Consider the following 144,179-nt stretch of genomic DNA (forward strand, 5'->3'; position numbering starts at 1 on the left):
CACATACAGGGCAGGAAAGAGGGCTGAGAAGATGAAGTGGAAGGTTGTAGGCCACAGTCAAAGGATGATCTGTTTCTGCTACGAGGAGATGAGTTGCTATTTTCTGACAGTCTCAAGTCTTAGACCCTTCTCAGTTCTCAGCCTGGAGCATCCTTTCAGACCTTATGGCTTCGATGCCTGAGATGAATGGTGAACTGGGAAGGGCATCTGTAAAAACTGTTTGACTGGGCTCCTCAAGCATTACCCTTTACCCTTCCTTCTGAAGCAGTGACTCACCTGGTCTCACAAGGATCAGGATACTCAAAAGACTTCTTCTGTCTGTCAAAGACAAAAAAAGAAAAAAAAATAGTGTGTGCACTTATTTTTTCCCGGCTCTTAATTTTATAAAAGCCAATGTCTATAGAAACAGGGGATGGCATTCTGACCAGCCAATTTTCTCACTGAAGCCCGTACAACGTGAGCATTTCTTTGCTTCCTATTTTGATGCTGTCTTCTAGTGTTGCTGGCACGGGTAACAATCATACTTGGCGCTTCTGCCGTGCTTGTCATCCAAAGACTTCAAAGTGCTCTGCAGCGGGGTTTCCTCCTTGCACAGGAGGGGAGAAAGGTCAGCTCTGTTGGGCCCCGTGAGCTGCTAGGATGCAGAGAGGCCAGGTGACATAGATGCACACTCCGCAGAGTGTCAGGGGCAGAAGCAGGCTAGAACACCAGCTTCCTAATTTCTCTTCATCCCAGCTGATGTGACCACCTCTTCGCGGGGCCGAACCCGAGACTCAGCATGACAGATATGAACAGTTAGCTAAGTGTCTGACCCTATGAAGAAACTGACAATCCAAATAAAAGGGGTTTGATTTGTTTTTGAGATTTTGCTTTTCAGGTGTCAGGAAGTTGGACCAAAAAAAAAAAAAAAGCCTCAAAACATTGGTGTGAATCCATTGGGTGAAAATGGCTAGCAGATTTCAATACTGTAAAATACCAAAGTATTGGCAAGGAAGGCAACAACATGCTCTTAGAGTCTGCAGTTGGGGATGTAATTAGTACAACCACTGGGGGAAAAAAAAACTGCTTAGCCTTGGCTTGTGAAACAGATCATACGCATTCAGTTTACTCTGGTAATGTTACTCCTAAGTATAGTCTCGAGAGAAACCCTCACCCAGAGGCTCCAAGAATGTGCACGCTGATATTTACAAAATGAAACTTTTTCCACTGGTGAAAATGACTGGGCCACATCTTCCCATAAAATGTGGATAAAGTCTAAGCCCATAGATGGGGGGAGGTAAGTCAGAATATGAGATAGAAGATGAATTTCATGTAGATATTTTTTCCTGATGTTCAGAAGTCACATGCATGACTAGAGGAACAAACATGGGTTAGAGACAAAGGGAGCAATAACGACAAGGGGCGTGGTAGTCGCATCTTGGAAAAAAAAAATCAAGGTTTTAAGGGGGACGGGTGCGACACAGGGCCGCTGATATGGTCAAGCTCTGGGAGATAGGTTCTGCTTCCTCACCACACATATGTGACACTATTTTTTGGGCCTTGTAAAGTCATTTCAGTCAGAGCCAATGGGCTAACAGTGGGGAAGAAGACTTCGATGGAGGTACGTGCACAGCGTTTAGCTCATTGTTTAAAGACTATAAGCGGCTAACATTTTTGAGGGACAGCACTTCTTAAAACGTCTGCCAAGCTTAAGTCAAGACAGCGTTCCACACAAGGATGCCATGAAAAGGTTTATTATAGTAAGTGTGTAACTAGCTTACGCAAATGAGAAGCAAGATCCGAAACCGCAATAAAAGTTCTGGGAAAGTGTATGAGCAAACAATTTCAGGAAAACTCGAATGAGGAAGAGATGAAAGATGTTTGAGCTGTGTTAGTAACCAAAGAAATAAAGAATGTGCAGGGAAATTTTATTTTCTTGACTCTGAGGCTGCTGAACCTGGAAAACCTAGACACCAACAGTAGTCTAGGGGGCGATGCACTGTGAAGTACAGCCTTCCAAGAGTGGCTCCAGAGATAAGATACAGTGGCTTTTAATTATACCTCCAAGACTTTGTTCTGGAAGATTCTCTCAAAGAAATCACTAGAGTCCTAAAAATATTCACAGCAACATTGCCTTTCATAGCAAAAATTAGCCTAAATATTGAACTATTGGAAAGTGGTTAAAATATTGAGCATCCTCAATCGAGACCATGCAACCACTAGCAATGGGAGCTTAAAGGATATGTATGGATGGGAGAGTGGCCCACAAAATTATTTGCACTGCCCAATTTCATATTCAGAGCACACACACATGAACACATACACGCGTGCACACACATGCAGAGGGACACGTGGAGGCTGTGAAAGGTTTAAATAGTGGCTGCTATAGTATGAGCTCTGATAGCTTCCAGTTTCTACTTTGTTCCCGGTTACAGTTCCAATAGGCAGTTTCCTAGATGAACAATGCCAGACAAATACCATTTAAAAGAATATAAAGTATCTTCAGTACAGAGGAAGACAGTCCATAGTTAAAAGCCATAAAAGCCGAGCCATAAAAGGTTCACTGTAGTGCCACCAGCCGGCCCAGCTTGTCAAGGGTCCTGTTTCAGCAACATTCTCGAAAAAAATGAGGACAGTTGGCCACCATCCTATCTTTGGGTTGAGAGTCTCATTCTAATATAAACATTTCCCCTCTAAATTTCATCCTTTCTCTTAATAATTGCTTCAGTCTCCATACAGTTATGGCTACAGTGGCCTTGCAGATTTCTGCCTAAGCTACATCTTAAAGCTCTGTTGATAATGAGCAGAGCGCATCAAGACTGCCCATGTGTCTTAGGCCACTCAGACAGACTCAGTGTGCACTCAAATATGTCATTCTTGTGTTGGGGGAAGAGGAACCTGTCTGTCTCTCGTTCCGGCACTCTGTATGTGCTGTCTTTGTGTAGAAGGTGAGGGGGAGTTGTTTCCAGTTCCTGGGTGAAAGCTGAGCCCTGGGAAATGTAGTTGGACTGGGAAAGCAAGTTCCACCTCTCCCAAAGGCTCTGTGGAAGAGGAAGGGCTCAGGCAAGCACCGCCTTTCCCACAGACCATCTTACACAAAGGCCACGCTCCCTCTCCCACCGTAGATCTGCAGGAAGTTCTTCTATCGCACCCTGTGGTAGACGCAACTGCTGTCTCCCTGACACTGAGAGGCACAGTGAATGAGCTGAGAGGACTGCAGTCCGTCAGAATGACTGCTTCCCAGGAAAGCCTCCTCCATTCCCCAGGGCTGGGATGCCTTGGAACTGCTACTTACCTACTCTCTTGAGCCTGTTTCCTCAGGAACGCTGGATAGAGGGTGCTATTGACACCTACATGACAGGGTTGTAAAGACTTATATAGGCAGCAAGAGTTCAGAGCAGTGCCTGTAGATGGGTACGCAGAAGGGTGCCCCGAAATTCAGGAATGCCAAAAACCAGAAAGACTAGAAGGCAGGCTGAGAAGAGTGGGCAATTGAGCTGGTATGCAACCTTCACAGAGCCTTAGTGAGAACCTTCTAGAGCTGTCTTAAGCTGGGGTGAAAGTGGGGACTCCGTGTCTCTGAAAGCAATCAGAAGAGTCACCCAAAGAGTGAAATGGGGGCTTAGACTCATAGCTGAGTCACCACCTGGTGTCTGAGCTAAATCCATCTGCGTGGGGACCGCTCATCCCGCCACTGCCTTCTGCCATTGTCAGGCAGGCCCTTTCCTGTAAGGTGGGGACAGATCTGCTAGCTGACTTTGTTGAAGAAATCCCTTAGGGTTTCCCCAGGTCCTTTGACTCCTCAGTGGTCTAGATCCTTCCTTCCTGCCTTTCTTTCTTCTTTTACTTAGATCAGCCCTCTCTAGATGCCTTCATACTGGTGGCGAAGAGTTAAATACAATACTACTCTCCCTTCAGGAGCCATGCTTCATGTTGGTTTTAGTAAAGCCTCTTTCGTTTTACTGTTTGAATATACATGATCTAAAAACAAAACTGAAAAAAAAAGTAAGCAAATAAAATTAAGTACATTGTGAGCACTCAGGTGCCCATCTGAGAAGGCTGAAAGCAGGGTGGAGGAATTGTTCTGTAAAAGGGGACTGAGGAAGTACAAAGATCCATCGGGTCATGGAAAAAACCTCACAGGCAGGGCAAAAGGCAAACTGTAGGAGCCAGCCGTGATAAGTTTAGCAGGAACAGAGCATCCAAAGGGAGTTCTTAGCATGCCAACCATTATCACCTGCCAGTGTGGGACCCAGCACGATAAGCTTTGTGGAGTCCAGAGTCTCAGAGTTCACCCTGAGGCGACACCTGGTTGCAGGAAGAACCACAAACTGAGACTGTCCCGGCACCACCCAGGAATAGACCATCCAAAGGAAATTCCTAACATTCCAACCCTTGTAGATGGGATCACCTGCCAGCACACACTCACCAGGACACCCCTAGACAAATGTCAGCCAATCGGGGGTCCTGAACCTTAGAAATCCCTCACCCCCACCTTTACTACGATAAAAACCCAACTCTAACTGAGCTTTGGGCTCTCCAGTCACTCCAATACGTTGGACACATGGAGAGTCTGAGTTTGCAAACTTATATAGAATAAAGGCTCTTTGCTTTTACATACGGGACTCAGTCTCCTTGTTGGTTTTGGGGGATTTTGCGGATCTGGGCATAGCACAAACAAGGATTAATTTGGGCTAAGAACGGTGTCTTGTTTCTGAGTTTTCTCTGGTGATCCTTAAATTTTCTTTGAATATATATTTTGGGGGAAACTAAAAAATACCTACTGGTTAAAGTACTGGTTAGATCCTTATTATTCTGAAGAAACATTGAAAAATAAGGACAACCAGACAAATGGGGATATGGCTTCATTGACAGAGTCCTTACCTCGCAGCATGAAGATCTTCGCTTGGTCACCAGAACCCATGTGTGAGTCAGACGTGATGGTGCACATATATAGTGATGGTAGTGACGGGCACATTCTGGGGCTTGCTGGATTATTTGACAAGTTCATGCCTGTTACAAGCCCTGTCTTAAGGGAAGGGAGAGGTGCCTGAGGAGCAATGACCGAGACTACCCTCTACCCTAGTAGTTCTCAACGTGTGGTTGCGGCCCCTTGAGAGGTGGCATATCAGATATTACGTTATGATTCATAACAGTAGTAAAACTATAGTTACGAAGAAGCAAGGAAATAATTGTGTCACAGTGATATTTTATTTGTTTTTTTTTTTTAATAAATAAAGCTTGCCTGAAGATCACAGCACAAAGCTAGCCAGCCACATTCGTCAGCCATACAGGCCAGACAGTGGCGGCACACACTTTAATCCCAGCAGTCACACGAGTTAGCCATAGAGGCGGGGCAGTGGTGGTTCATGTCTTTAATCTCAGCACTAGAGAGGGATATAAGACAGGATGAGACAAGGACTCACTCTCTTTTCAGCCTGAAGATTCCATAGCCGTAAGAGCTCTCTAGTAGTAGGTTGCTTTGCTTCTCTGATCTTTCGTTTTGAACCCCAACATATGCCTCTGGGTTTTTATTATTCATGCTACATTTTATGCTTCAGATCACCACAATATGGGGAAGTGTACTAAGGGGTAACAGCATTAGGAAGATTGAGAACTACTGCTTTAGCCTTGAGAAGCACACACACACACATACTGAAAAGAGGAAGAAAGACAATGCCACCTAAACCTACACCCTAATATTTTTTTACAAGGGAAGTAGGAAGTAGTAGAAGAAGATTCTGCGGGTTAATACAAGACATTGCTTAGTTCTCAGCGTCCTCAGAGTCCATACAGATGCGGTAAGTAAAGGAGCGCAGTAACCACTAAGTGACAGCCTATGTTCATGAAGCATGGATCATGGGAAACATCCCTTTCGATTTTTCTTCCAGTGAGACACAGAGATATCAATTAGTTTAACTACACGGAGTGTTTGAAAAGGCTGATCATATCGGTTTTGTGAGTGAGTTGAAAAATATAGCTAAATTATTAGCTGAGTACCGTTTCACCTCTCATCCCTGCCTTTGTTCACACCTTCCTACAGTCAGTTTTCATTCTACACTGCGGCAGGAAGCCACAGCACCCTCTGAGAACTAGGGAGCACACTGTCGGCTTCAAACTAAAGAAACTTTCTGAGGATGTTTCTGAGATGTGGCCTAAGACCAAAAGCATCAGAAGAGCATATGGTGCTGATTACAAATGCACATTCCTGGAGTCACGTCTCAGACTCGCTGAATCCAAATTCCAGGAGCTGAGACTCAGGGATCAAGCATATCGAACACATGTCCTGAGTGCTTCGTTAACTCTCTCAAGCTCGAGAACCACTGTGAACTCAGCCTCCACCCTCCTACAGTTGTCAATGTTTTCATTTTCATTTTTCTCCCAGTGAGGGGCATCAAAGGTAAAAATTGGTTAAATTACGCAGAGTAATTGAAAAGGCTGATCCTATCGGCTTTGTGAGTATGTTGGAAAACAGAGAAATTATTAACAGAGTACCAACCCGCATTTCATTCCTGCCTTTGTTCACACTTTCCGTCAATCAGTCTTAATCCTCTATTCTCCACCCTCCCAGAAAGACAGTTAGTCCTTTGAATTTTAATATATACCTGGGCTGGCCATGTGTGGCAACACACACCTTTAATCCCAGCACCCAGGAAGCAGAGACCAGGCTGATCCCCGTGAGATCAAGGGTAGCCTGGTCCACATCGTGAGTTTCAAACCACTCAGAGCTATATAGTGAGATCCTGTCTCATCAAAAAAAAAAAAAAAAAACAAAACAAAACAAAACAAAACAAAAGAACTTGGCCTATCAAATTTGCACATGACTGAAAGTTGGAGGTAAAGCTGATAAACCAGATTAAAGAATCAAAGTTAAGTCAGAAGACCTTGAAAAGGAGAAGAATGGAATGAAATTAACAATATACACTTAATAGGGTTAAAAGTTAAGTTTTGCATCCAAGTTCAAAGAATCAACTATTTAAATACAAGGTAGGCAAGCTTCAGATTGACAGCAGTTCACTTGATAAAGATTTAAAGTTCAATGAGAGTCAAAAAGGGGAATATTATTTTTAACAGAAACTACTACAAATTGTAGAAGGCATTAGTAGAAATTGAACTTAAGCAGGGAGGGGCAAAGCTGTGTCCTTACTTCATGCACTGGTAAGGCAAACGGCTTTTGAATATTTGAAAATGTGAAGAGTTTAATAACCTTGGTATAGTTTGGATGTTAGATGTCTTTCATGGACCATGTAATAGTGAAGGCTTGCTTCCCAGGGTGGTACTGATCAGAAGTGGAGAACCATTAGGAGATGGAGATTCTGGGAGAGTGTTAGGCCATGGGATTGTAGGCCCATGGGCTCTGTTTCCTCCTGTTTACTGGAGCATGGAGTGAAAGTTGTCCTTAGCCTTCCTGACATGAGGTCTTACTGAAGAACACCTACCCTGGGGGGACCTCAAGTTTGTGCTTGGAATTTCCATAACCATAAGCCAAAATAACTCTTTTTTTTTTTTTACAAAAATTAGCTGCCCCAAGTGTTGTTATGGGCAGCTAGTTGACTAGTATAACCTATTTATCATTTTATTATTCATTTTTTATACATTTTACATTCTTCCTTCAGCCCCTTCCAGGGTAGCCTCCCTCCAAACCCTTCTATCCCCATCAACTTTCAAATTAGACTTTTTTCTTTACTCTTGTAAAATACTATAATATATGTATATGTGTGTACTATATATGTATGTATACACACACAAACACACACACAGTCTCAGGGCTGACTGTCTAAAAAGAGGACTCATCCCTGGGAGAAGTTAACTCTTTCTCTCCCCTAGCAGTCCATTAGTTGTCTATAGCTCTTCTAGAGTGTGATCCTGGTGAGAGCCTGTGAACTTCCCCCCTTCCACGTTAGAATTTCTATTGATATTACCATTGCTCTGGTCCTGTTTATGCAGCCATTTCTAGGAGAGAGTATTTCATAACTGATTTCCTGATAGAATCTTTTTGTCCCCTCTTCCATGATGTTCCCTGAGCCAGATGCAGGAGCTATGACATAGATGTAGTCATTGGGGTTGGGCTCTCCACAATCTGTTGATTTAGCATTGTGTTCAGTTGTGGTTTTCTGTGATGGTCTCCGTTTGCTGTAATGAGAGGTTTCTATGATGAGGAGTGGTGGCTACGCTTACCTGTGGGTATAAGGATAACGTTTAGAACGTAGTTAGGAATATTGCTGGTCTAGCAATGTGGTGGTAGCCGATTCTTTTCTCAAGTACATGACCTCACTAGCCCCAGGATGTCGACTAACTTTCCAATACCAGACTGCTGAGTGCTCTGAAGTCCAACTTGACAGCTGTAGGTTATCACCAATAATGTGAGTGCCACTGATGTACCTTGAGGGATATCTTGCCATGTTTGTCATTGTTATGGTTCACAGAGCTCATTGCTGAGTAGAACTGTTCATTGGAAGCCATCAAAGGATTTTCTGGTATTATGAAAGCTAAATTTCAGCAAGGGAGTTTTCAGGTTAGATCCAGCTTAAATAATGTAAACCCTGTGACCTCATCAATAGGAACATAACTTCACCTTTCAGAGAGGCAGCCAAAGTCTATAGTAATAGTCCACATTGTTTTGGGAGTCACTTGGGCTACCTTGACCAACCATTGAAAGGAGGTTTCTCCTGACTAGTACTAGGTTGTTTTTTTTTTTTTTTTTGGTGGGGATCATTATCAGTCCAACTGTCATTACTTCCCTCAAGATACATACAAATATAGTATAATTTAAATAAATTTGAAATATTATGATTTCTTTAAGGTTTATTTAGCAACCCTGGTGTTATTTGTTGTAGTGATATTTCATTTATATTGTAATAAATAAAGCTTACCTGAAGTTCAGAGAACAAAGCAGCCGCAATGATCAGCCTTACAGACCAGGCAGTGGTGACACACAGCTTTAATCCCAGTAGACTCATGAGTTTGCCATAGTAACTGGGAGGTAGTGGCACATGTCTTTAATCCCAGCATTGAGAGGAATACAAAACGGGAGGAGACAGCTCTCACACATAGTCTCATTCTAAGATATCTGGAGGCAGGATCACCATTGTGTACTGAGGTAGAGGTTAAGAGCCCGTAGCTGGATGTTTTGCTTTTCTAGCCTTCAGTTTGAACCCCAGTTTCTGTCTCTGGGTTTTTATTAATCATGCTAAATTTGCTCCCCATCTCTCCTCCTCTTTCTGCATTGATCGACCCACAGTTTAACAACCTAAAGTTTAAATTTTTATGTTAAACAGAGTGTGTGTAAGAGAAAGTAATTGGACAATGAGGTATATTAATCCCATATTATATGAAGAACTAGTGAGAAAACAGACTATGTTTCATGGGAAAGCAAAAACTCTAACGTCATGTCAGCTGGGCTGGAGTTGAGAGTCTATTTTGAAGAGGAAGAAATAGACTTTTTCCATATGGTTTTCCAAGAAAGACCCGAGACAACTAAAATCAAGTTTCAGGAAAGACATTTTGGCTTAATAATAGAAGCAATGATCCAAAACCGAGAGCGTTCTTTGTGTGGAGTAAGAGGATGCCCTTGCAGGACAGTGAGTTCTAGGTGACAATTAAAACACCTGTGCCACATATTTTGGCTAGCATTTCTGTCAATCATCAATCAATCAAAGAAGGTGCTGTATTTGGGATGCTTTGTCCTTGCACAAAATTAATTTACCCCTGTGTCAAGAAAAAGAAAACTGCCTGTATTTCGTCCGTCCTCACACCACAGTGGATACAGAATTTCCATGACCTCAAAGCATGCGTTTTCCCCAACCGGCAAGCAGTTCTCTCAGAGGGGACACCAGCTGCTCCACTCTAATCCAGATCCTGTCCTCTCATCCAATCTAATTCTGACGCCATCTTCCTGGAAATAGCATCAGGCCTCACAGATTGGGGCTCAGTTCCCAAAATCTCCTGCGGATTCCAGTCACACACACATCAAGACTATTCTACCTGAGCTTTTGAGTCACAAGGAGACGGTTCCCATACCTCTTCCTTGAATTTGATTACTTTGCTCGAGTTACTCACGGGACTTGGAGAGCACCGACTGATATTTGCAGGTGTGTAGCATAAAGGACACAAATGAGTAAATGCACAGGCAGGGTGGGTTGAGGGAGACAGGGCCCCAAGCTTCTAAGCCTTCACTAGCTACTCTCCGCTAATGTCCATGTATTCAGTTAACTGGAAGCTCTCTCAACTTTGAAGGTTTTATGAAGGTTTACTCCGTAGGCATGCTGGTTCATAGGCAGGGAGGGAAACCCAGCAAGGTACACTTGACCACCTCTGTACAAAATTCTCTAGAGAATTAAGGCAAAACTCTTCCAGAATAAGGAGAATATGATTATCAGATTAAGTTAATTTGGAAGTTTTCTTTATGGCTGACAGAGGCAGGAGAGGTTTAGAGCTTTAATGACTTACCAATCCTAGGAATTTATAATCTGGGAAACTTGAAGCCGTTTCCCTCCGGTTTAAACTCTCCATTCTAGAGAGAAGACAGAGGTTCCTAAGACTCATGAAATGAAAAATTGTATAAGACCCAGAAACTTTCCAAAGCTTACACGGTTTGAAAAACCCCTAGTGTTCTAGTTGTTCCCCTGTTGGTGTGGTAAAAAACCTGGGGAGAAAATTGCTTACTTCAGGTCACTGTCCATAATTTCAGAAAAGTTAGAGCAAGAGACCAAGACAAGAACCTAGAAGCTGGAACCGACACAGAAACCACATAGGAACACAGTTCTGGTTTTCTCTCTCTAGCTCATGCACAGACAGCTTTCTTATGCAATCCAGGACCTCCTTCACAGGTGTGTTATCACCCACAGTGAGCCAGGCCCTGCCACATCAGTTAGAGAAGGCCCCACAGAGATGCTCACAGGCCAGTCTGATGAAGGCAGCTCTTCAAGTGAGGTTCTCTCTTCCTAAGTATGCCAAATTGACAACCAAGATTAGCTAACACAAGTCTATCACTTGTTGACTTGACACACAAACACATCACTGTTTTTCAACTCTAACCTTTACTTTTCACCAAGATCACATTGTAACATAACAATAAAAACCACAGCTCACCTTCAAATGTCTCATGGTCTTTAAACACTTTAAAACTCCAATGTTTCTTTTAAAAAAAATCCAAATTCTCTTACTTTCTGGTTCCTACGAAATCAAAATTAAGTTGCATACTGTCTAATTCCAAAGTGGAAGAACTAGGGACAATTCTAATCACATTTAAGTAAAAGCAAGTTCCAATATTATAGTTAGCTCAACCTCGGACATCTGGCACTTTGTCGTCATCTGGTTCCAAAGTGCTTGGGCAGGTGTTTCTCTGGCCCTGCTACCTGAAGCACAAAGCGAGGCTCAGGATGGCGCCATTCTGTATCTGTCACTGCTCTTGTCGGTTAACTCCTAGCCCTGGCATCTACCAGATCTGGAGGACTGAACCTTCACAAGAGTCATCTTCTGGCTTCTCTTCAGGGACTCTAAAGCTGCCACATGGTTCCGAGCCTCAGCTCCTTTCCATGACCCCTTTAGTCACGTGGCTTCCATGCCACTGGAACCAGTAGCGCATGAATGACACTCACATGTTCCCAGAGTTGGCTGCAGCATGTCTTCTGTGTGCTGACTCTGCAAAAGCACTCGCCAGAAGACTTTTCTACATATTCATTTTCATTCAGTTCTAGAAAGCTTTTGGTTTTGTTCTCAATTTCTGTCTTGACCCATTTTTCATTCATTCAGTAGTGAGTTGTTTAGTGGCCGTTAGTTTGTAAACTTTTTGCTGTTTCTGTTGCTATTGAAATACAGCTTCAGTGACACCGCTCTCTTAATCGTCATAACTGATCCCCATGTGATCTCATCCATTATCCCACGGGTTCTCTTCCGCAGCATATCACATCAACGGCCTTGATACAGCCTTTGCTTCCAGTCACAAATGTCACAATTCTACCTTCACTGTCTCCATTTTACTCACTGTTATCTTTTAAAGTCCTCTTCCTTTCCCCTGTATCTCCCCGTTTATTGAAAAAGGAGATTTTTTTCTCATATAATATATTCTGATTATGATTTCCCTCCTTCTACCCACAGATCCTCCCCACCTTCTGTACAAAAATGATACGGCTCTGTGCTTTTTTTAAGTTGGAAGACTTTTAACCACCGTTTCCATTACACTAGGGTTTAAATTGCTTATCCGATCTCTGTTGAACTTTGGTAAGTGGTACCTATTGAAAAAATTATCCCTTTCTTTTAGATTTTTCCAATTTGGTGGAGTACAGGTTTTAAAGTATGTCCGTCCGATTCTCTGGATTTCTGTGGTGTCTGTTATGTTCTCTTTTCGTTTCTGATTTTGTTAATTCGGGTATTCTCTCTCTACATTTAGTCAATTTGAATAAGGATGTGTTTTGGTTATCTTATTGATTTTTACAGAGAAACAATTCTTCATTTCATTGATTCTTGTATTTGTTTAGATTTTATTGATCTCAGTACTGAGTTTGATTATTTCCTGTTGTCTACTTCTTTGGGGTGTGACATTTTTTTTTCTTTTCAAGCTTTCAGGCATACTGTTAATTAATATGAGGTCTCTCAATTTCCTTTTTTTTTAAAGGTAGGCACTTAGTAATGTGAACTTGCCTCTTAGAATCATCTTCATTTTGTTTTACAAGTTTGAGTACGCTACATATTCATTTTCATTCAATTCTAGAAAGCCTTTTGTTTCCTTCTCAATTTCTGTCTTGACCCATTTTTCATTCATTCAGTAGTGAGTTGTTCAGTTCCCATGAGTTTGTAAACTTGTTGCTGTTTCTGTTGTTATTGAAATACAGCTTTAATCTGTGGTGGTCAGATAGGATGCAGGGTGTTATTTCAACTTTCTTGTCTGTTGAAACTTGCTTTGCATCTGAGTATGTGGTCAGTTTTGGAGGAAGTTCCATGTGGTTCCTTTGTGGTTGGCCCAAATGTTCTGTAGATATCTGTTAGGTCATTTAATTTATATTGTCAGTTATCTCCTACATTTCTCTCCTTAGTTTTTGTCTGGAGGACCTGTTTATTGGTGAGAGAAGAATATTAATGTCTCCCGCTATCACTGTGTGAGGGTCAATATGTGATTTAAGCCACATTGTTTCTTTTACAAACTTGGGTGTCCTTGTTTTTGATGCAAAGATGTTAAGATTTGCAGTGTTCTCTTGGTGAGTTTTTCCTTTGATGGGTAGGTAGTGTTTTTCCCTATCTCTTTTGATTACTCTTGGTTCAATGTCTATTTTGTCAGATATTAAAATGTCTACACCAGTTTGCTTCTTGGGTCAAATTACTTGGAATATCTTTTTCAATCCTTTTATCCTGAGGTAATGTCTATCCTTGATGGCGATGTTCATAGATGCAGCGGAAGGATGGATCCTGTTTTTCCATCCATTCTATTAGTCTTGCCCAACCTCCCACAGAGAGTAGCACTAAGTTATGGGATGGGCCCTCAATGGCTTTTCCAGTTCCATTCCAAACACTTCCTCAAACCTCTGAAAATGCAACATGGTTCAGTCCTTCCCAGTAAGAACTCCACATTGTTCTGGTACCAATTTCCATTCTAGCTTGTTTCTATTACTGTGATAAAAAGGATGACCAAAAGACACTTGACAAGGGAAGGGCTTATTTTAGAGACAAGTCCTAGTCCACCACTGAGGGATGCCCCAGCAGGATCTCAAGGCAGGAGACTGCAACAGTACTCACCGAGACATGTTGCTTACTGCCTTGCTCCCAGCCTTTAGTCAACTGCTTTTCCTGCATAGCCCAGGCCCATTTACCCAGGAAAAGTACATAGTAGACTGGCTGGGTCTTGTCACATCAATCGGCCATCAAGAAATCCTCCCCCTCCCAGACATGCTCACAGAGAAGTCTAACATGAGGAAATTCTGATACTAAGACTCCCTCTTCCTCAGTGTGTCAGGTTGACAATCAAGATTATAAAAGCAGTAATTTGTTTTTTTTTGGGGGGGGGGGCATGTGCTGTGTGACTTTTCACTGAGGACATTTCACAAATGTTTCTTTATCCCGGGTACAGACCCAAGAAATAATTCACGCAAACATGGCTTAGTAGAGCAGCAAGTTTACTGGAGTGAGATACAGGAATGTGGGTGAGGGGTTACTTGCAAAAACACAGGTGACTCAAAGGCAGGGATATCACTCAAGCATCCACCTCAGCTTGAGTGACAGTTTCAGAGCACTGAATCCATGGAGCTTACTGCCTCACCTGCAGGCAGGCCTGTATGTCAGAAAGTTTCTTCTATATCATGATCTCCGATGCAATATGGTAAGAAATGTGGCCTTTGGGAGGGAACTTGAATGCTCTAGCCTCGTGACTAGGATGAGCTTCCTTAGGACAGGGCTCATACTTGAAGGACTCTTCCTTTGGCCTTCATCATCATGAAGTCACCATGTCCTCCCTTCCAGAGAATGCAGCAACAGGGCAAGAAAACAGAAGCCTACAGTTGACTTCTAGCAGACACTAAACCTGTTGGGTCTTCGATCTTGCTTTCCCAGGATGCACAACGGTGAGAAGCCCATTTTCCCTTTTAAAATAAGCATTTTAGTAGCGGGTATTTTGGTCATAGCAGCACTAATGCTGTAAAGCAGAAGATTCTATTAGCGAATAGTGATGGTGGCCTTGGTACTAAGCGTTACACCTAATTTACCTCCGAAACAAAAATTTAAAAAGAAAAGATGTTTAAAAAAAGATACCCTCAACACATTCTTCATTCAAGTGGAGATCCTGTTCTTCACATTTCTATGAAATCTTGGTTTCCGTGTTAAGCCTTTGGCTCTTCATCTTACTCTGTCACTGAGTCATCATTCTGGGTGACTCAGACTCTGACATCGTTCAGAGTGAGTTAGGATTCCCATAGCATATATTCAGTGTTGTGCAGAGGAAGCATGACCATGGTGGGTCCAAAAGCTGCATGGTCTTAATCCTTAAGTCGTGGCATCCCAACTACACAGCAGTCCTTTCCAAATGTAGACAGTGAACTCAGGGGCAAACAGACCGTAGGCTGGCAGGTGCACTCTGTGCCAACGTGGCACCAAACCTATATGACAATAGGAATAATTGTGGTTAAATGAAGGGACTGTTCCCCACTTGTGTGGAATTGGGCATTTGACATACAAATTTATTTAGACATTTGGGATGTGAAATAGGTACGAAAGATCCAGAGGCAAATTGGTCCCCAAAGTTATGGGAAGCCGTTAATAGAAATATGACTATAGAGGAGGAAGAGGGGAACCAGCTGGAGGGGGAAGGAGGATAAGGAAGTGTGGACGGTGCTGTGGGATAATGCTCTTGTACCCTGTGACGGTGCTGTGGGATAATGCTCTTGTACCCTGTAAAGATTTGTTACTTGTATTGGTTTGATACAACACTGATTGGCAGGAGCCAGGCAGGAAGTATAGATGGGGCAACCAGACTAGGAGAATTCTGGGAAGAGGAAAGGCTGAATCTGCAGTCACCAGCGAGATGCAGAAGAAGCAAGATGAGAATGCCTCACTGAGTAAGGTACCAAGCCACGAGGCAACATAGAAATAAAAATTATAGGTTAATTTAATTGTGAGAGCTAATTAATAATAAGCCTGAGCTAATAGGCCAAACAGTTTATAATTAATAAAAGCCTCTGTGCGTTTCTTTGGGACTGATGGCTGTGGGACCAGGCAGGAGAGAAACTACCATTTACAGAATGGGATGGTGAATATGATTAAAGTACATCATGCTTATGTGTGAAAATGTCATAGTGAAATCTATCTTACATGATAAATAGATGCTAACAAGAAGACCATATATATATATATATATATATATATATATGTATATATACATATATATATATATATATATATATATATATATATACTAAAATTAGAGAACAAACAGGTAAGAAAGCAGAAACTGAAAGGAATTTAGAGTGTGATAGGATCATCACTTGGTGGGCATAAGAACTGTAAAAGCTCATATAGAGATGCTTATTGAGTTCCAGAGGTCAAAGGCATGGGGCTCTCTGCTGTTGACTCCGTGTCCTGACACCACTGTTCCCAGAATCCCTCAATGTTTGAGCTAACTTAGCTCTGTGAGCTGCACATTTTAGTCTTCTGTGGGTCGATAGCTTCTGTGTTTGTTTCTATGCAAATCCTGTACAAAAATGCCTGACTTTCCACCTAAACAAAGAAACAAACAGAACCTGCGTGACTGGCAGTCTGGGACAGAGCCCAAGCCGTTTGCTACAAGCTCCACATTTCTTTGCAGTCTCACGTTGCTATGATCTTTAAATTTTCATGGGAAATTTGCATTCTCCTCTTTCGAGTATCTGTACTAGTTTTTTTATATATACAAAAAATAATGTTTAATTCATTAGCTAAAATAAACAGTTTAGGAGATCAGCCACACTGTTTACTCCAGTTGCTTCCCATAATTCTCTGCTTGAGATAAGGGCTACCTCAGTTTGAGAAACATGGTCTCATAATAAATTTGTTCTCCTTGAGTTCTTCCTCTTGAGCCAGAAAATGCAGTAGCTTTCCAGAAAAGTGTTTGGGAGAGAGAGCTGTGGGTGTGAGCGCTGCGTGCACGTGAATGTGTTTACTGTGTGTCTTACAGTACATCACCTGATTACAAAGACAGAAGGCAGGTGTGCTATGTATTTTAACCATTAATATTTGGTTTGGGGGAATAAAATTAAGTACTTACTGCAGAAAAAGGAATGTAATATCCAAACCCAGATATACTAATTTATAGGCATTTCAAATTTTCTGTTACATTAAAAGCAACTATGTTTTCCTTGAGCCAGTAGCATTTACTTTATTTAACTGCAGGCCTGAAGGAAGTCCATTTTCTTCCACATACCCCTCACTAAAGAACTAGTAAGGAGAGCCAGAAAACAGAAGATACAAGCAGGGAAAAGACAAACAAGGACGAGAATTAGAATGAAAACTTAACTAAGGGTTTTGTGGAAAGAACTTATTTCCATTAGATTTTATTTAAAATTCAATTATGTGAAGAATTAAATGTTTTTATGTTCTGATGTGTTCTTGATAGTTATTTAATGCTATTATTTATTAAAATCCTAAATAGAAATTAGTTTTTTAAATTAAGTATTGACTCCCAATAAATCAAATCTAAATAATTAAGGATAATATTAATGGTTAGAGCCTTCAAGGGGAGGAGGGAACCCAAGGCTAAAGCCCTTTCTGGTAAAAAGTTGTACCTGGAAAAGCTAGGACTTCCTGAGCTCGCAATGATGGAAGGCTAAGACATGCCCCTGCCCTTCAGAGAAGTGGGGGACCACAAACATAGCACTGCAGGCACAGTGATACAGGCAAGGGAGAGTGGTGGGCAGGGCATGAAGTCAGGAGGTTAAAAACAGTCTTCACAAACAGAAGACCCCTGAAAGCATTTTGAAGGAATGCTAGATAAGACTGGGGGGTGGACTTTTGAGCAGGAGAATTCCAAACTGAAACAATATATCTGCCGAGGTATAAAGAAGAAGCAGCAAGCAGTGTGTGTGTGTGTGTGTGTGTGTGTGTGTGTGTGTGTGTGAGAGAGAGAGAGAGAGAGAGAGAGAGAGAGAGAGAGAGAGAGAGAGAGAGAGAGAGATGTGTGTCTGTGTGCTGTTTGAATATAAAACGAGAAAAAAGATTGAGCCTACAAAGCAGGCTCATTCCATCTGTTAGCTAATCTTTGACACCCAGGTGATCATAGTGTACAACGCATCTTCTCTAAAAGCTCCTACTTTTTTTCTTCTCATCCTTAGTGCTGGGCTGGCCAGGCATGGGTTTGGGATTATACATATTCCTCCTCCACACAAGCTTGGTAAATCAGAATATCTGAATAAAAGTGCTGTGAGATGATGTTCTTGTACCTGTAAAGATTTGTCACTTGTATTGGTTTAATAAAATGCTGATTGGCCAGTAGCCAGGCAGCTAATATAGGTGGGGCAATCGAGCTAAGAGAATTCTGGGAAGAGGGAAGGTAGAGACGCAGTCACGAGCCAGATGTAGAGGAAGCAAGATGAGAATTCCTCACTGCAAAGAGGAAACAAGCCATATGGCTAAACATAGACAAGAATTATGGGTTAATTTAAGTTGTAAGAGCTAGTTAATAATACTCCTGAGCTAATTAGGTCAAACAGTTTATAATTAATATAAGCCTCTGTGTGTTTCTTTGGGACTGAACAACTGTGGGACAGGGCAGGACAGAATCTTCCGTCTACATAAAAGTTTCCTATTAGTCCCATGGTTTAGCTACCTGGATAGAGCCGGCACCTTAACTTTACATGTCTACAAGTTGATGTCACTGAACTTTGTCCTTGAGCTTGATGTCCTACATCACTTTACCACCAGGGCACAAGCCAGAAACTTACAAGTCTTATTTATCCTTCCTCAGACTCACACCCAGGCAATCAGTCTTAAATGTAACTCCAAAGGAGCTTCCTCTTCCTTCTACTTCTACTGTGAGTTCCTTCGCTGGGGAATCTCATTTCTTGACAGCACAGCTGTAAAAGCATCTTCCCTGGACGGAATGCATCCGGCACAGCCATTTCCCAAGGCAGAGAGGTCTACCATGGCAAGGCTCTGCTTGAAGCCTTCCAGATGCATCACAGGTATGAAATGAAGGCCACAAAAGTTTGGCAAATTCCTGTGTGTTCTGACTCCATTTCTTCAAATCCGAACACTTAGTTGTCTCGTTAGACTAAGGTGCAGAGAAGACCTCTTTAGAGTCTCTACACCTTAGCACCTGATTTTTCTCTGCAGGTTGTGGTCTGTCTACACCCCAACACCATAGCATGACCAGGGTCCTTGATGAAAAAGTGGATACTTGGACTTCAAGCAAGAGCCACTGAATCAGTAATTGTATTTTAGCTAGATGATTCTGGTATATGTGAAACGTTTAGGACTGCCTAGAGCATTCTTTACTCTTACTGTGCCTGTCTTACTGACTCCTGATAAATCAGTTCACTCTCTTCATGTCAAAATTAATATAACTTGTCTTTACTATCTTGAAATGTTATAGATAACATAGGTCATACTTTAAACTTTCCTATAGTAAGGACAGACAGTGGTGGTACACGCCTTTAATCCCAGCACTTGGGAGGCAGAGAGAGGTGGATCTCTACGAGTTCAAGGCCAGCCTGGTCTACAAGAACTAGTTCCAGAACATCTAGGTTTGTTACACAGAGAAACCCTATCTTGAAAAACCAAAAGAAACAAACAAACAAAACACTTTCCTGTAGTGATTTAATTTCTTTGAGTAAATGGGCAAAACCATAGACTAAGAAGATGGCTCCGTAGATCATGTGATTACTGCACAAATTTGAAGACCTGAATTTGATCCCTGGCACTTAATAGCCAGGTATGGTGGTGATGTGTTCATGGAATCCCAGTGCTGAGAAGGCAGCCACAGGAGGATACACTGGGTTTGTTGGCCAGTCAGTCTGGCTGAATCGCTGAAAGACTCAGCTTCAAAGAATAAGGTGAAATGATTGAAGAACAAAACCTATGCCCCTATGTCTACCTTTGGCCTCTGCATACATGAGGACATGGGGACACATACACACACACACACACACACACACGGGCATGGGGAGAAAAAGGGCAAGCAGCATATTAAACAAAATTTCCTTGGGCACCATTATACTAAGACATAGCACAACCCAGGCATTCTGGCCCAGGCCTGGAATCTAGGCATTCTAAAAGTGGAAGCAGGGATATTGAGTGTTCTAGGCTAGTCAAGATCGCAGAGTGAGTTCTGAACCAGCTAGTGCTGGATAGGGCATTTGTTTCAGAAAAAACAAAACAGGGAGAAAAAAAACAACAGAATATAAGAAAACGAAGTAAAGAAATGTTTCCTAGGAGCACCAAGGATTGCCGGCTACAAATAGAGACCCATTCAGATGTACTATGTGGGGGACATAGATCCTAAAAAGTGACAATTATGGGAATTTTCAGGATGACAAACAACTCCTGGCAAGGTTCCAAAGACGTCAGGACAGAATATTCTTTTTATTCACACACACACATACACACACACACACACACACACACACAAAATCATTTTCCTAGAAAAATGCGTGTTTTCTAAAGGTGTGTTTGCAGGCTCTGTGTTAATACATGACATGGTGGGTATTAGGCAATGAAAATTATAACCAGATACTCACCTACGTCACTGTCTGGCTTACATTTGCATACATTTGGGACATGGATTAAACCAAAGAACATTTATCATTTTTAGCCTTCATCCACTGGATGATGGACTCAATTCTCCTGTAAGTGGCCATAGTGAGGTCCCCTAGAATGTCCAAACTGTCCAAAGGGTGCCGTTCTGTCCTGACTGATACTCCGCAGCTCCCTGAAAACCTCAGGTTACGCAGCCATCTGTGTCCTGGCTCTGCCCTGACTCTTCCTCTCCTGCTTGCTATCAGTGGCCCACCTCACCCAGGGCTCTGTCCAGTCCTTTGGAAAGCACAGGGCCCTGAAGAGCAGGAAAGTCTCCTCATTGTCTTATCAACCCCAAGCAATCACCCAATCTGAGTGAATAAATGATGAATAAGATTGTCAAACAAATGCTAAAATGGAAACACAAAGTAAACACCAGAAATCAGAACAACCCTGAGAGTAGATTGAAGATATTGTCACCCCTCCCCACCATGGGAGCCCCTCTAATAGATCTATTATATGTAAAGACACTATGATTAAAAAGGACATTGGATGATCTTTCCCCCTATTCGTATAGCCTTATATATTTCTCTACAGTCTTTAGCCTTTTATTCAATGAATTCAGTACCAATTGTGTGCCAGGCACTAAGCTATACTTTCTCTGACAGATTCACAATGCATCATGAGCACCAGCTAAGTACGAAATGTGGTATATTTAAATGTGACATTATGCCTTCCTGGTGGTGCCATTGGGAAGGAGTGATTAATTCTGACTAGGGCACTGGGTGACAGCAGGAGGGGGGTGGGGACTGCCTAGGATGGGATCCGTACGGTCCATCTATAATGATGCGAAGGTTCCTTGAGGATCTCATGAAAGGGCACTGGGAGGAAATACATGATTTACTCACTTCGCCTCTCAGTGCCTCTCAAAACATAATGGAAGGCCAGCATCACACAGAGGTTTACTGTTCTGGCCTAATCTACTGGCCCTTTCCTGAGTGACTCTGAGCCCTTCTGCAAACCTGAGATCAACTGTTAAAATTGACTTTGCCTGACAGGACGGCACAATCGTTGCTCTTTTCTCAAACAGACGTTTAAAAATATTATCTCTCTCTCTCTCTCTCTTTCTTTCTACCATTAATGTATTGAATTTGGTGTTTGAGCCTGGAGGAAGTTGACCATTGAAACACACTTCTTAGCTCAAATCGTCAATAGAGTAGGCTTTGAATATATTTGTGCTTTTAGGGTAAACTGTGAGGAGGACAGTAAAAAGAAACCGAACCTGAAATCCACTGAACATCTCCAATATTTAATAGCCTCTGTGAGGAGACAGGCCGAATTTCTGTTCTCAGAGTGCTCTGCTTGCGGGTAAGGCACACAGCAAATGACTATCAGAAGAATGAACGGACATGAACATAAGTAACGTGATTTCGATTTCTATTTACGGTGAGCTTCTGAATTTTCCTTAGATTGATTGGAGTTTAAGGAAGTGTAATGTATTAAGGACACCAGTCAGGAAGTTTTGTTCTAGTTTTGCTCTCCCCCCTCCCGCAGTGAATACCGTCTTTCAGGCACGGAGGATTCAAGGTCAGGGAATGCTGTGACCTTCCGAACCTAGCACAAAGGTGGCTTTTTTCCACCGTCCTTTCTCTTCACTGGTTTTATGAGCCGGTGCCAGCTGAGTCTAGATGATGCGAGCTTTACACTTGAATGAAACACTCCCTGCCCTCGGTTCTGGGAGCCCCACTCTGCTGCCTCCATCTGCTGCCTCCGATAGATGCTCATATTTTAAATATATTACAATCAGCATACGCCCAGTGTGGCTTTGAGGGCTCCGTGCTGCAAACAGCCCACAGAGAAGGGTGGGGGCCCTATACCACAGACAATCTTGCTGGCTTAGCTGCTGCTTGCTTACAAAGAATCGCAGAGGGAAGAAGATGGCTCTCAGGGAGGAGAGATGAGAGACCGGGAAGTGGGAGAAAATTTAAATTGTCGGGAGGAGCTTCTGGCAAACTAGCAGGATCCCTTCAGGGCTCGGAAGATCTCCGAGATCCGAAGAAGGTGAATGCATCTGGAGTGTGCTCATCTTGACCACATGATGGAAGGAAGTGAAATTGCTTCCCTTTTCTCTAGCAGCATAACCACCAACTGCTTTTGGGAAAGACAGTTAAGACTGTGGGTAAGGTCTTTCTAAAGAGCAGGGCGTTACCTTCTCACGGTCTTGAGATCACCCACTATTAGAGCTAGAAGAGGGATAGGGGAACATCCAGCCTAATTCCTTTATCTTAGAGGCATCTTAAATTCTCATGACTCAAACTGATTTCTAGGAGCCCTTCCCCCATTGTCTTGCTTCCTTGTTTTGCTCCGCCCAGCAGAGCCGACTCTACCTTTGCTTGGGGCCAAACACCCCAAAAAGTACATTTGCCTCGCAAGTTCCTCTTCTGCCCCACATTTGGTCCGATGGCAAATGTGGTTCTCCCTTCAGCAGGCACGACTTGGCCCTGCCTATTTTCCATCTTCTCTGCTACAGCTGCACTCATATATTTTATCTTATTTTTTAAAAAAGCGTTTCATACCCAAGTGCATATAAACACCCACAGGAGATACAGCCTATTGAGCCCAGTGAGTGTCTCCTACACACACACACACACACACACACACACACACACACACACACACACACAGGTTTAGGCCTGATCTTAGACTCATCCCTAAAGAAAACGGACTCCCCCTCCCTCAGCAGTCATTGACTGCCTGTATTTCTTCCTGTAGTGTGCAGGACACAGAAGCCTTCGTGTTTGCACACGTGCACGTTGGAAACCTGGCATGTCGGGCACACAGGGTTCCTTCCAGGGAAAGAATGCAGACCTGTTTTCTGCCTGGGGGTCTAGAGCTGACGTGGCGTCTGGACTGGTGACCTTTGTGTAAACCATGTGGCTGGAGACCCTCCTCCAGACCCTAATTATAAAAATTAGTTTTTCTCTTTCAATCTGTAGAGCCCATCTTTATGGAAGGGGTCCCAGGTAGTTTGCAAAGATTCTCGATGTAGTCATGTCATATCCGGGATTAGATTACTTTGTTCCTCAAGGAGATTTATGTATGTTTTGTTGCGCACGCGGGATTGAGTTAATCATCACAAGATTAATTTTCACCAGATTGGGGTGTGTTTCAAAGTGCCTAAAACCACTCAGAGTTGAACTCTGGGAGTTTGAGCCAATACTGGCTACTGAGTTGTGATGTGCCGAATGCCTTCTTGCCTCCTGCAGCTCATCGCTCTGCTGCCCATGAAGGTTTCAGAGATAACATGCCACATACACCATGCAGGCGTGCAGACTTGTGAACTTTCCCCCAGCTGTGCTGGTATATTAACTGATATAGTCTTAAGCAGGTGTTCTGTGGCAATTACGTTGTTGAGAGGTCGTGGGCGCAACATTCCGGTCATGTCCAGAAGACACTCACAGCAGTGTCCTAGCCCTCTGACTTCTGTGATCTTTGCATCATCTTCTCCTATGATTTTCTGAGTCTTAGGTGTAGGGGTTGTATTGCAGATGAACCAGTTGGTGTTGGGCATCCCAGGGTCATTCTGACCAGTTGTAGCTCTCTGTAGTAGCCCCCATCAGCTGCCAAAAGACGTTTTTTAAATGAAGGGTAAGAGCTGCACTTACGTATAGATAGAAGGATAAGTATTTAGAAGGCAATTATATTAGCTTAGAAAACAGCAACTGAGGTTCTCCTTTAGGGTCTATGACCTCTCCAGTCATGGGTTGGTTCTTCGGTAGGCTTACAGTGCCAAGCCTGAGTTCCCGCTTACTGAATTAGCTTTAAGTCCAACGAGAGGTCAGTTGGTTCCACAGTGTAAGCGCCACTATGGAGCTGTTGGTGGTGTGTTGCTGGACTTGTCACTACAGTGGGCTTAGGATTAATAGCCGCATAGGACTCTGCACTCTTTTCTCCTCCGGCAGTTGTCATGACAGCTTCCAACGCTAGGAGAGTTAGTCCTCCAAAAGGAGACTTCTGGCTCAGGGCTAGTTTAAACTCTCCAACTCTGACTGTCATCTTAGCACCAGGCTTTGGGAGGCAGCCAAGGGCAATGGCAATAGGCGACACCTTTGTGGGCCTCTTGGCACCCCCCCCACCAACAATTTGAAGAACAATATCTCTTGCCTGGTATTGGAATTTTTGTTAAATAATCTACTGCTCCTGAGGGCATATCATCTCTTTGCATAGGTAACTCCATTTATCTATCTATATACATAAATAATACATGTGTCTATATATACTATATATGTATTTTAAGTAATCTTATAAAATAATAAGTCTTTCCATGTGTCTATATATACTATATATGTATTTTAAGTAATCTTATAAAATAATAAGTCTTTCCTTTGGACCATCGCAATGGCACAGAAGTCAGTAATTTCAAATATAATAGCTGCCTATTTGGAGACTGATGTTTCACTGGTCCATGGGCACACTCATTAGCTGATTTTATCAGTGCAGCAACAGATGATTCAGTACACTGAAGAGACCTCTTAACTCAAAGTATTCACCACCTCTGTCTCTTTACTGAGTTTTCCAACGTGTGCAATAGTCATCTATTGTTTTTGAACAGTGTCTCATGTAGCCCAGGATAGCCTCAAACTTACTATATAGCTGAGGCTGTCCCCTGATCTTTCTGTATCGACCACTTAAGCATGGGAATTACAAGCATGAGCCACCATTCCAGGCTTCTAGCTGTATTGTAAGTGGGGAGATGACCACTATTGACCTCAAAACCCCTCAACAAGGTAAAAGGTAAAGTCCAAGGTCTAGGAAGGCCCTGTGTGACCTGGAGCGTCCATTACCCCCGATCTACTCTCCTCACTTTCCTTCACTCTTATCTAGCTGACCTGCCATGCTGACCCCCATTGACCCAAGCCTAGACTTCCTCAAATAAACCAGGTGTGTCCCTGAGGCAGGGCCTTGCTTTTTCTGCCCTGTCTGCCTTAATGAACGTCTGGAAGCATCACGAAGGCATATTTCTGTCTAGTTTGTTTCTCTAACACACCCACAGGACCTGAGCGTGACAGATGAGCAAGGTCTCGGAGGCCATGATGCACCATGCCAGGTGGCACTGATCCACATCCCAGCAAAGGTTCTGTAAATGGTCTTGCTCTGAATGCTGGCAACATCAGGCATACGCAGCCTATAGTTCTGTGACGGCGTCCGATGTCCACGTTCACACTTGCCTCCTTCACCTTCCTTCATTCCTTGTAACCAGTCTCCCGTGCCATGCTTTGAGTCCCCAGCTCTATTTTTCTTCAGTGCATTGAAACTTACTCTATATGTTTCTACTCGTCGTTATTAAAACCTGTCTCCTTAGTTTCTATTACCTAAAGACCCTAGCACGTTCTCTTCTAAGCTGATAAACTCATTAGAGGCCAAATATTAATGAATAATAATGTCTCTAACGCCTGGAAAATAATTTGCATTTAAACAGCTTTTAGTGCCTGCGTGCAAAGGGGTAAGCGATGGGAGAATTTTCAGTAGGCCCTAGGTCTGGCCCAGCTAGGGCAGCCACAGAAAGGTCCCTGGAGAAACATCAAACCACAGCCCATCCTGAGCTATCCACCCTGTCTCGGCAAGGTGAGCCTAGCCATGTATATTCCTCAGAGCGTGAATGCCACGGCTAGGCAGGGAGTCAATTAGATGTGCTGGGAACATCTTAACTTGCATAGAAATAAGCCTGTCATTTGTGATGTATGCACGCACTTACATATAGTACTATCGATTCCTCCCATTAGAACTTTGATAGCTTTTCATTTAGCTTTCAATCCTGCTGGCACCAAACACTTGTTGGGAGAGGCAAAGGAAACTGTATAGGCATAGGTTTAGTCCAAAAAAAAAAAAAAAAAAGACTAATTGGGAGCGGGTCAGATATTGGAAAACAAATGGTAAGCAGATCTCCCCTGCACTGTCAGACAAGAGAGACTCCTGAACAAAAGAGGAAGAGCGATGTATGTTCACACAAGCACAGTGTATTATTTCATCTCTAGGGGACCAATACTGACATGTGACCTGTCTAGAACTCTCTCAAACTTTCCAAGACAGAGCAGGTTAGGCCATTTGGCCTGGTTTCTCAGAAGGAGCTCCAGGTGCTCTGGCCCCCACGATTGTTGGAAATGAGCACATTTTCTTTCCAGTTAGAGTAGAGCACAGTTTTCTTCTGTTCTCAGGCACACAACACACACAGGCTTCTGAGTTTGCTACCGGGTAGACTGGGTATTGATCTTCAGGAGATCCTGGGTTTTCTTTATTCCATTCTCTGGACAAGGGTGCTGCCCATAGAAGCTTTCCATGTTTTATCAAAATGTCATCTTCTAAGTGGAAACTCAGGAGACATGAGTGCAGATTTCAGATACTTAGTTTCTTGACGAACATAAAAAGATACTTTGTAACTACGGAAAACCCTGTCTCCCAGTCCCTGAATCGAGTCTGACTAAAGAGAGAGATCAGGGATTCTTCATGCTATATGGAAGCGCATGTTGGTTTCTGCAGGCCCAGACATGTGATCAGCTCCTTCAACATGAGATGCTGGAGACCCTGCTGTCCACAAGAGAGGCCTCATTGGTGGCCTACCGAGTTCGGGAAAAAAAAAAAACAAAAACAGCTGACATCTATAGCCTGCAGTGAAGAAGGATGCTTAAAAGAAATTCCACACTAGCTCAGAATTGAATATAATAGATGTTTATTTATTTAGGCAGTAGATGCACAGATCACAATGCTCTGCTAGAACAGAGAACAGCAACCAAAGACGCAGCCGGAAGAGAGAGAGAGCGGACAAATGCTCTACATCAGCATATATAGTATATGCGGCCCCGCCCAACTTGAAAGCTACTGGCTACAGGAAGCACACAACATCACAGAAAGTACAAAATACTCAGAAGACAAGTAGAGCTCAGGGTCTGTACTTCCCCTTCCCACCACAACAGAACTTTCCCACTGAAACAAAGGGCAGAGAGAAGCCAGAACATTTGAAGACTTCATATCCCTCTGAAGGCAAGTCATCTGTCTTTGTGGGTTCTACATTCAGGCAGAGGACGGCAAAGGTTTGTATGTAGAATCCCTTGGAAGACTCCCAGACGTCTCACTTAGGCGGTTGGGCGCAGCAGAGGAATGGCATTTCTTGCAAACTCTCAGGACTGCTGTTGATGTAGGTGCCACCCTGGGGCACCACACTCTCAGGTCACCTGGTGCATCCAATTGGCTTCCTGTACCGCCGTGGTGCAGGAAGCTGTGATGGCTGGAGAGAGGGAAACATTTCAACTCCTGCAGAAGCAGCTGGCATGTGGGGCCGTCAAGCCCGTGTTTCATTCAATACAGATAAAAAAAGGTTAAAGAGACATGGAGCCTCCAACCTTTCTCCGAATCCCAGATATGTAGGAGTCTCCTCAGGAAGTATGGACCTAGTTCATCCGCTTTGCTTTCACAGTGCCTTTTTGACAAACCTGTGTGTCCTGGCCCACAGCCACTGGCCCAGACTTAGAAAGGGGCTCAGTCGATTGGCAGAGTTACCCAAGAGAACTCACAGAGGTGCTGTTTTTTGATAGTTTTTGCACAGGAAAACACAGAAGGGTAGGAGGGACACATCCAGAAAGCCTTGATATAAACAGGAAAGGGAGTCCTCTCCTGACTTTCCTGGCTGCTGATGGTGAAACTCCAGCAGAAACTGGAGATAGGACTATCAGTCCAAAATGTCAGCTACAAAGAACACTTGTGGTGGGTTGCGTGCCTGCAATCTTCATGCGCTCATAAGTTTGAATACTTGGTCCTAAGATAGTGGAACTATTTGGGAAATAGGAGATGTGGACTTTATTGGAGGAGGCGTGCCACTGGGGGCGGGCTTTGAGGTTTCAGTAGCCCATGCCATTCCCAGTTAATCACCTCCCACCTGCCTCCTCCAGTTCTCAGATCAGACTTAAGCACCCAGTTACTGCTCCAGAACAATGCCTACCTGCCTGCTATCATGGCCCTCACCATGATGGCCATATATTAACTCCCTGAAACTGTAAGCTCCGGACACACTCCTTCTATTTTAAGTTGCCTTGGTCACTGTCTTAGGGTTTCTCTTGCTGTGAAGAGACACCATGACCATGGTAGCTCTTATAAAGGGAAACTTTTGATTGTGGTGACTAGCTTACAGTTCAGAGGTTTAGTCCATTGTTTTCATGGTGGAAGCAAGGCAGCAGGCAGGCAGACATGGTGCTGGAGAAGGAGCTGAGAGTTCTTACATCTTGACTCACAGGCACGAGGAACTGGCCTGTCTTACTGGCCATTCCTGGAGCATATATGAGACCTCAAAGCCCACCTCCACAGTGACACACTTCCTTCAACAAGACTACACACCTCCTCCAACAAGGTCACAGGCCCTAACAGTGCCCCTGTCTTTGGGGGCCATTTTCGTACAAACCACCACATGGTATCTCTTCTCAGGAATAGGAAAGTAACTAAGACAACATCCATGCTGCTTGCCCTGGAGAACTTGACCCTCAGCTGTCTTTAAAGTCAGTGTCTTTTATATCTTCGCCTTAGAAGAGGAGGGTTAGGAAACTACACAGTTGCCATGGTTTGGCTTATTTGAGAATGTTTGTATGTAAAAAGAAGAAAGCAGGGAATTTTATTCATCTGGGGATATCTCTGAAGAGCAGGACTGTGGTTGAACACTGCACGAGACATCTGCCAGGAAAGATGACATGTTTATTTATATTCTTGTGCTTCCTCAGCAGGTCAGCTGGGGTTCCATCTTCTGTTTCATCCTCTCCCCGGGACACAGCCTGAGGGAGCAGCAATCCTCAGGGCCTTGCTGATCACCGTGGCGGAGGCACATTGCATGCTAGGGACCAAAAGCTTCTGTTCGGAAATAACACATTTTGCTAGCTATGACTAGCTACTGTGCAAATCCCTGTCCACCTAGAATCTTAGACTATGGCTTTAATTTGGAAATGGGTCTTTTGCAGTTGTATATGGTTAAGGGTTTTGAGGTGATAGCGAACTTAGAGTGACCCTAAAACCAGTGATTTGTCACCTGATGTGAGGAAGAGAGAGGATATGGAGACAAAGGCCATGCGCAGGCAGGGGCAGAGACTGGAGTGATGCAGTTTGAGTCAGGGAAAGCTATGGCTGCCAGGACCCTCTGTCAGGGGCTAGGAAGACTCAAGGGAGGGTTTCTTTCCAGGACTCAGGAGGACGAGGGCCCAGTCAACACCTGACTCTGAACATCTGGCCTCCAGAAGTGGACACAATGATCTCTGGCTGTAAACCTCTCATCTATGGTAATTTATTTTGCCAGCCATAGGAACCAGCACCCCTGCCAAAGTGAGTCTGTGTCACCGCCAGTTCCTAAAGAGCGGCTGCGGGCTTGGTCCTGCCGGACTGATTGATGGCTAACTTCAAGCCCTTTCTCTCTACCCCTCTAGCCTGTGCCCTGGGCCAACAAAGATAACCTTGATGAAATTCACCTGCACTAACAGCCCCTTTACTTCTGGGTTCTGTTTGAGACTTGCCAGTAATGGGAGCTGGGGACAAAGAAAGAGGTCAGAGTCTTTCTTACAACCCTTTCTGTGCAAAGCCAGGCTGGCTTTGTTTGCTGTGAAGGTGATTGGTCCAGCCCCTCATGCCCCACCCGCAGTTTCTACATTTTCTCAGGTGTCTGATGACTGCGTCCCTGCATGGCAGGGCGCAGCAACTGGTACCTACCGAGGTGGCTTGCCTGTCTTCTTGGTAGTCTGTGACTCCACCCACAGCCTTGTCAACAGTCCCGTTATTCATATCTTAGTAATTTCATTGAAGCATGCCATCTGTTTTCTTCTGGGACACAGAAAACACAGGAATGACGTCCGTCAGAGGTGACTGCGCATCTCCAGTGGACAGTGACAACCTTGCTGAGAAGCAGCACCACTGAAGCAGAAGAGGTGAACACAGAGTAGCAGGTGGATGGATCCCCTGGATTTCACTCCGCGACTGGGCAGGATCTCAGCTCTGGGACAGGATTCAAAGGCTGGCTGTGCCACTTACTAGTTGTGATAGGAAACTCTCAGAACCGCGCTTTCTGTTCCTGGACAGTAGGTATGACTACGCTCTTCTGAGAAGAATGTTGTGAGAATTAATACGGGACATTTATGAAAAAGAACCTATGAGCAGAATAATGTTCCCCCAAAGACTTCCAAACCCAGATCCCCGGGAGAATATGAATGTGTTATCTGGTAAAGGAAGAGAGACTGTGTGGATGAGATGGTGCTTACAGATCTTACAAAAGGAGGATTATCCTAGATTACCAACTAGGCTCCATCCAATCATTTGAGGACTTAAAAGGAAAAGGAAGAAAGTAGGCTTAGAAATTAAAGACACGGGAAGAAGAGGGGAGACAGAGACAATATGAGACCCCAAGGAATCAGTGTGCAGTGTGAGTTCTGAGATGTTTAGAGATGGAAGAACTCCAGACTTCAGTAGACAAGGCAACAGGGACCCTCCTCCTACACAGGCTGCAGCCTGTCTGCCACCTCGGTGAAGCTGGAAACAGATTATTCTTTGGAGCCTCCAAAAGGGACAGCAGCCCAGTCAGGGCCTTGATTTCAGCCTTGTGAGACTTAAGCAGTGAGACCAGCTGAGTCCCCTGGATTTCTGTTCCATGGAACTTCCAGATAGTGTGCGATTTTAACCCTTCACATTCACACATTCATTACTCTTTGCTACAGCAGTAAGGGACAAATAAATATTCTTGCATATATCAGCTACATGTATGTTATCCAACCTCAAAGTGTGGAGTTAGATACCAAAGGGCTTCTAGACCCCAAACACTACCAGTTTTCAAAGACTCGTGTGCTCTTTGATTTTAAAGTCTACTTGGAAGGGGACTCTCTTGGGTGCTTTTATACTTCTACAAGTATGGGTTCCCTGCATGAATAGCAGCAGCAGGAAGAGCAGAGGCAGGAACAAGAATCACAATACTGCATGGCCGAGGGAAAACCAAGCATCTGCTAGTGTCTGTCATAGAGAGGGAAGTGCACAGAAGATCAGATCACCACCTCTGTGGCAGGAGAGACCTCTCTCAGTTCTTTGGCCCTGCGTCGAAGCAGTTTCTGCTCCTCCTAGTTCTGCTTTTGAAAAGAGACTGGCATGCAAGTAGAGAGAGTGGGCATCAGCTGGAGACCAAAAACCAACAAAAAGGAAGAGAAAGGGCTCTGGAACCAGGACACTTCACTTCCCCTGCACGCGGATATCAGAACTCCATAGGCACTGTCCTTCAGACATTAGCAAGGACACCAGAAATCCACCAAGTTTTCAGATCTCCAGCTTTGTACTGCAAGTTACATCATTGACTTCCCTTTGGGATGAATCATGCTACGAGCTTCATGATTCTTAGCTTGCAGAAGGTCTATTATGAGGGTTCCCAGCATCTACAATCACACAGTCAAATCCCTCCAATAAATTCCCCCATCTATCTGACCACCTATCCATCCATCATCCCAGACAGCAATTTTTCTATCTACTTATCTATGCACCTACCTACACACACACACACACACACACACACACACACACACACACATACACACATATTAGACTCTATGTATTCACAGTTCTGCATTCACACATTCAAGCAACGTTGTGTGGAAAATATTCATAAAAAATATTGTGATTTTGCAAATAGGTACAGATTTTTTCTCATTACTTTTCTAACAAATACAGGATAACATCAATTTATATGTTATATACATAGTTTTGCATGTTATATGTTACATGTATTTACGTGTTACATATATTGTATTAGAGCATCTGGAGATGATAGAATATGTTAAATGCAAATACATCATTTGTGTTGAGAAACCTGTTGCTGAGCAATCAAGGAGGCTGGATGTCTCAGCAGTCCCCATCTGGCACTGAAAGCCTGGAGGATTCCTGGAGAGCTTCTGGTCTTTAATCCATGTCAGAAGGTCAAAGGCATGGGATTCTGATGCAGTGAAGGAGGGCAGTAGTAGTAACAGTAGATGCATTCACCAGCAAGGAGCAAAAGCAGGTAGGCAAAGCACCCTTGTTTTTCCTGTGACCTGGCTATGACTGGGCTGTAGTCCAAAGATGCTACCCACTCTACAGGAGGGTCCTCCCTCCGTAGTTAGTCCTTCTGAAAAATACCCTCACAGATCTGCCCAGAGCAGTTCATCCAGTTCAGATGAATCATCATAAATGGTATATTTTCATAAAATTCATACACATTCTCTATTTTGGCTACCCTGTCCCTGTGATGTGAGCAATTCTAATAACATTATTTTTGGAATATATTTATTTTGTTGGTTCTGTTCCTTTAGAGAACCTTGACTGGTACATCATTTTATATAAAGGGCCCAAAAATTCATAGTTTCTGAAATCCTGTAACCAATCTTCCACAAACTCCAAGTAAGAAGCATACGACAGTCTATCAGGTCTGCCTTTCTGCATCGCCTTAGCTCATACAGAGATACAAAGTTACCCAGGATAAACTCCTCTGAGGCAATGTGGTGGAAGAAGAGACACACTTAGAGAAATAAATATCTATTGACAAGTTGAACCAGAAGTCGGGGGACAAGTAATTGAATCTGTAAAGAAATCGTGAGTTAGGCTAAAGACAGTATCGGGTTAAGAAAGACTTCTTGAAGGTGATGTTTATTCTCAGCCTTGAAGGTTGGTTTGGTATCCATTGGGTGAGGAGAGAGGAGAACATCAGAAGAACACATGAGTAGAGGGAGCAGCCTGAATGGTGCACAGGAAGGAAAAAGTACAAGAGTGATCCATTGTTGCTAGTGTAAATAAATGCCTGATCAGAGAGAAGAAGTGAGCTAGGATGACATTGGCCAGGGTGTTAAAAAATATAGTCCCCCTCTGCAAAGACCAGACGGGCTGTGAAGAAAGCCCAGTCACTAAAGTGCTTGTGAACACGAGGACCCAAGTTCAATCCCCAGAATCATCATGTGATATCTAATGTTGCTTGTCAACTTGACTACATCTGGAATCACCTGAAACTCAAGCAGCTGGGAATACTCTTGGGGATTTTCTTGTCTGCTACTGGTGTTAGAACCCACTCTTTCAGGATCCCAATACAGACGGAAGACCAGCATCCCTCTAGGACCCGCCTGGGACTCCAGCACCATGCCGACACTGATGCCACATCCAATCTCCTGGTCTAAACAACTATTAGCAGTTTGGCTTTTCTATTGGGAGATTGTCATTGTTTGGATGCATGGATCATAGCTTATAAGCCCCCTTAATAAGTCATAATACATACACACACAACACAGTCAACATACACAGACATGGGAGGACTTTGCAAGCGTCATAGCTGGCAAAGGAACCATGTGTGTGAGGCAAGAAGAACGTCTGGCTCAGTAGGACTCAGTAGCCAGTGTTGGTTCAAACTTTGAGAGTCTGACACTGGGCAGTTTGTTTTAGACATATTTAAGTACAGTACAATCCTGAAAAAAAGTTTCCTGGTACACAGTTCCATGTGCATAATTGGGGCATAATCACATCAAAACTCTTTTCAAAGAACATGCCACTTATTCCATAAAGATGGGTTCTATAGATAGGCTACATGTGTTATCTAGAGGATCTGGGGGAGGATCTAGTGTGGTTTCAGCCATATAGATAACGCAGAAGACACTTAGGCTATTAGCCACCTCCGGTCCCTACAGATAGCACACGGGCATAGTGATGTTTTATTTATATCTTAATAAATAAGGCTTGTCTGAAGATCAGAAGGTAAAAATAAGTCACTAGAGGCCAGGAAGTGGTGTCACACACTTTTAATCCCAGGATTTGGGAGACAGAGGCAGATGGATCTCTGTGAGTTCAAGGTCACTCTGGGCTACACAAGACCAATGCAGAAACAGATCCAGGTGATGGTGGCTTAAACCTTTAATTCCAATACTACAGAGTCACACCTTTAATACCAGCACTAAAGGGGAATATAAAGCGGAAGGAGACAGAGGCTCTGGCCTCTGTTTGCTGTTGCCCAACCTTGGTAGAGGTAAGACTTTTCTAGTAGCTTGGCTGATTTGCTTTTCTGTTCTTCAGCTTGAGCCCCAATATCTGTCTTTGGGTTTTTATTATTTGTGCTGCACAGGGGTCACCTAGGCTACTGGCCAACTCCGTTTTCAATATTTTGGGTGGAAAAAAAGATTATAGATTCCTTTGGAATGACAACCCTGCTTGTTTAACATTCCAGATTTTTCTAGCGATTATCTGTGAGCTCAAGGATCTCTCTATGGTATCTTCTAATCCTCGCACTGAGGAGAAAGAGACGATTTCTGGAGTTCACTGATCAGTCAGTCTGGCCAACATAGAAAATTCCAGGCCAGACATGTTAAAAATATAACAGTCTTCATTTGAAAAAAATAATCAGAATGTCTGGGAAGATTTTTGATCTATAAACTGTTTTTTTTTTCTAAATAGTTTCTGAGAAATGACACCCCAGGCTGTTTTATGATCTCTACACAAAGGCACAGACGTGTGCACTTGCATGCATGAACATGCATCACCCACACATACATAAATAATCAGAAGCATCAAGAACACAGTCAAGAACTGCAAAAATCTGATGAAAAGTCACTAATGAGCCAGATGCAGGAACTCAGTGATGCTAAGAAGGTCTGATGTCAGATAGGTTTCAAGCTTAGTGGAAGAATTGGTTCACAGATGTTTATGAACACCCACCCCTTTATATTTTCAATGACCATTCCAGGAGCAGTAATTGTGTCCGGCAATGAGACTGGCAGTGTGAATGACCCAAAGGCTCTCTCATTTTGTCTAGGAACGAGTTTGCACTAATCAAAAAGACAGCCACATAAACAGATCATTTCAATGGTAACAACATGGAGACTAAGCGATGGCCATTTGACTTAGATGGCGTTCTCTCGGGCTATGGTCTTCTGTGAGATCATAGTAGGTCCATTTGGGAAGAAAACTGCATCTTGCCCTACCAAAAGCACAGACCATGTCTTGCTAGGCACTCAAGAGTGGTCAACTGGATTTCAGGGGAACCTGAGATATAGCTGTGTCTCTCTTGCCACTGTGTGCCTCACCTAAATGTAGCAAGAAATTTGTTACATGAAAGGCAACAAAAAGTATATGAATGTATCAATTTAAGATTTTAGACAGGGTGGGGCAGATGTAATGCTGGGAGAAAAAGGAAGGGAGATGTGAGGTTAAGAAGGTGAGAGAAGAGGAACTAGTCATGAATTGGGAAAGAAGGCTGTGACTTTCCCACTGGCCTTGGGGTAGCTGGATTTCTGATCATAGCCCTTTATCTGACCTTGTAACCAACTCCACATTCCTTGTCTACAAGGTCAGAAGTGATCTGTTGTGCACACAAAGGGAAAAGCACATGTCTGGAATTTAAAAGAAAGTACAGGGAAAGGGCCCAGGTTGGCTCTACAGAGAGCATTGGCAAGTCTAACTACAGGACACCTGCCCGTTGTGCCTCTTTTCCTGTTTCCTCATCTAAACTGGACATGACAACACCCTTTCCATGGCTTATGTGATGACTCCTTTAGTTAGTATAGTCAATGTGGGCTACACATGTTCAAAATTTCTAATGTATACCATTCTTCTGTCCCATGCAGAGCTCAGAGTCTTGACAAATGCTTGGATTCATTAAAAGAGAACTCTCAAGGACTTTAGGTTCTGGAGTTGGCGTTTAAAGCTATTTCAGAAAGAAGCTATCGAATCTGAGCAAGCTTCTGTGGATTTTTTTTCTGGGATAGCCCCCACTCCAACCGCAACATGTCCCATCTCAAATGCCTGAGAGGACAGTTATCACCCAGATGGCTCTGATCCACCTGATTTGAGTTCATTCCAATTTCTGCACACAAAAAAGACTCAAGCACACGGCCCCAGTAGCTCCTAGCACAGCACCAGAACATCACCGGATCTCCACCTCTGCAAGTTGGGCAGAGTCCTTCCCAGTCACTCTTAAGCTCTACCGGGTTCGTTGCTTCCAGGGACAGCTGACAGCCTTTTTTAGCCAAGCAGCTGCTCTCTGATACATAGTGTCCCTCATGCTCATAGTCTGGTGGGTGAGGATTGTTTTGTAGCTTGTTTTGTATCCCTATCAGCAGTGGGTAGACTAGAATCAACTGGTTCATTTGATAGCCTCAGGCTGTCCAGGCTGCCATTCAAATCATTAGCATCATAACTCTAACCCTCAAGTCACATCAACACATTTATTATACACTTACTATATAATTCCTTTGCCTAGATCAGTGGAAAGATGGGAAGACTTTCTAGTTTTATGGAATTGCTAATGTGGAGAAAATCCTCTCTCTCTCTCTCTCTCTCTCTCTCTCTCTCTCTCTCTCTCTCTCTCTCTCACACACACACACACACACACACACACACACACACACACACGCACGCACACACACGGAAAAGTTGTATATTAAAGGATGTTGAGTGCTATTCTTTGAGCATAACAGCCATCGTCTTCTTCAGAACAGCTATGACTACTTGCGACTCTCGAGGTAGGGTCTACTGACAGCGGAAGTTCCCTCGCGGAAGGAGGATGTGAGGAGGGCCATCGAACTTTCCTTTGAGATTCCAGCTACTACTCCTACACCTCTCAGCCAGCTCTAAGTAGGTGCTAGAGTGCACAGCCTATCCGAAGGTAACAGAAGAACGAGGACGGCATTCATGCTGCCCTGAAAATTTCAGGTGCGGTTGCTTTGAGATCTTCCGTGCTGCTGGACCGGAAGTAATCCCTTACTGAAAGCTCAACCAACCTTTTGGTTCAAGATCGAGTTTGGTAGAATTTTCCTTTGGTTTCCTGTTGGTACTCTATCCTAGGGTGTCTCCCTAGGGGAATATTATGAAATAAGAACACACACACTGTCACAGCATCAAAGACAGTAGCATTTTTTTTTTAAAAAAATCCCGAATTGTATTACTGTCACACTGGATAGTTAGAAGATGGCTCGGACAGAAGATTTGAAGAAATGCAATAGTGTGATAGCCAATATTACCAGGGAGTGGGCAGACTGTGCACCTCTTATTACTTAGATAAAGGTAGACGTCAAAGAACTTTTGCTTCAGGATGAAGGGTGTGGCTTAAAGCTTTTATTCCATCGTTCAAGAATTGAACCCAAACAGGAAAGAGGTCTAGACAAATTTGCGACATACTCCAGGTTCTCAATACCGTTGGTAGCGTCATGGATCCATCTACTCACACTAGAGCCGGTCGGCCACAATCCCTGTGTCCGTGCCTTCACCTCCACCCCATCGGCTGTGTTTTGCTCGTCACATTTTAAACTACTCATCACGCATGGAACTTGTTTGGCTAAGCCTGAATGGGGGCTGGAAACATTAGCCAACAAAGTACAAAGAACGGACAAGGACTGCTTCCAGAACAAGTCAGGCCAGAGAGAGCCTAGGGCCAGGAAAAGGCAGAAGGAAGGAGCTCCACGGGAGCCTGGCCCTGGTCACAGCCCCCGCCCCGGGGCTCCAGGGCTGCAGAAGAGGAGGCGGTGCCTTGGGAGGGAACGTAGTAAAAGCAGAAGCAGCGCCCACACCTGGAGAGGAGGAGGACTGGGACTGGGCAGGCTCTGAGGTCCTGGTGAGCTGGCCACCGAGAGGGGACAGCCCGGCTGCACAGGGGCGCGTGCCGTGAGTCCGGGAGAGCGCGTGTGCCCCACGCTCCGTCTTCCAGGACGGCCCAGAACACAAAGCAGGAAGGGAGCTGCCGAGTGGGGAGACTGTGAGCAGGGAGGGAATCCAACTCGCCCAGCCCGGGAGCAGCCTAGGTCTCCGCCGGAGCCTGCCCAGAGCCTGGGTGTGAGCTTGGCGTCACGTCAACGAGCAGAGGCGGCCAGGCGGGGCGGAGTGCGCGTGCGCGGCTCGCTCGCTCGCGGGGCGTGGGAGCGGGCTCCGGGCGGCGGACACGCGCGCGCGCGCACCCGGGCAGCCTGGGCGGCCGTTCCAGCCTGTCACTGCTGCGGCGCTGCTCGCTGGTCGTTCCCCTGAAGACAGCGGAGGCGGTGGCGGCTCCAGACACCTGCGGCGGCGACCCCCCGGCGACGGCGCGGAGATGTGGCCCTTGGTGGCGGCGCTGTTGCTGGGCTCCTGCTGCTGCGGTGAGTGGCTCGGGGATCCCGGCGGCTCTCGGACTGGTGCGCAGCACCCGGGCGCCCCCGCAAGAGTGTGGATTGCACCCCCGTCGGTCAGGCGGCGCCCGGGAGAAGAGCGGAGAGGAGAGGAGAGGAGAGGGTGGCGGGATGCGCGGGCCCTGCGCACCCCGAGCGCCCCCGTGGGAGGGCCCCGTGGGGCATCGGCGCCCCTGCCTTCCCCCCTTCTTCCGCTCTCCTTCCGTGGTCCCCCTTTTCCCCCCCCGGGGAAAGCGGGCTGAAGCTTCTCACTCTCCAGTGCGCACACGTAGGAAAGACTAGGAACAACCGCAACTGTGCAAGCCTGAACTGCAAAGAAAGCGAGGGGGGCAGCTGCCAGGAACCCCTTCCTCTTGTACCCCTCTCCCTTCTCGGTGCTTCCACGCAGCATTTGGGGCTGAAGGTCTGGAGTGGGAGGGCCGGGGCCTCTTGTGATGAAGTGCGCATTTTGGTGAAGTCGATCAGAAAGGCTTTTGCCCTCCCGCGTTAGCACTGGAGCAGAGGAGATGCGTTGAACCTAAGTTTGATTTCCCAACCAGCATTTTTCAAAGATTTTTTTTTCTGGCTGCGTATTTTGGTGGCTGTTGTTTTGAATCCTAAAAACAAGCTTCCTGGAAACACTTTTCTCCTGACACCCCCGCCGCCACCACCCTTACCCTCCCCGCCAGCACTTTAATGTATTCCTTATTATAGATTAAAGTTGTTTTTCCTCCCTCCTTTGGAGAAACGTTTTTTTCTTTTTTCTTTTCTTTTGAATTTACTCAGATGTTGCCAGTGTTCTAAAGACAGTAATAACAAATCAAAACACACATGCAGCAGACTGGTCCTTAGATGCCAAAGATGCATCCTCCTCCCCATCTTCTGTAAAGTATTTTTGCTGTTTTTTAAACGCGTATCTCCCTTGTAAAAGCTGAGTGAAGAATAGGCTTTTTTTTTTTGACCATATACTGCCCGCCGAGCTTCGTATCCGTAGATTTCTCTGCGAACTTTTTTTTTTTTGTAAGAATCAGAACAGGCTTGAAGCAAGAAAAACAGCAAATGTTAAATTTGACTTACGGTGATGATAAACTAATTCAGCGTTAAACTGATGGCTAATCTCCGTGTGCCATTCATAAAGGCCCCGTGTCTGGGAACTGGTTCCAAGATACCCTTATTCCCTGCTCATCACTTTCCCCTCCCCAAGTGTCTGGCATGTTGTAGCTGATAATAATAAAGATCCATGTTATCTAAATTGCTAGTAGTAGGTGTTTTCCAATCTCAGTCATCTTTACTATGCTTGTTGCCGTTGCTATCATCATAACACTGTTTCCAAATACCTGTTGTATAATCAGAGAGCTTTCAGAGTGAGCCAGGTATAAATTTGCAACAAAATGTTACTGATTCAGATGATGAAAGGTGAAGCCTGTTTGTCTGAAAAGTAAAAATATAAGCCATATACTGTGTTTTTTAAGCCCTATTTTCAAGTAGATTGAAAAACAAAACAAAACTGTTAGAACGGTAGTTTTGGTGATAGGAATTGTGTTAGGCCTATGTTAGCAACAGTTATGATCACATTAATAAACGCTCATTTTGTCCAATGTTAACACATCGGAATCTACAAGAAGTGGCAAAATTCAGAACTTGCACTGTTTTATTGTGTTTGCTATTAACTAGCAAACAAACAAAAACCAAAACAAAACAGAAATGCAAATCCAGAATACAGGCATTAGGCTTTTGAGTTGTTAGACATAAGTAAATCAAGAAATGAATGTTTGTCAATGATAAATTGGACTTTTGTGTGTATATCGTATGTAGGTTGAAAAGAACACATATGAAAACATGCTAACAGTCTGAGAACACAGGCAGTTATCAAGGACCCAAGAGAGTAGATTTAGAATCTAGAGCGAGTATGAAAGTCATGGATTTCTAACGCTCATTTGTGCTGGGGTGGATCTCATTTTCATTTTCATTTATAATGAAACGGGCAGCCAGGGGGCATGCCATTGTAATCCTGGCAGTTTCAGTGACCTCTGTGGTTAAAAGGGGAGTGTGCGGGGCTTTCTAACACCCCCTTCAGCCAATTAAAACCAAGTGCAGCCCTCTGTGATGGCTTACAAGATTTGAAATGAATGTCCCTACTCCTCCCCTGCATGTCCAATCACATTTCCTTTAAGAGCATAACAGTTTCCGGGTAATCCCTAACTAGTAAATACAACCTTAAATAAATAATGTCAGCCGTATGTATGAACCAATAATTTCTGTGATGGTTGAATGATCTTTCTTTGTTCCAAGTGACTTTTAAAAGTCAGGCTTGCACATGATTGAGTTAAAAATGTTTTATTATCTAAATATAGCAGTCATGTAGCTGCTCAGGTAAAAATGTTTTCTTTTCTCTTGAAGAATATATTATTTTGAAGAGCAAGTTGACATTTTAAAGGAATAAGTGTCTCTGTGCGCTTCCTGGTCTGTGGGGCTGCAGCAGCAGGCTAGAGTAGCAGGCTGTGCCTGGCATGCAACGTCTACACTGGGACACTTCTCCTGTCACCTGAGTTTTGGCAGATAGCTTAACTTCATTGATAAAGCTCTAGTAAAAGTTTGGAAGACCTTTTTCTAAAGGCAAAAAGAAGAGATACCTACCCCTCCATTGATACATGTTCCAAATACAAAAGTCACCACAATTCGTGTTTTTATTTGAGCAATGTTCTTTTTGTGCTACCATGTATGGAGGACCATTTTACCTGCCTTTGAGGTTTTTCCTGTCATAGCGTTTTAGATAAAATACAAAATTCTACATTTTTGCAGCTTGTGTCTCAGTCTAATCTAATGCCTACTCGATGATAAAGTTGCTTTCACTTTGCATATGAGTGCTGTCACTCGTTGGGAAAACAGCAAGGATGATATTGTAGATTCAGATTTGCTAAAATCACTGTAGTGCAAATGTGGTTCTTATTTCCCTAGACCAGTGGTTCTCAACCTTCACACTGCAGCTCTTCATACTGGGGTGATGACCCTCCCCCCCAAACATAAGATTATTTTTGTTGCCACTTCACAACTGTAATTTTGCTGCTGTTGAGTTGTGATGCAAACATCTGATATGCAGGATATCTGATCAGTGCCGCCCTACAGAGGTCGTGACCCACCGGTTGAGAACAGCTGTCTTAGACAGACTCCAGGTGTGGAGTTTCCCTCTTTGTGGTTACATGGAATTGAAATTTCAATGAGAGGCTCCACCCTTCTTTGGATATTTCATTCCACACCCGTGGAGCATTGCATAAGATTTAGAGTCTGTTCAGCCAGATTGGGGGAAGGGGTAGGTTAAGAGAATTCATAAGCAAAAAAGAAATTTTTTTTTTTTTTAGTTTTCTCACTTTTAGCAAGTGTGAGCTCATGCTGCACTCCAATACATTCTCCACCAGAGTCTTAAAGGCGTAGAGACAGACTTCAAACTTGAGCGCACCTTACTCACTGTGTGGTTTATGAAAAGGAGAAAATGCTTATCTTTCAGTAGCACTGGGTCCATTTCAGGTCATAATAAGGTCAGACTTGATGTTACTGACTTCAAACTGCCCCAACCCCTGTAATTCTAGATCTACTGGTTCTATCCTTCTAAGGACACTTAAAGCCAGCGAACGGGGCAGGGTCGCTTCGAGTCAGACTGAATTAAGCTATGGACTCCGCACTGGACCCCTGCCCTTTATCTTAGCATCTACCAAGAAAAGCTTGGACTCTATCCTTCTCCTGCCCTGACTTAATTTTAGTCTCAGACCCAGGTTGTTCCTGGCAGAGGCTGATTCTAAGGGCAGAGCTGTAGGGTTCCATTCTGCCCGCCCATGTCTTTCATCATGGATGCTTCAGTGGCCTCAGCAGCCATTGGGGCTTTCCAGCCCATTCATGAGCATCACTCCAAGGTCACAATTCACTACTAACTCCTCTGTAAGAAGTGGCAGGATGGTGTTCACCTCCCAGCTGCCCTCCCAACACTGCTACGCCCAGCTTCATAGATTGCCTTCTTGCCCTCTCTTTCACCTAGCTCCAGAAGAAGCCCCGTTCACTTTCCCAAGGGGATGACAGCCTCTCTACCTCTCTTTCATATCCACCACCTCAGAGGCCTATTCCCAGGACTTATTCCTCTGTCTTATAATGTAGATCTTGCCCTTCCCATTGACTTCTTCCCCTTAGCTTGCAGCCGTTATCAAGGTTTACCTCGTAATTAAAAGGAAAACCGAAGCCTGAAAAGATCCAGAAACTCCTTGCCCTTGTCCTCACCTCGACACTTGTTGGTTATTTAAAGGCTCAAGACTGCAGCGTCTCATCACCTCCCAAGTGCAGCTCCCACGTGGTCCTGTCCGTTGACATCCTTACATGGAAAGCAGCTACTTTTGAGTCCTTGGCTTGCTTCTTCAGTGTTTGACATCCGGTTTAGCATCTCCTTTGTCCATGTGAACTCTAGCCCTGCCTATAGTCTGCCATATTGGCGTGGTGGCTTCTTGTTTTGCTTGCTTCTCCCGCTTCTCTCACTTCTTTCTCTCACTTGACTTATTCTCTTTGATAATCATCTCCACGAATATTGCTGTGCCCAAATTTTGTTCTCTGTTGTTTGCTCTACAAGCACCCTGTGTGGCCAGTCTTCTTTATGCCGGCGATTTCATCTGCCAGCGATATTCCTGCTGATTCCTGAGTCTTTATAGCTCCGACCTTTCCTCTGAAATCCAAAGTCATAAACTGTAGGATCTACTGAACATGACCACTTCACTGTACCACTGGTACTTTTAATGCTTAGTCCGAAACCCTGAAAGGATAACTCCCCTAAGTCTTCAGCCTCTTTTCCATGTGATTAATCTACAACCAGCTAGTTCCACAGACTATTTTAGTTTCCAATTTTCATTTTTCCTTTTTTATCTCCCTCACCTCCCACATCTGACTTCTGTTGATTTTGCCGCTTTGATTTTTAATGCCATTTTTTAAGGCCCCTTTTTCTACTTGTCATTTACCTGGACTGTTTCAGTTGGTTCTTAATAGGTCTCTCTTCTCCCCTTCCTGCCATTAATCCCCCTTTCATGCTGCTGTCAAATGTTATCTTTCTTAAAGTTAAAATAAACCTGAGTTGAACCGTCTCTTGTCAAGTCTAAACTCTTCAACATGACATTCAAGGAAGCCTTTGCAGATTTTCTCAGCCATCTTCCCAATCGCCTTTCCTAGAGTTCACCTGAATAATTTCCGGCTTTCAGTTATTTTTTTCTCTTCTCTACATACTGTCTAGGTGGTTTAAGGAACATGTCCTTTCTTTCTCAACACATCTCTGCTCAAGCCTCAGCCGCAGCTTTGATATCTCCTTGCTAAGGCCTTTCTTAAGCATATGCATACGACTTTTTTGAGGAATTTTTCTATCCATATATGCAGCTGACTTGAGATTTTTCTGTTGCAACAGGCAGCTTTGCAAATCCACAGACAGACTGATAGAAGCACTGGGAATTCTCCTGACATATGAAAAGTAGTAATTCCTTTCCCATGTAACTTGCAAACTTTGTTTTCTTCCTTTATTATTTTTTTTAATATTTGCTTCAAAGTTTGCATTCATAAGGAAAGTATTGAGTCATTTCTGGTGCTTGCAAAGCCCCTCAGGATACCAATGAAGTCATCTTCCTACCTTCTGAGAATAATAGAAAGATACATAAAACAGGGAGCCAAGGCCAGTAAGAAAGGACAACAGCAGTTGAGTGGTGGTTGATAGCAAGCAGGGGGACAGAAACTGTCATCTCCATGGCGCTGTGACAAGAAGAGTGAAGCCGACAGACTGTAGCCACAGCTTTATTACGTGGTTGCTAAGTATGTGAAAGCTAACAATGGGAGTTTCTTGTTGTCTTCTCATTAAAGCTCCGCACAGTCTCTGTAGAGTAGATACTGCTACTGTTCACCTGATGAAGACAAGGACCCTGAGGTCCAAAAGTTAAACAATTCCTTAAGGTGCCACAGCTATGATGAGGGATCTGGCCCCAAAGTGGACGCACTCTTAACCACAGCACACACTTTACGGCCAGAGAAGGGTGTGGCCCTCCCAGTGCTAGGAATCAGTATGTCCTAAGCGCTATTTATAAGAACGCATTTTGCCTATTCGTGGGTTTGCAGGAAGGTCATTATGATGGGAGATTTCTCTGGAAATGAGAGTACAAGATGTGAGGCCGGAAAGGATCTCAGAGAACCTTGTTTGTTTTCCATGCTAATGCACTTTAGAATTTGGCTTGAGAACGAGGGTGGTGGGGTGTCACTGGGCAAAGGAGTACACATTTGCATTTAGAACAGTTATTTTGAGGACTGTGGAAAATGCATCGGCATTGGCATGGAACAGTATGGGAGACAGAGGCAGGGAGCCAGTTTGGAGGTCTGGCAGTGCTTCAAGGGATAAGGGTGAGGGTATAATTCACTCAGTTAAAAGACTTTGGGTTTAGAAACTATTCAATAGGTTATCTTAACAAGATTTCTCTATGGCTAAAGAAACAGAGAGGACTCCAACTTGATTTATGGGTCAAACTCTGATTGACTAGTAAATAACTGTAAAATATTATAGGGAGGTGAAGATTTGGAAATATAGTTAGATAATTTGGGGACATTATTAATTTTTAATGGATTGTAGTAACTCTCACTGGCATGCCTAACAGACCATTGATTAAAATCTACAGTTTAGGAGAAAGGCGGGGTCTGGCTGAATAAGACAATGTGCTGATTGTTAATATTATTGGAGTAAGGGGGGTGGATATTTGGTAAGAGGTTGCTGACCATGAAACCCTTATGTCTTAGTTGCTATTCTATTGCTGTGATGAGACACCATGACTAAGGCGGGATATTTTTAAAAAGGGTTTAGTTGGAGCTTGCTTACAATTACAGGGGATGAATGCATGGCTGCCATGATGGGGAACTTGACGGCAGTATGCAGACATGACTCTGGAGCAGTAGCTGAGAGCTTGCACGTTGACATCAGGAGGTGGAGAGAGAGACTTAACTAGAATGGTTTGGGATTTTGAAATTTCAAAGCCCATCCCCAGGGACACATCTCCAATAAGGCCACACCTTCTAATCCTTCCCAAACAGTTCCACCAAGTAGGGACCAAGCTTTCAAGCATAGGGACCTATGGATCCATTCTCATTAAAACCATCACACATTAGGACCATGAATGTGCCAAAGGCTAGATTTTAAAAGGTAGAGCAGGGTGGAGGAAATTTCTAATCAAAAGGATTGTTAGGGGTGGAAGAACAAAGTTAGGAAAAATAATGAGAAGCTGCTCTCTGGCACAAGTATTATAGAGAAGTCAAGACAAAGTGAACTGTGTGAACTGGATTGTTCATATGATATCATTGGTGATTTGAGCAGGAGCTGTAGCAATGGTAGAGTAATAGGACCTAGAGTGGAGTCCTGTTGACACAGAGTCTGGGAGTGCACTGAGGTCAAGAAGTGCACAGAGATCATTATCTTAGGACGCTGGGAAATAGAGGCGAGTGCGTGGGACTTTTTAAATTTGATGCATATACAATTATTAAAAGATGACTTAAAAAACAAACGCTCCATAATGGAATTACGGGGTATGAAGGCTGGTGGCTTGAGTCCTCTAGATGATAGACTATGAGAGACTAGAGTCAGCCATTGAAACAAGCTCAGAGTGAAGGAATTTATTTCTAGAAGGGAGGAAAAAAAAAAACCTATGGATAGTTGAGGCTGCAGGTAAGTTTATGTGGGCAGTATTCTGAGCTTCTGGCTTCCCAGAAAGACTCAATTTGAATTGGGGGGGGGGACTGCTGGAGAGTACAGGCTGAGAAGAGGCGAACTGTTTAAGAGTCATTAAAAGGGAATAAATTTTACAAGGAATGTCTGAAAACATTAGGGGCCCTGATGAGCAGTGTCTGTAGGACAATCTCCTGTTCTCCTGTAGCAATGTAAATTTTCTCAGAAACCTGCTAGACGGTTGATCTTCTGGCCTCCACAGCACTTAGTTCATACCAAAAGAGCCCCACGTGTGACCTTGTGTTGTATCACCTGCTTACACGTCCCATAATGAGGATTCTCAGCGCCTCAAGATTCGTACCACTTTTCTTTTCGTTGTCATATCCCTCCACCTTGTCCGTGTTTCGTCCAGGTTATTCTTAACTACAGCACGTTGTTACAGCACATCTACTGTACCATATGGACCAGACCTCTGCCACTGCACAGCTGTGCTCAGGACCGAGTTGGGGGGTTTCTGTTGGCGCTGTATTCATCGAAGTTGTGACATCTACTATTTTTGGCGTTTGATAAAAGCTAACCCTCCCAGCTTATTTGATAATTTGCTTGTAACTCTGGCATCATCCTTGGTTAAGTTTCCCTATTCTGTAGAATAGACTGCTACAGCATATCTTATATATGTAAATTTTTTTATGTTCATTATTCATGGTCATTGGGTTAGCTAGTTTTTCCTCACTTTGCTATTCCATCAAGAGGCAATGGACAAAAGATAAAAGCCCATATCAGATGATGTTACTTAATGTTTTTAATAGCATGTTTGTACATAAAGAATCTGCATTTAACATCTGGAGGGATGTTTTGGGCTACTCTTATTTATTAGTTATTAGTGTGAAGGTTGCCTTGGTTACCCAGGTCAAGTTTACTTTTCCCTTCTATTGATAGCATTTATTCTGCATAAATTGCTTCAGCTATGAGATGTTTTTACTGCAAGAAGTAACACAATACACTTAGTACTCCATGTGTTCCTTGAAATATATATAACAACTTACAAACCTGTAGGCTGTTTCCCAGCCACCTCGTTCTTACCTGGGGTCTTCTGGGGGAAGAAAATCCCACAGGATGCTGAGCCATTCACTGTGTCTTCTAGAGAAGAATAATTTTGAAATGACTCATATGAATATAATTTTTAAACTTTGAAATGATTCATGCTGCTATAAAATGGACATACATCAGAGTTTTAATTTTAATCCTTAAAGAACAAATCAGAAAGTAGACAAAATTATATTTGAAGGCAAATTGGTAGAGCAGACACATAGGCAAGCAAGAACGCAGTAACAATTTATTGATGGATATAAAATTGTTCTGTATCTTCAGTTTTTTTTATTTTGTTTTTTTAAAGTGATGGTTGTTTGGAACTCTCTTCCATGAGGTATAAGTTGTTTATAAAACAAAATTTCTCTCAAGACAAATCTTGTTCATAACCGTCAATTCCAATAACTTACACAGTTGTAGATACCCAAGTTGAAGTCTGCAGAAGCAGAGCCCATCTAGAATGTGATGATTGCAGAAGTTCTGCTAGATAGTCCCCAGCACCCACTGACAGGACAGTCTGGGAACTCTCTGTCTGTTTCAAAATCTTCCCAGGTTTATTCTGACACTTGCCTTTTTATGTCATTGGGACCTCACCCTCCGCCTCAGTCTCTCTTCATTCAATATGGTTCCTTGCCCTCAATGGCTCTTTCTCCAGGGAAATAACTCAAAACTCCAAGGGTGTAGAAAACATAATTGGACAGTCGGGTTTTGCCTGGGGCTTCCTAATATTCGGTGGCTAAGAGTCTAGAGAACTGGGAAAGGTGAGCCGTGGATGCCCCAAGGCTGCTTCCAGTGGCACATTGCCAGGAACACTCAGAAGATCCAGCTCATTACAGGAGATGCCACAGTGTCCAGTTTTACGCTACTGCCCCATGTTTGTGGGGCGGACTGTTGCTTAGGGAGCATTTCTTAGAAGCCACCCATCATTTGCTCTGATCCTCCTTATTAAACCATGCTATAGAAAAATGAATTACTCAAGACTAGACTCCAGAGTGTGCCAGGCAGGCGGCTTGTGCCTGAGTTTTCTTGAACACAGTCCAGATTGTATTCCAGTATATGTCTTTATATTTAACTCGATGAGTATTTATTAATAATCACACTGTTACAATAACATCTTAAACCCCTGACTTTATTTCTAGTTTACACAGAAGGAGGAAGTATTAAAGATTAACAAAGTTAATGTTTTATATTCATTGATACTTTGGGTTTTGAAAAAAAAATCAACAAGCTCCTGGGATAAGAGCTTTGATAAATGGCCCAGTTATGAAATACAGCAGGAGTATCTCTGCATCTTGTTGTTTGAGTTAAATGGTGACCCTTCCATTTACTCTAGTCACTCAGGCACCATGGCAAGGCTGCTGCTGGTGCCTTATGCCATTGAGAAGACCCGATGAGTATACTCTACTTGTTAGCAGCATCTGTTCCTGGTTTCTTCTTTCTGGGATTTTTGAGTAGTTTATGCTTTATTGGAGGAAGAAATACCTGTAATCTACATTTCAAAATTGTTCTGTAGATTCAATGAAATGTCGGGGTAGGAAAATGCCATTCAATTGTGTGTAATCCGTTCTGAGACTTGCATACAAAATGTCTATTGCTCTCTTTTTTGCAGTGGGAAATAGCCACTGAGAACATTTTTTTTTCTCGTTAGTATTCTAAGACTTTCCATCCTCTTGGAAAGATAAGATTTGATTCATTCGAGTTGCTTTGTATATTAAAGTATAATAGAACTGGCTACTTTTTTTTTTGGTTATGCAGCCTGAGTGTAGAGATAAATTTCATATCACTTTAGCAAGTTCCATCTAGAAAAAGTATATAGAAGTTGAGCCCAAATATAATACTTGGCTTTTTGTTCAGAATGTTCCCATAGTAAGGACAGTATTTTCCTACATACATCAGTAAGCAGATATGATGGTTTCAGAGCTTTCAAAGTTAGATATTATACCTTGTATTTTCCAACACAATTGTTGAATTTATCCCCAAGATGCATAGTGATGTATACCTTGTATTATTAAGATTGAATAAAGAAAACTTACAGTCTGTTAGCTGGTATACAAATAAATGTTGCTATTTTCACCTTGTTCTTATACTGCTTGTTTACATGAACAATTGAAGTATTTTTCTTTACCTTAAGGGTTTGTAGTACACCCAAGATAATATACCATAGATTATATATGAATAATATAAAACCGATTATAATGAAATATTTTTGCGTCTGTTTTCCAGGTTCAGCTCAACTACTGTTTCGTAAAGTCAAATCTGTAGAATACACCAAGTGCAATGATACTGTCGTCATCCCTTGCAACGTCCTTAATGTGGAGGCACAAAGCACCGAAGAAATGTACGTGAAGTGGAAGTTAGACAAAACATATATTTTCATCTATGACGGAAGTAAAAACAACTCTACCGTAGAGACCAACTTCAGCAGTGCGAAAATCTCAGTCTCAGACTTACTGAAAGGCGATGCCTCTTTGAAAATGGGTAGGACTCAGGCCGTCGTGGGAAACTACACATGTGAAGTCACAGAATTATCCAGAGAAGGCAAAACAGTTATAGAGCTGAAACACCGCATGGGTAAGTACGGAAACTTACGTTGAAATGTCATGGCCACTGTGGGAGTGCCTTGAGGTGGAAGTCACTACGAGAGATTAGGGCATTTCTCAGGTGGGTGGGTTTGCCATCCCCCGAGAAAGCAAGCATGGAAGTCTTGGTTTTTTTCTCTTTGGCATATACACACTCACCATCCTGCCCTTCCGCTGCTTTGTGAGGTAGCACAAAGACCCTTACCAGAAGCTGGGCGGTGCCAATGCCGTGGGGTGGAGCTTCTCAGTCCCAGGATTAGGAAGCAAATTAAGCTGCTTATAGATCACCTATTCCCAGTACTGTTATAGCAGGAGAAAACAGACTGAGTAAAACAGTAGGACCGATCAAAAGGCCTCCTGTGTCCTGATGAAACTGACCCTATTAGAAAAAGATGGCTTGGCTCATATCTATTAGCCCTATCACGCAGGAGCAAGACCAGCCTCAGCTGTATAACAAATTTGAGGCCAGCCTGGGCAACAGGAGACCTCTCTTCAAAAGCAACAGAAAGTGGGGGAGGAAAGAAGAAAAGTGAAGTAGAAATTCCTTTGAACCAAAAGAGAGCTGACCATTAATAAATGCTGACATACTGACTGGTGGCTTCCAGGAGTTCTGTCTTGCTTACTTCTGTCTTGCCTACATTTGCTTTTCCTTCTCTTGAATGTTGTGTGGCTCCCCCTCTTGGTCATAGGACTTTTCTATTGAGGTAATATAATAGGCGGTTCTGTTTGTTGTCATCAAATGTACATCACCTGAGTGTGGTGGCCCAAGACTGATCTCAGCACTAGAGAGACTGAGGAGCATCGCTGCAAATTAGCCAAGCCTGGACTATATAGTGAGTTTCATACAGCCCAGAGCTCCAGGGCATGACCCCACATCATCAAACCAAAATAAACTTTTGCAAAAAAAAATGTACTTTTTAATTATTCAATTAATTTGTGTAGTTCCTCCTGGTTATTTCATCTTTTTGTGGTCTTATAGACTCCAACTCTAGCCACGGAGCAGACTGTTCTAACCACACTACCCCGGCAGGGAACGAGAAGGAGAAAGGAGGTTGCACATTAGGTAATCATGCTGATTCCCGAGGGCTTCTGTGGCCAACCTTGCTCCACTTGCCAGCACACTGGGGAAATGGGGATCCACCCTACCCGAATTGAATTCAGGCTTGGGGACAGAGCCATGAAAAGAGTCTCTTTTCATGAATGAGTTGGTGAGTTGTGGACAGCACCGCGGTTATCTGAAGTAAACACTTTGTTTTCTAGTTTCTGCTCTGCTGGCTGATCTTTTTTTTTTTTTTAAATACATACAGAGAATCTTAACAGTTTTTAAAGAGTGCATCTTGAGCTCTATTTAAAGCACCAGATGTATGGCTGATCTCAGGGTTGATGGCACTTGGAGAACCAGCTCTGGGTGGGATCAGGACAGCTGAATTAGGTCAGCTACTTTCCATCTGTTCCCGCTTTTAAAATGACAAAATGTCTGGTAGTCGATTGGGAGGGGGAAGGTGACTTGATTAAATATTCTGATGTAGGATTAGAGATTACTCTAATCAGGCAGTCTGAGTTAACCGTATTCAGGACTCACTGTTCACCTGTGTCTTCCTGGAAGGTACTTCACTGAGACCAAGCTGCATATCTCTAAAACGAGGATGGAAATCTTGTTTCCTTGGGATGTTTTTTCTGTGTGTTTTCATTAAATTTTCCTGGAAGTTTGCTGAGAAAGGAAGGAATGGCTTAGGAGGCAAGAAGAATTTAAAAGGTCTTTCTGTCAGAATCTCACATAGACTGTTCCTTTGTGATTGATGTTAATTTGGGTTAAAGAGCTCTCTCTTTAAATATCTGTCTTTCAGGACAGTCTAGTCAGTCTGCAGTGTGCACAGGAAGAGGTCATCCAATACCTAGTCGGAGGTTTTCTGAGAAAGTGGATAGGTTCATGGGAGTAAAAGGGCCAGACAGACATAGGAACAGTGACTTGCAAGGTAATGTGGGTCACTGAGAAGAAAATTGATAAAACCTCTGAGTCTGAGAGTGAAAAAGCCGGAAATGGAATGGAGGTGAGTAGGAAGGGCATCCCAGAGTCTGGGATGGAGACAGATTATTTTGCATGTAATTGTCTTATCCTGTCTTCAAATACTCCCACAGAACTAAGAGACAGGCTTTGTTTTGTGTCATAAGACGAGAAAATTTTGTTGTAGGGAATGGAAAAATTTTTACCAGAAGCTTGAAGTTTCTGACTTTTTCCCCATTTAAAAAATATTTGTGTATATATATTTAATAACTATATAGCATATAATATATAATATATATTTAATAGCTAGCATTGCATTACTCATGCAATGTATCCCCAATTCAGTCTTCCCCAGTGGTTGTATCCTATGTAGCTGTGCCGTGGTATCAGAACCAGGAAGTCCACAGTTGTCCTGTGTACAGGAGGTTCTCTGTCGTTTTATTACACTTAGCTAACCATTATTGTGATTGCCATTTGGAGCTGGTCTATCAGCACAGCATCCCAAGGCTAACCCTTCAGTCACTCACCAGACTTTCAGGTACTCCTGACTATCAGGTGCTAATGTGCTATCTGTATCTGTGACTTCATCAATTTAATAAGAAATCATCAGTGAAACAGTTAACAGATGATCTGCTAAGGTGTACCCACTCAGCATGGTGCCCTTGAGACAGTGGGTTTCTTGTATTTGATTGTGTTTGTTTGACAAAGTAACACATGTCCATGACACATATTAACCCAGTGGGTTTTTCACTAAAGGTGTGTTCTGTGGAATTCTCATAGTCTGCTTACTCATTCACTTCTGCAAGATTGTGACCCTTTTCAGTTTGGGATTACCCATCCAGTGTTTGAGGAAACCATGAACAGGTTTCCAGAGTTGGTGTTCATTACATTGTTGCTAGCAGTATGAGGGGCTGGATTTCTCTGCATCTTTGCTCTGATCTGCTGCCACTGTTTGGCAGCCTTTCCCCTTTTTAAGAATCGTGGGGTATCTTACATTTTAAATTATCATACAAGGTATTAAATAGCATCATGGCATTTTCAAAGTATGTTTTACTAGTCTCTCTTACCCCCTTGTATCCCTGCCCCTAGTACTCCTAATCCCATCCTTGTAACTCCTCCTCCTGTCTCTGCCTTTTTCATGTCCCCTGTGCCCTTTTACCTACTCCCTGTCTTTTCTGATCACCTGTTTTCATCATTTATGTCTTGGTCTTTTTTGTAGCATTTGAGGCTTTACCCATGTGTATACGGGTACACCCCACCACACACACAAACCAGGGTAGGGGCTGCCTTTGAAATAAAACATGCATCTTTTGTCTCTCCAGAACTATCGATTTTACTGCAAGCTTCATTGTTTAATACATTACAGCTGAATAAAATCCTATTGTGTGTATGTACCATGTTTCCATTATCTATTCATTTCTCCTTTAGGCAGGTTCCATTTCCTTGCTGTTGTGTGTAGTGCGGTACTAACATGAATGTACATGTGTCTCTGTGGTAGGATATGCAATCATTTGGATATATAGCTAAGAGTTATAGTTAGGTCGTACAGTACTTCTTTGTTCAGATATTTTGAGAAATTTCCATGTTTATTTCCATAATGGTCGTACTTGTTTGCCCTACCACCAGGAATGAATAAGGTTTCTTCTTTCTCTGCATCCGTGTGACTATCTTTTGTGAGGTTGCTTGGTGATAGTCATTCTGATTAGGATGAGATGGTGTCTCAGTAGCTTTAATTTGCAATTCCCCGATGACTAAGGACATTGAACACTTTTAAAAATACCTGTTGGCCGTTTGTGTTTCCTCTTTTGAGAACTGTTCATTTAATAACCTATTTATTGATTGACAGGGTTTTTTTTTTAATTCTTTAGTTTTCCTTCTGTAAATTCTGATATGAGCCCCCTATTTGAATGTAGCTGTTAAAGATCTTCTCCCATTCTGCAGGCTGTCTGTTGGTAGCCTTCCTTTGCTGTGCAGAAACTTCAATTTTAAGTAGTTCCCTCTGTTGATTCTGGAGATGGTCCTTGCACTATTAGAGGTCTGTTCAGTAGGTTCTTGCCTAACCATTTATCTTAAAACGTATTCCCTAAATTTTCCTCTAGCAGTTCCAGTGTTTTAACTTTTAAATTAAGGTCTTTGATCCACTTTTATCCGGAAGGTTCTACCGGGAGATATCCAGTGTTGCTGTCACCGCTCTTTTGAATAGGCTGTCTTTTTTATTCAGCTGAGTATTTTGACACCTTTGTTGGTTTCTTTGTTCTGTTCCGCTGGTCTCCCTGTCTGGTGTGTTTGCTGTATTTGTCTGTGTCTCTGTAGTGTGCTCTGAAGTCATAACCACACTACCTCCAGCCATGCTTCCCTCCTTAGGCTTGCTGTGGCTCTCTGTGCTCTTCGGTAGTTCCATGTGGACACTCACCTTGTTTTTTTTCTCTGTCTAGTTCTTTGAAGAATAACATCAGATTTTGATGTGAGTTGCATTGAATCTGTAAATCACTTTTGATAATAGAGACATTTTCATGATACTAATTTTATCGCACCAGGATCATGGGATGATCTTTCCATCATCTAGCACTTTCTTTGATGTCTTTTGTTGATATTTTGAGGTTTTCATTGTTGATATTTGTCACCCTGTTCACTCCTAACCATATTGAATGACAAACTAACATATTTTTCCTAATTTCTTTCTCTGTGAGTTCATTGTGGGTATTTGTTAAGGCTACTGATTTTCATATATTTATCTTGTATCTTACAACTTCACTAAAAGTGTTCATTAAATCCAAGGATTTCATGGTAGATTGTGTATGGTCTTTCAAATATAGCCTCGTGCTATATGTGAACAGGGCTAGCATGACCTCTTCCCTTCCTGGTTTTACTCCTTTCATGTCTTTCTCCTGTCTTGCTGCTAAAACTTCCATTACCGCATTGAATCAGAACCGTGAAGTGGGAATCACTGTCTCGTTCCTGATTTTAGAGAAAATGTTCTCTGCTATTGCCTGTTTATTATAGTATTGGTTCTAGGTTTGATTATTTGCCACACATATATATTCTTAATGTCTCCAGGACTTTTTACCATGAAGGCGTGCTGAAGTTAGGCAGATATCTGCATCTTTTGAGGTGATTATATAATCACTGTCCTAAAGTTTACTTATATGTTATGCACTTAATGATTTGTATATGTTGAACCACCCCCTGCATCCATTGGATGAAGCTCACTTGCTCATGATGTAAGATCTTCTTAATGTGTTCTTAAGTTTAAGAGATTTGAATTTCAGAAATTTGAAGTTTTGTATGTAAGTTCCTTTCTTTCTTCTTTCTTTTTTCGTGTCTTTGATACCAGCATAATAATGACTTTGTGGGATCGGTTTGGTGGTGTTCCTTCCCTTTCTATTCTGTGGAACAAATTAAGGACTGTTGGAATTAGATCTTCCTTGAAAAGTTGAGAGAAATTAGCAGTGACTCCAGGTTGTCCTAGACTTTTCTTTGTATGGGGACTTTGATTACAGCTTCAATCTCATTACTTGTAATGGGACTATTTAAATTACCTATATCTTCTGTCTTTTAATTTTGACAGATAATATGTATTTAGAAATTTCTTTCTTTCTTTTAGATTTTTCTAGCTTTTTAGAGTATATATTCTCAAAGCATTCTTTAATGGTGTTCTGGATTTCACTGGAGTCTGCTTTAATATCTTTCTCCTATAGTTTGATTAATATGGGTCTTCTCCCTCTTCATTTTTGCCAGTTTAGCTAGAAGTTTATTAATCTCACTAACTGTTTCAAAGAACCAAGACTTTGACTGACATTGGGTATTGCTCTTTTAATCCCTGAATCATTATTTCTTCAACAGTCTTTATTATTTTCTGCCATCTTTGTGTTTGGGGTTGTCCTCTTGCTTGTCTAGAGCCTCGAGGTGCATTGTTGTGTTGTTTATTTGAGATGTTTCTCGCTTGTTACCATAAGTGCTTGTCACTGTGTATAATGTGGTCTTAGGGCTGATTCCCTTGTCTGTATCTGAAGGTTCTGGTAGATTGTGTTCTCATTTTCATTTGACTGTAGCAATTTCTAAATTTTCTCTCTGGCTTAAAAATGCCTTGTCTTGTCTGACTATTTCTGTGGTTTCTCTTCCTGTTGATTACTACTTTTATTTCCTGGTGTTCTGATAAGAGACAAGGAATTATCACAGTTGTTGTTTAAGTTTGATTATGCAATCAGTTTTGGAAATAATTCATGTGTTGCTGAGAATGTGTATTTCTTTTCTGTTAAATGGGACAGTCTCTGTATATCTGTTAAATCTGAAATTTCTTTGCTTAGTTTTAGTTTGGAAGACCTGTCTAACTATGACAGTATCTATTAAAGTCTCCCACTGTTATTATGTCAGGAATTACATGGCCTTTTATGCCTTCTAGTGTTTGGTTTGTAAAATTGTGGGTTCTAGTTTTCAATACATAAATGTTTATAGTTGTTAGAAGTTCTTGATGGATTGTTCCCTTTATTAATATGTGTTTTCTCTTTATCACTTATGATTAGTCTTTGTTTGGAGTCTTCTTTATCATGTATGAGGATAACTTGTTAATGGATCCTGCCTGCCTGGTAGTTTGTTCGTTCTCCATACTCTAATAATCAGTTTCTGAAGTTTTTTTTTTTTTTTAAATAACTGTGTGTGTGCGTTTCCCGCTCTTCAGATACAACAGATAGTAGTTCTTGCTTTTTAATCCATTTTGTTAGTCTGCTTCTTTTTATTAGTGAGTTAAGGTCATTTATAGGTAAAGTTATTACTGAAAGGAGTTTTCTGTTTCCTAAGATTTTTGTTAGGTGGTTTTCTGTAGTGCTCTATTGTTGGTGTTCCTTTTCCTTCCTCCTATTAGTGTTGTGAGTTAGCTGTGTTGCATGTAGTTAATTCTTTCCTTCCTCATTCTTGTTCTTTTCCTTTCTTAGAGCATGTATTTTTAGTGTTCTTTTAAAGGGAGGCTGCCTTTCTATTTCTCCCTGTGTAGTCTTCCTTTAAGAATATTTAGCAGTACTGACTTCTTTGTCAGTAATCATCTTAGTGTTTGTCTTAAAATCTCTTTATCCATCAATTTAAAAGATAAGTTTGCTGGGTATATGATTCTTGGTTCATAGTTATTTCTACAACTTGAAATTTATCATAAAATTTGCAGTTTTGACTATTAGGGTTTCTGAGAAAAGGTCTGAGGTTATTCTAATATTCCCGTCATTGGATGCTAGGTGGTGTTTTTCTTGTACCACTTTTAGTGTTGTTTCATCACTCGTACTTTTGACTTCTTGACTATGATGTATCATGGAGAAGCTGTTCTCTGGTCACGTCTGCTTGGAATTCTGCATGCCTCTTGGGTTGGGATGTCTATTTCATTCTCTAGGTTTCACAAGGTTTCTTCTGTAAAACTTTTTATGTTAACCAAGTGGTGGTGGCACACACCTTTAATCCCACCACTCAGGAGACAGAGACAGGAGGATCTTTACCTTTAATTTTGTTCTTATTTGTTCCCTTATTGTTCTCCTCTGATCTCAACCTCCTCTTGCTGGTCCATTTCTTTTCCATAGTTGGTCTCCATTTCTGCTTTCATGTCACCTATATTTTATCGTAGCCTCATTTTCCTGCCTCTCCCTCCCTTTAGACCTGTTTCTCCCTTTTCATAGTCTTCTGTTTTCATGTTTTATATATACATATTTATTGTTTTCAAATATATATGATTTGTGTAAAACAAAAGAGTATGGCTTTTTTTCACTTAACATAATGATCCCCAGTTCTATCTAATTTCCTACAGATGTTATAATTTTATTCTTCCTTACAGCTGATTAAAACTCCATTTTGTGTGTACAGACACACACACACACACACACACACACACACATTTATATCCATTGATGAACATGCAGGCTACTTCCTCAGCTTGGTTATTGTGAGTACACAAATCCTTCAGGTTTCCTTAGGACTGGTATAGACTACTTTTAGTTTCTGGAGGGACATTTGGTTTCCATTGTGCCTGTGACAGCATTGCACTCCCCCACCGTGTATAAACGCTCCATTTCCCTTACATCCTTACCAGCTTTGTTGTTTGTTTTCCTAATGGTAGCCGTTCTGCTAGAATGAGAAGGAATCTCGAAGCCAAAGATATTTAACATTTCTTTGAATGTTCTTGGATTTTTTTGTTGTTCTCCCTCTGAAAACTGTTGGGGTCAGAAGCTCATTTGCTAAGTGGTTGGTTTGGATGATTTGTTGATTGGGTGACTTCTCTTTCTGAGAACTCTCTGTTCAGTTCACTAGCCCATTTCTTGACTAGATGAATTGGGAACTTTTTTTTTAATTTATTTATTATGTATATATTGTTCTGGGCACCAGATCTCATTATAGATGGGTGTGAGCCATCATGTGGTTGCTGGGAATTGAACTCAGGACCTCTGGAACAGCAGTCAGTTCTCTTAACCTCTAAGCCATCTCTCCAGCCCAATTGGGAACTTTTTAATGTTTAATTTTTAGAATTATTTATAGGTTCTAGGTGATAATTCCCTGTCCAGTATATATTTGCAAAAGATATTCTCCCATCTTGTAGGTTGTTTCTTTGTTCTTGGAGCTGTTTTTGAGTGCAGGAAGAAGTCAATAAAATAAACCTTGGCATACAAAATTATTTGGGAGATAATATATGTTTGTTATTACAATGATACTTATTTTGTGGACTTGGAGATTTCGGTATTAGAAATCATTTTTACTGTGTTGTGGGTTTTTTTTGGAAATGTAAGCATAAATGAGAAATAGAAATTGTCCAGAATGTAATTGAATTCCACTCAGTAGAACATAGGGAATGGTGACTATTTGTTGCTTTGGAGCAAGGGGCCTGACTATCTGTAAACACTATATGACCTCAGGACTTGAGTTTAGAGAGAGCTTTTTGTTTTGATTTTTTTCTTGTATGTCATCAGCCCCCCCCCCCCAAAAAAAAAGAGAATCAGCTTACCTGGTCCTCAATATCTATTTTTAATTTATTTATGTGTGTGTGTGTGTATCTTTAAAATATATATTTAATGGATATACTAAACACATACTATTTATATATATTGTAATAGTGGGTTTCATTCTGATGTCTTCAGTCATGTATATTCACCCCCATTATCCTCCCTGTCATCCCACTTCCACTGATCTCCATTCTCCGTCCCGAGTAGCCTCCCATCCATGTTCATGTCCTCTTTTAGTATGTGTATGTGATCCAATGGCTTTTATTAGGGTTGCTTATAGAAATATTAGTGATGGCTTATTTACAAGAGCAGGAACGACCTGCCAGTGACTACACTGTGTGGTGTAGTGCACACCTGAGTGATGAAGTCTTGAGTGAAGGTGTGCTGTTGACATGGTCATGGCCATATCAAGGTCCGTAGCCTCAGACCCATAGGACAATGGCAAAGCCTTCCTCCACCCCTCGGGGAGGGGGGTGTGAAGCTCAGAGTAACGGCAAAGCCTTCATCTGGCCATGTGCGGATGCTGAAAGTGTGTGCAGAAAATGTCCACCGTAGCATTCGGCTCTCCCCCTGGTATATTACAGCCTGAAGACTGCTCCCCTATGGAAACTGCTCTTACCCAGATTAGCTAAACCTACCCCTTGTTTATCTGTATGTAATAGTGCAGATTCCTTGTTTCGTCGTGTGTAATATGCTTGCCTCCTTGTTTAGTTGTAGATAATATCCTTGCCTTCTTATTCAACTGCATAAAGCAAACATTCTGAGCTTCCAGAGTCCTGAGGTTTCTCCACCAGAGAGCCCATTCCACCCAACCCCAGCGTCTTTGTCTGTCTGTCTGTCTCCGTGTGTTTGTGTTTTCTTCATTCTCCTGCCACCCCAGTCAAGTCAAGTCCCTGAGGTCATGCAAGGATGTGACAGGATACCACAGAAGAGTCTCTCCCCCAACTCCAGCAGCCGTTAACTTACCTGCACATTCTCTGACGCTCCAATCTTGTGCCAATCTTGTGCATGGAATCATAGCTGCTGTGAGTTCAATAGAACAATGGCCCTGCCGTGCATAGAAGACAGCTCGCCACAATACCAGGCCCTGTCCTCAGACTCATACATTACCTTTGTTCCCTCTTTGGTGCTAGTTTCTGAGCTTTGGAGATGGTGATACAGTGTCCCATTTTCGGCTGAGCATTCAGTGGTCACACACTCTCGGAATCTTTGGTTCTTACATTTTTATCAGAAAAAAAATGAAGGTGCCATCTCCATCACAGGAATGTCAGAGTTAGAAGTAAGATTTCTCCTTCACGAAGATTTGATGGGCACTGACTATGGGTCGGGTGCTGAGGCGAGCAGTGTGCAATTCCATGATGAGAAAGATGCTGTTCCAAAGTTATAGGAAGTGCTTGCAGGACAGACAGCTAGAGTGGAGTGACCTCCCGCTTATCTGAGTGCATCCCAGATGCATTATTAATGTCATGTGCTGAGCTTTTCTCAGAACTCTAGGACACAAATGTAGGTGTTATCTCTTCTCAGTACGGAAAACAAATGAGAGTCAAGTAATGTGTCCAAGGTCAATCACACATCCAGGATTTTAACCTAGATATCCCTGGTTTGAAAAATAGCATAATCCATGATTTCTATGAAAATATTATATAAATATGTAAATGGTAGTACTTAAAATTAGTTATTAATACTTCGGTTATCAGTGGTACAGAAAAGTAAGAATAATTAATTTATTCTAAGGACTTAAGCTATTTGGATTTTGTGTTTAAAGATCAGCTTAACATTGTTGTCAATTCTCTTGCCATCATCCTGCTATAAACTCAGTTCACAGTGATGCCATGAAGGTTCTGCAGGGTTCTTTTGTTAGTTTTTGTGGTGCTGGATAGCAAATTGCCATCGGCTCTGAAATTTCAAGCCATACGCATTTATTAGTTCTGATCATAATGTGACTATTGCCCTATGCTCAGTTATGACTAAAAGAAGATGTTGACCACAGTATGTTTTCGCTGGGATTTTGTGATCCTGTTGCAAGCTCACATAATTGATGCAGCATTCAGCTCCTTGATGTAGTGAGACTGAGGTCCTGATTTTGCTGGTGTCTGCCAGGAGGGTCTTCTCTCCACTCCTGCAGGTTCACCTAATCTTTGCAATGTGGCCCTGCTCATGTGCAAAGCCAGGGAAAGGGACTCTTTATCTTACTGAATCCTTCTAATATATAGTTCTAATATATAGAACTTATTTATAGAATATGACCAATTGAGGAACTCTCCTCTGGAGAAGACTATTTCTCCCACTCACCCTCAGCATTCTCTAGTTGCCAGTTCTTCGTCTGCAGCTGTGCTTCCATGTAACGAGGAGAAAGCGGGCTGCATCCTGCCACCCGGCTAGCTTAACCCCCGAAATAACCACATGGAAATTGTATTAATTCAAATACTGCCTGGCCCATTATCTCCAGCCTTTTATTGGCTAACTCTCACATACCAGTTTAACCCATCTCCATTAATGTGTATCTCCACTTGACTGTGGCTCACCAGCATGAGTCTAACCAGTGTCCGTCTTGGGCAGGAAAACCATGGTGTCTGCCACACTGCCTTCTTCCTCCCAGAATTCTGTTCTGTCTTCCCAGCCTACCTGAGATCTGCCCTATCAACTAGGCCAAGGCAGTTTCTTTAATAACCAATGAAGCAACACAAATACAGAAGGACCTCCTACACCAGTTCCGTGAGCTTTTCCATGAACTTTAACTTTGGGGTTAGCATGTCCAATGGTGTTGCCATTGTTTAGGCAGCCATGTTGACGAGACTTCATGGGTGTAGTCTCTTTATAGTTTCTATGAAACACACTCTCACAGAAAACTGCCTGTTTCTCTGGCTTTTAAAAATCTTTCCATACCCACTTTAGCAGTAATACTAGGCTTACGCATAGGAATTTTGTTTAGATGCATCTGTTGGGACTGAGCATCCATCACATGACCTCTTGTTTTCTGCATTTTGACCAGCTGTGATTTTCATGGTGATCTCTGTTACAAAGAAAAGTTTCTGTAATTAGAAGTGAGATCCCTTATATGCGTATATAAGGTTAGATATTAGAGTGTTTTCAGAGCTTACACTAGTTTAGTAAAGTGGATTATAGATTCAAGGAAGATCCAAAGCTACTCTAGCCCTGTGTAGTTGGGTAGGTTTCCAGTACAGGCAGCATTTCCCTCATTCTGAGCTACATTTAAAGAGCTTTCGCTTACCACCAAGGTATACATGCCCCTATTGTACCCCTAGGATTATTTGCCATGTTGTAGTGGTTCATGGGTATCAAGGATCAGTTGCTTTCCTCCTTTGGAAGCTCACAGGCACCTTCTAGTACCGTGAGAGTTAACCTCAGGGAGGAGGCTTCCAGGCCAGATCCAGCCCAGGTCCTCTAAGCCCTGTGTCTGAAGTTCATAATGTCTTCAGCAATAGGGTCTCACCTTCCACCTCTGGGAGGAAACCACATACAACAGCAGAAGCAGCCCATAATGTTTCGGGGAGTCTCTTAAACAACTTTTATCAACAACTCAAAAGGGGGATCCTTATGCCTGGTGTTGGTGCTTTTGATACATAGTGTATGGCCTTTGTGGAGAGCATTATCAGGTCAGAAGGGAAATTTCACTTGAAGTATATGTGTATGTATGCTGCAAACGTATTTGAGGAAGAGGAGTGGTCCCTTCACCCCTTTAGCCAGATCCTTTTTACAGAAGAGGCATCCTGGGTGTCAATAACAGATTGGAAGCAAGGGTTAAACACTTACCACACCTTCCTCAGTATCATTTCTGTCTTTTTAGTAATAAGTCCATCTTCCTGGGTGTCATCTTCCTGATGAGGAATGGGAGCTTGCAAGCATGAGGGGCGAGTTGTCAGTCAGGGCTTGGGCGGAATCAAAGTGAATGCCCTTGGAGTATCTTTCCCAGTACTGAGATACTGTTCTTAGATCATTTTATGCTTAATTAATTTCCTTAATGCTGTAGAAAGTCAGAGCTGAAATGGATCTTAGAGAAGTGCCTAGTCTTTCACTCCCCTTGGGGAGGAAGAGTTAATGGCACCTGACACTCCCGTAAATCAGTAGCTTAATGGACATCTAAGTGGGTTTATATAAAACATTGGAGGTTTTCCCCTAGCATTCTTTTGACAGGCTCTAGCTATATAGTTCAGGCTGGCCTTGAACTTATGATTCTCCTACCTCAACCTATTGAAGTGTACCACCACCATACCTGGCTCAATTGAGTCAGCTCCATTGATTTTTTTTTAAATGTCCAATTCAGTGACTCAGCATTTCCCGAGCATCAGAGATTAGAGAAAGATGACACCTTCATGCCAGCTACAGGAGCTAGACTCCAGCAGAAATCCAGCAACAGTCATTTTAAACAGAGGGTAGTAGGCTTCCTCCCCGCCAGCACCCCCCATCCTCACCACCAGAGAACATGCTAACATTTTGGTGTGGTAATGAGGGCAAAGTGTGTGAGGTTTGCATCAACCCCCGGGAGATTCTTACATATTTCGACTGAGACTCTTAGACCGTTCTATTTTTTGCTGTGTATTGCTTTCTTTCTGTCATTGAACTGTCCTCTTTCATTTCTCATTATTTCTTCATAGAATCTTCTAGTCCTTGAGTAGTCATTGACTGTCTCAGCAGCTCATTCCTGATTCCTCTTGTGTCAGGCTGCTTGCTTGTGACCATTCCAGCTTGCTACCTAACTGTTTGGTGCACAGAGACACCTTACTTCCCAGGGATCTGCTGAGGTCACAGTTCACATCTTCCTTCAGTCCAGCTGGGACTTGCTGTGCTGAGATTTCTCCCTTGCTGGGAGGGCTGTCACTGTTCTCCCAACTTCTCGTCTGATGATGCTAGATCCTTACTCTGGGCACCTTCCTTTGGTCAGTTCTCCGTTTCGACTTCAAATGTGACTAGTGAAACTGAACCCAGGGTAGTGCTTGTCGGTCGCTTGGTTCTCTCTCATGCATCATTGAGGCTGTGACCTTCTGACAAGTCAGCTTCCCTGTGATCCTGTACTCCGTCCTGCAGTACATTTTAATTTAGTGTGGGGTATGGAGATGGCTCAGCAGGGAAAGATACTGCCAGAGCCAACTACATGAACCCAATCCCTGGGACACATGGTAGAAGGAGAGAATCCAATTCTGAAATATGTTATTTCACACACACATGCATGTGCACAGGGAATTGATTAATTAATTAATTAATTACATTTTTAAGAAAATTGGGTTCTTTTCACCTGCTGATTTGGAATATGTGTTATCTTCAACAGCAAATATGTTGAATCTACTGTGAATAGGGTAGAACATTAGATTCTGAAACACTGATATCTCCAAGATAGAATTTACAAATTTGTTACATTATGGAGATTAATATAAGCATTTCACCAGTATTTAGTTTGTAAGCTTAATGCAAGAAGCACATAACTGTCATTTTGAATGAAAGCCCATGAACTCCCACATTGACACCAAGGGCAGAAGGCCTACATGGGGTTGACCTCAGAAGAGTGTCAGTGCTTGCTTAGGACAGAAGCCAGGAGCAAGGGGGCCCTTTAACTAGCACACATCCCTGTGCAGGCAACTTTGAAATTCTTCCAGTACATGTACTTGGCTTTGCTATGAGAAAAAGATGCATTTCTCATACATACAATTACAGTGTATGAGATTATCAATGACAGTCTGACATAACACTTTTTAAAACTTTTGAACAGGTCTTATTTGGAGTCTTAGTATGCACCTGAACAGCTTCCTTCATAACCTCAGGTCCCTCCTGTTTATACACAACTGTCCTTTTGAAGTCTCTGCCTTGTGAGTTAAGGCTTCTCTTTGAGAGTCAGTTTGAGAAAAGGCTAGGGACACCTGTGTTTTTCTTCATCAGCAGAAGGGCCTAGTAGTCCCCAGAGCTCCTTCACCTGGTCCCCCAGTCAGGCGTTACAAGAACATTTACTGCTCCTCAATGGTGATTTTGGCACTATGCACACACAGGTATTCAGCAAACAAACACACCATAACTGCCATTCACAGTTACTGAGCACGTGCCTTAAGCCTTTACATATTTAATTTTCATTAGTAGTAGAAATCATCCAACAAATGAAGCCTGTGCCATTCAAGCATGGAGGTGTTCAGCCACTGTCTGCCATCACATAGATTTGAGTCAGAGTTGACTTTCCCACGTGGTAGTGTGGCCAGATCCTCTTCTCCACTGCCACTTGCCCTTCCGCAGAGCCCAGGACAGGGGAGTGCAGTGATGTGTGTCCAAGTCCAGAGCTGGAGGCCTCCTAAATAACATGTTGTGGTCTGTGGAACCGGGTGACTAGATCAGTGGGTAAAGGCCTTGCGTTACACGTGATCCCCAGCACCCACACACAAGGCCAGAGCACAGCACTGGAGACATGGAGCCTGCTCTGCCCCCGTAGCTCAATGTCCATGACCCAGTCTAATCAGTGATCTCCAGGTTTGGGAGAGACCCTGACTCAGAGAAGATGGAAAACTCTTGAGGAAGGCAGCAGACGTTAGCCTTGACTGCACACAATTGCACATATGAACTGTGTTTTTCCTCTGTGCGTACGTGCGTGTGTGTGTGTGTGTGTGTGTGTGTGTGTGTGTGTGTGTAAACCATGGCCCACAGGTTTAATTGTTTCTGTCTTCTACTAGAGTAACAAGGATGTATTTGAGAGCAGTAGCAGTGAGTATGGTAAACACTAATTATGGTTTTTGTTTTCTTTCTCCACAGCGTCATGGTTTTCTCCAAATGAAAAGATCCTCATTGTTATTTTCCCAATTTTGGCTATACTCCTGTTCTGGGGAAAATTTGGTATTTTAAGTAAGTATTCAAATGGATTTTTTCATGTATGCTTTAGTGATACGATGGTTATTTCTATGGCATTGTCGGTGGAATAGTCTGTCTGACTAGCCTGCACTGGGAAATGTGTTAGTATGTATAAGAATAACCAGTTTATGTACAGTTTTGTTAAAGCATATATTGTCTCCCATATTTTGCTACAGCTCGGATTTAAGTTTAAGGTGTTTGGTTGTGAGTGGAGTTTTGAGACCTCTGTGGGAGGGACGAGTAGAAATGTTAGTTATAACACCTTACGTCCCGTGACACGGTTCTTTGCAAATGTTTTATTTGGTAAAGAGATGGTCAGAGGCTACTTAATTGTGAAGACAGATTGCTCTGCTCTGGGGCCCTGGGATGCTCTGCCCCATTTCTCGGGTGTAAGCTTGTCTTCTGTAGACAAAGGCCTGTTTGTGTGCCCTGTACAGCTCTGCAGCCTTTGATGGGGGTTGTCCTCTGTGATCTTGCTTTTTACAGCCATGTAACCAAACCTCTGAAGGCCAAACTTGATGCTGTGTCTGATGTGCCTCAGTCTAGGATTATTATCACAGGGTAAACTGCTAATCTACACACACTAGTATCCACATACTATAGCCACTCCACTAGGGATGTGCCAATCTCTCCTCAGTATTTCCATACCAATGCAGTAAGAGAGATCGACTATGTTTGTGAAGTTCTGAGGTGACAGACTAAACTTTCAGACTTGTTTAAGACATAAGACCTACTCACCCTCTGAGCCTCCTGCTTTAGCCACTGAAGACCAGGGAACACCTCTTCTAGTGAGGAGAAAACACTGCTCACTAAATTTGCATGCAGCCTTTAGAGAGGTGCAGGCTAGTGATGCACTCCAGAGGACGCCTGCTGGGTCATTCATGAAGTTCTTTCCCAGGAAGGGCGAGGTTGTGTGTGTCCTCAGTGAGGCGTAAAAACAGATGTGACCTGACAACGTTCCTGGGTTGTGTGTAAATGGAAAAGAGAACAAGGAGACACCCAAGCCCTTTCCTCCACGACAGTGAGGTGCTGTTGGAAGTTACCTGAGACTTCCAGAAAGCCTCTTATTGTAAGGAAAGAACTGATACGGCCTCAGGCCCTGCCCCATAATCACTGGCATTAAGGAGAGTTTTTAGCCATATTGGCAGAGCCAGGCAGGCAGGACCAAGTCACGTGACTCAGGCAGGAAACAGTGTTTAAGGATCAGACAGTGTTTTCACAGCAGTGCTGTTGAATTTGGGTTGACAGAAGTTTCCTGGTTGTGATGTCATCATTAGCAACACCATTTTCAGTGGAATGGATCAGAAATGATTCTCTTTATGATCACCCATATTTGTACAGAAGAAAACAAATGAGTTTTTTCCTGACTATGGAATGCATTAATAAAGAAGCTATCGAGAAAATAAGTCATCTGTGGCTCTATATCTAGAAGGCTAGAAGGAAGGATTGTTTCGTTTTTTGTTTGTGTTTGATTCTAGTAACCTTCCAGCTTCCCTTTCTGTCTTTCTCTGGTTTTTCTGTTTTCCTTCTATGAAAGGAGGCTGTAAATGTGCTCATCCAGGTTGTGTATTTGTGCATCCCCATGTCCTGTTGTCTTCAGAGGGTTGCCATGGCTGTTTGTGTTCCCCTGTTACGGCTGGGTCATGTCCTATTCATCTTCGTCTTAATGGGAATCAGGAGATACTGTGAACCGGATGGAAGTATATGAGCTTTTGGGCGGCAGTGATATTTTAAGCCTACAGATAAACTCCACCACCGCGTGTTCCAGATCCACCCCCTCAATTACATTCTCCCACTCAGAGAATGTCCCCGTTCATCTCAGGGTCCCGACAGTGTTATAATACAGTTCTAGAAACCTTCGCTAATTTGATATGTGAAACAAAAACAATTATCAGTGCTGTATTAGTGAGCTTGGACATTCTTTTCAATGTTTTTATTATGCCAGTCGCATTTCAAAGAGTATATGTATGAACTTATTTTTAAGGGAAATATTTGATTTTGGTTCATCTTAAAGGGGGAGCTTTGGGGGGGAGTAAGAGTGGGCAGTGGGCGTGCGGAAGACAAACCTCTGTATTTGACTCAGCCAGACAGGCCTCACACTTGGAGTTGAGGTGTTACAGTAGCGGCTGAATATTTGTGGAGCTCTTGCTCTGAGGAGCGACCACTCACTGTGCCAAGTGCTCGCCACCATTCATTTCCCACAGGGCCTCTGTCAGTGCCCTGACTGTTGTTGTTCCTGTTTCGAAGAGAAGAGACAGGCAGTTTGTCCACAGCCACGCGGTGGTTTCTGGGTAACCCTGGCTTTGGACAGTGCTGTTAGCCACTAGATTGTCTGTCTGCTTTGAGTTTGTATGCCGGAAGGATGGATGCGTATCTAGTGTACCACTTTGACTTGTGCAGCTTTTAGTGCTAGAGCAGAGTGTTGGGCTCGTGTTGATTTTTATCCCCCCGCCCGGACCTACTGGCGGGATGTCTGGTGACTGCAGAGCGCTGAGCTAAAGGTTTGAGGTGTGGAAGCAAGTGTCCATGCCTGCTGGCTCTGAGGCCGCCACATGCCGCTCAGTGCGATCAATATGGCACAGTTGCCTCTCTTGTACATCACCTGAGTCAGTCAATCAGTCACTCAGTCCCTTCCACCCTGTAAAAGGCTCCTTGCTTCTCACCTGCTGTCCCATTTGTGAGGTCGTGCATTAATGGTAACGCAGACCCAAGAGATTTCTGTTCTGGTTTTTTGGTTCATCTTAACTTTCCACCCTGGTCCGTACTCTACCACAGGACATGTCTCCCAGTGGTCTCTCTGGCACTGCATGCAAATCTTTTCTGCTGCGAAAAGAAACCCAGGTCTCTGAAGACAGAGTGGGACCTGAGACTTCTAAGCTGCAATAAACCCTTGCCTTCGCAAGTTGTTTTTGGTCACAGTAGTAGAAACCGCAAGGCAGATCCCAACCCAGTCAGTCCTGTTGTTCACAGGCTCCTGGCTGATTTTCAGGGTTCTTCACGTGCACGGAGGTAACAAAAGTTCCTTCATACATTTAGCTGGCTGATGGGTGTCCTCAGGTGCTGTGCACGGTGCTGTGGATCTGCCAGGCTGCTGTGGTTCAGACAGGCCCAGCTGTCTATAAAGATCTGGCTGTTGTCCTGGGTTCTTTGTACGGACATATCTGTTCTTTGTTTTCCTTTCCTTTAACCCTTGTCCTAGACAGCTGATCTTTTGCTTTGCACTCATCTGCGTGACCATGAACCTGACCATGGAAGCTGAGCTCTGCAAAACAGTCTTGATAATAGGAAGGAAAATTACTGTCATGCAGTGGCCTTCAAAATATGTTGTCAAAACAAGCTGTGTTGGCGGCGCCGTCCTGTGATCCTAGCACTGCAGAGCTAGTACAGGCAAAGCAGAGCTACACGGCAAGAACCTGTCTTAGGCAAAAGTCTTTGAAAATATAAAACTTTCCTAGTTTTTGGAACATGGAAATAATAGGAATGTTAGTAATTACTTCATGGCGAATCAGACTATTAAAAAGTCGGTATTTAAAGTGTCATAGTAAGGTTTGAGTGACGCCTTTGGTGTTGCCCTATCAGGGGAATAGAGCAAGCAAATCGTCAGGCTCCCTTCTTAGTTCATGTCAGCCTGCAACATTTTATCTTCATACTTTCAGTGAAACATCTCCAAGTTCTGTGGTGTATTTTTTATTTGATGTTTTTGTTGTTATGTCTTGTTTATTTTTTTGCTTACCAGAGTCCTATCCTCAGGGACATTCTCATTGTTACATGGCCCTTACATTTTCATCCATGTCCTAGAGTTCACCTTCCCTGAGCTGCCGGGCTGTCTGTTGAGCGGCCTCCCTTGTGATAATGTCACCATTGCCACAGTGGCTCCTCTGGAACTCCGCTATGATCTGGATTTCACAGCCAGCATTCACACTTGTCATTTCCTGGCTCCTCCACATCTCTTGACCAGTTTCCGTTTTTGGTGATGCGTTATAGAGTGGCCTGTGGGTTTATCACTGGGAGACGGGGAGCTAGAACTACACACTTGGCTGTCTGGGCATGAACTGAAGAAGCAGCAGGCGGTGACTGTCAGCAGCAATCTCCAGTAGTTGTGGCATGATGATGCTTCTCTCTATATATTATATTGTGATTTCTGGATTATAGATATAGCAGGAAGCATATTTTGGTTACTACTCACATGTTGCATTTTGGTAATCAAACTTCCACCTGTGTTTGGAGGACTTGAGGTATATAGGTAAACCATGGAATCCATGCATGTCAGAAATGTGTAAAGTGAGGGCTTCTGGGATTTATTTCTGTGTATTCTTAGCATCTTCATTTCCTTTTCTTTCTCATCTCCATTTAAGATTCCCTCATGGATATTTTGGTTATTACTTAGTGGTATTTGGGCAAATGCTGCTATAAAGGTCATAGTTGGGAAATTCAAAGAAAACTGTTGTCATTCACAAGAACCTCGAGGTCTCACTGAGTCCCTGGAGCCTAGCTTAATGAAAGCAACAAGGCCTTGGAAGCACAGGGAAAAGAAGTGATGGTACAGGGGTTTTTCTCAGTGAATAGGAAAAATAATTCTGAAGAAATGAGGACAAGCACTATGTTCTATTCAAGCAAGAAAACAAAATATCATTCTGATAAATATTATTGCAGAAAGTCAGCCTTGACCTGGTCGGTGGCCCTAATCACAAATGCTAAGTGTAATTGGATTCAATAGTGGTGCACTTGAGTCTTTTCCTGTAGTGCTCCTATGATTCCCACGCCATGTTGTTCAGTGGCTTTACTGGAAGAGCAATCGGGCCAAACTTTGGCACAGCGTTTTACTCTTACAGGGGTAGAGGCACCAGTTCCTTTCTGGTGTCAAACACCAGACATCACTGCTCTTGAATATAATCTGGAATTCTGGAGCCTTCCATTGTACCAGAGTAATTTGTCATCAGTAGATGCCTGCTGGGCATTCCCCTCTGTTGTGCCCCATGGACAGGGAGTGTGCTCTTTGGTGGTATTCATCTTGGTAAACTTACTTCCTCAGAGAACATGGCTAGGACATGGACTCTGTAACAGTTATCTTCCACACTCATAGCCAGTAAAACACTCTATACTTGGCTGTTGATTTTTCTCCAGCACCATTTCCACAAGGTCTTCATCTGTGCATGTGTGTTTTAAAAATCAAATTTTGCTTTGATTTTTAAAAGTTATCATATGTACTTTATCAGATTATGTTGAAAATAATATTGGTTTAGAGCCCAACAGACGCCAAAGGATTCTAAATTACTTTGCCAGAGTTATCAGAATAAAAACACTATAAAAATTGAATTGATGGTTTTATCTCCCTTTATCATTTACTCTTAATCTGATATCAATTCTATCTCGATAGTCTACCTTCTGTCTCTTCACCATCGTCTTGTGGCTAGGGACTGTCTGAATGTCACGTCTGAGCAAGCGTTGGGTTTTTCTACTTAACATACAGTCTGTGTGGGCTTTTGTGGGTGTTCTGTATCTCATTTTTAGAGGATCATAAACGTTTAACATGATTGATTTTATGTTTCAGACCAAATTGGCCTGATTATTTTACGAGGTTTCATCAGCCACAACTCAGATGCCATCTTAATATGAGCTCTGTGTCAGTGGCAGAGACCAGAAAAACTGTGTCTGTTCATAACATTAGCTCCTCGTTCAGGTCTCTGGAAAAGCATGCAGACTCTCTGCTCACTGGAAGGTTTAGTACACAGGAAACTAAGACTAGGCTAGACCTCTACCTTCCATGGGTTGGTTGGGTTGGAGTCACTCAATTCTTGTCAAATAAAGCTATCCGCTATTTATTCCTTGATTTGGACTCTTGAAAGTGTATGTTGCAGAGTACACTCATGCCAAAAGTGTGTAAATAAGCCCATCTAACACTTGATAACCTGATAGAGTCAATAGTGTTATATTACATATGACGTGAAATTATACAATATATATTTGAATTAGAAGAATACCTAATATCATGCTTAATACTGACACTGTGGTGCACTCCTGCAATGCCAGCACTTGAGAGGTAGGGGCAGGAGGGATGCGGATTCAAGGACATTGTAGGCTACATAGTGAGACTGTATCACACACAAAAAAAATCCCCCATGCTTGGTTTTCCTGTATCCAGTAGCAGTAAAGTTAGAAAGTTTTTGGTAAAACTGTAAATTCTGGGTGGTGCATGGCAGCACACACTACTCCCAGACTGGTCTGCAAAGTGAGTTCCAGACCATCCAGGCCTATATGGTGAGACTCTGACTCCAAGATCAAAACAAAAGAATGTGTTTTATTTCTTTTGTGTTGTAAGTATTGCTTTCATTATTTTAGCTGAGGGGAGTCTTTTAAAGCATGCACGTTATTAAAATCATGTGGATTATTTTGCTAAGCTATAAAATTATACTACGAAGTTTGATAAAAAGTCTGTTTTAAAAAATATATTAAATTAACCTGGGTGTAGTGGTGCAGGCCTTTAATCTTAGTACTCAGGAGGCAGAGACAGGTGGATCTTAGTGAATATAAGGCCAACTTGGTCTACGTAGAGAATTCCAGGACAGCCAGAGCTAAATAGTGAGACTCTGTCTCAATGAAGGAAGGAAGGAAGGAAGGAAGGAAGGAAGGAAGGAAGGAAGGAAGGAAGGAAGGAAGGAAGGAAATCCTAAAATTATTTAATTTCATCCCAAGTGTTCTGGAAATTACTTGCATCCATGTTGTCTTTGTTGTGTTTAATGACTTGATGAATTGGGAAATTAAGAGTAAATCCACTTATTAAGGAACAAGAAGAAATCACCAGCGGGGGGAAAAAAAAAAACTTGAGTTCTGTGGACTCTCATTGTCGCTGAGAACACTGATAACTGGGCCAGCCAGATACCTTCTCTCCCTGCTGTGGGGCCTGGCTGAATGCAGCCATTGTGAGCAAAGAATGTGAGCCAGAAAAGATTCCCTCTGCATGTCTGCTCAGGAACACACAGATGTTCTTCCATTGCCTGGGATTACTTAAGACCCATTAATCTATTTACTACAGTAGCTGTTTAAGAACAAAATAGGTAGCCTGGAAAATAGTAGCTCAACCAGCCACCAAGAACTGAGGCTACCTCCAACACGTACAAGACCTTTTGATGTAATATTTTGTGGTGTTTTATTTTTGTTGCTATTGTTGACTTTATTTCCCTTTCGGCAGCTCTGCCTGCTCAGCCTGAACAGGATGGAGTTTATGTGTTGTTCAAACTCTTATTTTTACTTTTAATGACTCTCTCTCTCGTGTTTTTTTTTATTAAACCTGGAAGTGTCTCTAATGAATGCTTGATTGATTGTGTGATACATTTGAAGCGGCTTTTATGTTCTGACTTTTGCAGACTTTTCATGCTTTATTTAGAGAGCAGCATATATGGGATTAAGTGGAAAATGAACCATATGCCTAGAGAAATACGTGTTTGTGTCTTTCTGAAATACGTCTTTGTCTTCTGTGACCCAAACATTCGCTTTCTTCCTAGCTGATAGTCGAGATTTGAAAGTAGGGAAGCTGTAAAAACTAGTCATTATGTGAGCTCTAAGGCTGGATAGAGGCAACCAACCAAACCAAAGCCCGAGATCTTGCTATATCATACACTCTGTGTCCTAGGAGTGTCAGCCACTCAGCTTTGTGACTCGTCATTGTTTAGACCGCTGTCTCCTCCCGAAGTGACTAGAACTGAGGTGGTCATCAAAAGAGTGGGTAGGAGGTTGTCCTTGTTAGCTTTAACTGTCAGCTGGACATACAGCCTAGAGACATCTGAGAAGGGACACTTGAAGGGTTCCCAGATCAGATTGGCCTGTGGTGAATTGTCTTGATTGATAATTCATTTAGGAGGGACCAGCCCACTGCGGGCAGCCCTATTCCCTGTACAGATAGGTGTTCCTGGGCTTTGGAAGAAATCTAGCCAAGCATGAGCTGGCAAGCAGTGTTCCTCCATGGTTCCTGCTTGAGTTCCTGCCCTGAGGTTCCCCAGTGAAAGGCTGTGATCAGTAAGGTAAAATAAGCCTTTCCCTCTCCTAAGCTGTGTTTTTGGAAAGAGTGTTATATCACCCCAGAAAATAAGCTAGAACATGAGAGCAATAAAAGTCTTCAGGTGTCTTCGTGATAGATTTTTATTATGGTCATTAAGTACTTTTCCAATTTCGCTATGTTTAATCTGTTCATCATCTCAGTAGAAGAAAATTAAAAGCAAATACAACATTTAAAAATAATTCCCCACTGTATTAGCTACTTTTCTGTTGCCGTGATAAAATATCATGACCAAAAGCAATTTAAAGAAGAGATGTTTATCTTGGCTTATGGTTCTAAAGGGAAAGTCCACAATGGCAGAAATATATGGCAGCCATGAAGCAGAGAGATCCTATCTTCAGCGTTCAACGCAAGGCAGAGAGAGAGAGAACTGGAAATAGGGAGATAAATGCCCAAAGCCTGCTTTTAATGACCTGTTTTCTCCAACAAGGCTCCATACCCCAAAAGTTCCATTACCTCCCCCAAACAGCACCACTAAGTGCTCAGATGTATGCGCTTATGGGAGGCATTTCTCATTCAAACCAGCACAAACCGCAGGATGCCAGCAAGCAGGACACAGTGTGTAGGTGGCAGCAGCAGTGTGCCAGCTCACCTCTTGGGGCTCTGTTCTCTTAGCCTCATCTCAGGTGGCCTTGAATGATCCCCCCTCCCCCCTCTCCCCCCCGCCCCCCCCCCTCTCGTATCTATCTCTCTGGTGAAAAAATAATTTCAACATTAACCAAATAAAAAGGCCAAAAGAGATCAAAAGAAAATGTGGTGATGCTCTATCACAGCCTGTGGTCTCAGGGAGGGTAGTGGCACCTGAGGATGAACCTGCATCAGGACCAGTGATGTCTGCCATGAATCCTCTTGAACCCTGGCATCTTATTTCTATTTCAGTATCTTAGTTGAAAGTTTTAGGCATTTAATTCCTTAGGAGTTTTGCAAGGATGTGATTTGCTTAATGTTCTTTTATCTCCGTTTTCAAGTTAATGACTCCAACTTCTAGATGTCCTACTAAGTTTTAAAAATGTGTGTTCATTTTCTCAGTGTTGCTTTTTAAGTAGTTCTGTCTTATCAGCCTTGTGTGTCCTCTTCTGTGTTATTTGGGATGATTTTGCTCCTCTGGGGACACTGAAAATGTCTGAAAACATTTTTATTGATGGCTAGGGAAGTGGGGAACCTTTACTGGCATCTAGTATGTGGGGTGCAGGGATTCTGCAATTTTCTTTGCAGAGATCCAGTGCTAAATGTGAAAAAGACTTAATGATGCTCAATTTAGAAAGCCTATTATATGTAGTTTTATTGTATCAAACACAGGGAATAAATGTCACCTCCACCTTCAGAATGCACATTTACATGGCCATAGCTTACAGAAACGCAGGGGGTAGGAGGTGACTTGGTGAGGAGTTATGCTTCTGAGGCTACTCGCATATGCGGAGTTGGCAGTTTCCCTCACTCATGTATTACCAAAATGGCATCACTTGTGACTGACTTATGCAATTCTTTGTTTTTCTTTCAAGCGCTTAAATATAAATCCACTCGAACGAATAAAAGAATCATTCTGCTGCTTGTCGCCAGTACGGTGCTCACTGTCATCGTCATTGTTGGAGCCATTCTTCTCATACCAGGTAGGCTGCGTGGGTACCAGGATCAGGGCTGTGGGACTGATGGGAGAGGCATCCCAGGGGTCGTGTATTGGTTTAAGGACTCTTGTGACCGATTGTGGCAAATGATGTGGTCTCAAGCAATAGAAATTCTCTGGAGGACTTGAAGTCTCTCGCAAGGGCTGTAGTTCCCTCTGGGGAAGAACCCTTGCCGTACCTCTTCTAGCTTTCCTGTTCACAGGAAGTGCTTGTAACTGCCCAGCTTGTAGAGCAGCCCCATCACTGCCTCCTCCTGCCCTGTGTCCACTGTGTCTGTGCGAGGTCCCTCTCCCTTCTACTCTCTGCCCTGACACTCATCAGGAAGAAGGTATTCAGGCACTCACTCAGTTTGGGTAAGGTCTTCCTTCTACATCCTTGACTTAGTAGCATATTTTTTCCCATTCAGTATTTATTCTGCCACATGGGGTAGCACTCAGTTTCTAGGATCAGGAAGGTGGGCTATAACTAGGGCACCTATTAAATCCACTGTGGAGGTAGACTTCACTGGCTGAGATGTGGAAATACACATGTCTTTCTGAAGTGGGCGATGTCGCTGAGAGGTGGAAATACAAATGGGAAATTGTGGCAGGGGGCAGATGGGAAGAGAAGCAAAGGCTAGGATTCACCACAGCAGACCTCAGAACACCACTACATCTCTTAGGAAGGCTGAGGTACAGGCAGATCTTTAGAACACAGATTTGGCAGCCGGGTTTGCATCCAGGGCTGGTGAGGGCCTGAGGAGCTGATGAACTCAGAAGACGATGTGAAAGAGCAGGTGATTTGGCTTGGGGACAGGCTGAATACTGAGAATGAATGGACGGTGGACGGCAAGGGCAAGTTCATCATCTGGAAGATTTAAGTCAGCTAAAGAGTTAAAACTAAATAAAGGAGTCATCATGTTGAGATACAAATCCTTTGGCTTGGCCTTCAATGTTAAAATAAGAATTACTTATTTTGTGTGAACTTGGAGAAAACATCTTTAAGCCTTATGCAGTGTATAAAGTAGCATTAAGATTAAAACATTTAGTAGAATAAGTATATAACTTCACACAGAAGTATATAAGAAAGTATTTTAAATGTATTTATTTATAACAGGAGAAAACCCTGTAAAAAGCGCTTCTGGACTTGGCCTCATTGTCATCTCTATAGGAATATTAATACCGCTTCAGTACAATGTGTTTATGACAGGTGAGTGTTTATTCTTACAGTCTGATTTTTGCCATTTCTCTTAAAAAAAACAATACTTCAGTGAAAATACTCTTGTGTGGTTTTAAAAGTTCAATAGAAATTGGCTTATTAGATTGTCCATTGTATGCTTAGTGACATTTCTTATACAGATTGATTTTTCAGGTTGCTAGGTCTTCTCAACAATTATTTTATGAAAAGAAATTTTTTTGCATATTTGATGGAATTGTTGTAATTTTAAAGTGCGCTGTATAATTTTAATGGTTATTTGCATATTCTAATTTTAGTTTTTTGTAGCTATAAGTCAGTATTCAAAGCATTCTTTTTCCTCTTTTACTAACCCTTTGCAATAAGAAGACAGGTTCTATCAGATGGGGCTATAAATCACAGATTTTAGAAACATAGTTTCTTATTGTTGGTGACCCTGGAAGGTATGGCTATTCCAACTATAATCAGTACAATTTTTGTGCATTTAGGTTATACTTTTGTTATTGTTAGGAGTCTTATGTAACACTGAGTCTTAGGTCCTTAGGCTATATTTAAAGGTTTGTTAGGAAAGCACAAATCTTCCACACATGCACACGCACACAATTTATCCCCACAACCGTTGTATGCATGTGGATAAGCCATGCATAACAAGTCATTCAGACTCTACAGTTCATAAATGTAACAGCAACATTGTTTTGAGAATTTGGTAAAAACTGCCAGTCCCTCTCAGATGACCGACAATATAAGCTTTCAGAGTGTGTGATTCTAGAGCTGGCGCTCCTGTAGAAAGGTTAGCTGGAAAACGTGACATCCGATGAGGAACGGCAGTCCATCTTTGAGTGTGTCAAATGCCAGTAGGAGTAATTGCTTCTTGTGTGTTCTCAACACGTTCCTATTGTGTCCTTTTCCTCCCTCAGCATTTGGGATGGCCTCTTTCACCATTGCCATATTGATCACTCAAGTACTGGGCTATGTCCTTGCTCTGGTTGGACTGTGTCTCTGCATCATGGGTGAGTCATATTCTTTTGTGTGTCTGGTTTTGTTTCAGTCAGGTTAGAGCTCTTACTTTCTCTTCCCTTTTGTCGTCTTTATCTTCTTCGTCTTCTTTTTGAAACTGTATGGACTTTTCTTATAACAATTGTGGATTCATAGAAAAACCTAGTGGAAAGTACAGAGACTTACCATATACCCCACCCTTTTCTATTCCCATCCACCCACAGCTTCCCTCAGCATTTCACACCCATACAGTGGGTGAACCATCATGGTTGGTTGCTGGTGCTGCACAGGACATTCTGTGGCTGTGACGGATGTGCAGCGACATGTATGCCCATTGTGGTATCACATGGAATAATCCCCATGTTCTACTTGTTCATCTGTCCCTCTTCCTAACCCCTGTCATCCCTGACCTTTTAACTTTCCACACGGCTTCGCATTTTCCAAAATGCCTTGGAGCTAGATTTATACTGTGCGAGAAGCACAGATCGTGTCCACACACAACACAGAGCTTACATTGTGCCTTCTCGTGCAGGCTTCCTTCCTTTTTAACTATGTCTTAAGTTTCATCCATGTCTTTTTTTATAGCTTGATAGCTCATTAGTGCTGGGAAAATATTGTTGCCATAATGTGTTTAGTATTTTGCATTCACCTACTGAGGGGCCATCCTGGTTCTTTCCTCTATTTGTGACAGACGCAAAGAGCTACTGTAAACATCAATGAGCATGTGTTTGTGTGGATATAAATTTTCAGCTCTAGTTGGCTAAATACCAAGGGCTGTAATTTTTGCATTGTGTGGTTAAGGTACAGCTAATTTTTGTAGCAAACTGGCAAACTCTGTTTGGTAACACCATCAGGGAGTGGTGATTTTGTGTCTCGGCCCATTTCTCAGCGTTTGGAGTTGTGAGCCATTCTTTTTCAACATATATCCCCCCCCTTCCCACACACAAACACATACACACACAAATATGCTCCCACGCCAGTGTAAATAGCGTTTCCCTTTTGCTAAAAGAAGGTTGCCTGTATATGGCTTTTGGCATGACTGTTCTAATAGTCCAACTATAGTGCCCATATCTGTGGGAGAACTTGTCAAATAACCAGGTGTACTTGAGTGACCTTGGCCTTTACACGCTGTTTTTCACTAATCTTGATATAACAGCACACTATGTAAAAATGGTTTTTTAATAATGAAGCTATTTTACCGAGTTAGTCATAAAGACATTCTTAAACTGTATGCATGTAGATAATGTTTCTACTAATCATTAGAACAGAAATGCTATCTTTAAAGCTGCCATAGGCTGGGGTATAGCTCAGTGGTAGCACTATTTGCCTAGTATATAAATCTACAGTGTCGGGAACCTAGATCCACCAAATACACTAAAAAAAATCTTATATTACTAGTTATTATTGATTCTTTGAAATTAAAATGTTTACTTTATATGCATTTCTAACAAAAATTCGTCTGTTTTACAGCTTGTGAGCCAGTGCACGGCCCCCTTTTGATTTCAGGTCTGGGTATCATAGCTCTAGCAGAACTACTTGGCCTAGTTTATATGAAATTTGTTGGTAAGTTGATCTTACTTCTTAAGCCTCTGCAAAGATTTTCAGATACATAACTTAGAAAAGTATCTTAGTCAGTTCCTCCAGGTGAGGGTGGAAATCGACTGGTGTCTCCAAAAATGAGAAAATACCATTGGAGAGATGGCAGTTAGAGAGGGAGGAGGCATGTGAGCTCACGCGGTTTGAATTGCAAATTAAGGAAGAGAATGGCTTTGTGTATTAGAAAGTATAGACTGTATTTTTCTAAGCAGAAGAAGACAGCTTTGAAGGTTCCATTTTGAATTGCTATAAAAGGTTCATTCCTTGTTCCAGGGTCCTCTTGTGGAGCTCTTGGTCCCTCTGCTCTTTGTGTACGCTGCTTGTATGTACAGACAGCCATGAGGAGACAGAAACTGAAAATGAAACGTGTCACCTCTGTAATTTAATGTGCAGTGACTTCCAGTGCACTACTTTAAGACACTTCTAAGAGTGCAAAACCAGTAGAGTTTATTAGAGAGATCTTTAAATTCTAGATGTTTCAGCCTTTAAAGTCAGTTTTTGGTTGGTTTTTGGTACTTGCTCTTGCCATTTGGTGTTTAACCCGCCAGTCTCAACTCTGTGGTTTCTGCATTTTTATTGTGTACGTGTATACAGAGATAGGTGTTTTTCACGGTGTCTGAACTAGAGTGTGCCTTACTTAAGCCACACCTGTCCCCAGCCACCTGACCTATGACGGTCTCCCTTAAAGGAAGCAGTTCGAACTCCTCACTGCATAATAAGAAAATCCAAAGTTAAAACTCATCGAAACAAATCAGTATTTTCAATGTGGTATCAGGTGGACATTTTCTGAAAATTAATACAGAAGTTAGTTATTATAGTCAATAAAATTTTCATACTATTTACCTAAGACTCAAAGAAATTTTGCCTTTAATTTTGAACTTCATTGTTTAACTTCTGACCATGAAAACTGATCTATTGCATATATATATTCTTTTCTCTTTAGTTAGTGTTTTAATGTAAACAACTAAAATACTCCAAAGTCTACTTGCTTTTAGTTTTTATGTTGAGAAGTATTAGTTGTTGCTTACTGAATTTTCCTGACACTATGCCACATAAACCCATAAAACCCAACTAAGACATCTGTAGCAGGCTGGCGCTCAGGAGCTGACTCTGACGCCATGAATTCTGATGCATAGTCTATTTTTGTTAGTCTTCCAATCAGCCTGTGTCTGGACTTGAAGGCTGACAGTGCTGATTTGGTTGCTCCCGTGAATGCTAAGAACAGTATGTGACCTGCAGGATTCACATAAGGATGCAGTGGGATAGGTTTCTCTGCTGACGGTCAGCTCTCTGCTCTTCTTTCCCCCTCTCTATCTAGACTGCATCCTTGTTCCCAGGCTTTCATAACTGGTCATGAGTGATGCTCAGTATAGCTGCCCTGAGATTTGTGCCTCTGCTCCCGCCCTTTCTCCATGGCCCATGTCCTCATGGAGCCTGTAAAGCCACTCTAGTTGCTCACTGTTGTGGTAAAAGTGAAATCAGAGCACCCAAAGATTCTTTCTTTGTGGTGATTTACGAGACAAATACACTGTATGTAAGTTAAGAATTTCTCCCAGTTTTATTGACACTTTGAGACTATCCTAAATTAACTTTTTACATCAACTTGTCTGACCCCAGAGTGGAGAGAGACACCTTCGCTCAGTTGAAGGGCAAGAAGAAAAGGTACAGGATGGCCGCTTTCTAGATACTGTGGTAGACTAGGACAATGAATGTTTTGCTTATGTGTTCTGGCTGCATAAATCTGAACATATGTAGCATTAAGGTTGCAAATTTGAGCATTTCTACCAGGAAGTGAAAGTTGTGTTTCCAAAATAATTTCTGCTCATTGCAGACACCGTTGTAGAAATGGGTGACTTTTGATTTTAATGCAGTAAAATCCTTACTTTAAAAAAAAAATGCTCTCTTTCTAAAGGAGTTAATATCCCTGTGAGAATGATAACATTTATATTTTTCATTATTTCTGAGTTTAAATTTGTAACCTTAATTGCGGTTTTAAGGAATGTGATTTTAACTTTTGCTTTCTATGGCAAATATAATTTTTGGATTATATTATATTTTTTCTTATGAGAAGTATTTTAATTTTATGAAGTCAAAAAATTATAATAGCTTAATATGAACACGTAAGAAAGATGAAAGGGAACTAACTATACCCCTACAGCAGAACTTGGTTTTGTGTAGGGCGCATGATGTCATTATTTTATGTGGCACAAGAGTTGTTTTTAAAGCCATTACCTTTTAGTGCAGTGTTAGAGCAGATACTTGGTAGTGGTCAGAACCAGGCCTGACACAACACCTCGGGATTCTGAAATGATACAGAAACACACATATATTGTGTGTGTATTTATTCAGATATATTTTCTTGTCCATTGTGTATGAGCTATATACAAATCGCTAGAAAAATCATTCCTGAGGAGTTGAAAGCCTGAAAATATATTAATGGCATATGGTCAGGTATTTCAAAGTGAGCAACATAGCAAGAATCGTTGCAAGTATGGATTTTGATTTAAAAAAAAAAAGATGAGTACCATTGCCCAGGCTCATGACACACAACAACAACTGACCAGTCATCTCCATTCTCCTTCACGTGGCTTATATCCCCACTGGAGAGAATTAAGTCAGGAACAATTAACTCCCATGCAGCTAGTTCTATAAAGCCTGAGGACGTGACTGGCTAGTGTCCTTCTTAGTGCACGGTGGTCTTGTAGTTTTGTTTCAGGATGAGCTGGGCAAGTCAGACTGGGCAGTGAGAACTTAGCAGCCCTGTTGTGCTGCCAAGGACTGTGGAAGCACAGAAAAACTCTTCTTGGTATTACTTATGGTGAACATGTTTATGAGCTGTAACTTTAAAATAGTTTGCAGTATTCTTGGGGAGATGAAAAATCTCCTCTTCCCAATTAGAAAAACGTGACAGGTCAAAATATGAATAAAGCCCAAAATCCAATTTGGTGAACCAGTGAGTTTATTGGGGTTACTTTCAGGAGCAGGAATGAATGTCTCAAACCTCCCCCCCCCCCAGCATGGGTGACAAACAGCCCATGAAAGCTGAAACCCTACTCAACCCTCAGGCAGCATGGTGGGTTGGGGAGTCCTATGAGAGAGCTCAGTGGGTCTGAGCTTCTTCTTCCAGACGATGCTTCCTCCAGGTCAGCTTCTCTGAGAGTGACTTGCTGCAATCTTTACTGCTCCTATAAGTGTGCAGAGGGAGGCGCCTCATGAATCTGGCCAGTTTCATGGACTTCCAGAAGCAATTTTGATTCTTTACTCCTCGGGATGGTGGAGGTTTTCATCTCAGAGAAAACTTCTAAGCAACAATCCTTCATATTACCAACCAGAAATGTAGATAGCACCTTTGCTTTATAAAGCGTAAATATAGGGGTTGGTACTTGGCGTTGTAGATTCAGTGTCTTGATGGCCCTTCACAATGTTCTAACTCAGTTTAGTTTGCTGGGGCAGCTGCTTCACTCTCTACCACTTAGAAATGAGGTTACCTTTTTGCTTGAATGTGAGGAATAAGCATTCCCCGAGGACTGCTACAATGAGGGTCTTTCATTTAAAGCCACCCATGGCTCTCACCGAGACGCAGAGCTCATGAGGGCAGGTGCATAGATGCTTTCATGGAGTAGGCTAGAACGTGGCTTCGGTATTGGCAGGACACAGTGCAGTTGCCCCACCCCATTGCTCTCAGCAGATAGCAGTGGGGGCTGCTCCTTTGTCCTTTACGGTCACTGGCACCCTGCCCTGCATTCTTCATTGTTAGCAGCTATCTTATCTTCACCATTAAAGGTCCTTGTTTTGTTTTTCAAAATTTGATTTATGTTTCACTTTTAGTAGTCGGGCATGTGCATTACACAAAACTTAGAACTCAGCAGTAATTTATGGTATCCATTGCTCGTGGTGAGTGCATTAAGTTAGAGCAGCTTGGGAAGACTCTCTACTGAGATATTTATATGGTTTCCAGAGCGAAACACTGTGCACGCGCGCGCGTGTGTGTGTGATGTATGTGTTTACTGTGTGTGAAGTGTGTATGTAGTATGTGTGTGTGTGATGTGTGTGTTTACTGTGTGTGAAGTGTGTATGTAGTATGTGTGTGTGTGATGTGTGTGTTTACTATGTATGGAGTGTGTATGCAGTATGTGTGTACTTGTGTGGTGTGTGTGTTTACTGTGTGTGGAGTGTGTATGTAGTATGTGTGTGTGATGTGTGTGTTTACTGTGTGTAGAGTGTGTATGTAGTATGTGTGTGTGATGTGTGTGTTTCCTGTGTGTGAAGTGTGTATGTAGTATGTGTGTGTGATGTGTGTGTTTACTGTGTGTGGAGTGTGTATGCAGTATGTGTGTGTGTGATGTATGTGTTTCCTGTGTGTGAAGTGTGTATGTAGTATGTGTGTGTGTGATGTGTGTGTTTACTGTGTGTAGAGTGTGTATGTAGTATGTGTGTGTGATGTGTGTGTTTACTGTGTGTGGAGTGTGTATGCAGTATGTGTGTGTGTGATGTGTGTGTTTCCTGTGTGTGAAGTGTGTATGTAGTATGTGTGTGATGTGTGTGTTTACTGTGTGTGGAGTGTGTATGCAGTATGTGTGTGTGTGATGTGTGTGTTTACTGTGTGTAGAGTGTGTATGTAGTATGTGTGTGTGATGTGTGTGTTTACTGTGTGTGAAGTGTGTATGTAGTATGTGTGTGTGTGATGTGTGTGTTTACTGTGTGTAGAGTGTGTATGTAGTATGTGTGTGTGATGTGTGTGTTTACTGTGTGTGGAGTGTGTATGCAGTATGTGTGTGTGTGATGTGTGTGTTTCCTGTGTGTGAAGTGTGTATGTAGTATGTGTGTGATGTGTGTGTTTACTGTGTGTGGAGTGTGTATGCAGTATGTGTGTACTTGTGTGGTGTGTGTGCGTGTGTGTCTGTGTGTGTGTAGCTTCTCTTCCTTTTTCTAAATAGTGAGCTTTAATTCAGGTCCTTCTTAAATCAACAAACAAATTTCTTCTTGAGAATTGACTGTTACTCCAAAATCTTGCAGGTGCCAGTGACTTCTTTTTAAGAAACGGAAGTTTTAATTGATTTCATTCTCAAAGATGTTTACTTACTAGTAGGAAAGATTCATTGCTATTTAGTCATCCTCAGGTCCGAATATTTTAGCATTATCATCTTAACAGTACACACCAGCCAAAGCCAAAGAGTTATCTTTAGGATGCAGCCCGTTCCTCTCTGTCTTTAAGTAGTACTCTTTTATTTTATATGAGTACTATATTCACATCATTCCTGCCCTACCTCTCCTCCCTCGAGCTCTTCTGGTGCCCCTCCTCAAATTCATAGCCTTATACTCTTTAATTATTATTGTTACCCACACACACACATTGATGTAAATATAAATTTATAAGCACAACCTACTGAATTCATTAAGTGTTGCTCATACGTCTATGTGTTTATGACTGACTCCTTGGGATTCGATCATCTACCACAAGCCTTATCCCCAGAGAAGATTGATCTGCCTTCTCTCAGAAGTCATGAGTTGCCTATTGCTCTTAATTTAGGGGCAGAGCCTTGTGATATTTTTCCTCTTCTATGTTGTCATGTCAACTGATAGCTGTCATTCTGCAGGTCCTGTTTAGGCAACCATATTGTTGAGATTTCATGGTTTGCTGCTTCCCTATCATGTGAGAGACACTCTATAAAGTGCCATTATACAAAATGTTGAAGCAAACATCCCAGTCACCTGACTTTCACAGTCTTTCTGCCCCCTCCTCTTCAATGTTTGCTGAACTGTATACTAAGCTGTAGGCATAGGGTTTTTGTGCACCCAGTGCTCTCTGCTAAGATGTAGGTATAGGGATTATGATATAGGTATAGAGAGTAAGCTAAATTGTTCTCTGCTAAATTGTAGGCATAAGGATTATGTTGTAGATGAGGTAGTTGAGGTTGAGTTGAGCCAATGGTTAGTTGTTCTCTGCATATTGACCAGATATTTCTGAAATCACCTCAATTTGCTTCAGAACAAAGGTTTTTTAATGAGGGAGTGGGAGCCTCATTTATCTTTGAGTACAAGGATGATCATTTAGAACACTGTTTTGCTTTAGGGGAAGTGGCAATAGTCAGTTCACTTCTGGGTCCTCCACCTCCCCAGCTACAAGTCATTGACTAGGTTTAACAATGTAAAGCATGAATTCCCTCCTATTGAGCAGGCCTGAAAGTCAATGTGATAAAGCTGTTGGTTATCCCCAGCACATAAGTACCAGTATCACACCTGCGAGTCTATCTCGCTGTTATGGTCATTGTTGTGGTTCATAAGAAAGAGGCTACTAGGTTGGTCGAGCTTGATTTCTCCAAGTCCTCTATCCAAAGTGTGTCTGTCTTCAGCTATAACATCTTAACTTCATTTTTGAGGACGTAACCTCAACAGCCTATAAGGTTTTGGGAGTCCTTGAACTCCCCTGATGAGCAAGCATCATTGGAAAGATGTTTCCCATGCCTGGTAGTGGTGTTTTGAGTACATAGTATGGCTTTTGGGGGACATTGTTACCCCAACTGGCATGGCTTCATTTAAACTATATGTGTGCATACACACACATAATTGTAATAAACATAAAATAATAATTCCCTATGACTTTTCCAAAAATCTTTATGGTTTTGATCACTATATATTCTTTGAAATTTTCATATATGTATTCAATGTATGTTGATCATATAAACCCCCAACTATCTCCCTCCTACTGTCCCTGGGACCTATTAACCTATTTTCTTCCTGTCTCATGTCTTTCTTTTAAAATCATTTTAAAATTTATTATTATTATTAGTAGTAGTAGTAGTCTCCCAAGTCCAGTTAGTGCTGACCACATGCATGGGCAGTATTTTTGCCAATAATAATAATGATGATAATCATAGTCTCCTGAGTCCAATTAGTGGAGCCATGTCCCCAGAGAAAACTGGTTTCCCTGTCCCTCAGTGACCATACTTTCCAGTAACTCTTCATCTAGGGGTGGAGGTCCTATGAGCCCCTGCCCAACCATGCTAGAATTCTGGTTGGCCTGAGCTTTGCTCAGTTCTTGTGTAAGCAACTGCCTGTGCTGTGAGTTGGTGTGTCTGTCAGTGACGTCATGTCCAGAAGGCAGCATTTCAAAGCCCTCCTCCCCATCCTCCAGCTCTTAAATTCTTCCTAGTCTCTCTTCCAGTCTGCTCAGTGAGCAGAGAGGCTGATGTAGATATCCATCTGTGGCTGGACATTCGCAGTCCCCGATTCTCAGTTCTCTGACTAGTTATGAGTCTGTGCGAACCAAACAACTGCAGAAAGAATCTTCTCTGACCAAGGTCCAGAGTGGCACAAATCTGCCTTCCACACGTACTCTCTGTTATACATCCTTTTTCTATTGTTTTTCAATATATGTGCACACTAGAGTGCTATCTCAATCTCTTCTACATTTTATTATTAAATGTGTCTTTTGACATTTTCACACGTGCACACACACAACTGCACACACATTCTCATTCCTATCTCCCGCCCCCCATTAGGCCACTCACCCCCCTGAAAGTCTCTTTGCCATATTCATGAGTTACTGTTTTGTTGGAAGACCCAGTGAGTTTAACCAGGGCCCTCTGTCTGACCATGATTTTGGAACTCTCTGTTGGAGCCTGGTGGGTTCATGTGTATTTACTAAACTGAGGAAGTAATTCTCCAGTTCTCAGAATCTAATATTGGTCATTGGTTTGATGGTGGAAACTTAGGCCCTTGGGTCCCTCCGCCACCCATGCCTGGCTTCAGACAGGCTCATTCTTGTTTAAGTACATTGCAGCCAAGTGTAGTTGTATCGAGTTCCGGATCAAAATGTGTATATCATGTCCAGAAGAAAGCATTCTGTAGCCCTGCCTCCTGTCTTCCAGCTCCTATATTCTGTCTGCCTCTCTTCCCAGGGTTCCCTGATCCTCAGTGGAGGGTGTGTAAATGCCTTTTATAGCTGAACACTTACTTATCCCTGTGACTGAGTTCAGTTTATATAATTTAAGGATGATTATGTTTTGCTCCCATTCCCTGCTTAACTGTGTGATGCATTCCATAGCTACTCTCTTCCTGTAGGTACTTTTCCTACCCGGAGCTCTGTATTCCAAGCTCTTCCTTGTTTACTTGTTTATTTTTACCTCTCCTTCCCATCACCAAGTTTCTAGTTAGTCTTATTTATCCTTCTCTAATTCTAGCGGTAATGTGATATTTAGTGGCCTGTCAGCTGCAGTTTCTCTGTTTGAGAAAGCCTGGTCCCAGTCAGCATGGGCAGAGTGGGGGGAAATCTTGGCTTTCCTGGGCTCGCCTTTGTCTCCTAGCCAGTAAGGTTTCAGTAGAACCTGTTTTCCAGCAGGCCACATGACTTGGAAATGATTCTGCTTCACCCCCATCTTAAAAGTATATTTTTCATTCTGCTGTTGTTCTTGAATGTTTGTACTGTAAAAATTATCTTGAGAAGTTTGGATTTCTTGAACTGACATAGAGGGGTATGGTAGGAAATTATGGCTAGTAAAAGAATATTGAGTCCTTGAAAGACTGATGCTGGTCATGTTCTCCTGTCTTGGGGACACAGGAGTGTGTGACAGGATAGCTGTAGTTGTTCTAGGGTTTCCTTGCCTGATTTTATAAGGAAGTTTTCTTTCCCACCAATCCAGAATTGTTCTTTTCCCTCTTGTCTTGCCCCCTAGTCTTGTACCTTCTTTAGCTAATCTGGTCAGAAGCAGCCAAGGGAGCAACTCAGAATGCCAAGGAGGAATACACAGAAGAGGACCTGGTTGGTCTGACACTAACTGTCAGGGATAGCTCTAAGCTTGGCAGGATCATCATGTTTTCTTTTGTCCTTTGTTAGCTTTCTAGAGCTTTGAAGACTGGAAAGGAGAGAAAGGAAGAGAAGGCTCCTAGACTGGGAACAAGAACAGTGTGCTATGGGAGATAGTCTCCCCGGGAAGTTACTCGTTGTCATGTTCTGTCTATCCCAGCTGAGTAGTAGTCAGAGATGGGACCCTGGTAGGAGAGAGTAGTTGACAAGATCCTTCACCATGATGTGTAGCGGGTACCTGACAAGAGAACGATCATGCACATGAGTGAGTCTGTGTTTATTAGTTGCTGTAGGCTCTTATTTGCTTCCCTTTCTCCTGTTAATGTATATAATCAAGAGTCTTCTAGTTTTCGAACAGACCACCAAAGCTAGGACGCCTTCACTGGAGCATCTAGCACCTTCTAGTTTTAGCCCTGGACTTGTTATCTTAAAATTAAATATTGCATTACTTCATTTATTTTATTTATTAAATTAATATTTTTATTTATACCAGCTTCCAACCAGAGGACTATACAGCCTCCTAGGGTAAGTTCAAGTTTATTAAATGAATTAAGAATGATTGCTTGATGAATTCAAATGTGAGGTTGATAATTGGAATATTGAACTGTTTTGCTTTCTGTTTAATGTGACATCCAATTAAGACAATGCTGAAGTCATTTCAGGGCCTGTGCATGAGTGAGCGGGGCTGATTCTATTGTAAGACTTCTCTTGACACCTTTATATACCTGGGATGTAGGAGAAATGACCCTGTAAGACTGCGCTTAGTTTATACATCCAAAATTGGACAGTCTCTGAGAAGAAATGTGGTCATAGCTTCCATCAGAAGGAAGCTGATTGCAATATGTCTCCCCAACTGTTGGCATTGCTTGACATGAGTTCATAGGCGACGGTTTCAAGCATGATCTTAAGGAAGAGAAGTTGTGCTAAGCTGACTTCATTTAAAGATATAAAGAATATGCTGTTGGAAAAGAAATCTGTTCCAAATAACGACTCCCCATTTTATCAGCACTCTTCTCCCCCAAAGTGTGCTAGAGGCCTCATTGCATTTTCCTGCTTTCATAAGCTCTTTGTGGGGGAAGGGGGTTCTAAGAAAATGAGCAAATTCAGGAGAAGATTACTAGGGGGAGAGGAAACACAAACTACCATATTGAGTCAGCATAGTGACGGGCCTAAGAGTTCTTACAAGTTGTACTCAGCTTCCTGTAAATAACGGCTGACAGATAAATCTGGCCTCCTCACAGAACACACCCAAAGGGCAGTCAGGGATGGAATGTGTTAATTTACCTCAGCGCTTTACTCTGATGAGAGTAGTGTCGTAGCTAGCTATGTTCCTCACAAGCAGCCCGCAGCTTTCCTAGTGCCTCATAGAGATAACCTGATCAATGGACCGTTAAATCCTAACAATTTCTTGCTGCTACTAAGTTCAATTTGCATGATGTGAAGATGATGTTGCTTCGCTGCCATCTCTTATTTAACTGTATTTTCTATCTCTTGCTGCAATTTGCGTGTTTGTACATTAATACTTCCATGGGATTTCTTGAACTGAGAATGATGGGTGGAGCGGGAAATTTTGCACAGAAAAAAAATACTAAGAGAATAATATGGTTGTTATTAAACTATTAACTAGCCTTGGGAAGCCTTGTTTCATTAGCTTTTGCTGTCTTATTTTTCTATTAGACCCTAGGAGTCTCCACTTATAACACAGGTTCAATGATAGTGTAAGTTTTAACATAAAAGCCATAAAATAACATGTATTTTGTATAAATATATTTTAAATATTTTCCAGAAAGCTGTAGAGGAACCCCTTAACGGTATGTGATTATTATAAACTTAGTAGTCTTGGTCCATTAGCAGATCATAATTTGAACTGATTATTAAAGGCATTAGAATACCCATGCATGCCTTGGGAAGAATCTGGTTTGGGAGTATTGTTTGCTTGTTTTTTGGTTCGTATGCTCTCTTGCCTTAATCTCTTGATTCTTTGTCAGAAATTGGTAGTGTTGCTTTTGTAATGTTCTCACTGTCCTGTGCTATAGTAGTTGCTTCCTTTTGCAAAGTGACATTGGGCAAGGGGACCATTGACCTCTGTCAATGTCAAGTGTTTCACCCTCAATAGAGAAAAATCTCGGTGGCTTCCAATTTCTAATTTGTCAATTTTAGAAACATACAGGTTGCCACCTGGCTTAATACCGAAATGTTTCACTTACTGTGTAAATCTAGACCTGGATTCTCCAGTAAGTCTGTTTGCTTTTTGTGGATGCTGTGGGCGTGAGCCCGAGAAATGCATCCCAAAGAATGATAGTCTCAAATGAGTCTAGCTGTCTAGCCGGGGGATAGTTGTGTTCTTGCATATTTGTTTATCTTAAGATTATTTCTATGAAGCCATACTAACTTTTTACTAATTGCCTGCTTGTTACTAATCCTTAGCATTTAAAGAATCAAAAGGAATGATGAATGATGGTAAGTATGAAATTCACTTGTCGTTGTATGCTGATTGATTCATGGACCTTAAAAAGAAAGCAGAGAGCTCCTTGAAATGACAACTTCTTTAGAAAATAAAAGGAGCACTTTCTCTCATGAATGCCCACATGTCTTGATGTTTAAAACTTAGATCTAGTTTTAGATTCTTTTCTTCTGCCCACCATGGTGTCATTTTTCTGTAGGTGGGTAAGAACAAAACCCTGTGGGGTCTCACAAATTGGAACCTCATGGTCCCTCGCAGAGCAGTTACCACCTTTGATAAGCGCGTTTCAGGCCATGCGTCCCTTTGTTGAACTTTTAACATGTTTTTATGAGGTGTGCAGATAGATACTCTGGCGGGGTTTCTCCTATATTCATGGAGATGATTTTGTTGCATGCGTGTGACACTGGGGGTGATATATCTGCTTTCCTAAGCAAGAACTTAACTCCAACCTTGTGGGAAAGAACCAAAGAGAAAGAGAAAGACTTCCTTACTCCTCCAAGCCTTTCCCTTTTCTCTGAACATCAGTTCAATAGCAAAATGTTTCCTGAATATGACCAACACATGTACATGTTTATTCTAACCAAAGAAGTCTGACTCTTGCCCCTAATGTACGCATTCTTATCCTTCATATACTCTGATTCTCTAGCTCCATGGGAATTTGGGGACTACTTTTGTATTTATCCTATTTTTAAAAAATGTCTTCACACCATTGGTCCTTGAAACCATTCCATGCTCCAGACATTGCTATTGTAAAGCCTGTGACCTTCCAGTTCACCTCCACAACAAAGAGGTGCCGGTAACACAGGAGGCCATCTTCCCCAGAGCACAATTAACTTCTGAATAAGATTTTGAAAAAACACTTCCATCGTGTTGGGTGAGCTAAATTTAAAATGGTGCTCAGGCATGTGTTTAACGGGAAGTCCAGAATGGTCCCCTAGTTACAGGCTTTTGTCGTAGCTTTTCAATGTGTGTTTTGTTACACAAGCCACTGCTACCTAAATATGGTGCTTTTAGTGGGAGTAAGTGTAAAGAATGCTAGGCCTGCTTTTTATCATGTTTATCCTCTGTGTCTTGTTTTCAAATATTCTGATCTGGCTTTTACCTACCATGGTATCATTTTTCTGTAAGTGGACTAAAAAGTAAAGAAATAAACCTTTCCCCATTTGCACAGAACCAGTGCAAAATCCTCCAGGGCCTCTTGGTTAATTTTCTTTAAAATGTGACTTTTTTTTTAAGTCACTTTTTCAGAAGATAGCTTAAAGATCCACTGTTTTGATTTTTTGTTTGTTTGTGTAGCACATGAGATCTGTGAGGACCTTGGAAATGCCCTGAATTTTGGCCACATTGAGCTGATGACAATTTGTTTTTCAAATGTCTGTTGATGGATCCAGTCTTCTAACGTCCTCTCTGGGTGCCTTGTCACACTGGATGAGGTTCGAGGTGCCATCCCTTTACCTACGCCAGACCACAAGTCTGTTTCATTTCTGTTAACTGAAAGGTGTAAATCGAACGTGAATGAGATAGAATACTATTCTTGGATCAATAAGTTCTGCTTTGAAAAACCAACATCCCGCGCTCGCCTTTTGTGGCGCCAACCCAGCAAGCCGAGATGATCAGTCTGTGTTCACTGTATTTTCATTTGTCATTGGCATTTTGCTTAGCAAACTGCAAAGAGGAGTGATTTGCCTGATTTCTCCCTGTGACCTTTACAGATCCGTTCTCATTATTTTTGATATAATATATCTGAAAGAGTTTCACGTTTAGAAACAGAACATGTCTTAATGCGTAGGAAGTAGACATGAGCGGTGACAACATATCAATGTTTCTATTTTCCAGAATAAGTGAGGGGCACTGATGGACTGTATCTGGAGAGTCAGACGCGAAGGAACACAGTTGTGTCTAAGCACCCTGGCCCTGCTGACTCTGAGAAGAAAACATAAACAGCAGTAACTGACTTTCATCTATGGAAGATGTGTTGGCCCATAGATGATGATCAACGCAGCTGTAATTTACTCAATAAATGAATCATGATTGTGTTGTGTAACCAATTGAAATCCATTTTTTCTATTGTTTCTACTCAACGAGGGGCAAAAGAATCAGGGGCAACTTCCAAGAATGATGCTGGCTAGATCCTCGAGTCTCTGGACACTGGGTTTAAATCAATTCTGTATCAGACTTGCCTAGCATTAACCTGATGGTTACCCAGAGATACCCATGACAAACAGTGGTATCCAACAAGCCTTAGTAAACTCAGGTTCCCAGCAGCTTTGTCATTCATGCTGCTAGCTGTATAATGTGACTGCCACTTCCAGATCATAGGGACAGAGACTAAAGTAGAATAATGAATTTGGCGGCACAAATCCTGTACGCCCGCTATGTGTGCTGTGATATCAGTAGCACTGGTGTCTTCATTCTTGGGGCTTGCCTCCATCCACAGTCCCCCCGCCCCTTGACATAATGCGCACCCAGATTTTGGACTCTTTTTTTTTCTTTATAAATGTGGATTTCTTTGCACCCTGTCCTGTCCTGCTACTTGCGTTTGCGGTACAAGATGCAGTACCTTTTCTCCTCTTCAGACACGGTCCTGTGGCACAGAAGTGTCAGTTCCAGAAAGGAGCCAGACTTATTCTCAAAGCACTGTGCTCACTCACACTCTTCAGCAAAAAAAATAGCTATGGCTGTAACATATGTATTCAAGACCTCTGGTTTGAAGGCAAAAAATAATCTACAGTGTTTCTTGCCGTGTTTTCTGATCGGAGGCATGACCAAGCAAGACTGAGATCTGAATTATGCGTCTCCTGCATGGCAACATGTGTCTCCATGAGGCCCTAGCAAGGCCAGGGGGAGGAGGTTTTACGCCTGTTGTCTCTTTGTTGCATGATGAACACTCATCACCTTCCTCCTGTATCCCGCCTCTGCCTCCTCCTCTTCCTCTAAGTTTGAAAAGTAAAACGAAACCACCACATTCCCTACCCGGTTTAGAAGAAACCAACGTCCTGACAGTTGTGATCGCATGGAGTACTTTTAGATTATTAGCACTTGTTTTTTATCCCGTTTGTGGGCGTGTTTGTATGTGCACATGTATAAGGTAGGCACATGCATCTTCTGTACCAACAAAAGGGAGGCATCTACAGAAGAGCAAATGCTAACTTTGTGCTTTTAGTAAATACATTTAAAAACAAAGGTCCTTATTCGGTGGAATTATATTTGATGCAAATGTTTGATCACTTTAAAACTAGGTAATGTGCCAAGCTTTTTTGACTGCTGACCAATGCCCTCTAAAAAAAAAAAAAAACCACCAGTAATTTTTCCTGTTTGTGTACGAAGGCATTTGTATTTTGTGTTTGCATTACTAATGGTTATTTCTTCTTAGTCCACTGAACGTTTCCGTGTGCCTCTTGTATGCCAAACTTCCTGTCATCTTTCATGTGGGGACCAAGTGGTTTGTCCATGGCAAACCTAAACCTATGACCTGCTGAGGCCTCTCAGAAAACTGACCACGCTGCCAAGATAGTGCTTCTAAAGAAAAGTAGGCTTTTCCCTGATCCTGTAGCTGTCCAAAATAGTATTGTATAGAGAGGGAGCGAGACGCCTTTATACAAAACTGATGGCTCCTGATGTTTTTCTGTTTCCTTCCGAAAATATTTATACCTTGCTCATTTTCTTGGTTACTTTGAAATCAGTTTTGATGAAGAGAGCAAAAAGCAGATGGACTTGGAACTGATCCAAATTTTCCTATTCTCTATTAAGAGAGTCAGGTGTGAAAATCTTTATAGTCGATTTTTTTATGAACTAAAGTTGTACCCTTCAGTAAGTGGTCAATGCCCCTCTGCTCGGGGTTCAGTCTTAACCAGCGTCATGCTCTTTTGCTGCCTGCCATTTGAGGCATTGTGTACCCTGGCAGTGCCACTGGTGATGGCCAGGGAAACACAAGATGAACTCAACTCTTGTTCTTAGTTATCCGCTTCTCTGTATAAGGGACCATAGTAGCAAAGAGTCCTCCTGCCTGGGCATTATTGGGCCAGTTCACCCTCTTTAAATCAAACCCACTATGATGCCTGGCTCTCATTGTAGCAGATTTAAATTGCTAACAGCATCGTGGGCAGCATGCATCTGTTTTGCCCCACAGAGTGCTCTCTTCTTCCTGATCCCAATTTCCGCTGTCATATCCTCTCTTCGGCTTTTATTTATTGTCTGCTCTCCATTTATACAATAGTACGGAGAGATGCCATTTGTCATTTTCCGCCACACTTTCCCAGCCTTTATGGCTGAGTCCCATTTTTCTTCTCTTTCAAATGGTTGTGCTTCAACTCATCCGTCACTGACTGTACTTTGCAGTCTGTCCCCAACTGTCTGGGGCCCCTTTCATCTCTCCCTTGCCCTTTCTGGTGCTTCATGTGTCTCTGCTTAGCTCTGTTGGGTTTTCTGTCTTATTCTTCTCACTGGACTTCTTTAAAAAAATTCCACAGCAAACGCGTGGCTTCCCTTTCTCCTTTTCCTCCCGCAGAGTTCTGCGTGCATTAGTAGACACTCAGTATAGAATTTTGATGGCAAGAGTTGCCTGCACTTAGATTTCTCTTCTTAATAGGGTGAGCTAGAGAGTTTTCTTTTTCTTCTTTTTTTTATTTTTGACAGATTTCACAAACACGCTTTGAAAATTATAAGAGATGGTGATTCACCTGAAAATTCCAGGTCTGGTCTGTTTAAACCATGGAGAGTATCAGACTAAAAGTCACGGGGCTGTGTCATCCATAATAGGCGTTCTTTCAGGATGTTGTGGCCAATGTAGTGGCCAAATTGTATCCGAGTTAATAAAGCTCCAAAACTGAAGCCTTCACTCTGCTGTCATCTCATTGTCTAGGTTTATCTTGTCTTACAATGGGTATTCAAAATGACCGTCAGAGGATATGTAAATAGAAGCGCCTGCACTTGCCTCGTGATGGGAACTAGAGAAAAGAAAGTGTCTGGCAACGCTTTGTCTTTTCATTGTATTTAACGGAGGGTTTATTTAGAGATGAGCATTTTTAAAATCTCTTAATCGCCACGCCCGCCAGGGGTCTTGTTAAGTCATTTTCTGTGGCTAAAAAGTATGATCCACGTTAACTTTGAAGAGAGGAGCAGAACCCAGGCAGTCGTCCTGCCTATGGCTTTGATTGCCCTGAATTCTGACTGTTGACTACTGAGTTTCCCATGGATCTGGTATTTGGAGGAAAAGAACTGGCCTTTGTAGGAAGCGTCTCTGTAAGATGGTGTCAGTGGAGGCTTCAGAGAGTTGTTGTCATGATGGATGACGGAGGAAAACAGGTCTGATTTTTATTCAACGGAGCATTATTTACAGAAAGCCATTGTTGAGAATTAGTTCCCACATCATATAAATATCCATTAACCATTCTAAATTGTAAGAGGACTCCAGTGTTGCTATGCGCAAGGCACTCCCCTGGGGCCTTTCTGCATAGCAATTAAAGGTGTGCTATTTGTCAGTAGCCATTTTTTTGCAGTAATTTAAAGACCAAAGTTCTTTTACAGCTGTGTTACCCTTAAAGGTTTTTTTTTATATGTATTAAATCAATTTATCACTGTTTGAAGCTTTGAATACCTGCAATCTTTGCCAAGATACTTTTTTATTTAAAAAAATAACTGTGTAAATATTACCCTGTAATATTATATATACTTAATAAAACATTTTAAGCTATTTTGTTGGGCTATTTATGTTGCTGCGATGGCAGACCACAAGCACATTTCTGAGACATTTTCTTTTTAATACATTTTTCTGGTTTTCAAAATTCTATGTAATGGAAAGGCTGATTTTTTTAAATGGACTTTTACTTAACAGTTTAAGTATAATCAATATAGGAATCTTCTGAGTTTTAATTAGAAGTTTGAGACAGATGCAATGTGTGTTATGGGTAACTTTCCCACAATGGGGTGCAAACATCAGGAGAAAACAAGTCCTGGGTTTTAGTACTGGTAGGACTGCTTCCTAGCAAAAGACCCCGGCAAAGCGCTTAGCCTGTACCTCTGAAGGGTGAGGCTAGCCCCTGCCCAAACTGAAATGTATGGTTTTCCATTTTAATTTTTCCTCGGTTAAGTTATTTTATTGCAATTAAAGAAAACTCAAAATCTTTAGTGGGAGGTGCAGATCTTTTGGCCAACGTAATGTGAAAATTCAGCTATGACAGCTGGAGTCTGGACCTCCGAGACAGTCAAGGAGCTGGGATCCTGCCACCTTCCAGCTTTTCCCTTTGCGAACTCCGTCTGCCCCATTCTAGGTAACACTAAAGGACCAAGAGCCAGTAGAAAAGGATAGAAGTATCAGTTGTGTGTCTCGTCGCTGTGATGAAATACTTTGACAGACTCAGTTGAAGGAAGAGAGGGTTGTCCTTGACTCACGGTTCAAGGTTGACAGTCCATCAGGTGGGGAAGTCTCAGCATCCAGGTCTTGAGGAAGCTGGCAGCTTACCTCCGTAGTCAGGAAGCAGAGTTGCAGGTGAATGCTATTGCTCCATTTCCTTTCTCCCCATTCTTCACTCAGTAGTTAGGGTGGGTCTTCCCATCACAGCCTAATCTAGATAATCCCTCAGAACAGACGTGCCAGGTCTGAGTGCAGTTAGATCTTGTCACACTGGTGTTGTTAACCTGCCTCAGCGTATGTCTCTGAGTCACCGAAGCCAAGCATTTCCTGCTCTGATTCGGCCAGACCCACATCCACATCCAGCCTGGAACAGAGGTCGTAGGCTGTGTCCACAGTGCATTAGCCCAGCTGGGAGCTGGAGAACAGAGGGTAAGTTCTCTTGAAGCAGAACTGGGTAGTTACCAGACAACTGAAGTCATTAGATGTGAGGCACAGGTCCCCAGTCAGTGCCACATCCCTTCGGGTCCCTCTTACAAGTCTACATTACATGTGTGATTGTCGGCCATTTAAATGGAAAATAATATTTGGCAGCAAAGTACCGTCTTGTTCCCTACATCATAGGCAATTTAATTTTTATGTACTTAGGAGGACGTTTTCATTCTCAGCAGGAGTAACTAATGGAATTCAGAAAGCATTTAATGGCCTACCTCCTGCACTGAAAGCTGCCCCACGAAGTACAGAACTGTGCTCAACCTGATTAGAACTCCCACTGAGGTGGAGGTTTCAAGTGGAACTGGGTTTCACTTTTGTGTGGCACCTTCCCACCCAAGGCCTCAAGTTTGACAACTTTACCTAACAGTGGCCTAGGGTAATAGCTGAGGTTGCCCACTTGGTGGTGTTTACTTTCAAATACCACACACACACACACACACACACACACACACACACACACACCCCACTTTGTTCTTTGAAACAGATTCACCATCAAACTTGCTGTTTAACCCAGGCTTAGCTCAACCCTGCTTCAGCCTCCCATGTGCTAGAATTGAGTGCCCACACCCCTCTGATTACTATAGAATGCTTTCAAGTTGTCTCAAGTCCCTGAGAAATTCCTCCAGGTTGAAGGGACAACCCAGACACTAGCAGGCTTTCTTAGTAAAGGGTAGGAGAACTCAGTCTTGCTAAGAGCAACTGGTCAGTCCCCAAACTTTTGACCCCCAACACCTCTCTATAGGAATAGCTTCCAGATCACCTTAGGTGAGAGTCCTATGTGGACTAACCTTGAACCCTACTTCCTAGACAACCCTTTCTAGGAAGGCTTCTCATGCTCTCCCGGGAGTTCCACCCCCAGCTCACTTAGGAGATTTTAGAAGGTGATGTTCATAATCCTCCCATTTGCAAGTTAGCATAGGCGTAGATTTGATACCTGAAGAAAGCTTTTCTCACCCCAGTGTTATTGTGCTCCTCTCACAGTTGCATGGGCTGGATAGATATATAATCTTTAGTTTGACAATCATGGATACTGTAGTACCAATGTCCTTCATCTGCCTGTTGATGGAAGTGGTTCTAGTAGCAAGTATTGCTAATGTCACTGAACAGATTATCCTGGATCAGGCTGCATTTGCCAATCCAGTATAATTCTCCCCTACATGTGCAAAGTCCTAGGTTCAATTTAAAAGCCTCCTGGTTCCTACGTAAAAAAATACTTGAAGCATCCAAAGATATACTTTTGCATATCTTCATGTTTCTGCTCAAATAAAGCTGTCCAACAAACTATAGAAGTTTTATGTTCTAAGTCAATTGACAATGGGACATTTAATTGCCTAAAAAAATGTGCCTTAAAATTATACAGTTTTTCCACATACGTGTTTTTTAAAGCCTGATTTAGTAAAATTGAATGTTCTTGTATTTATGTGCCTTGGAAAAAATGTTAAATATGTATTTACATTCTTCAAGAGAAACATATGACTAAAGGATTTGACTGGAATAATTGACCACAATTCATCCTTGGGCTTCTGGATACAATATCTTTTGTTGTTGTATGAATAGACTAGTGTCTTAGTTAGGGTTACTACTGCTGTGATAAAAACACAATGACAAAAATACCTTGGGGAGGAAAGGGTTTATTCAACTTAGCTTCCATAGCACAGTTCACTATCAAAGGACATAAACCTGGAAATAGGAGCTGATTCAGAAGCCAAGGAGGGGTGCTGCTTACTGCCTTGCTCCCCATGGCTTGCTTAGCTTGCTTTATATAGAATCCAGGACCTCCAGCCTAGGGATGACCCCACCCACAATGGGCTGGGCCCTCGCCCATCAATCACAAATTAAGAAAATGTCTTCAGCCACGTCTTATGGAAGCATTTTCTCAATTGAGGCTCCCTCCTTTTCCAGTGACTCTGGCTTGTGTCATGTTGACATAAAACTAGCCAGCACTGCTAGAGTTAGTAGCAAGCCTAGAAAGAGCAACTAGGTTCCTCATAAGCACTCAGTCCCTCTAAGCAGGACTTAGAATCTTCTTCGACTGGTGAGTCTCCAGAGAGGACACTCCTCTGCCTTTGCATGTCTTAATGAGGCCCATGTTGCCGCTCCTGGTTCCCTCATATGACTCCGTCTTGTTCCTCGAAGGACTGGAAAGTGACTTCCCATGATCACAGCCACACTGGAGATGGATAGGTGGGTATAGAGAGAACAGAATAGCTCCAGGCTAACACCCCTGTGCACAGTCTCCTCCGGCTGTGCTCCATGCGACTGAGATACAGAGGCTGAGAAATTCATTTGTAATATACAGTTTGTTTTTCGTGTTTTCCCCTAAGAGACAAAGCCAGCACAGTTTCACTAGGTATAGAAAAGAAATTTGTTTGGTAATGAAACGAGGAGAGGATTCCTGGATTCACACTTTCTAGGACCATAGATGCTGTCTAGATCAATCCACCTTATTCCTCAGGGGCATTTTAATTCTTCCAGCTGGAGATTAAAAAGAAGGGATGGTCTCTCTTGGCAAAAAGGGAGAGAGCAGCATGTGTTTTTCAAAAGACTCAGTAAGATAACAGATTTCTTAAAAAAGCTATTGCTGGGACTAACTTACTGATAATTTCAAAGGACCTTTTTAAAATGAAATCTTTGTAGGCAATAGTAAGGAAATGTAGAACTCCCTGTGGTGATGTTTAGAGTTCTGTCAGGGATTTAAATCTAATTATTAGCCTGAAAGTAAAGAAGAGAAAGACCTGGCCAAGTGTCAAATAGAAAACAGTAATAGCCATGGTGGTGCGCAGAAGCCCAGTTATTAGTGCCATAAAGGATGGTTCATCGCATGCATTATTGCCCTTGGAAGAAGGCCACGGCAGCTTCAGTGTCTCCGATAATAGTTGCTTTATGTGTGGAAGACGGACACTTCCTATGCTCCCATCTCCTGAGCATCTCATGGGAGTCCTTGCTGTGTGGGTGTGACATGCACACAGTGAGGGTTCCAGAGCCCTGTATCTCCCCAGCTGTGTCACCTTGTACGGTTATCTTCTCTGCGCCTCCCCATTTACAAGTGAAAATTAAATATGAGGTTCGGTGAGAAGCTCCATGTAAACCCCCCAAAAGTGGAAGCGATTTTCTTTCTTCCTCTTCTTGTTCATCAGCCATGGCCTAATCTAGCAATGAGCATGCATACATTGAAGTCTGTATGGCCCTTTGCTGTTATTGCACAAGAACCAAATAGAACAGGAGTGGCCGTCGGGATAAACAACCATCATGGCTTAACTTCAACACCAGCCCCAACCACAGTATGCTGGCTAGTGAAACCAGAAGGCAGGAAGGGACATTAGGCAGCAGGCAATTCTTCTTATATTTGAATGCAAAGAACTGAGGAAGGAGGGGCCCATCCCTGTGGCACAGGGAGGGTACTTGGGGCTCCACTCCTGCCAGCCGCACTCAACCTAATTTATTCCTTCACACCAGTGACTGATTCTCAAGACTTCTGAAAAATATGTGAAGAGCAGATCCTCCAATCATGCTAGACAGAATGTGATTAAGAACACGGAGCTGTCTTAGCCTAATAACCAGCAGAAACCAAATCAAAGTGTATGGGAGTGGAGCTACATATTGAAGAAATTGAAGCCTCATTATACTACTTCACAAATGGAAGCATTTATGGCTGGAAGTTTTGCTGAGGCTTCAGTTACACAGAAATCAGCTTGCTCCCTTCTCTGAAAATGACTGACGTCTTTGCTCCATCCACCCTCCCGGGTGCAATGGGGAGTGAGGAAAGGCACCTAGTGAGCTGCCATGGGCTGGAAGTGGCTTCTATTTACTTTTCCTCTGCCTCCTTCTATGGTCAGGGGTGGTGCGCAGGTCAAGAAGGACTGAGGCATCATGTCGGCCAAGTGGCAGATTCCTTCAGCACAGCATAGAACTTGCTTTAGAAGAGTGCCTGACTCAGAAGCCCACATTCCGCGTGCAGCATGGTTCTCTGTTGCACTCTCGAGGCTTACAGCACTGTGTACTGCCCGTTGAGAAGAGGCTGAACTGCCCTATGTCAGTCTTTGGCCCTTAGCTCCTGGTTTGGACAGGCTCTTAGGAAGAGTCTGTAGCTCATGGTACTCTAAAAGATGCTTCATAGAACAGAGAGTGCTGCAGAGAGTCAGTCACAGAACGGGAGTCATACCAAAGGGTGGCCTCTTGTGTCCGTTGGGAACATGGCAGTTCTAATGTTCCCAATGGAGCGTTACACACATTTCCCTTTCATGTCTTCCTCCAAACCTATCACTCATTCCTTTCCTCCCAGAAACATAAGTAGACTCTGATAAAGTGGCTTTATCAGTGAATTCACAGCGCGAGGGAAGTGCCCATCAGCAAGAATATAAAAGCATTGGTTCCAAGTGGAATTAATGACGGAACCATCTAGAAAAACACAGAACTAACTGCATTCAAGCAACATTAACAAGAATGTTCTACTGAGCGATAGAAGTCAATGGCATTAATGGAAATTAAGCAATATCTCACTGGAATTAGTAAATAAATATCTATATGCATAATTTAAAGCGAATCTGAGCTGCTTAAATCAAGGGAATCTAATGTGAAATGAGAAAAAAATCAACTCATGACTTATCTTCTGCATTTAATCAAGAACTCGTCATCTCAGGCTCTTTAAACGGGTGGTAGGTAGTGTGGCTGGAATCTCCTGTAGACGTCCTCTGCCCGTCAGTGCTCAGGCCTGTTGATCTCCAGTCTGGATACAGTGTCCAGAGCTGTGACCATGCCACTGTTTCCGGAGTGAAAAGGTGGCTCAGTGGGGAAAGTATTTGCTGTGCTACCTTGGGGACCAGCACCCACTTAACATCTGGGTATGACAGGAGGTGTCTGTAACCCTAGCACATGGAGTGGAGGAGACACAGAGACGGGCTGATCCTTGGAGTTCACTGTCAACTTATGGATTCCGGGTCTCTCAAAGCCGATGAAGTGGAGTTCTCCAGAGGACAACACGGATTTGGCTTCCAGCCTCTATATATTCTGATACACACACACACAGACACACGTACATCTATCTGTATACGAACACAGCAAAAGAAGGAGAAAAGGAAGCTATTTCCTCTGTACCCTTCAGTCTGGGGCTCTGGTAAAGAAAAGCACCCTTTTGAGCTACAACTGCAGCTAAAATGATTAGCCTGGTGTTTCTCTGCCAGTAGGCACACCACGGGAATGCCCAGCAAAGAATTCACTTGATACCTTTGCTTTTGTTTAGAGTTTTGTGATAATCTCAGTGGTGCAGTGTGCATTTGTTCGGCGTCAGACTCCAGAGTTTTCCCCCCAGCTGCTTTGTCTGCTTGCCTTACCGTGATTCATTTTCTAGGCTGCTTCCTTTCCGTCTCCTTCATGAACTTAAGCACCAAGGGTGATACCCGTGTTGACCTTTGCTAAAGGCAGAAAGGTGAGTAGGTGGCAGCGTGAGGTGGGGACAGGTAGCCCTCCCTCTCCTTTCCATCCTGGAAGGCTCAGAGCAGGAGACAAACAAGACCAGGGGCTGGAGGGGATACTGCTTAGCCCTAGAGAGTCCATGTTCGGCCCTTACCAAATCGTTCCACGTGTGTTTCCCTTTTTCAGGGCTATTTCCCACACTGGGGATAGAGAGGAGACATGGCCTATCGAATACGGTAACATCCCAGGAAGATGAGGCGAGGCAAAAATCAGTGTCACTTCATATGTGGCTGTTAATTGCATCAACTTCATTCCTGTCTTCTTTATCCCACACATTCCCCTCCTCCATTTTTGTAAAGATACCATTTTAGCGACTTATTCTCCCTGGAAATGACTTTATCAGCAATCACGCCCTGTGTTGGATAGAATAAAAGAGACTGAAAATACAGCCAAAATTGGGGTTCCTCCAAGACAGAATGTAAAAATTTAGCGGGTTTCCATATCTTCTGTATACACGGAACCCCTCATTTTTTAACATATAAAAACATAAATAAAGGGATAACATTCCTTTTCCTTTTGTAGGCATGCTTTGAGTTTTGTAAGGCGCGGTTATGGCAAAAACAAAATCTAAACAAGGACTAGAAAATTCTTGAGCAAACACAACTAGGCCACAAACATAACTTTGCTCTTGGTTAAACTGCAAAGAGAAGCAACTCTTCATTTGGGCAACTGTTAGTCATTACTTCAAAATGTCAGCTGGAAATAAAACTCAGCCACGCCTATGCATGGCAGCCGACGTCGGATGATGTGGCCAGGGAATTTCCGACAGGCAAGGGACAAATGGAATTTTGGATACAGCCAATCGAATGATATCTTTGTTCTGCTTCTAATTTTCCTTGTAAATTCTTGCCTTTGCTAATATAGCAGAACAGCAAGCCTCTCTCCTTCTCACTCTGGCATTCCCCAGTTCATAAACTGCTTCCTATTCAAACGAACTCTATAGTTTTATTGTACTTCAGGTAATTTGTTTACATATAAAAGTGTCTAATGAGAGATAATGAGGAACTCAACAAATTGTACTCATTTCCCCTACCACTCGCAAAGAGGAAGAGAAGGAAAACCAACATTCGCACCTTCTCCCATTTCTTAATGTTTTTATACTTTTATTTTATGTGTATGTGTTTTCACCTGCATGGACGTGTGTGTGCCAAGTGCCTGCCTGGCGCCCTCAGAGGTCAAAAGAGGGCATCAGCTCTCCTGAAACTCAAGTTCTGGATGTTTGTGAGCCCACCATGTGGATCTTGAGAACCAAACCCAGGTCTTCTACAAGAATAACAAAAGCTCTTAAATGCTGAGCCATCTCTGTAGCCCCTCCCATTTCTTAATTATTTTATGGGTCATGTTGGATAGAAATAGAACTTTTGGATATTAGAAAAAGGAAAGATGACTTATTTAGCTTCAAACAACTGTTCATTAGTCCAGAGATCTCAGAATCAAGATGAGTTCAAGGGCAGCTTTCTTGAGTAAAGGCTTCACCAACAGTGAGCAATGGGCCCATCTGAATCCCAGAAACCCAAAGGCCTCCAGGCTCCCAGAAGGAGGAGAAGGCCTTGGGAGGTGGAACCCACAACCTGGATTCCTGGCAACGACCTCCCTTGCTGCCAATGACAGCCACTCCGCAAAAAGGAAGACATGCACGGTCATGCCCAGGCCAGGTCCTCAGGTCTCATAGGCACCATGGGCTCATGTTTCTCACAACAAACAAAATCAGGAACAGAACGTTTTTTGGCTAGATGGAGAAGGAAACAATTCTCTCAAAATCTTTCTAAACCCTCACCCCAGTCACGCCAGATCTTTAAGGCCTTAGTGCAGTTCCCCCGACTTCAACTCTGAAGTTGAGTCGTTTACTCTGTTTGAATCATGACTGAACTTCAGAGAAGGCTGGCAGACCCTGAATATCCATGCTGTCCACAGGCACCATGCAATGTACCTGCCAGTGTCTTGTTCCATCACTAGTTGATGAGCTGCAGGCCTGTAACAGGAGTAGGGCTTCCTGCATCCCAGCTTGGTTTTGTGTCACAGAGGGGCAGGATCAGTTGCCCCACTGCCTCATCCAACCCTGCTCATCAGTCTCCTCTGCTGTGTGCTCAGTACTCCAGGACTGCACGCCTTTACTTCTCTTGACCCCAGGTAGAGGTCAGGAGTGGTCACGAGTGGTTTAGGAAGAAACCAGGGTCCCAGCCCTACCTCAGTTGATACAAAGACAGGAGTAGGGGAAGTCTGGTGGATAAAGCAGATATCCTTTCTACCCAGGCTGCTTCAGCCCAGAGGAAATCAGGCTTAATGAAGTGCAAAGGCATGCCTTCCTGATCATCCAGGGCCAGTTTGAAGAGGCCAGAATAGCTTCAGAAAAACTCAGCAAAGACTCTTCGGCATTTAGAGGACTGTGTACAAGATGGCATGCAAACGGGCTACAGGAAGGCAAGGTTTATTTGAATTAATATATATATATGTGTGTGTGTATACACACATACATACATACATACATATGTATATACTTGAATATTAAAAGAAGTGAACTTGAAAAACAAGTAGCAAAAAGAGAAGATCCTGCATTTTAAAAACAATTCCTAATTTCCAACTTTTATGAAAAAAAAAACAACAACAAAAGTACAAGACTTGGCTATACTGGCCTGCATGACCCTCCCCCAGTACTCAGCGGTAGTTGCATAGCCTTGGCTGGTTGGCAGAAGTGATGATCTCCATGGATCCTTCCACACAGCTGCAATTTGAGCACATATTTCAGTGTTGTGCTTATCGTACGTACAGAAGTGTTACTCTGTGCCTCTGAATCTACAAAATTTGAGAAAACAAAGCATATACCCACAGGGGCTCTCCCAGCCAGTATCATTTTGGAAGCAAGAATAATGCTAATGCTTACTGAACAAACCCCTAGCACTCTAGGCTCATTTACATTACCTACGCTGGCTTCTACTGGTTTTGTTTGTTGCTTCTCTGGGAAAGTTGGAGAGTAGAAATCGGCAGACAGTCTGCAACTGTTCTTCCAATGCCTTCCTGCTCCTTGGGCCATGGTGGAATTACATTGGCATCGGTGTGGCAGGAGTTCTAGAATCCTCAGCCCTTGCTTGCTTCATTGCCTGCAGCAAACTTAGCCAACCTCACCCATCGGTGCTCAAAGGGGTGGGATTTGGGAAGCTAACCTTTAGCTTGTTTGCTTGGAATGATAAGAGCATGTGTTGCTATTTCTGTCTCTTCCATCGTTCACAGACAGAAGGAAATACAGGCTCAGACAGGCAAACAATTTGCCCAAAGGGTGGAAATGGAATACCTGCTAGTCTAGATATGAACTTGTCCTTGCTTCCTTTCCTGCGAAGGACAAGGAGATTCCCTAGTGGTCCCCTTCCCTCTTCTCCCAGTCTGCCTACAGTATGTGCACATATTAACCCGCCAGCTAGCTCCTCCCCGACCCTTCTCTGTCACCCCATTGAGTGGGTGGAGCAAGGCACAGAGAGAAGCCAGGTGGCTGCAGCCTGATGAGATGACCACCACCAGCACAGCCTGACCGTGCAAGCCAGGTCTGAAAGTCCTGAGGAGAACACCAGCTGCCAGGGAAGAGGGATAACTAGGAGCCACCTCCCTTTTCTGCTTCTGGCTCCACTGCAGGATCCCAGCAGGAAGGTCTGGAGACGGAAATGAATACACATTCTGGAGCTGCCGTGTGACTTAGATTAATTTACTAAATTAGCAATAGCACAGCACGTGAAGGGTGTACAGTAGCCCCTGTCCACTCTCATCTATGGTCTCAATTTCCATGGTTTCAGTTACCCGTGGGCAACTCTAGTCTGAAAATGCTAGGTGGGAACCTTCGGGAACAAGAAAAATTCAAAGGCTTGAAATTGCTCACTGTCCTGAGTAGCGTAATGACATCTTGCAACATCATGCTCACAACTGAATGACCCCTTTGTCCAGGGTTTCCAAGCTATATACATTACCTCCCTGTTGCTTAGTAGCCACCTGACTTGCCTGACTAAGTGCTCTGGTACTGCAGTGTTTTGTTCAACTAATCTTTCTGTGGGTAGCCGTGTTCACGTATTACACTATCCTCGTCTCGTCCTCTCACGTAAGCACACAAAGTTTGACTGCTGTGTTGCTCTGTTATTATTTATTAGTCTCTTACTATGACTTCTTTATAAACTTTATCCTAGCTGGGTTTCAGTGAGAAGAAATTCCGTACGTGATTTAGTCCTACCTGTGATTTAGCACATACCCTGGGGATAAGACGCTAATAGTGTACACACATCCTCAGAATAAAGAAAACCCACACGATTGTTACTAGTAGTGATGAAGTACAGGGCAAGCTGAGAACTCTGGGATTTTTCTCACTAGTCACTGTCACTGGGTCTATTTGAAAAGCGTATAATATAGTATACGCATTATATAGTATAACATAGTATAATGTGTTAGGTTCTTAGACAAACACAGCATCCTTATTGCCTCTGTCTATGGCTATTCAGGCCATGGATGCTTCTTTGCTCTCTCTCTCTCTCTCTCTCTCTCTCTCTCTCTCTCTCTCTCTCTGTGTGTGTGTGTGTGTGTGTGTGTGTGTGTGTGTGTGTGTGTGTGAGATCCTATCAGGAAAACAATCTGAGGATGTCTCAAAGCTTCTGTGCCTGCAGCCCTAAGTCAGGGTGGAAACCACCTACTATCAACTGATTGCGTTTCTCCTCCAAAGTCAGATTGAAACCAAAACCCCCACTATGATGACACCATGCCTGTGGTCTCAGAGATGCGGATTTAGACTGGGTCGTCATAAAGGCGGGGCTTTCTGACAGTTGTCTACAAATCAGGAAGGAGGAATAACCAGACACAAGAACTATTGCACCTGTGTCTTCCCAGAGTCCTGAAAGTGAGAAATAAATGTGTGTGCTTTGAGCTCCATAGTCCACAGGACACTGATTCAGCAGCCCGAGTTAAAATATGGCCCATAGGATTCTTTGGGTATGAATTCACCTAGCGATAGCCCAATAGAATGACCAGTAATTGAAAGAGCCCTTTAGATATCCGAGACAAAACTTCTTCCCCGTGTGTAGGCTGATGGAAGCTCACTCCTGGCTCCAGGAAATTGTTTGTAATAGCTCCTTAAGCTTCTACCGGATCCTAACATTCTGTTAAGTACTTGGAATTTGTATCATTCCTTTACAGCTCACAACACACTCTAAGATTCTTTCAGACACATTTTATCCATGAGTCACACAGGATTTGGAGAGGGAAAAATGCTATCCAAGGTCACCCTGTTGATAGCAGACACTGATAGACTTCAAGCCAGTTCCTCTGACTCAGAGCCCCACTCGGTTCCCCGCAGTGCCAAGGAAGGCTGCCTGGATTTCAGACCACTCAGTCTCCCTTGGCTTCTGGGAAGCAGTTTACACCAGCTGCAAGCGAGCCTTCCACAGCTGTCTGCTTGGAGAGCGTACCAGAGTGACTTTCTGCAGCCGCATCATCGGGAGGACGGACGGACAGACCTGGCAGTAAGAGCAGATTGACCCATTTGGACTTGACGGCTACATTCTGACACGTTGAAAAACAAATACATAAACAGTGAAATTTACTATAGAGTCAAAGGGGAACAAAAAGAGCCACTATTCTCTCTTGACTCTAAGATACATAGTATGGATAAACTAAACCCAAGATATATCTTAAAAGTCAGTGTATAATTTTAATGTGGTGGTTTATTTTATTTTATTTATTTTTTCCCTTCTCCCTATCTCTTTTTCTCCATGACGAGTTATTGAGTTTCAGGTCAGGAGAATTAAAAAAAATTGCAATTAAAGTAATTGTACATCTCAAAGATCAATGGCATCTTAGGAAGAGAAACTGAAGCAATGTCTGAGCAGAACATCAATACCTAGCATGCAATATGATCTCAAAATATGTTTGTTAGAAGAACAAATACCTCAGCAAAATAGACACCCAAGTTTTTCATTAGGAAAACTGTCAAACAGGTTCTGAAGAATTGCATACATGCTTTGTGCAGCTCCCGTATTCTCAATGCATGGCTGGCTCGCCTCCTCTGTCCCAATCCACATCCTCTCTGCTCCAGATAAAATTTGAAGCAAATCCCAGCTGTCAGGCCCTCTCATTAATAAATATTTGGGGCTTTATCTGTAAAAAGAAAAGTAATTTTTAAAATGCTGTTGCAACACTAACATACAAGCATAACATCATCACAGGTCCCTAAAATGGATATTAATAAATCCTTCTATAGCACTGCAATATTGCCCTTTTTCACCTATTCCTAACCTCTATCATTTTTCCTTTTTGAAGCTATTTTTTTTTCTTGAGATCCAAATAAGTCCCAAACTCATTTCCCTGTTTGTTGTTGTTAAAGAAACCAGGTCTCATGGTGAGGCGAGAGTTCCACCTTTTGGTTTCTTCACTTCATGGGATCTGTGCAACATTGTCAAATACATGTCCTTTTCCCCCATGGTTCCTGTATGTGAGTATCGGCTGTTGTAAGGATATGCGTGGCTAACTTTGTGTGTGTATGTGCATGTGTGTCCACATCTGTGTGTGGGCACCGTGCATCTGTCAGGAAGTCTGCCATGCCTGGTTGTCTAGTTGTTGTTAGGTATTGATGATTTCTTAGCTTTCCTCATAATCAGTACTTTTGAAACTACTCCCAAATGTCCCTTACAATGGCGAGGCCAAGATGCTAGCTATGCCTCCTGGTCAGCATTTGATGCTTTCAATTACAAGGGAGAATGATACCTTCTGTTCACACCTCAGTGTGCTCTGCAGTGACAAGCATAGGGGTTTACAGAACCATATCTAAGCCAAACAACATCACGCGGACCTTTATTTCAGGTAACCAGAAACAAAGAGGTGGCAGAGACTGCAAGAATTTCTGTAACAAAACCTTTGCTTGCAGTTCTGAGTGTATAAGGCGAACGAACACCTGAACACGTAAAATAAAGATACAGCGAGTGACTGCAAGTAACCCCGTTCAGCAGTCACGCGCGAGGCCGTCAGTGGTATAGGACATCTCGGAGGGTTCCATTATTTTTAACACAACAAAGAGTTGTGGTATTGAAGCACCAGGCTCCTCCTTCTCCCCACACAATCTCCTTCTGTGTTCATCTTGAGAGAGCCTGTAGACACCCCCTAGTTTACATCCCATTGGGCATGTGAAAACTCATACATGCCATGTATGTGTATAGTAAAAAGTGTGAAAGGCTTGTCCTAGGCATTTAGGAAGAGAGCCATGTCTGTGAGCAGATAAAGAAACCTCTGCAGGGTCAGAGGCAGTTGGAGAGGCCTTGCCTGTGTCTCTGAACGTCCCCATCTTTCTGTCTGTACCCACGATTCTCCTATTTATAAGACTAATTTCATCACATATGGTCTGCATAGTTCTGCAGGAGATACGGAAGGGCTACACAAATAGAGCAGGGACTTTCTAATGTTTGGCTCCTCACAAGTTAGTTTTCATTATGTAAATGCGACCTGTAAGTGTGGAAGCAAATGTATATAAGGTGGCATAGACAGATACGAGCACACATTTTCTTTGAAACTAAGGTTTAAACACTATCATTGCTGCTAGGTGCGACATATCCGACACTGTCTTTTCTGTTCTACTTTGTACAAAAAATAAAATAAAATAAAATAAAAATGCTGGTTGTGACCCACTAAATGTATTTTAAACCGTTCAGGTGGGTCATAACTTTCATCTTGAAAGGAGCATCCTACAGTGAAGGTAGAGACTGAAGCCATCAAAGCAAAGTCCTTGGGTACCAGAGGGATTCCAGCTGCAAGAAGTAAGCCAGGAAAGAAATGAGCATCGTGCGCTGTGGGTGGGGGCCAGAAACTGGAACACCACTATATTTGCCACATGACAGGACACTCCTGCATGACCCCGATGATCAGAGAAGCCCTTTGTGTATAACTTGTGATCAGGTGAATCTGGGAAGTACATCAAGACCCTGCAGACATCCGCCAGGGAGAGAGGTGCCCACTGGTCCATTGCTAACTGTCTGCACCCTGCCTTTCCCTTTCGGGCCTTGATGGATCTGCACCTCCACACAATAACTGTTCATCACCCCAACCCAGTTCTATTTCTCCAGCTCCAGCTCGGGAGAGCTCACTGTGCTCTCTGAAGTCGCAAAGGGGAGGAAATCATCCCTGCAACACTCCTGCATGATGAATTTTGCCACCTCTATATAAAAGCCGCTGCACGGGGCGTGGCTTTTTGGCTGCTGGAGTCCGCACTGTGACAAGAGGGCCGTGTTGAAGACCGATAATATTGCTGCTGCAGCCAACTCAGGATGCCCCCCATTTTTCACCTCTTTATATAGAGCTCCCAGCTCTGGGGAAAGGGAGAAAAAAGGATAAGAGGAAGGAAAATCCAAATACTATCAGCAAGTTTACCCTTGGGATCAAGTCTCTTTCTCAGATGATGTTTTCACAGCATAAATTTTTATGCATTTTTGCTCAGATTTTAAGTTGTTTGTGCAGAAATAAAAACTTCCCTCTGGATTTTATTCAGCACCCACAGCATAGCTTCCATCCAACACATGCACACATACCTACATGCACGCACCCCTCCCAAGCCCCACAGGCACACGCACGCACACGCACACACACACATACACACACACACACAGGGGCATTAATATAACTAAAACACGATTTCTCTTACAGAATTAGTTTCCCATACCAAGAACAGAGAGCTGTTTAGGACTATCTGGCCAACCTTAAGGTGTTTGTATATGAGTTTGCTAATATTTTGGGTAACTAAAAAGGAAGTAATAACCCATGAGTCATGAAAAAAGTGAGAAGATTATTCTGCTGTTTGTTTATCTTGAGTTATATTTGCAGGGAAATAAAGTCACTCTGGCAGCTAAAACTGCATACACTCACATTCTTTTGTATGAATTAATTATACTTAACTACTCTGTAAGGTCCTGATTAATTATTTCCTGTTCCAGTCAGTTGATTGTGCATTTTGATATGAAACCCGCATCATGATGAGGATCGGGGACCTATTTCTCATCTTGCTTCAGCTGCCCCATAGAGCTGAACCCAACAAGTAGCTTCAAAGGAAGCCCACAATTTCATCAGCACTCCAGGGGGGCTGTGTCAGACACAGGTAGGCCACCCTGAAATCATGGTCCAGGGCATGGAGTCACCCCTTAGCCACAGGCAACAGCGAGATGGCGGTTTAACACTGCTGCACCATTCATAAGAAATAAGACTCTGTCCTGAACAGAAACTGAGGATTTGCCTCCCACCAAACTGACCTCCAGTGGGTTCAGTGATCAGAGACCTGGACAGTAGCGTAGACAGTGCCATGGGAGTCTGGCAGACGAGAGATGTTACCAGTACCCATTTCCTCCAGTAGTTGTAACAACCGCAGACGTGGCATAAAGAAATACAAACGTATTGTCTGGCAGTTCTGTGTTAGCTGTTCCAAAACCAAGATGTCAAAAGGGTTGCGTTTCTTCCATAGACTCCAGGTCTGAATCTGTTTTCCTGCCTCTTCTGGCTTCTAAACACTGTCACGCTCCCAGGAGCATGATCCTTTTATGCATCTTCCAAGCCAGCAGAATAGCATCTTTAAATCTTTGACCTGAGCTTTAAAACCATCAGCTCTTCCTATTATTGCTTCCTTTCCTTATAGAGACCACTGTGATTCCACTTGGTCCAGATAACCCACAACCTTCTCCCCCACTCAACATGTCTTAGCTTAATCCCAAGGGCAAGGCCCCTTTATAAGGTAAGATTACATTTGCAGATTGTAGGATTCGGGTGTGTATGTTTGGGAGTCACGTGGTGGCTTGCTCTTCTCCTCCAGATCATCTTGCAATGCAATGGCCAAGGTGATGGCGAGGACTTGGGAGGTATTAGCTGGTGATTCAAGGGTAGGCATTGGTTACTTTTCTTGTTGCTATAGTGAGAACCCTGACATACACAATTTAAGGAAAGAAGGGTTGATTGGGCTCACAGTTTAGAGTCCACCATGGCAGAAAAGGCTTGCCAACAGGAGCATGGGGCCCTAACCACACTGAATCCACAGTTGGGAAGCAGGAAATCTCGGACCCTGATGTCTGTCCAGATCATCTGGGGACAACCCTGGAACGGTTGTGCTCACATGCAGAATGGGTCCTCCTACCTCAGTTAAGCTAACCTAAAAACTCTCACAAACATGCCCACGTGTGTCTCCGACTTGATTCTCCATCATGCCAAGTCAGGAATCAATATGAACTATCCTATCCCAGGGACTGTGTGTTCTCCTCCATGGACGCTTTGTGCCATTTTAGGATGCAGCGCCAGATGTGGCCCCTGACCCTTGAACTTCCCAGCATCGAGAACCATAAAATGAACAGACTCGAGGTGTTCATACATTATCTAGTCTGTGGTTTGTTATAGCCACTCAACACAGAATAAGAGAAAGGCCTTATTCGCCCTATCACACAGAGTCTGTAGTTGAGAACGGCTGAGTACACAGAAGGCCAGAGCCTGGGGTGGGTGGTGTGGACCAGGCCTGCCCTGGTCCTAGCAGGAGGTCTGAAGGTCTGAGCTCTTATCTCGACAAAAAATGGCTTCATTGATATCCCAAGGCGACTCTTGCCTTTCCCCTGGTTGTGGGTGGCTTCTCACACAATCCCTGTGGCTGCTGACCATCCAGCTGCTTAGCCTATTTTGCAGTGTTCTCACAGAAAGTCTGAGGATGGGTAATTTATGAAGAAGAGAGGGACTAGCAGCCCAGGGTAGGGGCCGCGCCTATAGAGGATTACCTTGCTGCCACACACCGTGACAGAGCACAGAAGGATGAGACATCTTGTATTTATGAAGGCGGATGGAGCACAGACTCATTGCTACCCATTCTGGCAATGACTAACCAACTTTTGCTAGAACAGCATTCATTCCTTTTCTGAGGGCCAAACACTCATGGCCCAGTCACCTTCATCTAGGTCTCATCTCTCAACACTATTATGTTGAAGACTAAACGTATGAGCTTTGGGGAACCAAACACTAAGGTTTCAAATGAGCGTCCAGATATGGGGAAGCCTAAGGACAGCAGGAAAGCCACACATGAATGTGACCAATAGGACTAAACCACTAAATCAACACACTATTGATTTTATAAAATTATGTAGTAAGCACATTAAGCCCAGGAAGAGGTGTGTAGGAATCAGGAGGGTTAATGAGCTCGGCAACACAGATGTGGAGGTCGCCCTGTGCCCCCACATTGCTGCTCTTCTTGACAAGCCCACTGAGCCTGTCCCCACGAGAGACTGTCCCCATCTGACAGAGAGGCTGAGGTCCATAAATCTGCAGGTCGTGTAACTATTTGTTCTTGATTCTGATTCCAGCCTCACCACAAAGCGCTAGGATAATTAAGCGTCCCGGGGAGCCCTCCATACAGAAAGAGGGCAGACTGTCAATCTCAGGTCTGCTTGACAGACAGGCTCTGGTTCTCGTCGAAAATTAGCAAATCGGCATGCTGGCATGCATATATTTATGCCTTGGGGATTTACTTAGCATGAGTCAGCACCTCTAGGCTGTCAATCTTTGGTCTTCGTGACTGATACTCTAATTCCACAAGAAAATTAACAAACAGATAAGTGGGTTTAGGATTATTAATGTCTCCTAAGCTAAGTTAGAATGAGGGGAAATCATTTCTGACAGGCTCACAGATTCCTGCAAGACCTGACGATGCTGCATACTGAACCTTTGGGTTCTCCGGGTTTCCCATCGCACAGCTAAGAATCCTGCCCTTCCCTTTCATGCCTGTCACCCTTATCTGTCATTTACCTGCCCCACCGTATAGGGATCGTGTTTGCTGTATTCATTCTTGCCCATCTAGCCCTAACAGTGCCTGGCTCAAAAATGGTTGAGAAACATCTGCTGAACAAATAAATGTGTGTTGTCCTGACCTTCTTCCTGCTACAAGAGGGCAGAAAATGGATCCTACCATAATGAAAGATTCCAGAGGAGATATTATAAATTAAGAAAAGGTCACATTCAAGATAAGACAGAGGAAGCTTTTGTGGAGTTAACAGGAAGCTGTCTCCCCGAGAGACAGCCTGTTAGGCCAGCCTGTGACAGGACAAACCCGCAGCAGTGACAGGGCAGCCACGAGGCGTCTCTAACAAACAGCTGGGCATTTCTATTTGAATTTCATGACATTAAGCCAGGTCAACATGTCCCAAAGCAAGCTCGTCTTGAAAAAAAAAACAAAAAAGGCTGTACTTTCAAATGTCTCCCAGGCGCTTCAGTTTGGAGTGATCTGAGGTTTCTCTTCCTTTAAAGTTCACATTGGTTAATAAATCAACAACCCACAGGGGTTTCTAACAGCATTGGCACCTCATCTCTGAGTCCTGGCCTGCCTAATACCTGGGTACTGAAGGGGCGGCTTCTCTCACCTCTCCTCCCTCCCTCCCTCCCTCCCTCCCTCCCTCCCTCCCTCCCTCCCTCCCTCCCTCCCTCCCTCCCTCTGTCTCTTGCTTTTGTTTTGGTTTTTTTTCACATTTTTTTTCAAAACAGGGTTTTTCTGTGTAGTTGGCCGCCCTAGGTGTCCTGGAAAGTCCTGGAACTGACTCCGTAGACCAGGTTGGCTTTAAACTCACAGAGATCTGCTTGCCTCAACCTCCCAAGAGCTGGGATTAAAGGCCTGCACCACTACTGCTCAGTAGCTTCCTCTTTTTTCCTAGTGTTTTCAACCATCTCCCTAAAAGCAAAACAGTTTATGTTTTGTTATGGTTGGGGTCAAACCCACGACCTTGTGTAGGTCAGACAAGAGCTCTACCAGAAGACATACTTCTTTCTGTCCTAAAAAAGAAATAAAAAAGAGATAATTTAAAAGTTCAGTTCTGACTTTTCCTACCTCTTTGGGAACACCTCCCGACTCTGCCTCACACGGGCTGCCCCTGCTCTTCCGTTCTCAAGGACAATCTTTCTGTTCTATGCAGGGAAGCCCTATCCCGCTTCATCTAGATGCCAGCCTCCTCTGCCCCCTAGTTTGTCAAGCTAGTGGGTTCCCCCTACTCCCACCCCACCCTGCCCCCCCACCCCCACCCCATCTCTGCTGAAGGTCCTTCTCAATGTAGAGCCCCGTGGGGGCCCACAGCACACAGGAAACTTTTCTTCGTGAATTCAGCCTATACACATGTAGAGATGAAACCGGTGCTGAAACTTTGAGACACCAAAGGACAATCTGACTTCACTGTCCTGGAAACTGAACCCCAAAGAACCTCCCCTTTCTCCCTCCCTACAGCCCATACTTTACTGCTCATCATAAGTAATCAAGGCTTTCCTATCCTGAAGGTTGGCCCAGAAGGAGCAGGAAACCTATTACCTGCCTCCTCTGGCAACCGCAGCACCTCGGATGAGAGACTTAAAGGATTTCAGAAATTTTACACTGCAAGGAGCTCAGAGAAAGTGAGTCATGCAGGCATAAGGAAGCGAAACAGACGAGAATGTGTTTGGCCCTGGGTATTCCCAGTCATTTCCCAGACAGAAGGAGACTGACTAGCTCTCGGTGACTCACCCTAATAACTATCAGGTGAACCAGACTGACATGAATTCTCCGGAACTGATAACAGGAATACCCTGCCATTGGAAAGTATCCTGGGATCAGAAGTACTCTGTGCCAGAAACATGGGACCAGCTGTCTCTCTACGGAATATCAGAATTTATTGGATAACAATAAGTTCACGTTGGCTTCACTAGTTACAATGTACCAGCTAATCAATATTTCCCTTGACACTGTGGCTATCCATAATCACACTTTCTTCTCTTTGTTTGTTTCTTTCTCTCTCTCTCTCTCTCTCTCTCTCTCTCTCTCTCTCTTTCTTTCTTTCTTTCTTTCTCTTTTTTTGGTTTTTTGAGGCAGGGTTTCTCTGTTGCTTTGGAGCCTGTCCTAGAACTAGCTCTTGTAGACCAGGCTGGCCTCAGACTCACAGAGATCCACCTGCCTCTGCCTCCCAAGTTCTGGGAGTGCATGCCATTACCGCCCAGCTCTTCTTTTTAAATCTTAAATCCTAATGTCAGCTCTTCACACACACTGTGGAATGACTACAAAAATAATTAAAGACTACTTAAAGCTGGAGGGAGGAAGCTGGTTGTGGCAGATACAGAAAAAGTCACTGCAAGGGGTGGGGTCTTAACGAAGCCAGTTGGAGTTTTGCTAGAGGATGGGGGAATTAAACCAAAGCATCAGAGATCTGCAATGGAGGCAAGGGACCATGAGGGGAGGTACATGTCCAGGTCTGAAAGGAAGGGTATTGAATAGACGCTAGAGCGAACTATGTCCGACAGTGGGAACGACTAAGATGAATCCTCAGAGGCAGGATTTCTGCCTGTCAGTCCTCTGACCGCACACACAGCACAGCAGGAAGACTCACGACGGGCCATTGTGCCCATCGCTATTGCAGCTGTGTTAATTTGCTGTCTACTGCCCTGATGAACAGCATGACCAGAAGCAGCTCAGGGAGGAAAGGGTTTATTTCAGCCTATAGCTTCTGGTCACTCACCGGCAGAAGCCTGGCAAGAACCCAAGGCAAGAGCCTGGAAGTAGGGGCCATGGAGAAACACTGCTGTATGAGCTGCTTTTCTATTGTGCTAAAATACCATGACCGAAGCGATTTATAAAAGAACATGTTCAGTTGGGTTTATAGTTCCAGAGGGTTGGAATTCATGATGGTGGAGTCAATACATGGTGGCAGGATCCACTGAGAGCTTGGATCTCAAATGGCAAGCAGAAGACAGAGAGCACACTGGGAATGGCACAAGTCTTTTGAAATCTCAAAGCCCTTTCCCGGGACACACCTCCAACAAAGCTTCACTTCCTAATCCTTTTCAAACAGTTTCACCAAATGGGGACCAAGTGTTCAAACTTACGAGCCTATGGAGGCCAAGGCCATTCTCATTCAAACCATCACAATAACTAACTGGCTTGAACTCCATGGCTTGCTTAGCCTGCTTTCTTATACAACCCAGGACCATCTGTCAAGGGTGCCACTGCCCACAGTGCCTTCCTACATCAATCATTAACCAAGACAATATTCCACAGACTTTCCTACAGCCCAATCTTCTGGGGGTGTTTTCTCAGTTAAGACCCTGTGCCCAGGTGTGTGTAGGTTTGTATGAAGATGACAAAATCAACCAGGACAGCTATGTTTGCTGTTTTTCTTTTTAAGGACCTCTCCTTCAGGATGTTGTACTCTCTGTTGGTTTGGTGTGTTTGGTAAGTTCAGAAGCCTGGTTTGTCCCATGTGGTTTTCATATGCCCATGTACCCATGTGTTTCTGATCTACTTTGTTAAGTTTATAGGCAATAACCTTTTGTTTGTAGTAAAAAAATAAGTGATCAGTTATTAGTTCCTCATGGTTGCTGCTGGACAGATGTCAAATATATGCATAAATGAGATGTGGAGTCATTCGGACTCAACATGGAGTCAAATGATGCTTTGTGAAATGGAGTCTCTCAGGGCAAGGCACCGTGGGAAAGCCACTGTCTCTCACAACTTAGAGAAAGACAGTAACTCACAGCAGGGCAGGGCATAGCCTGGTCTGCACAGTTGAGTAGTGGACCCTCTCAAAATATACCTTCTCCTAATATTTGGGACCTGACATTGTGATGGTTTTTAGCTTATTTTTGTAGTTGTTTGTCTTCCTTCCTTTCTTTTGTAAAAGGAATAGTTGAAGATGTAATTGAGCTATACCTCTGAGGTAGGCAAGCATAGAGAGAGGCATATCCCTCTTCTAACAATGTATATAGCAATCTGATGGCAACCTGGGACTCTCACCTGCACCAGGCTGCATATACCTGATTTAAAAGCCTAAGTAAACTATTTCCCTTAGTGCTCCCTGGGTAATGCCCATTTCTGCTCAAACACATCTGGGTACACATATGGGACTTATGAGCAATGGGTCGATCCAGGCTTCACCAGTTTTGGATGCATATCAATAAGGCCGAGAAAACTATGTACTCTGAGAGACCCTTTGGAGAGAACCCCTACTTATGATTATGCATACGATTGAAACCAGCTGCCTCATTGTTAGCTGCCGAGAGAGGTAGAGATAGATGTAGTGGTAAGTTGACCACTCTCCATTTCAAAGCTATACATCTAAGAGTACTTGAGCAACATACATTGATCTTGAAGGGTTAAAACCATATGATACTAGTTTGGGTGGGTAAGGAAGGGGCCATGTGGAAAGAGTTGGGAAACAAGGAATAAATATGATCAGACACATTGCATGAACTCTCAAAGAGCTAATAAAAAATATGTAACACAAAAACTATGTTCCCAAAGGAAAACCCAAAACAATCAGATGCATTGTGGGAAGTCCCATGCACGTACACCAAAGGTTACATAATCCAAACATATCAGCCAAAACAGAGAACCAAGCCTGTTACTCTCACCCCCTTAAAAACCAAACTCAAACCCTGTGCTGGTATGAATAAGAATGAGTCTCACAGACTTATGTATTAGAATACTTGGTCACCAGGTTGGTGATGCTGTTTGGAAAGAATTAGGATGTGTGAACTTATTGAACAAGATGTGTCACTGGGGGCAAGCTTTGATGTTTGAAAAGCTATGCACCATGACTATTGCAGTCTCTGCCTCCTGTTTTTGATTGGAGATGTGAGATGTATCAGCTGCTCTTCAGACACCGGCCACCTGCTGCATCTACTCCACCATCATTCATGGACTATTACTCTGTGGAACTCTAAGTTCAGAATAAACATTTCATTTTATAAGTTGCCTTGGATCTGGTGATTCATTATAGTAATAGCAAAGCAACTAATATGCATTCAATTAAAGGAGTCTCCAAACAATAATCGGGTCTTAGAATAGTTTCACTCATGTGGTCTTCTATTACTCTGTGACAGCAGTTTTCTTTCTGAGATGCTCTATCTCTACATTTTTTTTTTGAGTAAAGTTTCCTTGCTACTTTTTAATTTTTATGAACCTTTATTTCAACTCTTTGGATATAAACCCAGGAACATCCAACTCAGGTTCTAACCACAGGTAACACCCTTGAGATAAGATTATTTTGAACTGACCAGAGGTCCCTAAGTCCAATGACAGGGGACGTGTGAAGACAGAAAGGACATAAAAGAAATGAAGCAACGATTTAGCATCATGTGGTCACCAGCCGAGGAACCCCTGGAGTCAGCAGAGGCTGAGAGAAATGAAGAAGGATGCTCCCTTAGAGCTGTCAGCAGGAGAAGAGCCCCGTCGAAACCCTGATTTTGAACTTCAGATCTCCATTTCAGTTCTGAAATTCACTTCACTGGTCACACTTTGTTATGCCAGCTATAGAAAACTAAGATAGACACCAAAGGCCCCCTTGAAATAAAGTCTGGGAGACACATCTGTCCCAAAAATACTGGTGGAGTGTTATCAGGCCAAAGCAGGTCACTGTAACCTGCTAAAGCTCGGTATTGTGAGCGGCGCTGTGCTGTTGAATGTGCCCGGAGAAACACTTCACCAATCAGTACTGGAGTCAGGAAAGGTGCAGGCCGACACTCGGGGAAACAAAGTAGGAACAAGAAATGAAGACAAGAAGGAAGACTTCTGGAAGAAGATCCTGACCTGAGCCTCAGGGAATGAGGAGTTATTTAGGTGAGGGGGAAGGAGGTGATGCTGGGGTGCAGAAGAGCACAGCAGCTCACTGTGGACAGTAATCAAATGTGCACTAGGGCACAGCGTGGGAAATCCAGGGGCCAGGGGTTAGAGGGTGTTGGAGTCCAATAAATGGTCTGATTTTTCTCTTAGAGGAAATTACCACCTGGATAGTGACAGAAGTAAGGGGCAGAGAGACCCTTTAAATACAATAGATGGAAAGGGCCCCTGCTAGTCATGATAACTTATCTGTGCTGTGGGCAGATGATCAGAAACATTAGGCTCTATAGACATAAACATGGAAACTTCAACTTTGGGGCCTTTATAAGAACCATGGGATCTAAGGTGTTTTACTCTGCACTCCAGGCCCTAAGAAAATCAAAGACCCTCTTCTTCCTTCAGGTTCCCCCACAAACACCATAACATCAAGAGATGGGGAGGAATGGAGCCCCCTGTGAATCTCCCAAAGAACCCTTCCTGGTTTGGTAAGCTTTCTCTCGATTGATCCTTACTTTCACCTAAGTTGCATATATACAAACCAATCAGGCCTATTCCCTCACGTGGGCACTAGACCAGTACTTCCCAGCCTGTGGGGTCGTGACCCTTTAGGGAGTAAAACAACCATCTCACAGGGGTCATATATCAGATATCCTGCATATCAGATATTTACATTATATTTCAGTAGCAAAATTACAGTTATGAAGTAGCAATGAAAATAATTTTATGGTTGGGGAATCACTACAACATGGGGAGCTGTATAAAAAGATCACGGCATTAGGAAGGTTGAGAACCACAGCACTAGACACATACAGGTTCTTTGCCACAACCTATCTTGCTGAGAGTGTTCTTTCTCTTGATAAAATCCTTCTTGCTCCCCATTCATGTGTATCCTTATGATTGAGAAGCAAAAATATGAAGCGAAGAAAAAGTGATACCAAGGCGTATTTGGAATGTGTTTATATGCATTGGTTATCAGCATGACGGGGGGCGGGGTAGAGTGGACAGGGCTTAATGTTTTACAGTGTGATAGACATGCCACAAATGTGACCCTCCTGGTACTTCAGAGGACCCCATCCTCTTGAGGGAAAGTGCTGAGTGTGACCGGGAAGTGGCAGAGCAGTAACTGCAAAGAGAGCTGACCTAAGTAGATGGGATTCAGAAAAAAAAAAATAAGCAAAACAAACAGGTGTCATGACATCTAGAAAGTGAGGAAGACCAAGTACCTTTCCCTGTAATAACGGTATAATGACGTTGGCCGAGGAAAGTAAGGAAGGAGGGGGAAAGTGGAGTGGAACATGGGTCAAAGTCATTCTAACGGTATTTAGGTCAAAACGGCAGCTTCCACCTTTGAACAGAGAGTGAGGAACAGGTCTCAGATTTCTAACACAGAAGAGTCATTCAGAAGTGCTAGGAATAAGAGGCAGGATCATTTTCCATCTGGCACTGATGATACAGAGCTCTCCGCCCAGAGCTAAGCAGAACAAACCACTAGGCCACCAGAACCTCTAGTTGGAGATGATGCAAACATCCTAAGCCCTAGAGAGAACATTTCCAAAGAAACTCACCAGATGATGGAAGCTTCCTTAAGTGCATAATCTGGAGCCTAGAAAACTCTATCCTTGGTGGGTGGGATGCTTATAAATGTGTGTTGAATCCCAAGACATGGTTGGTTTTTTTTTTAATTTATTTATTTATTAAAGATTTCTGTCTCTTCCCCGCCACTGCCTCCCATTTCCCTCCCCCTCCCCCAATTAAGTCCCCCCCCAGCCCGAAAAGCAATCAGGGTTCCCTGTCCTGTGGAAGTCCAAGGAACCCCCACCTCCATCCAGGTCTAGTAAGTTGAGCATCCAAACTGCCTAGGCTACCACAAAGCCAGTGCGTGCAGTAGGATCAGAAACCCATTGCCATTGTTCTTGAGTTGTCAGTAGTCCTCATTGTCCGCTATGTTCAGAGAGTCCGGTTTTATCCCAGGCTTTTCCAGACCCAGGCCAGAGTGAGGTAAGCCAGACCCAAAAAGAGGAACATGGGATGTACTCACACATATTTGGTTTCTAGCCATAAACCAAGGACATTGAGCTTATAATTAGTGATCCTAGAGAAGCTAAATAAGGAGAACCCAAAGAAAAACATATAGGCATCCTCCTGAATATTAACCTTCAGCAAGCGATGAAAGGAGACAGAGACAGAGACCCAAATTGGAGCACAGGACTGAAATCTCAAGGTCCAAATCAGGAGCAGAAGGAGAGAGAGCACGAGCATGGATCTCAGGACCGCGAGGGGTGCACCCACACACTGAGACAATGGGGGATGTTCTACTGGAAGACATGGTTGTTTTAACAAGTCTCAAACTCTGGAACTTCAGTGAAGAACTTTGTTTACCTTCATGTCAGTTAACGAAGGAAGATCAAGGCTCAGATGCTCCTTACAACCGTCTTCCTCACAGAGCACGAGGCTGCACCTCACAGAACAAGCAGTTTCAGGGGAAGGGAGAGGCACTAAGCTAAAGTGAAAACAAACATTAAGTCTCATCCTTCCAAAGACTCCCCAGGCCATGCCTGTATGCAGTGACTGCTTGGTCATTTCCTAGTTGCTCAGACCTGAATAATCACACAGAAACTATCTTAATTATAACACTGTTTGGGAATGACTCGGGAGTATTTCTAGCTAGCTCTTACATCTTGAATTAACCCATTTCTATTAATCTATGTGTCACCACAAGGTTGTGGCCTCACCAATAAAGTTCCGGCATTCCTGACTTCTTCAGCAGCTACATGGTTTCTTCTTGATTCCACCTACTCCCTTTCTCTGTTATGATTTCCCACCTGGCTTTACTCTGCTAAGCCATTGGCCCAAATTTATCTACCAATAAAAGCAACACACATACAGAAGGCCATCCCACATCATCTCCCCTTTTCTGTCTAAATAAAAAGGAAGGTTTTAACTTTAACATAGTAAAATTACATGGACAAAACAGTTATCGCCAGGCAGTGGTGGCGCATGCCTTTAATCCCAGCACTCGGGAAGCAGAGGCAGGCGGATCTCTGTGAGTTCGAGACCAGCCTGGTCTACAAGAGCTAGTTCCAGGACAGGCTCCAAAATCACAGAGAAAACCTGTCTCAAAAAAAAAAAAAACAGTTATCAAGCAAGAATTATAGTCACAATATTTAGTCTGTTTGTATTTGGCAAAATAAGGAAAATACTCTATCATCTATCCTATCTTTGTGAGTCTAAAGTCTTATATCTAATTTATCCTTTATCATAACTAAGTAAAGCTATAACTATAAATATCTGTCTTCAACTCTTCAAAGACCCCAGAAGATTTTTTATTATCTAAGTAAACAGGAAGTGAATTGTAAGCAACTTCCAAAACTTTAGAATTGACAAAGGCATCATGCTGCCTGGACAGTCACCCAAAGTTCCTCTCCAACAACATTAGGGCATCCATCTTCAGCCTACAGACCTGTAGTATCTGGCAGACTTTTTCATGAAGCAGGAAATTTGGAAGAGTGTTTCGCCTATATTGGCAGTTTATCAGTCACTTTCTTGTCTCCTGCAGAATGTCTGGCAGACTCTTTCATGAAGCAGGAATCCTGAAGGACCATCCCATCTTTTGAAAAGTTCAGCAGTCATTTCTCTGTGGGTCCTGCATGTCCATTTCATATAGCATACCATCAAGCAGTCCAGGGAAAAGCAGTATCTTGCCCAACTGTCTAGCCTTGTTACATTGAAGGCAAATTCTATAACGAAATTCTTCAATGCCCATCAACCTCTCTGAAGTAATTGGTACTGCCAGAGTAGACATGTCTCACTGTTGAGAAAAGACTAAGTTCTTAAAACATTTTTAAATGCAATATTCCATAGATCTTTGAAGTAATGAAGATTATCTATCTAACTGAAATATAACTGTTTATCTAGAAAATCTAATTAACATGACTACAAGTTTGACTATTATAAATGACTATCAATCTGTAATTTTTAATTATATATTACATTTTTAAAAGAGTTATATAAATACGCTACCTTAAACAAGAGTATATATATACACACACAGACATACACACACAGAGACATACAATGTAACAAAATCGACCTTAAATTTGTATCAATAGACCAAGATCCATACCAACGCAAAGTATTCATCTTATATCACATGACATTTTGTAAACCTCCATTTTGGTCAAAATGTGATTCTTGCCCTCCCCACCCTCATAGCTGATTAGAGACACTCTGACTGTAATGATGTGCTATGGACTGTTAACAATCCTATTGCATAGAAGCCCCCTTTCCCTGACACTTATAAGAAAGGATGCCACACTGCCCAGAGTCCTCACTGTGCTACTGTCTGCTTGTCTATTATACAGATAACTCTTTGAATAAATCTATTAATAAATCAACTTCAGTATCACTCTTGAGCCCCAAACCCAAAACCTTTCATAAAGAATGGGGTATTTTCTTTTCTTTTTTTCTTTTTGATTTTTTGAGACAGGGTTTCTCTGTAGCTTTTTGGTTCCTGTCCTTTTTTAAATTAGGAGTGTGAGATATTTTGTTCAGTTTTTTTTTTACCGTAGAAATTCCATCACTGTTTCACTTCAATTTAGAGAGGGGGGAATTCCCAGATCTCTTTTTATTTTTTAAGAGGTACTTGCAGCTTGTGCGAGAGCCTATAAATCCGAGGAGCTTGTTCCCAATTTTCAGTTGTGTAGTTTTATATAGAATTCATGAAGACAGGGAGCAAATCGCTTGGGTGACCATTGAATCATTAGTAGTCAGCACACTACATACAGTAGGCGCTCGGGAAGCATTTGATCTTTAAACAATAGCAGCTCTCATTCCAGGGATGGAGGGAGATAGGCATTAGCTATCTAACTGCAGCCATCACTCCCCAGTGCTCTTTGGAGAAGTCGGCCGATGAGTAGAACTGGTAGCCTGAGAGAGGCTAGCTGTCGAGATTAGTCTGTTCTGGGGCACAGAAGAAAAGCTGAAAGATCCCTTTGATCTGAGCACTGAAGGCTGAGTAGCTTTTCAAACAGGAAGCAGGAAGAGCAGAGGCAATGGTGATTAAGTGTCATGATGTGTGATAAGAAGAAGGATGTAAGCAGGAGGTTGGGAAAGAATCATTAGACTTTGGACTTGGCCAACACCAAATTCCTTGATGGTGGAGGGTTTGCACTCTGAAGTCTGAGGGCTGTGGTGCTCCACGCTGCCTTCCTAATCTGTCTTGAGGTTAAAACAGTCAAAGACAGTTTCATGAAGGCCACAGTGGGTTAAGAGAAAGGAGAACATCTGCGTGATGGGGAGACCGTGAACAAAAATCCCAAGAGCTGAAAAGGAGCTCTTGCCGAGAGAAAGACTGCCTATTCAACAGAGGCTCAGAAACTCGGTGACAAAGGAGGGGGTAGTTTATGGTAGAAAGCCTTAAATCAAATCATTTTCTGAGCCAGGAGTTCGTGATCTCTCGTTCCATCCCACAAAACTCTGTGACTTTAGGGCCTCACAACTAGTGTACCAATTTTATAACTGAGAAAAGTGGAGGCCCACAGAGATGAAGAAACATACAAGCCTGAGACAGCACAGGAAAGGATAGGCCAGGTGACAGTGTGGGCAAGGTGACCTCCCAGCCTGTACCAGGAGGGCAAGTGAAGGGCATGAGAGTAGTAGGAGGCCTGCCTTACTGTCAGTAGCTGGGTGGGTCTTTTCCTCGTGTAGGGTAGCCAGTAGACACGGAGAGTTCTGAGGTGAAAACAAAGTTTGTTACAGGTAAAGTAGCCCTGTAGCCTACCCGCTCGGAAAAGCACCTCCAGTTCAGGTATGTACATCATCACTCTCCCTGGGCAAAGGTTTTACCACACTAATGTAATTCAGTCTGATGAGGGTCAGTTCTAGGTTAGAGCATCACCATCTTGGTGGTCCCCGTTTTTCCTTGACTTCTTTGCAGGTCACTTCTGCAGCGACCTTAGGTTCCCTAATCTACTGCAATAGTCCCAACAGGTGCCTTCTAACTTGATGTGGGTTTTTATATCCTACCTCTCTACTGCCGTTTGGTGGATAACCTCTAAAACTCATGCTGACATTTAAACACCATAATGATGACCCTTTAAGAAATGATTAGATGATAAGCTCTCCACCGTCTTGTAGAGATAGAAACTGTTATTGCAGAAGTGGCTGTATTCCTATGGGCATGGGCTCCATGGAAGAAGGTAGGCCCATCTTTTATGGTGGGATAACGCAGCATGGGGGCCTAACCAGATGCCCTTATCATGCCCTTGGACTTCTGATGCACTGAACCAAAGAAACTTAGTTTCTCTGAAAGTCACTCAGTCTCAGAAACAGTGTTACAGTCAGAGAAAGCAGCTAATCCCCATAACTTTCCAAGCCTTTCAGAGTATGAGGAGTCTATTATATTTCTCCTTGCTTTTCAAAGATGTATTTATTTTCTTTTTCTTGTGTACCAGTATTTTATACATACACACACATATACATATGCTATGCACACCGTATGATGCCCATAAAGATCAGAAGAGGGTGTCAAATTCCCTGGAACTTGTGTCATGGATAGCGGTGAACACCAAGTGGTGCCAGGAATCACACCCACTTCATCCGAAAGAGCAGCAAGTGCTCACTTTAAACACGGTGGCACCTCTCTAGCCCCCTCCATTGTCTTTCTTACTATTCTTTGTGGGTCTAGAGCCTAGATGAGGGCTCATCTCTTTCCTGTTTTAATAAGAGCGTAGTCTAGGGCTGGAGAGATAGCTCAGTGGTTAAGAGCATTGCCTGCTCTTCCAAAGGTCCTGAGTTCAATTCCCGGCAACCACATGGTGGCTCACAACCATCTGTAATGATGTCTGGTGCCCTCTTCTGGCCTGCAGACATACACACAGACAGAATATTGTATATATCATAAATAAATAAATAAATAAATAAATAAATAAATAAATAAATAAATATTTTTTAAAAAAAGAGCGTAGTCTATTACACAAGCATGCCTGCATTTCACACACACACACCCAGCACCTCTCTGGCATATGCTCTTGCCAGCCTGGCCAGTGGTGGAGGGTGAGTCGAGGTAAGCCTCTGACTTTGAGATTAATCATTGCTCGTATTCATTTAGCAAAAAGCAATCCCCATTGGATGCTGCTCTGCCTTGTGAGGGGGCTGAGCATGAATTATTGAGACACAATCACCAGTAGGACAGAGACATTCCGAAGAGCAGTAGGCAGATGATGAGGCAGAAAAGGGCACAGGAAAGTCAGCGAGTGTAGAATGGAGACGTTGAATCAGGAAACAGCTGGATTGCAACAGTACATTTTAGAACAAAAAACCATATGGCAGGCTTCATGGGCTCTGAGCTCACACCAGCTCCAGCCTGGCTGATATTTATCTTAGAATTCTTTAAGATCTATTTGTTTTATGTGCATTGGAGTTTTCCCTGCATGTATGTCTGTGTGAAGGTGCCGGGTCCCTGGAACTGGAGTTACAGACAGTTGTGAACTGCCAGAGAATTGAACCAAGGACCTCTGGAAGAAAAGCCAGTGCTCTTAAGCCCTGAGCCATCTCTTGGGATCTATCTTGGGATTCTTAAGAAAGCTTGGATTTCCATTTTGTTCTGGGCCCTCTGAATTAGAAAGACCAAAGTGACCACTGTGACAAAGACTGCTACTAAAAAGGGAAATGCCAAAGTCACGTCTCTGAGGGGATGGAGAGGTTTTAGTATTGCAAGCCTCAGTGCTCCAGAGCCTCTGATCACAGCCAGCACAGGGTTCTGTTAACAGCAGTCTCAGTAGAACACAAACTTCATTACTTCCCTTTCAAACTTCTGGTGGCTCCCATTGTCCCTATGCCAAGGCCCTGTACTGTCACCAGCTCACCCTTTCAATGTACCACTCCTTCTCTCAGAGATGAGCGACAGACTTGGGTCAGTTTCAGTAGAGAATGTTCTAGAGTGGCTCTCAACCTGCCTAATGAAAAGATCCTTTTATACAGTTCCTCATGTTGTAGTGACCTTCAAACCTAAAATTATTGCCTTGGTACTTTATAACTGCAATTTTACTACCATTATGAATCATAATGTAAATATTTGATATGCAGAATACCTGATATGTGACCCCCGTGGGGGTGGGAGTCACAGGTTGAGAAACACTGTTCGAGGAGAAAATCTAAATGTAGTTTGGTACCAAATGGTTACAAAGAAGCAGCTCTTCTCAGAGAGCACCACGGGCACTGGAAAGCTTAAGGCACTTGGAAGTGGGTGGAGGATCAGCCCCTCAGGATGTGATGACAGGAAAAGGTAAGCAATGAGGAAGGGGGAGGAGATAGGGAGCTGCTGATCCTCTCTACCATAGAGCCTCGGCCTTGATGGGTTAACACAATGTTTGAGATCAGAGCTAAGCCAGAACAGTGGGACAGATGGGTATGACCTCCTTCTGCCCTTTTACCTGGCAGATCTCAGCCTTCCCGTTTAAACAAATGCTGAATAAATATTTAAACGACAGCATTCGAAAGTTTGCCGAGCTGTTGGGCTGCAGGGCTAGACAGCGTTTGAGTCTGGACTTAGCTCTGTCCCTTCTTTTGCCTTCTCTCCACACCCCAGTCTTGTGAGGTCTGAGGCATGATTGCAACAGTCACTTTTGCCTAGAAAATGTTTTCTTTCCTCAGTTTTTGCAGGCCAGTCAACTGCAGCCGCCGGATCAGAGGGACAAGGGAGGATTATCGGACCAGCTGGTCAAAGCACACCACAGGCTGCTCTCCAGTTCCAAAAGGGAGGTTCTGTGACTTGAGGAAGGATGAAACCATCAGAGTGTGAGTTCCTCCCGCCACGGGACTCCGCTGGCTCAAGCTTCTCCAAGATGTGGACTGTCTATCCACTCCACTCTCTCTCCAGGCCCACCTCCTGACCTGCACTGCCCAGCGCAGGGGAAGCAGCTGTCCTGCTTAGTTCTTGAATTTGCTGTTTGAGGACTAGGGGCCCCTTCGGTGTGTTTGTTTGTACATGCTTTAAATAGATTGCTATGTCTGGTAAATCTAGAATAAGAGCAGAATGCTAGCAAGGGCAGAGGTGACGGGATTGGGTGAGACAATTTAATACCCAGCACCACACTTGCGTAACATGTTTTAATTATTAACATGGTAGGTATCTGATGCTTGGCATTATTTTGAGCTGCTCGTATGTTAAATGCTTCCTAGGTATTCCTTACATTGAGCTCTAAATCCCCGCTGAGCGTCTTCACCTCTCTGTAACCTCACCCCCTCCTTGTCAGGACTTCCAGTATGCAACCAAGATAAAAATGAGAAGAGCCTTTCAAATTCCCCATCTCAGAGGCCATCAAATATTTTGCATTGCAAACAGAAGCAGAATGCCTTATGAGAGAATATTCTATTGTATTTTCCCTGAAAGACTACTCTAAAATATTCATCTACTCTACTTAGTAAAAGGCGACCAGTTCGTGAAGCAGGGGAGCGAGCCTATGAAGCTCTCTCTTGAGCCACAGAAGAATGTCAGTCTGTGGGACTTTATTGCATGAAGTTCATGAGGCCCCCGGATTGTGATGATGGCGGTTAAATATTAGTGAGCACCGTATGAAAAGCAAAGCTAACGCCTGTAGGAATGAGTGAGCCCCTCTGCTGTCTTTCTGTTCTTTCCAGAAAGATCATAGCATATTAATGGGGGCTGCCTCCGATTCTTCCTTGGTGGCTGCCAACTGAGTTTGAACACACTGTCCTTCACTCCCCGACACTGGTCTATTTGGTTGTAGTGCAGTTAATTTTAACAGGCTCTTTCCTCCTTCTTCCCCTCCCTCTCCCCCTAATTTTCTCCTTTTATTTTTAAACTCACTCAAGAATGTTTGCGTTCATCCACTACAGACCAGGCTACTTACCCATGGGAATGTCCTAAGGAGTAACGACACTGATGTTGGTAAATTAGAAGTTGTAATAGGAGTAAGAAGAGATCAGCCCCTGTCTGCTCTGTGTGGGGTAGTCTCCTGGAAGAAGCAATCTTCCCCTAAGAGGCAAAATATGATCACTCCGCCCTGCAGGAACTGGACTAGGAGACTAGTATGGAATTATCAAGAGCTGTGCCAGGGGTGTGTGAAGCTCTTCTGAGCTAGAGGCCAACAGAGGACCTCAGAACCTACATTTTAGCTGCCTGCAGCCCTCTGGCAAGCCTTTCGACTGCATCCATGCTGAAGATGACCTTGTTTGTGGGTAATATTACACCTGCCATCTCCTGTCATGATCAGAGGGGGCCTTGTGTTGTACTCTGGCCTTGGTCATAACTAAACACTTTCACTTTGCATGGGGAGATGTCTCAGCACTGAGAAGCAGAGTACTCTGACCCAGAGTCAGTGCTCTGAATGGTGGGGTTAGAATCAATCCTGGGAACTTCCATTTCTAAAATACATGCTCGTCATGTGATACTAAGGAAGCACTCCAAGGATGGCCTTTGGTAAATCTTCTGATCTGAAAATGGGACCATCACACAGTTGCCAGAAATTCCTCGAGTGGGCAAAGGTTGTAACTTAGAAAACAGTGTGACTGTTTAATGCTGTGGAATAATGCCCCTGTGCACTGTAAAGATTTTTTTTCACTCATATTGGTTTAATAAAACACCAAGCAGGAAGTTTAGGCAGGGTGACAAGACTCAGAGAATTCTGGGAAGAGCAATGGCAAAAACATAGTCACAAGTCAGACTCAGAGGAAGCAACTGAGAAAATGTACCAAGCCATGTGGTTAAACATAGAAAAGAATTATGGGTTAATTTAAGTTGTAAGAGCTAGTTAGTAATAAGCCTGAGCAATAGGCCAAACAGTTTATAATTAATATAAGCCTCTGTGTGTTTATTTGGGACTGAACAGCTGTGGGACCTGGCAGGACAGAAACTTCCATCTGCAGTTTTCCTATGTCTCCACTATAAAAACAGAAATTGAGCAAGGTCTGGAATAATGAAAACGCTCAAGACAAAAAGGGGATGGGGTGGAGAGAGCCAGCAACTTCATAAAGTTGTTTTTACTGTTTACATTATAAATATTCCCCTATCTTGAATTCTTCTGTTTCTTAAACAAATACAAAGTAAAGAAATACTCTTCTTTCTTTCTTTCTTTCTTTCTTTCTTTCTTTCTTTCTTTCTTTCTTTCTTTCTTTCTAGTAAAACAAATACTCCTTGGAAGGGACAGCCTTACTTTGTCAACAACAAGGGTGTTTGCTGGGATATTTTATTAAAATATTTACTTTTCTTTTTAATTAATTGTATGTGTAAGTGTCTATGTGGGGATTTGTGCATATAATGCAGATACTCACGGAGGCCAAAAACGTTGACTCCAGCAGAACTGGAGTTTTGGGGGGCTGTGAACTGCCAGATGTGGGCGCCAGCAATCCCACTCTGGTCTTTTAGAATAGCTGTTTGTTCTCTGCCCATTGTCTCTCCAGTCATGGTGGGAGGCATTTGTTCTGACAAGAGAAAGAAACTAAGGACGTGGGAAAAGTCTGAATGTCCACACAAGTTAGAGACAGAGAGGCAGGCATGGAGGTTGGAAATTGATGACGTTTCTTCAGGCTTTCACAATATAGTTTGCTAAGCCCTGTGTCTGCATTCTCGGAGCCTACCTCACATTTCTCCTGGACATTTGTTCAAGGAGGTGTATGGTTTTCTCCACTGTGAAATATCTTCATACCTACTGAAGTTGGTTTCACGTCCTTCAAGTGACCTTTGCAATTCCCTTCATCAGAAATCATCCCTGTCTCTCCTAATCACTCACATCAATCTTGTTCTTCAGTTAATTAGGCTTCCATCTCTTCCTCCCTCAAAAATAAAATCCCAAAATTCCAAGAATCATTGCTCAATATGGTGTCTCTCCTTAGGGACCGTGTCTAGAGTTGTGTAGATACTAGGAAATTAATAAATGTATAAAAGACTAGAAATGAAAATGTGTTTTTCTCTGACTTAAGTAAATCTTAGTGGGAATTTGTCCATGAATAGCTACCACAAGGAGTTTTTCAGGACTTTAAAGGACTGCTGTGGGCTTGATGAGGGTTCTTTGACAGGAAAAGAAGTGCAACCCAAATAGTCTCTCCTGCGCTAAGAGGCATCATTTCAAGAGAGCGAGCTGTTCACAGGCAAACATTTGAAATTCTGTACTATGTGCTAGGCCAATTAGAAGCAATTGGATTTATGAATTTTTTATTTTTTCTGATTGATTTTCTATTTAGTTTTCCTGAATAAGTACTTAAATATCTTCCTATAACATTCACCCATTTTCTTGATTTCTCTTCCTGGAGAACCAACCTTTTAGCAATTATATGAGCCCTTCACACATTTTTTTCTTCCACTTCTTTTAAAGGAGTTTATTGAAATCCTCTTCAGATAAAAAAAACCTTGAAACCATTAAGCAGATCGCTGTTTAAAATCACATTAATTCTTCTATTTTTCTTCTTAACGGAGATGGCTGGTGGACACCTTAGAATAGCAATGAGGTATGGTATTTATCTATAATACCTCATTCATGATGAATAGCTAATTTATTCAGAAATCCCATTCCTGAAGCATTTCAATCACGGTGGAATGAGGTCTGATCTCATCCTCCTTCCCCAGAAGGAGGTGTCCTCCTTCAGAATGGAGGTGTCCAGCTGGTGATGTTTCCCGACTGTGAGCCTTGCAGAGTGAGAAGTGTGAGCCGTCACTTCTCAATTGCGGGAGCTCAGGCCTTGGCCATTGTTATTTTTACCCAGGGATTTCAGCACCTGTCTCAACTTCCTCTTCCCTGTCTTAAATATTGCCACAGCTATTCTAGGTGGCTTCACTTGGCCTTGGTTTATGGCTTTGCTGTTCAAAGTGTAGACCTTAGACTAGGAGCTAGTTAGAGATACAAACTCAGACTCGGCTCCAGAACTACTGGATACGGTTTTGGTTTTAGTAAATCTATAGTTTGGCTGTTGTTTGAGTATGTCCACCTTGGGTACCTGTTTTCTGAGTTTAGCCCAGATGCCATAGCACTGGGAGGTAGTGGAGTCCAATAGGGAGAAATTAGGTGACTAAGATGGATGGATATAAAAGGAACGGAAGGCCTCTCTATGAACACTGGGTTAGCTCTAAGAAGAGATTGATGTAACAAAGCAATCCTGGTCCCTCCCTGCCTCTGGCTTCCTCTCATAGGAGAGATCCCTGCGGTTACTATCACTATGATACAATGTAGCCAGAAGGGCCCTCCCAATAACTGGCATAATACTCTTTGAACTACCAGCCTCCCACAGTGTGACTTAGAGCAACATCTCTTCCTAACTTATTTAAGTTATTGAGTCTCAAGTATTTTGTTCTCAAAACAGGACTAAGTAGAGCAGGTTCACACACACACACACACACACACACACACACACACACACACACGACAGTTGTGAAGCACTGCTCCACACTGTAGAGAGGGAGAGACTGTTTCGGCTCCCTCAGAGTTCACAAGCAGATGAGGCAACAAGGAAAAGAAAGAAAAAAAAAAACAGTCTAGGGAAACTTGGATAGAGATCCAAAGAAAAGTGATTAAGAGTGACACTGAGAATGTCAGAAGGGAAGAAAAACTTCGTACACTGCATTTTTTTGCCAAAAAAGATGGCTCTGGGCACGAGCCTTTCTACTTGAAGCCAAGAGAAACATCATCCAACTGTGTAATTTGAAATAGGAACCACAGTGTTTCTTCCAGCTCTTCTGGGGGTGGGGTGGGGTGGGGGTGAGATCAGGAAGGGTGCCCAGCAGGGCAGGACCTCAACTTCCCCATTCCTGACAGATTGCAGCCCCACAAACTCCCTTTTCTATTTAACCACTGGCTTTAGGAAGAAAAAAAGCCATTTTTCACAGCTGCTTTCTCCTTGAATAAAACCAGTGCTCTAATGGTAGCAGTCAAGACGGTGTGTGTGTGTGTGTGTGTGTGTTAACTTTAATGGGGCACTGAGTTGGGTTTTGGTTTGTTTGTTTGTTGGGGTTGCTGCTGTTTTCTGTTTAATCCCCATGACGTAAGACTAGAGGCATCTGAAGGTCTGCAGAAGGGGAGTTGGTAAGTACCAGGCTCAGCGCGAGACTATTATTTTATTTCTCAGAAGATGCATCGCTGTCAGCTACTACAACATCTGAAAATGAGACCTGTCTCTTTTCTAGCTTGACTCAACTCTTAACATGGCTTGGCATGGGTGCTACTGATGTAGTGTTCACCACAGAAGCTCCAGACAACAGCTTTGCAGGAGGAGCGGCGTGACATACACAGGCGTGACTCTGCCCTGCCCCCTCTGACCCACACTTTGTCCCCAGAGGCCATCAGGCAAGTGCAGACACGCAGTTGCACACATCTTTTCCTCATACTCTGCTCTGGGAAAATGCCAGTGCCCAGAGAATATATCTTGGTGATTCGGGAAATCCAAGGCCCACAGCCAGACATTGTGCTGAGATGAAGGGCCTTTCGCTTGGCCAAACAACTGCAAATGACAATACAGAATTAGAAAGGGAGTCAGGGCACAGCGGATCACTGGCCACTCCCACAGCTCTAGAGCCTGGCTGCTATTAATCACTCTGCCCGCATCCGTGAGGCTTCTCTCATTTGGTCACAGCTCATGGTCAGAGCGGCACAGCCGGGGTCTCCTGATAAATCAGATACAAGAGATCTACGATGACGATGATCGAGGTGAATGGGGGATAAACATATACCATCCTAGCTATAAGTCCCTGCTCTTAAAAATGGAGGAAAGCAGTGTCTGCTGATTTCCAACCCGGCCGACGAGCTTCAAGTACGCACATGTAGTTTCTCTACATCCTCTTTTTCCTCATCTCTCTTCATGTTTTTATCTAAATACATTAATAATATTTCTCATCTCAGACCAAGAAACTGAAACTCAGCGATGTTAGAAAATGTGCCTCAGACTCTACAGGTATTAGTGAGGTCCGCATATGGAGGTCTGGGAGTTTTAGCAGAAAGAACAGAGGGAGATAGATGGCAGGGAACTGAGCTCAGAAGGGAGCAGGGATGAGAAAAGAAAACAGAAAGGGGTGTGGTGATTACCTTTTGTCAAATTGACATAAGTTAGAGTCGCCTGGGAAAAGGGAGCATCCAGTTGAGGAATTGTCCCTGTGGAAGGCCTGTGGATATGTCCGTGGGCATTTTCTTCATTATTAATTCATGTGGGAGGGCCCAGACCACTTTGGGAGGCGCCAGCCCTAGGAAGACTGACCTGTACTGCGTATTAAAAGTGCCTATGCAAGCTAGCCAGCGGCTTTCCTCCAGGCTTGCTGCATCCCTTCCAGCCTCTAAGCTCCTGCCTTGGAATCCCTCAGTGACGGACTGGAACCTGGAAGACAAAATAACCAGGTTGGTTTTGGTCAGTGCTTATCACCACAAGGGAAAAGAAAGTGGGCCAAACAGGAAGCAAGACTACAAGGAATAGTCCAAGTATAGGAAGCCAATTAGCCTCACAGCCAAGATTCCTAGGTTACAGCTTTGCTACTTCCAGGCTGGCGACCCGGTACCAATCATCTAACCGCGGATTCTCAGTTTGAGAACCTAAAGGTCGTGGTCTCCAGTCAACTGCTCCACGCTTTTCAATCCCCGAAGCTGGAGATGTATAAATGGGAGCTATTGCTTGGAGTTTAGGGTAGCTTTGCCGAGTGTCCGGTGTGTGGGTAAAGATACAACGTCAGATCATTGTATTTAGTTGCCGGAGCGGGACCCGGCCAGTCCCTAAATGAGTCCCTAAGTGGGATAAAAGGCTGAACAGTGAGAGCCTGTGAGGCTTGTGGAACTGAACCCCGAAAGAGAGGTATCCAGTGTTCTGGACACAGGAAGCCATCTTTGCTCTGAAATTCCGGAGAGCGGAAATCCCTTCTACATCCTTCATGGAAGAGTAACCTCCGCTCTTCTCCCCTGCGTGGGATGATGTCATCGACTTCAGTGCTGGGCCCTAACTACACACTGGTGACAGTCTGGGAAGGAGTGAAAAATGGTGCACAGTGCTGGGCTGAGCCGGAGGGACCAGGAAGTTTGGCTCTGGGCATTCACCCCAGAGAGTTAACAGTTAAGTCATTCAGAGCCAGGTGAGGGAACGACGGGAAATAGCTGTTGTGAAATAACGTCCAGAAAGAGGGAAGCAGCAAGGAATGTGGTGTTTGTGTGCCACAAGCGAAGAAGGTCTTCCGAGCAGTTTCTGTGAGGGGTGGGGAAAGCGCAGGAGCGACTCAGCTGCCGATCTGGAAGTTTCTTGATGACTGAGTGGCTGGAAATGAGGTTGGATTGAGTTTAATTTTGTATAGCTGAGCAGGAAAACAATGTTGCATTTATAAACACCAGACTTTCAAATGGGTGCCTAAAGAGAGTTAATTTTCTTTCCCTGGTTGTGTTATGCCCAAATCCACGGAAGTCTCCACAAAAACCAACAAGGAGACAGAGTCCCGTATGTAAAAAAGAGCCTTTATTTTATGCAAGTTTGCAAATTCGGTCTCTCCGCATGTCCAATAAACAGAGAGCCCCAAGCTCAGTTAGAGTTGGATTTTTTTAGTACTAAAGGTGGGGGTGAGGGGTTTCTGAGGTTCAGGGCCCTTGATTGGCTGACTTTTGTCTAGGGGTGTGCTGGTGAGTGTGTGCTGGCAGGTGATCCTATCTACATCTGTTGGTCCTTAGGCATTTCCTTTGGATGGTCTGTTCTTGGGCAGTGCTCGGGGTAATCTTAGTTTATGGTCCTTCCTGCAACCAAAACTTATCTATGGTGAGTGCTTATGGTGAGTGCTACTCTGGCAGGTGATCAGGGCTGGAAGTAAAAACTTCCTTTGGGTGATCTGTTCACATTTAGCTTATCATGGCTAGCTCCTACAGTGGTACTATACAGAAATAACTGAGCAAAACAGAAAGAGAAAAAAAAAGTAGATAGGCCCATATCCCAGACCAATCCAGGGAGGAGGAAACAGCCAGCCTTTCTTCCTAGGTTCCCCAGGACTGAAGAGTGGGCTAAATGGCATCCCAGAAGCTATAACTTCAAACAAATCTTAGGACCTTGTGAAAAGGGTCTTTGGAAGTGGAATTAAGTTAAGGATCTTGAGAAGAGATTATCTTGGATCATCCAGGTAAGGCCAGAAATCACCAGAAGTAGCCTTACCAGAGACACACTGGAATTTAGACACGTAGAAAAGATGACGTGCACGGGAAGGGAGAACCCACAGCCATGCCTGGAGCCACCACGAAGGCAGAAGATCGTCCTCCAGAGTGACAGCTGAGACCTACATTTCAAGCTCCTATCCCCCAGAATCAGAAGAGCAGGTATTTCTGTTTGGAAAGTTACCAAGCAGAGGCCTGTTCCTTACTGCAGACACTGTCAACTGATGATAAACAGGTGGTAGTGACAGCATTGCTTGGTAGCAGAAATCACAAGAAGTCTCCTGGTTTCTTTCTTACGTCCAGGACTGGGTGCATTCCCAAGAACCAAAAAGGCAGTGCTGTTGATTGTATCTACTCTGCAGAGGAGGGTAGAGTTTCAGAACCCAATGAGACCCTACAGGGCTTGTTCTTGACAAAAGAACCCATTGAAAATAAGAAACCAATACTGATGGTTTCAAAGAGGGGACAGTCACAATCTTTAGTTTCATTCTCACTGATGAGCCCACCAAGTTCCAGTGGATACTTTCAAACTGTTCCGTGGTCACACAGATGGCCTTGGTTAAAGTTAGTGGGTCACAAAAAGACATGGATATGGATGTGCGAAAGGGACATGCCAGGACAAGTGGGGACTGGCAGGAGTAAGAGGAGAAGAAAGATATGGGGTGACAATAACTAGAATGTGCTATCTATGTTATATATATTAATAATAGATACTATATACGATGGAGGGAAGGAGGAAACAGGAGTCAATAGAAGAGCAAGTGAATGTACGTTCCTGGGATCTAAACATTAAACTTTAGCTGGCCACCCGGGATCATGGTGAAAACTCAAGAGCCCTGGGAGTTAAAAACTGAAGCTCAAAAGAGTAAGATATGATAGCAGTCAATCAGGCTTGGATTTGGACGCCAGCCCCACCAATCAGTTTCTCTGTCGCTTGTCCAACCTAATCTTTAAAACGCAAATATTAATTTTCCCTGGCCGGCTGGGAAGCTTTAAAGCTTTAAAGCATGTCACAGAGCACATGTGTCTTCCTGGAGGAGCTGCGGAAATAGCTTCTGCTGCTGTTGCCCAAGGACACTGGGATCACAAGATGTGCCTGTGTGATACGGGATCCATGATCCTTGCAGAGCAAAGCCTGCGTCATCTATGAAAAGCAACCACTCTGCCTGTTGCAATGGATTGGGTTACTGCAGGAAATTGGCCTGTCGTGTGCAGCAGCTACCTTTCTCTGCTCTCTGGAATCATTTGTTCTGAGAATTCAGAAAAAATCTCAGAACGTTTTTCTATTTCCCCAAACTGAAACGTTCTTCCAATTATACAATAACTAATTACTCGTGTCCTCCTATTCCTAGCCCCTGGCAGCCTCCGTCTTACTTCCCATCTCTCTGAATCTGTACAGTCTAAGAACCTAGACAGTAGAACTGTGATGTACTTTTTCTTTGGGGTCAAGAATAGTTCCATCTGCGATAATGTTTATCCGAGTTGCAGTATGTGTCAGAAATCATTTAAAGCTGAGTGTGTGAAATGGATATACCACGTTTTACTGACCCATTCATCTCTTCATGCACTTTTGGGTTGCACTGCTGTGAACAATGCTGCTGGAACACTAGTGTAAGAATATCCATTTAGATTTGCTCTGCTTTCAATTCTTATGGGGTGGAGGTGTTCTACTCAGAAATTGCTGAGTCCCAGGGTGACTCTAGGTTTTATTTGGGGGAACTACCTCTCTGTTTTCTACAGCAACAGGATTCTTTGATTTTCCAACCTACGGTGTACAAGCGCTCGGATTTCTCCACGTCCTACCTGCACTTGTTGCTGTCTGCTGTTTCAATAAGAGCTATCCTAGTGGGTGGGAATTGATATCGTGTCATGATTTTGATTTATATTTTCCTAATAATCAAGGATGTTGAACATCCTGTCAAGTATTTACAGGTTATTTCTGTATCTTCTTTGGAGAATGTAACTTGGCTTTGAACATGAATGAAAAGGAGAATAAAGACACTCATGTAACCGAGGAAGAAGAAATCCATCTTCTCCCCCAATTTGAGTTTCAGGAAAGGAAACTGTCTCTCCTAAAGAAGGTATGCAATCCCATGTCCTACACATACTGAGTACAAATGAACGCGGAATGGTGGCGGTCTTCCCCGTCAACTAAACTGCATGCAGACACAGACTCCAATACAAACTCAAACACGTCACCAGATAAAATGCATATGGCGCTCGATTTCTACTAACGCTTGCATAAAGCCCTACGAGGATAGCCTTTTCCTTACCCTTCAAGTTGTGCGTGGCTTCAGGTGATGGGTGCGTTTTCAGATTCCAAGGCAGGGAGGCGAGAGCAAATGAATGAACAGAATAGAGAATTGCCTACCGCTTCTCCCTCCCACATCATACTGATGTGCTCACAGGGAAACTCGGAAGTGTGTAGGAAAGAAGACTCGGCGGGCAGGAGGGAGGCCAATCACCAGCTCATGTTTACAAAAGGCATTTGTCTGAAATGGGAGCTCTGGAAAGAGCCTATATTGAAAGCCAGACACTAAAAAGATCTCAGTTTTCATAATTCCTTTCCCCCCTTCCCTTCTCACATTTTGAGTCTCAAGTGTGTGCAAATTATTCAAGCATCTGGGATCCGACTCATCACCACTCTCTACAGCTTTCATTGCGCTTTGTGCCAGTCACAAAAGAATAGCAATGAAGTTAATTAATGGCCACGTTATCTAGAATCTATATTGAATATCGTTGCTAGCTTGGTGTTTTTAGCAAAACAAAAAAAAAGGAAAAGACAAAAATTGTGCTAATGGTAAGTATAAACAGAGTGACTGCCGCATCACAGATGCCCAACACGTTTGAGTGAAGGGATGGAAAAATCTGCGTGCCCACATTGTTCCTCTGAGTCACATAACTGCTCCAGAGTTGATGTTCTTACAGCCCTTCCACTTGTCAGCCTTTGGGTCATGTATCTAAGAGTCACCTTCAGCTACTCCCTGCTCCCTTTCCATCCACCATTCGGGATTGTCATCGTACCTTCCAATGGAGTCCACAGCATTTCTACTCAGTTTTATTTCACAGCTTAGCTTGGACCTTGTCACCTGTCTCCTGACTCTCCTCTTTCCTAGACTCTTCCTATTCTCTCAAATAGCCACTAAAATTCCAACAAAGTGTCTTTTCTTCCTTATCACACTGAATAACACTAGGAATATTATTTCTAGAAGCCTGGATAACAAAGGCAACAAACATATCCATGAAGAATGTAAGCACGGGACTGGTCATTATATTACCATTTTCAAAAAAAAATCCCTGACAATACAGAAATGACAAATGCATTGACTGTCTAGGAAATGGAACGTGATGAAACCATGGTAGAGCTACAGGACCTGACATGGCAACGAGTCTGTAATTGGGTGTTATCTTTTAAAAGTTGCAGACAGAGCACAATGCCACGGCATGAAATAAATTGGAGAAATGTACAGGAAAGAATCGCTACAGAAGGCTCTGCTGCTATACCCTGGAAGGTCCACGTCCCAGATCCACGTTACTGACATCATGGCTTATACATTAGGATAACGTCAGAGAACTTGAAATTGAGGAGCATCCTTCCCACTCAGATAGAACGGCACATTATGCCTGCTTCTATGAATAAAATGTGAGTTTTTATGTTGACCATCTGCTTTCCCTCTGGGAGTCTAACATTTTGATATGTACCAGTCAGAGCAAGACAACCCACGATATCAACCCTCCCATTCGAATACTGAATAACGAGTCTCTAAAGTGCTTCCCTAGTAAATGACATTCCCCATACCATCTTAGAGAATTACGGTGGGGAAGTTCCACCAGAACTTGGTACTTAGCCTCTTCCAGACTGTGCCTCATGAGCCTTTTGCCTTGGTTGATCTTGTTCTATTTTTTCATTGTAATAAATCTTTTTTTATTTTTTATTTTTTTATTTTTTATTTTTTTATTTTTTTTTTTGGTTTTTCGAGACAGGGTTTCTCTGCGGCTTTGGAGCCTGTCCTGGAACTAGCTCTGTAGACCAGGCTGGTCTCGAACTCACAGAGATCCGCCTGCCTCTGCCTCCCGAGTGCTGGGATTAAAGGCGTGCGCCACCACCGCCCGGCTCATTGTAATAAATCTTAACTAGGGAATAAAACTATATACTGAATTCCTTCTGGTAAATTGTGGACCCCTGGGGGTGCACACACAAGCTACATTTATACATGTACCGGAAAAGTCTAGAACCACTGAAGACGTTTAATTCTTAGAAGCAAGTTAAAATTACCACTTCTTCCTTTCTTATAGTATTATGGGAATATGACTGAGTTTTAATTGCGTGTCTCTTCGGTGACTTGTCACAGAAAATGATTGCTTACATGAATGACACCATATCACAAATAGTCCCTGAAGGGATATTCTGCTTATTTTCCTAAACATCTTCAGCCACAGATTAGCATTAGGCCTAGCACAGCATAGGTGACGGAAGTGGTGGCACTCATTGAATTTGAAAGCTAACAGATATGCATAGAAGCGACTCAGACATAACCCCCAAAGACGTTGTTTCCGTGTAGTCTCCCCTTCCGGGTTTCAGTGCCTTTCATCTCCCAGTTTATTTTCATCTTTTTCAATTTCCAGCCCCCATTTGGAAGAGAGAGAGAGGAGAAAGCAAAAACAAAGAGTAAAAGAAGAGGTGAGAGGCAGATGCCGATAGATAAATGGCTACAGTTTAATTTCGTCTCTTGGCTCAGCCAGGGGCAAGCAGCTGGCCCTTTCATTTGACATGGTTTATCCTGAAGAGTATAGTATGCCTTCCTTCTCAAAGTCATCTCCGCTGGCAGCCTGGCTGCTGTATCGCAGAACATTCTGAGTGTGTGCTGGTGAGGGCATGAACAAAGGTGGAGACTCTTAACGTTCTCTTCCTTTCGAATATGCAGCTCAGAGAAAGAGGGCAAGGATTTGGTCAACAGTAGAATGCACATCTGTAGAGATAAGCATGGGTTAGTGTTTGTTCCTCACCTCGGACTTTGATAATATAGAGCCGTGAGTTCTTAAAAGTCAGCCAGCTCATAAAACTGGACACATTTAAATTCCAGCAGCAAGTTCTGAGGGTTGAGAGACTATGGAGCTGGAAGGAATCCGGGTAATTAAGGAAATACGCAGGGACACTCAACCAATGGGTCAAGAGCGCCAGAGGAGGTTGAGAGCCTATGAGTAGTAAACCCTGCCTTAACCTCTGGTCTATCATTCAAGCGGGCACCAAGCCAGCATTCTTAAATGTCTTCTTGCTTAATCCCAGATAAGCATATACTATATAAACAGATAGAAACGGAGATGGCACCAAAATGCATGCTTCACGTATGCATACAAATTTTGTTTCTTCCCATCGCAGCCAATCTGTGAAATGTTCCCACTAGAAAAACAAGTACATTCAACTGGTCAGGCTGGCCCTGCTCAGGCTCTAAGAATAATTTAGAGACATCTAGAGCTGTAATTTAAATAGCAGCGTCGCTCCTTTCTGGGCTACTGCTATGCGGGCTTCCAGCCACTGTCTTAAATAGGCTTTAATCCCGGGGAAAGAGCAGAGCCTGCTCATTTTGAGTGCTGCGGCCTAGCAAAAAAAGGTGAATCTATCCACTCCCGTTACAGAATGTCAGTGTCTGCTTGACATTTTCATTACTAATAGTCGTTTTTCAAAGCAAATTCACACTTTAGTTGCTGCTTAGTGGTCATAAATGGTTGTCAAACCTTGCCCGGGTTCATCTAGATATTCCTTTGAGATATTCTTATTAGCAAGTGAGCATGTTCCTTCCACTCACTATAATCTATAACCCGCCTGAGCCAAATACAAAAGGGGAACTGCCCGTGACGATTTCTTCTGGGGTCGTTGCCAGTGATCTTTCACATGGCTTCAGTTGATAAATGAGAAAGCAAGGACTTAAAGTTATAAATCTGAATTTGGAACTCAATGCAAAACAGTTGAGCGATTATTCAAGCTAATAGTTTATGAAACACTGCTGACAGAGGATTCCAGATGCCCTGTGGCTGAAGAAGAGTTAACTGGAGAAAGCAGGAGAGGCATTCAAAGGGTTACCCCAGCTTTGGCCAGATTTGATTTCATTCTGGGTGACTTGGAAAGCCCGTGGTAGGAAGGTACTGAGCAGTGGGGTGGTGTGATCTGATTCAGCTTTGATCAAAAGCAACAAAAGTAAGACAAAAGAGAAATGTTGATGTTGGCAGAAAAGAAGAAGGTGTTTTGGACCATGGGGGAAGAGTTGAGATGGTGAGATATGGTCTTATACCCAACGGACTCTGAAGGCTGAACCCTCAGGATTAGGTGCCTTGTGGGAGGTGAGGGGAGAAGGCAGGCGAGATGGCAAGGGTCACACCAAGGCTGAGACAGTAAGAAAACTGCAAATACACAGCTGGCATACTCAGTCTCCTTTAGCTAAACACTTCCAGCATGCTTTTCTTCCATTGATGCTGCTGTAGGCTTGGGGACTCTGAAGGCTGACAGCCTTTTTAGCCAAGGTCAATTCGAAGGTTGTATCCAGAGCATACTTCCACTGAAGTCACCTGCCACTTGGGCCCAATAAACGGAGTCATTTCCAAAGCAAAGGAAGGGTCAGAAGATGGGTCACATTAGTCACCAGTGAACTTCAGGGTGAACATTTGCAAGGTCTGGTTTGTCCTTAGCTCAGGTCTCCACTGACCTCTGACTCCCAGAAAGACAGACATGAAGAACATCGGGAAGAGAGATTCTATTCAAATCACTCTGAGAACATTGTGGGAGAGAAGGAGACAAGAGCTCAAAAGCTCCACAGTATGGACGAGAGCTGTAAAATGCTGCCTTCTGGCCTTGATAGAGCCAGTGAAATCTACAATCACAGAAGCTCAGGTTCCCTGCACTGGACCTCACAAGACTGGTCCTGCCAGAGATCATTTACAGAC

The 144,179-nt window shown here is 43.1% G+C and overlaps 1 protein-coding gene and 1 long non-coding RNA gene across 7 annotated transcripts; both read left to right on the forward strand.

The window, feature by feature from the left end:
- Positions 1 to 38,009: 38,009 nt before the first annotated feature.
- On the forward strand, positions 38,010 to 95,915 carry Cd47 (CD47 molecule). Of its 6 annotated transcripts, XM_075964162.1 has the most exons (12): positions 38,010 to 38,303; positions 49,339 to 49,686; positions 50,674 to 50,757; positions 65,415 to 65,504; positions 75,066 to 75,173; positions 76,284 to 76,376; positions 77,279 to 77,371; positions 78,828 to 78,920; positions 88,253 to 88,284; positions 89,546 to 89,570; positions 90,187 to 90,219; positions 92,060 to 95,915. In XM_075964162.1, exons 1-12 carry the CDS (start codon positions 38,258 to 38,260, stop codon positions 92,062 to 92,064), a joined length of 1,050 nt encoding a protein of 349 aa, XP_075820277.1. In that variant the 5' UTR covers positions 38,010 to 38,257; the 3' UTR covers positions 92,065 to 95,915. The 6 variants fall into 6 exon arrangements, with proteins under 6 accessions (XP_075820277.1, XP_075820252.1, XP_075820259.1 ...); XM_075964137.1 differs by lacking the exon at positions 50,674 to 50,757 and having other exon boundaries at positions 38,117 to 38,303; XM_075964118.1 differs by lacking the exon at positions 90,187 to 90,219 and having other exon boundaries at positions 38,127 to 38,303; positions 92,060 to 92,277.
- A 40,317-nt stretch (positions 95,916 to 136,232) lies between these two features.
- On the forward strand, positions 136,233 to 140,897 carry LOC142839242 (uncharacterized). The gene is made up of 3 exons (XR_012908714.1): positions 136,233 to 136,376; positions 139,164 to 139,321; positions 140,659 to 140,897. It is a non-coding gene; the product is annotated as an uncharacterized LOC142839242 (long non-coding RNA).
- Positions 140,898 to 144,179: the final 3,282 nt, after the last annotated feature.

The sequence above is a fragment of the Microtus pennsylvanicus genome, chromosome 1 (assembly GCF_037038515.1).
Source record: "Microtus pennsylvanicus isolate mMicPen1 chromosome 1, mMicPen1.hap1, whole genome shotgun sequence".
Classification (NCBI taxonomy): Eukaryota; Metazoa; Chordata; class Mammalia; order Rodentia; family Cricetidae; genus Microtus; species Microtus pennsylvanicus.

Bases quoted from the DNA above. Each gene is read 5' to 3' on its own strand.
- Cd47 (XM_075964162.1), top strand. From the start codon at position 38,258: ATGTGGCCCTTGGTGGCGGCGCTGTTGCTGGGCTCCTGCTGCTGCG. The intron at 76,377-77,278 runs GTGAGTGTTTAT...TTCCTCCCTCAG, and splicing joins GTACAATGTGTTTATGACAG to CATTTGGGATGGCCTCTTTC. The intron at 88,285-89,545 runs GTAAGTTCAAGT...AATATTTTCCAG, and splicing joins GGACTATACAGCCTCCTAGG to AAAGCTGTAGAGGAACCCCT.